The sequence below is a fragment of the Danio aesculapii genome, chromosome 7, assembly GCF_903798145.1.
Source record: "Danio aesculapii chromosome 7, fDanAes4.1, whole genome shotgun sequence".
NCBI classification, from domain to species: Eukaryota; Metazoa; Chordata; class Actinopteri; order Cypriniformes; family Danionidae; genus Danio; species Danio aesculapii.
In genome coordinates, this window is record NC_079441.1 from 50,390,245 (window position 1) to 50,534,423 (window position 144,179).

The following is a 144,179-nucleotide window of genomic DNA, read 5'->3' on the forward strand; positions in this document are numbered from 1 at the left end:
ATGGAAAGGATGTTATTATTTTGTGTATTAAAGGGCAGCTGTTTTACCCCTTTTTCAAGATTTAAGATGTCTTTTGTGTCTCCAGAATGTGTCTGTAAAGTTTCAGCTCAAAACATCAGATTGTTTATTAAACCTTTCGGAATATTGGAATGTTCTGCTCTGAACACTATGAAGCTGTTTTTGTTGCCTGTGCCTTTATGCTAGTTTTACAGAGTTTGCCTCATGCTGCGTTCACACCAGACACAGATGAAGCATCAAGCACGAGTGATTTACATGTTAAGTCAATGCAAAGATGCGAATAGACATCCTGCTGCACGATACGCTCAAATGAGGCAGCGCGAATGACGTGATTCATGCAAATGAAGAGGCGTGCTTAACGCATGAATTGCTTGAGTTGGAAAATCTGAACTTCAGTTCGCGCTGTGTTAACCAATCATGAGTTTTGTCTTTAAGGGGTGTGATTATGACATAGCGCCTGTTGTTGGTGTCTTCCATCATCTGGGTATAGTTTCTGTAGAAGTTGATGAACTCACAGAGCTGGGTGCCCCTCTGAATGGATCTAGTGGACTCGGGCACGCTCCAAACGAATCGACTCTGTTCATAAAGCACATAAACACAGCTATTCTCTCAATAAAATCCATGTTAGCCATTTAGCAAAGAAGCTAGAGTCACCGGGCGGACAGAAGCCCTGCCCATGATTTGAATCCGTGTCTTTTGTGAAGTGAATTTGACGTGCGATTGAAGCGAATAAACTCAAAATGTTCACATGTCTATTTACGTGCGAATAGCGTGATTTATTCGCACTTGCTGCATTTGGTGTAAACACAGCATCAGTCTCCGCCTCGGCTGTGTCAGATAAACACAGTGACAGACATGAAGGAAGCAGATCTCATGTAACGTTTGTGAGAAATACTACAGTAAGAACTTTCCCAATGATGTATTTGTTGTGGAGTTAATTCAAGCCTTTCTGCGATGATGAGTCAGGATACGTAAAATGATGTCAAATGTGACAGGATACACGTTAATATCCACTGCTGTATGGATATTGTAATGGATTATGTTAATGAACAGAATAAACCTGATTTAACGTCCACAAACCAAGATTGAAGCGTCTTCTTTTATAATTGCGCTGACATGCGGCTGTGGTTCATTACAAACATGCACTGTTTAAAAACGTTTTAACTTGTAAAACTCATTCTTGATCACATTTGATGATGATTGATGATCACAGAGAGCTGAACAGATCTTTTAATCCCATTTGCTTTGTGCACGTACAGTCTTGTTGTTATGATTATATGCATCACTATGGAGACATGTTAATATGCGGCTGTTAATCAAATCGGTGGGCAGGGAAACCACACTCCTAAGTCACGTCAGCCTCAAAATGGAAGGATTTGGATCCTATTATGGATCAGCAAAATTTAAAAAAGAGACTTGTTGTGTTTCTATCACTCCAGTATGACTGTGGACATACTATACCTACACACAGTTTCAAAAAGATGATTTTTATTATAGGTGATCTTCAAAGTTTAGTAACAGCTTCATGGTTGTGAACACATTTGTATTGTGTATTTAAAACCCCAGGACACCTCAATTCTCTCGTCCGGCCATTCTCTTTTTTACAAACTGAAATATAGTTACCCGAGATTTATGTGTACTGCATGGAAGAGCAGTTAACTGTTTATCTAAAAAATAAGTAAATGATGGGTGAACTATTCCTTTCATATTTTTTTCATGTTAGTTTCACTGTAAAAAAAACTGAATCAAAATGACAAAATAAACAAACAAGCAAAAAGCAAACAAGAGGCCTGTACAATAGAAAATAGAATTTAAATAAAATAGAATTGAAATTAAATAATTTAGCATACTGGTTAACACATAATACCATGCTATAAAGAATCAGAATAACCAAATGTTAAAAATAAAACACTTCACATACACAAGCAATAGAAGTGAGCAGTGCAATAAATAAATATATATATATATATATATATATATATATATATATATATATATATATATATATATATATATATATATATATATAGGTACAAGGCGTGTGATATTGTGTTAATACTGTGTTAATACAATAGTTTGAAACCACAGAGCATCTTAAAAATCCTTCTGTGTAAGGGAAGTACCTCATTCTGCTATGGATTAAATCTTCAAGTTGACAGGTTTAACAGCTGAGCAAAAGTCTAATTCAAAAGTGTCTCGTTAGAGCTTACAAATAAATAGTTTATGTATTGCATTATGTAGAATATTGTAATTTCAATACAAAAATGACAAAACAGAGGATCTTCCACACAGATATACATTTGTTCAGGATTGTGACACTGAATGGAGTAAAACTAAATCAATAAATCAATAAATCAACAGAGTTCTTTTGGCTTAATCAAGAAATTCACCAACATTTACTATACAGTTGAAGTCAGAATTATTAGGCCCCTGTTTATTTTGTTCTCCAATTTCTTTTAATGGAGGGATGATTTTTTTTCAACACATCTCTAAACATAATAGTTTTAATAACTCATTTTCTAATAACTGATTTATTTTATCTTTGTCATGATGACAGTAAATAATATTTGACTAGATATTTTTCAGGACACTTCTATACAGCTTAAAGTGACATTAAAAGGCTTAAGTAGGTTAATTAATTTAACTAGGCAGGTTAGGGTAATTAGGCGAGTTATTGTATAACGATGGTTTGTTCCGTAACCTATCAAAAAAATAATAATTTTAATAAAAATTTTTACCTTAAAATGCTTTTATTTTAGCCGAAATAAAACAAATAAGAATTTCTCCAGAAAAAAATCAATATTATCAGACATACTGTGAACATTTCCTTGTTCTGTTAAACATCATTTGGGAAATATTTGAAAAGAAAAAAATTCAAAGGGGGCCAATAATTCTGACTTCAACTGCATGCCAAAGCAAAATAACACTATATACTATAAACTAAATACTGAGTAACACACTGGAGTACTGTTTAAGAGAGATCAACTGAAAGATTGTGATTACATCCATCTCTAAATTCCTGTTCAAGTCAAGCTCATCTTCAAAACTCACATTAATAAAGCATTAGTTTGATTGTCTGCTGTGATGTTTCATCCCTTTTAATATTAAAGTCTATAGGACTGACTGATCAGACTCTGCCAGACTGCCACTGTGGAAATATGAAGTGACCTGTCATGCACCACTACAAACAGAGAGAAATAAAATAGTTCAGTTAAATACTGCTGTTAATTATATCAAACGGAAATTAAACAACAACAAAAAGTTCTACAACGCTGTAAAAAAAAATGGCCATGATTTCAAACGGTTAAAAAATGAAGCATGTAAACCTGGTTAACAGTAATTTGATTTATATCCAGCAGGTAAAATAATGATAGATTACATCATGATTTCGGTTAAAACCAAAACAATCCAAACATACAAAAAAACGCCTCTTGTATAAAGGATGGAGTCGCATGCATTGCTCTGTCTGATTTTGTTTTTTTCCCAAACTTGATCAGAGTTTCAATGTTTTGAAGGTCCTGTGGCTCTTGTCTTTTAACTCTGATCTTTAGTTCTTATTTTCTATTGAATTACATTAAGGTTCAGGGGGCTAAGCCATTCTAGCTTTATTTTCTTTTCTGAAAACAATTGAGGGGCGACATGGATGCTCGGTGGTTAGCACTGTGGCCTCGCAGAAAGAAATTCACTGGTTTGAGTCCCAGCTGGACCAGTTGGCATTACTGTGTGGAGTTTGCATGTTCTCCCCATGTTGGCGTGCGTGCTCTGGTTTCCCTCACTGTCCAAAGACATGCGCTATAGGTGAATTGAATAAACTAAATTGGATGTAGTGCATGAGTGTGTGTGAATGAGAGTGTATGGATGTTTCCTAATATTGGGTTGCAGCTGGAAGCGCATCCGCTGTGTAAAATATATGCTGGATAAGTTGGCGGTTCATTTCGCTGTGGCAATCCCTGATAAATAAAGGAACTAAGCCGAAAAGAAAATAAATGAATGAATGATTGAGTTTCTCGGCAGTGTTTTGGATCATTGTCTTGCTGAAATGTCCACAGTGCTTTCATCTCCATCATTCTGGTAATGTAGCTGTTGGACCGAAGCAGCGACTATTCGTTTAGGCAGGGCTGCTTTCTAGAAAGTGAGAGATTTCAGCTACTGTCTGGACTTTCCATGCCTTTACACCTCCCTTTCTTCATGTGTTCAGTCCTTTTCCCCTGTATCATTTCATTTTATTACACAATACTTAATTTCTAAACTAATTAGTTTTGTTTTCTTTGTATGTATGGATTACTTTGGTGGTGACTGACATGGTGGTGAACATTTCAAGTCCACATCAGCTTTAGAAATATATTTTCTAAAAAAGATTGTGACATGTTCCATACTTTTTTACCCATATGGTGATTAATGTGAATTGAATTTCTCAGAAATCTTTGCATGACACTTCATTTTTATGCTCTTTTGTTGATATGATGGCTCTTTTTACCTATCAGTTATGTGTGGTTTTATGTTACATCTAATTTTGATCATGTTACATTACTTTGTGTGCGTTACCAATATGGTGTTTATTACTCAGCAAATGCTTTCTCTGCTTGTGGGGAAATTTGTTTGTGATGAGCAATTGGTTCAACTTGTGACTTTCCCATCCCCACATGCTTATTGTTGTGTTTTTATTTGTGTAAGAAACATATGATGTGTAGATGTTCGTACTTGTATTTATATGATATATGAAACTTATATGATATTAGTACCTATAATTTACTCATTATTTGTGTTACAAATGTATGATGTGTAGATGTTAGTACCTAAAAACATTGATGCATAACACTATAATTGCATGAAATACTGTAGTTAATTGTGAAAAAGTTAACATTTCTGGCTTTTTAACTATAAAATTCTACTGTAAAATTTTGCTGGTGCATGGCTGACACTATCATTCTGTCTGACACTTCATTTTGTGTTGCATAGAATACAGTAATACAGGTTTGCAACAACAGTGATGAGAGTAGTTTATTTCGGGATGAACTGTACCTTTAATGCAGGCCTGTGTGATCATTTGGTCAGCAGCTCATACATCCATAGTTTGGCACATTGCTCTCAGGGGACACATATTGAGGGCTATTTTTAGTCGGGTCATAAAATTCACAACTGCACCAAGTCTTACTTTAAACACTAAAACCTGTTTACTAGTCTTGATCGAGCTTTTTTATTATAAATACTTATTATTCAGGTAAAATTAATAACAATAAAATCAATTTATCTAATTATTAATTAAAATACTATCTATCTATCTATCTATCTATCTATCTATCTATCTATCTATCTATCTATCTATCTATCTATCTATCTATCTATCTATCTATCTATCTATCTATCTATCTATCTATCTATCTATCTATCTATCTATCTATCTATCTATCTATCTATCTATCTATCAGCTGTGTTTGTGCTGTGAGAAGGAGGAGGAGGAGGAAATAAGGAGAGCCAGTGGAAAGGCAAAGGAGAGAGAGGTCATCATTTGGTGCAGGCAGTGGTGTAGATGAGGACACGAATGAACCGAGTCCTCCACACCGGCAAAAGTCTCCTCGCGGAAGAGCAGCGGACCGCCTCCCGTTACACAGTCCCTATCGCAGTTTCCGTGTGTCGGTGATGCTCATGGTTATTAATAGGCTCCCGCGGTCCTCCGTCGATTCCTGAGGACCATTCAGATCACCGGATCAGATGCGAGTGCGCAGTTTCTGAGGTGACATTACCAAGAACGCGTAAGATTTCCTTTCACAAAGACTCGTTCTGAACGCGCAACCGGAACCGGAGGCGATGTTAACGGAGCCGTGCACGTCTTGTTGAGGATCCATCTGCACTCGTCCTCAATGGTCACCTTCTGTCCGAGCCTGTCTTTCTGCTTGCTGCAGTCCGCATCAGAGGATGTACGCGGAGGGAAGCACGCCAGACACTGAGCCAGACGAGTGCCAGAAGAAGACATCATGCTTCTCCAACATCAAAATATTCCTCATTTCGGAATGTGCCTTAATGTTGGCGCAGGGCACTGTAGGAGCTTATCTGGTGAGTCGAGGCTTTAACACGGGCTGCTCATGCTATAGGTGCGCACTATCATCAGCGTGTGAATGACATTGAATGGTGTCCGGCTCTGCATCGCTTAAATCTTTTCTCTAGAGCAAAATAAATAAACAGCATCGTCATGAGATGGGCTTTCTGGCGACTGCTTCATTTTGATTTAGAGACGCTGTTATGAAAAATGATGATCAGTTCAGTAAGTGACCCATTGGTCAACAAGACCTATCACCTTATTCTGTCTTGACGTCGATGCACATCATATTGGAAACAGTGATGATCAGACAAGATTTTCATATTTATTATTTTTCTTTAAAATAGACTTACTGTCTATTACTAATACTGTAACGAGGCTATAGTTATTATACAGAGTATAATATATCTATATATAGATAAATGTAGTGTTTTGCACTATACGTTTATAAAGATAATTTTCTGTTTTCTCCCAGTAATCTAATAGTGACTACTTTTTTATTTATTTATAATAGTTATTAACTGCAGTATGAATTCTGTTTAGTAGATGCTGGTACATGCGTAGGCCTGTTAACTAGTGCTTGTTCATTAGATCAGTGTTTCTCAACCACGTTCCTGGAGGACCACCAGCTCTGCACATTTATCCATAACATTTAACCAAACACACCTGATTCAGATCATCAGCTCATTAGCAAAGACTGAAAGACCTGTAATCAGTGTGATAGTGCTGGTGACAGTGCTGGTGGTCCTACAGGACCGTGGTTGAGAAACACTGCATTTGATCATTTTTTGAGAATAGTCATATACTATATCTTGACTAAATAACTATTCAAACCATAATATGGGTGACATGTTGTATTACCCTTTTGCTTGTTTATTACATAACTAATATGTGATATTTTTTCTTAATTTTGTCTAGGGGTGATGGAAGAAATACACATTTACAGTAAAGTTTATTAATGTGCACTGTTTACATTGAATTACCTTATATCAATGGAAAATTAAACCCATAAAATTATAAATATATTTACCAGTAGCTGCAGTAATTGCAGTAGTAACCAATGGGGGCAGCACGGTGGCACAGTGGGTAGCACAATTGCCTCACAGCAAGAAAGTCGTTGGTTCGAGCCTCGGCTGGGTCAGTTGTCTGTGTGGAGTTTGCATGCTCTTCCTGTGTTCACATGGGTTTCCTCCGGGTGCTCTGGTTTCCCCCACAAGTCCAAAAACATGTGGTATAGGTGAATTGGGTAAGCTAAAGTGGCCGTAGTGTATGATTGTGTGTGTGAATGAGTGTGTATGGATGTTTCCCAGTGATGGGTTGCAGCAGGAAGGGCATCTGCTGCGTAAAACATATGCTGGATAAGTTGGCGGTTCATTCCACTTTGGCAACCCCAGATTAATAAAGGGACTAAGCCGAAAAGAAAATGAATGAATGAATGAATAACCAATGGATAGATCAGGGTGGACCTTAGTATCTTCAAAGTAAACAGTTGTTCACAATATATATAGCATAACAATAGACATGTACATTTAGACAGCTAAACACAGCATGCATTAGTTATTGTCTGAAAGAGAACAATGTCAAAATGTGATCTGATATAAATGCCACTGTACTTAAAAAGATATAATCATCATAACTCAGGCAACAGAACCATAACTGCACTCTAAAGAGTAACATTTACACAATTTTTCTTCTGCAAGTTTTTGATCGTTATTCTTTCATTTTCCTTCGGCTTAGTCCCTTTATTCATCAGGGGTCGCCACAGCAGAATGAACTGCCAACTTATCCAGCATATGATTTATACTGCAGATGCCCTTCCAGCTGCAACCCAGTACTGGGAAACATCTATACACACTCATTAAACATATACATAATTTAGTTCATCCAGTTTATTTATAGAGCTGTGGGGGAAATCAGAGCATCCGGAGGAAACTCACGCAAACACAGGGAGAACATGCAAACTCCTCACAGAAATGCCAACTTGACCGGCTGGGACTTGAACCAGCAACCTTGTTGCTGTGAAGCCACAGTGCTAACCACTGAGCCGCCGTGTCACAGTTTTTAAATGTCAAACATAATAAATTAAACATGAAATCACAGTAAGATGTGACACAGATGTGACTTAAAATCAAGGCATGAAAATAAGGTAAAATAAGCATAATCTAGAGGCCTTTACCTTTCATATAAGCCAAAATCTGTGTTTTTGAAACTAATGAAGACAGCAGAAGTCAATGATTGATTTGAATTATTTAGCCTGACATGTTTACTGCTCCAAAATATTTAAAATGTTTCTCAAAATAAAATATATTGTGTTCAAATGTGAAAGAAGTTTTTGTTTTTAACCCAGACATTTAAAAAGAATATATTTTAGAGCAGTAATCACAATACCGTGAGACCGTGATATTTTTATCCAAGGTTATCATACCGCCAGAATCAGGGCCGTGCACAGGGGGGTGGCCCAGTGGCTAGAGCCACTGCCCCTCTGCCCTTATTAATCCCTGCCTCCACTTCACGCCACCTCCTACAACCTCCACCCCCTCCACCCCGCTGTCGATCTTAACTTCTCTTTCCGAGACCGCCTCTTCCCCCCCACTTAGCGTGATTCTCGCGACCGTTCAACCCCCCCACACTTACCGTGATTTTCGCGACCACCACAACCCCACCCCCACTTAGCGTGATTTTCGCGATCGTCACTATAGTCCTTTGCCAACAGCAGCAGTTGAGCTTGCTCCGGCCCTGTGAGCACCTGCCCATTTAAGAGTCTCTGCGCAGCACTGGTCAGAATCTTATACCGACTCATGCCTACTTCTGATACAAAATGAATAACTAGAAGTCAAGTTATAATTTGTTGTTCCTAAACCTTGGATAGGCGACAAGACTTTTAAGTCACTTTTTCTAAGTCACATCTGCTTAAGTTATGTAAAATAAATGGTAACGCTTTATTTTATCACAATTCACTATATTAACAAACCATTAACTAAGACTGTTAGCTCAACAAACTACTAATTAGATGCTTAATAATAGTAAGGTAGTAGTTTAGTTTAGGTATTGGGTAGGATTAGAAATGTAAAATTAGACCATACTTTATAAGCAATAAAACAGTTGATATTATAATAATATGCAGGTAATAAGCCAGTAGTTAATAGTGTGAATTGTGACTTAAAATAAAGCGTTACCCAGATTCTATTAAAGCACATGTTACTCTACCCTGCTGTGTACATGTGATACTTGAAAACATTTATGTAGCACAGTAAATTTCATATTGCGCTCTATAAGACAATATATCAACACAAAGTAATGAGGAAAGACAGGAAGACAAAAATCTGCTCTGAGTATTTGGAGCACATGCAGCATACAATAATGTCCACAATTCATAGTTTTGCAGGAAGATTGGGGCATTTCGCATAGAAAGCCAACTTTCATGTGGCCTTTGGGATATGGTTTGTATTTTCAGCAACCAATGCTAAAACATGGTAGATCACTTATATTTAATTAAAGCAGGTGTTTTCCATCCAAATGTGCAAACTCAGCTTAACACAATGCGTAGATTTTGAGTTGATGCTCACTGAGTGGAATTACACACTGCTTAATCAAACCTGTAGGACATCCTATAGGAGTCTTATCATGACGGGATGATGGATGCAGTGTTTTAACATCATTTAAAAATGTCAGGAGTTTGATCCTGGATCTCAGGAATAGTGAGTCGATGAGTAAAGACCAATCGGGGACTGTTTAACAGTAGGACTGCGCTTGGACTGGATTTATTGCAGATTGACAGTTATTGCGTTCCCATTCCCCATCGAAAAGGAGCACACAAATGGACGATCAGTGCTCATCCACCAGCATCTTATTACTTTTTTCAAGTGTGTCAATATGAGTAGGCCAGTGTCACCGTGGACTAGATATTGTTGTTACTTCTTTTCTTTTTCCTGAGCTATTTAAAGCTAGGGAAATCTGTAAAACTAGTGATAATTAATAATAATTAGGATAAGTGCGAATGTCTAGAAAAAGGTGCCAGACGACAGATGCCTATAGTACAATTCTTTTCCAGTAACAATAGAGGATTGTGATGGTGTCTAGTAGGAAAAGAGGTACTAGTATCTAATAAGTGCTAATGTGTTTAAAGGGAAGGTTCACCCATAAATGAAAAATCAGTATCAGTATCAGCATTAACTCCCTCCAGCCCAACACAAAATAAGATCTTTTTAAAAATCTTGGTGATCAAACAGTTATGGAACAGTTACTATGGAATTCACTGATTATCATCAACTGTTTGATTACAAGCATTTTTCAAAATCTTATTTTGTGTTCAGCAGAAAAAAGAAAGCAATACAGGTTTATAATATGCAAGATGATTAAATAATACTCCCTTTTGGATTACTGAATACCTAAAAAAAACAGTTACATTAACATACACTGCCTGACAAAAGTCCTGTCACCTATCCAAGTTTTAGGAGCAGCAAATAATATCTTAACTTCTAGTTGATCATTTGGTATCAGAAGTGGCTTATATGAAAGGCAAAGGCCTCTATAATACGCTTATTTTACCAAAATAAAATATGATCATGCCTGGATTTTTAATTACTTAATTAGGACAGTAAGGTCTGACTTTGCTTAGACAAATGTCTTGTCACTTAACAGAAATAATGTACAGTATAGAATATAAAGTCATGGTGCAGTAGAAAAAGAACGAATATTGTGTATGACTCCTATGAGCTTGGAGGACTGCATCCATACATCTCTGCAATGACTTAAATCACTTATTAACAGTCATCTGGAATGGCCAAGAAAGCGTTCTTGCAGGAATCCCAGAGTTCATCAAGATTCTTTGGATTCATCCTGAATGCCTCCTCCTTCATCTTATACCAGACATGCTCAATAATGTTCATGTCTGGTGACTGGGCTGGCCAATCCTGGAGCACCTTGACCTTCTTTGTTTTCAGGAACTTTGATGTGGAGGCTGAAGTATGAGTATGGGGTTTGTAATGTAATGGAAAGCACAAATGTCTTGATAACTCAGGATGTTGATGTTACAGTACATCCACTCTGCAGATCTCTCGCACGCCCCCCTACTGAATGTAACCCCAAACCATGATTTATTCCTTCACCAAACTTGACAGATTTCTATAAGAATCTTGGGTCCATGTGGGTTCCAGTAGGTCTTCTGCAGTATTTGTGATGATTGGGATGCAGTTCAACAGACGATTCATCAGAAAAATCTACCTTCTGCCACTTTTCCAAATGATCAACTAGAAGTCAAGTTATTATTTGTTGTTCTTACAACTGGGATCGACAACAAGACTTTTGTCAGGTAGTTTAGATACCAGTAAGAAATAAATCATAAAATGATGCCCTTCACATTAGCTTTCTAAACAAGTAAAAGATTTACATTTTCATTACAGCGTAAATTCATCAGCTCTGTAGAGGTGAGAGGCACACGACTGATATGTTTCATTTGCATTTTCAGTTTAATGACTGAGTGTATGAAGTGCCTGATTCTGCATTTTCTTATATTGTCTCTGAGGTATTTAACATTTTATATGTGTGAGGAATTATAACTACACATAAAATCCAAATGTATTCATGTCAACAATTGTCAACCCTGTAAAAAGCATTTAGTAACTTGGTAACACCTTATTTTGATGGTGCATTTGAGTATTAGTAGACTGTCTGCTTAATATCTGTTGATGCTCCTTTAACAGACATTTAACTGACAATAAGAAACTTTGCAAGTACATGTCAACTTACACTGACCCTAACCCCAACCCTAACCCATATCTAACAGTCTACTTATAATCTATTGAGAACTAGTTGGCATGTAGATGCAATGTAACGACCAGTAACTTTACTTAAAAACGTGAGTAAACCTGTTGCCTTAAAATTTTTTGACTTTACATTTACTTTACACTTTGACATTTAACTTTACACATCATACTTTACATTTTGAATTTACTTAATTAATTAAAACTACTAACTACTTTTAATAAAATGGGTATAATTTCGCTCATAGTTCATTTACATAATAATTTGAAGTGAATTAATGACTTACTTTTATATGAAGGACTACATTTGGTACCTTCATTATTGTATAAATGAGTATAAATGGTTCTCTTCAGAATTTCATTAACCTACTCTAACAAAGGATGGGTTATTTAAACCCAAATTGGGTAAAATATGGACTAACCCAAACCTTGGGTAAAATTTGGTCCTGTTATTCATTCATTCATTTTCTTTTCTTTTCGTCTTAGTCCCTATATTAATCAGGGGTCACCACAGCGGAATGAATCGCCAACTTATCCAGCATATGTTTTACACAGCGCATGCCCTTCCAGCTGCAACCCATCACTGGGAAACATCCATACACACTCATTCAGGCACATACATTATGGACAATTTAGCTTACCTAATTCCCCTATAGCACATGTGTTTGAGCTGTGGGGGAAACTAGAGCACCCGGAGGAAACCCACGCGAACACAGAGAGAACATGCAAACTCCACACAAAAATGCCTTCTACCAACCCAGCCGAGACTCGAACCAGCGACCTTCTTGCTGTGAAGCGATCATGCTACCCACTGCGCCACCGTAACGCCCTTGGTCCTATTCATTTAATAAAAAAATTAACCCAGCATTTGAATTAGTCCGTATTACACCAGAATTTGGTTGAAATAACCCAGTATTTTTCAGAGTGTATTCTATTGCTTAAGGGGATAGTTCACCCAAAAATACTGCTATCAATTACTTCCCTGCTTACTATTGCTTACTAATTTAAAAAAGAAGATATTTTGAAGAATGCTGGTAGCTGACACACATTGGCTTTGACATCCTATGGAAGTGGATGGACGCCAAAACCAACCTTCTTCAAAAATCTTCTTTTGTGTTAAGCACAAAAAAAACAAAAAAAAAAACAAATAGATTTGGAACCACTTGAGGGAGAATAAATGAGGTAATTTTCATGTTTAGGTGAACTATCCAAACACAGGCTCATTGGGGAAGAACTATTACTTTATGAAAGCATAAAGCTGTGTCATGAAAGCATAATTACATTTGAGGTCAATTTGAGTTGTTTTTTGGGGGGGTGTCATACCAAAAGCACTTGCTGTCAGTGCTCATTATCTAGCATTATAACATTGTATTCATTCTTTATGTTTCAGGTCAGTGTCCTCACCACGTTAGAGCGGCGTTTCAACTTGCAGAGCGCTGACGTAGGCGTGATCGCCAGCAGCTTCGAGATTGGCAACCTCGCCCTCATCCTATTCGTCAGCTACTTCGGGGCGAGGGCCCATCGACCGCGTCTGATTGGATGTGGTGGTATTGTGATGGCACTGGGGGCGTTACTGTCAGCCCTTCCTGAGTTCCTGACCCACCAGTATGAGTATCAGACTGGAGAGTCACGGCCTGTGGGACAGGGACAAAACGTGTGCTCCAACAGCAGTCGGGTAGGCCTCTCTGATCCCGGCTACATCTGCGGGAACAGAACCAACACCAACATGATGTACCTGCTGCTCATCGGAGCGCAGATGCTTCTAGGTGTTGGAGCGACACCCCTGCAGCCACTGGGTGTATCCTATATTGATGACCATGTCAGGAGAGAAGACTCATCCCTTTATATTGGTAAGTGGGATTTACATAAAAGTTGTACTGTAGACCTTACAGCCCAGACTCATTCACAATTTATTTTCACTATTTGCTGTGTTGTCTTACTTTAATAATGCAAAATAATTAATAATAGGATCATGAGCAACAGGTTCTTGTTACCTGACGTTACTTGAGTTGATTTAGATTTTACTTCATTAAACTTATTATCAAAATCCTTTATTATAACAATAATAATAATAATTTATCATTAAGGTTGTTAACGTTTACTTTGATTTGGTTTATATATTTAATTAAGTATCAAAATATTTTGTGTGTGTGTTTACAGAATAAAGGCAAAATTACTAACGTAAAAAATATTGGTTACTGGTATTATTATTATTATTATTATTTATTGGATCGTTTTTATATATTAAATTAAGTAAAATCTAAATGTAATGAAGGAATACTGGTTAAAGATCGCTAATCTAAAAAATTACTGTTTGAAAAAATAAGATTAATTTGTAAAACTTTACACTAAGACTAAATTTATTAACATCAGCTACATTAGTTATTATTATAGTTATAACACTGAACAGTTTTTCTACAGCATTTTACTGCTGCTTATATTATTAATAAATACATGTTCATAATGTAATTTAAGTGTAAATTTATGTATTATTGTATACAGAAATTAACATTAATCAAAAAGGCTAATAGCTTACAATTAGGTCTTATTAGTTAACATTAGTCATAAAGCAATAAAAAATACGTAAGTTATTAGTAATCTTTAATAATAATGTCTGTACATTGCTAGTTTACTTCAAACCCTTAAATAATGTAAACATTTAATCCTTTAATTGATATTAAATAGTTAGGATTGCCTAAGATTAACACAATTATTTAAAAATGTAATCAAATAGAACCATTTTGTAAAGTTTTACCAAAAATTGTATCATTTTGTTGAAGGGATGTTCATAAGACTGTCATTAAACCTTTATAATCATGACATGACATGTCATTAATGTCAATGAGATTTTATGCAAGCTTATAATAACTGTCATTAAGGGTCATTGGCTCAGTTATGACATTTTAAATGCAAAGATGACATTGTTTGTCATAAACCTGTCATAAACATGATTATCATGAAGCCATTTTTAACATGTTATGAATTTTAGAACATCATCATAAATTTTTTTGCCTACAGTGGTCCAAGCTAAATTTGTAATTAAAATGTCATTTGACAGAGTAATGACACTTTTAATGAGACATTTTAATGACAAATACCAACATAGGCTCATTTTGAAAAGTAGCCTTATATATGTTTCTGGAGACCGCGAATTATGTAGCCAGAGGTACGTATGACTGCATTAATTTTTTTAAATGAACGCTATGGGGTGGGCAGTATGACTCCGTTCCTTTTTGCATTTACCAGCTGAAACTAGTTTGTCCTGTTAGCTCACCATGTACGTTGGCAGACTTGAGACACAGAGAGGAGTTGACCATGATGACGGTTCCAGAAAGTGGGTAAGACAAAAACAAAAGACAAAAAATAAAATAAACAAGTAAATAACAGAGTGAGAATTGGTCAGTTGGTCAGTCATTCAGTCAGTAAAACAGACAGTCAACAGTGGTGGGTTTACGCGAGAACAGCAGGCATAAATGGCACTCTCAAGAGAAATTTTAAATCTCAAAAAGAGTACACAGCGATCTCTCGTGGATTCGCGAATACAAAAACTGCAAAAAAAAAGTACACCCTGGGACGTATTTTGTGGTCTCCAAAAATGTATATAAAGGTACATTTTCAGAATGAGCCTGGGCTGACAAATACAATTTGTTCTATTAACAATGAGACACAATTATAATGTCTGACAGATTTATATCACAAAGTTGAAGACCTTTTTGTTTATCAAAACAAATAATGCCATCTTTGCATTTAAAATGACATAACTGAGCAAATGACACTTAATAACAGTTGTCATAAGCATGCATAAAATCTCATTGACATTCATAAAAAGAGTCAGGTCATAATTATAAAGGTTCTTATGAACACCCCTTCAAGTAAACTGTTACTCAAATTTTCTAGCCTAATCTCTTAAAACTCTTCATCAGGAGAGAACAAAGGTTTCTGGTTGAAATGTTTGGTAAAATGGTTCCCTTTTGCATTTCAACCAGAAGCCATGGCAATCCTTAAACATCCATCAAGGTCTCCTGCAAATAAAAGCAGTGAATAAATGTATAATAGGCTGGACCTAGAGATTCTCTGTCTGTTACCACAGTAGCCCAAGAAAGGCTATAGAAGCTGTTTTGCTTGTTTTTTACAGTGTGGGGCCAGTTACAGATAAAACACTGTATCTTAAATGCCCTCAAACAGCACTTCTCAAAGTCCTTGGAAAAGCATCTGTAAACATGCTGGTCAGGCACTAAAGAAACACTACAGATCATTGCTGTAGTTTTAGGGCATATCATGTAGCAGCACGTCAATATCCTACCATTGCGGCAATTACAGCACTTATCATTATTAATGATTTATAAGCCACAAAAGGTTGGATCCTCTGCGCATCAGCTTCTTCCCGAGGACTCCTGACAGAAAGCTTTTGAATGAAGGTAAACAAAAGCGTAGCTATTGTTTCTGGCTGGTGTATGAGGCAGAGTGGTTTAGGTTTAGAGCGAGCTCACTTGGGAAATTTCCAAGTATTGAGCTTAAACCCACTGGTTTAGTGCTGTACACCGCTGTCTTAATCTCCTGTTGCTGTGTTGTTAAGGGGTAAACAATGATGGCCTTCAGTGCCTGTTATTTCTGCTGTGAAGCTAATGTGTGCTGGCTGCTCAGTCATCCCTCAGGCAGATCACTCTTTCTCTCTCTCTCTGTTCTTCACACTCTCCTTCTCTCACGCTACCACAACAATTCTTCATGCATTCCAGACAAATAAGGAATAGATCAACCTGAGACCTAAATGTCTTAAGAAGGCTTGTGAAATCAGAATTGTTTAATGAAAGTGTTCCTCAGTTAAAGGTGCAATAGGTGATTGAAACCATTTCTGTTATGCTGGTGTATGGTCTCTTCACGTCTTTATAGCAATTGTTAAATTAAGAAGTCCATGTGGTTATGTTTTTGGGCAGAGTGGATTTGGATAGTAGTTTGCAGTGTGGGATGTATGTTTTCAGTGCTATCAGGCTAACGTTAGCGTTTTCCAAGATCTCCCATATTTCCTTGTATTATTGTTTTCTTGTTTTAAAACAAACTCGGTTATTTGTTTGCATTTTTAAATTTGTAACCTGTCTAAGAAAAGTCTTCAACATAGGCTCATTCTGAAAATGTAGCCCTTAATACATTTCTGGAAATTGCGAATTATGTAGCCAGAGGTACATATGGCTGTATTTCGTCTTTAAAACGAACGTTACGGGGTGGTATGACGCCGTTTCTTTTCCCACTTACCACCTGACCGCTTACCTGCATGTGGACGGCTTTCCTGCTGATACCAGTTTTTCCTGTAGCTCGACATGTACGCCAGCAGACTTAAGATGCAGAGAGGAATTGACCGCAATGACGAGGTTTAAGTCCAGTGATGAACGGTTTCTAGAAAACAGACAAAAACAGAAGGCAAAAAAATAAAATATACAAGTAAATAACAGGGTGAGAATGTGGTCAAATTTGAAAACGTGGTAAAATCAGGCGAGGGTTTTTCTTTTTCTAGATTGCATTTTAAAACACTGCAGTTGGGTTTAGGGAAGTGGGTGGACGGGTCAATAGGTGCTTTTCAAAATACTCTCTTGGTCTTATGGAAGGAGCAGGGTGGGGGGATCGGTCTGTTGGTCAGTCAGTCAGTGAGTTAGTCGACAGCGGCCTCTGGTGGATTTACGTGGGACGAGCAGGCGCGAATGGCACTCACAAGAGAAATTTGAGAGCTCAGAAAGCGTACACAGCGGCCTCTGGTGGATTCACGAAAACAAAATCTGCAAAAAATGTAGCTCATGTATTAGGCACTCTCCGGAAATGTATATAGGGGTATGCAATGAGAATGAGCCTGGTTTGAAAGTCTTTCTTGGCTTTTATATTGGTTAATAATTTATTAATAGAAATTGTTATTGGATATAGGTGATATAAAAGTATGAACGATTTATATTTTCCTCAAAAATCTCCAAACAATGCCTGATAATGACTATGTGAAAGAAGACCATAAAAAATTATTAATCAATAAATGTTTTTTCAAAAAATAATGCTTTTAGATGACAGTGGAAAACACACTCTGAAAAATGCTGGGTTATTGTAACTCAATGTTGCATCAAATATGGGCAAGCCAAAACTTTGGGTTATGACAACCCATCATTTTAAAGTAGAGAAGCACTTAAATTGGATTGGATTGATTGATCAGATTGACTGTTCTTGCATTTCCTATTCACCCTAGACCAGCACTCACCCACCAGAATCTTAATACTATTTACTTACTAGTATTTTGCAAGTCATTTGATTGGGTGGACCTGCAATCAATCTGGGTGAGCCCGTGCCACTCCGGCCCTTATGTATCTTCACCAATGGTTAGTATGTGTGCGTTTCATAGCATTTCTGCCATGTCTCCTTCTCTGCAGTGTGTCTGATGTCTTTGCATTGAGCTGACTTGTCTGTCTATGAGCATTAATGTCCATGCAAGCTTCTTTCTCTCTTCCTCTTGCATCTTTTAATCCTCAGTAACCTTTAAAACCAAACCCATCTCTCGATTAAGCGTAATGTAAACTAGCACAGACATAAACATCCTCTTTGGAGACAGTCTTTGCTGGTGGGCATAATGGAATCAGTTATTTAGCTGTTTGTTCACAGAAGCTTTGGTGAACACAAATGTATTTGGCATCTTTCACAAAGGCGAAAGCAGAAAGGCCTATCAGTTTAAAATGAATTATCTCGAGTCTGTATTCATACAGAATCCCAGGGTAAGATATCTGATCTCGGATTATATTCTCTTGTAAGTAGTAATATTAAGATTGACTTGCATGATCTATGATGCTTAATCAATTCGCCCAGGCTAATGGATAAAACTAAAGTTTCTTTCAAAGATCAGAGCAGATATAAGATTGAAGGTCATATTACAGAACCTTCTGACTCTTTTGGTGAGGTTACTTTCTTCCAATAGTAAAGGCTTGTTTGCTCTATGAATGATAATTCAATGACAATTATAAAATATTACTAATTGTTTTCTGACAATAGGGTCAACTCCTGCAAAAAATGCAGGGTTTCACACAATTCAATCATGTTGTCCCGACACAAATCGATTGAGTTAACGTAACAAATTTATGTGGATTGAACATAAAAAAATTAAGTTGTCCCAATGAAATCTCAAGAAAAGGGTTGTTTCAGCTCATTTTAAATAAGTAGTTTGAACAAGTAAAAATATATTGTTTTGATTGTATAACAATAATGTCACTGGAATCACTTTCACTTTCGATAAACAATAATAACCCTTAACAAGTAATCCACAGACTGTCATATCTTAGCTGTAACAGCTTATAATAAAATTCTATTTGTTCTATTCAAATAAATTTTGATAATATTAAGACATGTTTCTTGAGCACCATTATTGTTTTTTAGAAATAAAATGTTGCAGGGAAATCATAGAAATAAATGACATTTAAAAAATAATAAAATGTATAGTTATAATTGTAATAATACTTAACAGTATTACAGATTTTTGGGTGGCACAGTGGCACAGTGGGTAGCACTGTCAGCAAGGAGGTTGAGCCCCAGCTGGGTCAGTTGGCATTTATGTGTGGAGTTTGCATGTTCACCCCGTGTTCAATTAAGCAAGGTTTCGAGTAAGCTTTGTATCCACATTTTGATACCGTCAAACCTCCTCCCTATTTTACCTCAGTATACAGTACTATCGTGCATAATAGAAAAATGATGATTTAAGGCACAGACAGCATCACCAAACTGTTGGCTTGTGCCTAAATTATTCAGAAACCGAATACCGTTTATGTGACCTTAGATTCGAGGTATCTCTCGCAGTCACCTTTTTGTTGCGCAATTTACCCTTATTTACCCCCTCTCCCTTCTCATTCGGTCGAAACCCGAAATACTGTCAAACTGCAGAAGTTGTTCTTTTTTAAGACCAGATCACTTGTTCAACTCACCACCTTTCTCGCCATCTTTTCTCCACGCATACGCATTTTTATGCATTAAATCGATTATATTTAATATTTAATCCTTGTGGCGACACAGTGATGCAGTGGTTATAGCTGTCGCCTTACAGAAAAAAAGGTTGCTGGTTCGAGCCTCGGCTGGGTCAGTTGGCATTTCTGTGTGGAGTTTGCATGTTCTCCCCATGTTGGCATACTAAATTGGCCATAGTGTGTGTGTGAATCTGAGAGTGTAAGGGTGTTTCCCAGTGCTGGGTTGCAGCTGGAAGGGCATCCGCTGCCTAAAAAATATGCTGGATAATTTGGCGGTTCATTCTGCTGTTGCGACCCCTGATGGATAAAGGGATTAAGCCGAAAAGAAAATGATTGAATTAATAAAATTAATCCTTGTCTCCTACAGTATATAAGTGCATTGTTTTTTTATGATGGTATAACGGTATTGAAACTGATCCCGCTGCTATTTTTAGATCTCGCGGTTTACCATATTACCGTATTACCACCCAAGTCTAGTTTAGAGGCACAGTCTTGTACGCAAAACCCTTCCACTAAACAAAAAAAGACATGAGCACACAGTTATATTCAGGATAATTTGACCTAAAGCACTACCTAACGCAGTTTTATGGGACATCACTAGAAAAGTTTCAACCTGTTTTGTCAGTAAACTAATGTCTTTTTGCAAACATTTCTGACTGCAGTTATTGCAAATAAAATAATTCTGAGTTAGCTGTCATGTCTAATCAACGAGTAGTTTGTTAATTAGTAATAGTCCTCATTTTCATATTCTTCATTCTCCGTAACACCTTCTTAATTATCTATAAACTGCTCAATATGAATAAATAAACTGCTTAATATAAATAAATAAACAGAAACACAGACTTTATCAATAAAACAGGTTTAAAATCTAACAGCTACATGACATTTCTAAGCACGAGAAGCAGATAATCTTACAGTAGCTAGTGTTAATGCTAAATGTCAACATTCATACATTTATTTTCCTTCGGCTTAGTCTTTTTATTTATCAGAGGTTGTCACAGCAGAATGAACCACCAACTTATCCAGCATATGTTTTAAACAGCGGATACCCTTCTAGCTGCAACCTGGCACTGAGAAGATAAATGTCATCAGACCATAGAAAACTGTGTAAATGTACATTCTTACATAAGAAAAATACTATAAAATAATAAAAGAATCTCACTGAGCAATATAATTGGTATTGTATTTATATGGTGAGTGGCATGCAATGTGCAAAATAATATTTAGCAGTTGGACATTCTTGCAAAATCAACCCTTTCAGGTTGACACCGATCAGCACCATCATTTATAGTAGCATATGGCTGTATGTGTTCCCTTATGATGATTGTGCTGTACTATTTCTGTGTCTAAACAGATAATTACTCACTCAAAATGGACAGAGAACAGCTGATACCATTATGTATATCTTAGCTACTACACTTTTAGTGTTCACACAACATAATCAATAATCAATAAAGAAATGTGTGCTTGTCACATTTAATATAAAATATTATACTATCTGTGTGTGTGTCTATGTGTTGTGACATGCATTATCATTTTTTTTGTAACTTTGTCCCATGCTGCCTGTCTTGACCAGGACTTCTTGGTAGAAGAGTTATTGTATCTCAATGGGACATTCCTGGTTAAACAATTAAATAAATAAAGGTGACTGCAGTAAGGACAAAAATTTTAAATATACAAAATTACTAAAGGAATTGGCTCCTTTAATATAATATGAACTCTAATACTCATTATCTAAGCATCTACATCAATAGTGTAATGGTTTGTATTGCGAGTAATTCTGTAATGCAGTATTGTAAGGCATTACTGATACATTTTTAGTAATATTTGACTTGGTGCAAGCACTACAACATACTTTTAGCCCAAAATGTAATTGTTCAAAGGAAAAAGGACAGAGAAACCATGATGTACACTTAACTTTCTTTTGGAAAGAGGCTCGTTTTATAACTCCACTAAAGTAAACAAGTCAATAATAAAAGTCAATGAGACAAAAACAGCCACCAATAATAAATTACAACAAGAGCAACAGAAAATTAAAAGTTGCTAATTTGTAGGTCGATATGGCTAGGAACTATTACTCTCATTCCAGTGTAATAATCAAGAAACTTTGCTGCAGAACCATGGCTGCAGCAGGCGCAATGATATTACGTAGCACCCGAAAATAGTCCCCAGCTAGGTAAGCTAAGCTAAATGTGCTCATGCCAGACCCAAAGATCAACTGAATGGATTTAAAAAATGCTAATACTCAACTATTTAACTATTTAAGTCTATGGGGAGTTGTACAATTAGCATATTTACAAAAATGGTGGATTTTTACTGGTAGAGGATGCATATTCAAAACAAAGGTGTGGTTTGATGACACCTTGACTGAGTGTGGAATAATAAAAGTGCACAAATCAGCAAAAAAGATAACACAGTTTTATTGTTTTTGCTAATATTTCAATATAAACAATCTTATGTTTGTACGTTCTATTTCTGTAGTTATTTTGGCTAAAGTAAATCCAAAAGTAATACATGGTAATATACCAGATCACACTTCTGAGACAGTAATATAGTATGGGAAGGGATTTACTTTTGTGATGTAATGTGTATTTATATAGCGCATCGTGTATGGCCATACACCCAAAGCGCTTCACAATCATGAGAGGGGGTCTCTCCACACCACAACCAGTGTGCAGCATCCACTTGGGTGATGCAACGGCAGCCACAGGACAAAGGCACCAGTGCGCTCACCACACACCAGCTATTGGCCAATTCAGTGGGTGGGGATGATTGAGTGGCCATAATGGGTAAGGGCCAATGGAGGGAATTTGGCCAGGACACTAGAGTTACACACCTACTCTTTATGAGAAGTGCTATGGGAGCTGATTTAACGTCTCATCCGAAAGACGGCGCTCACTTCACTTTACTGGGGCGTTAGGACCCACACAGACCACAGATTGAGCGACCCCTGCTTGCCTCACTAACACCACTTCCAACAGCAAGCTAGTTTTCCCATGTGGTCTACCATCTAGATACTCTCCAGGCTCAGCCCTGCTTAGCTTGAGTGAGTAACTGGTCTCAGGCTGCAGGATGGTACGTCTGTGGCTTTTAAATAACAGTAACAAGTAATCTTCAATGTATTAATGTTTGGAAGTAAATTGCACAAGAATGCTTGTTAATTAGTGAATAAAATGAAACCACTCATAACTCTGCATGAATAAATATAAATGTCCTACCCATCTTTTATGATGTTTGTTATTTGTTTTCCATTACAGGTATCTTATTCTCTACACTGGTCTTTGGACCAGCTTGTGGTTTCATTCTTGGCTCTCTGTGCACCAAAGTTTATGTTGATGCAGTCTTTATTGACACAAGTGAGTACTGGCATCGAATGTGCACACACTGAAAACTGACTCGCTTTATTTGAAATTTCCCTCATTTGTAATTGGATAAAAGCATGTGTTTAATGAATGCGTGTACTGAAACCCTGCGTCTCATCAGACCTGTGTTCACTCCTAACAGCCACGCTGGACATCACTCCCGACGACCCACGCTGGATTGGCGCCTGGTGGGGCGGCTTTATCATCTGTGGCCTTTTTCTCTTCCTCTCCTCGTTTTTCATGTTTGGGTTCCCGCAGTCGCTGAATGAGCCTGGCGAGGGTCCAGGGGGAGAGAGCGAACAGGCCATGCTGCCCGCAGAGCTGGTGCAGGAGTATGAAGGAGTCAAAACCTCAGATGACCTGGAGATCAGCACTGGCCTCACCTGCTGCCAGCACCTGCAGGGTGAGAGAGAGGACATCAAAAACACACAGAGCTCATGAGTTACATTTATTATACTTGTCATTGTGATCGGTTTATTTCTTTTTGAAGTTTTGGCTGCACAATATATCATTTCAGCATCGACATCGTAATGTGATCATTCGCAATAGTCACATCGCAGGATATGCAATGTCCAGTTTGTATTTTAATTCATCATCTGCATGTGTTTTTGAGGCTTGTGACTGTATATTGATTTTAACTCTTATGTGCTGTTGGGAATGTTTTCATCCACTCTGGGGTGATTTTGAGTCTTAATTTGGCCGCAACTTTTTCTGTTTCAGCTAGCAGAATGATTTTTGAAGATAAATCTTATTTAGACACATATTTTGAGAAAATGCTTTGATATTATTTTCTAATTCAATACACTCTGGGCAAATTTACTTGCCTTTTGTGATGTTCGGGATGAAAACATCCACTGAATTAAACTGCTGTAAAAATGCATCGGATTCATATATAAAATATTAAAAATTTTTTGCTTAAATATTTACTTTTTTTTTGCATAAATCTGTTAATCAACCTCAGTCCAGATCAAAACTACTAAATTGTTTAGAAAATTACAGGATTTTAACTCTTTAATTGCTAAATTAGCAAATGAAGTCACTGATTTGGTGAAAAAAAACACACACACAAAATGACGAATCTTCAATAAAAAAAGTAATTGTGGACTGGATTTTTTTAAACATTTATGACAGTGTTGGACATGTGAAACAACATTGCCTTTGATGCATTGTTTAATTTTCATTTTTGTTCTCCCTAATTCTCTGTTGGTGGTTGTTTTTGCCCCATTGACTTCCATCATAACCACATTTTTTCATTTCAAAACCATGACACCATATAATCATGCTTTTTTGATTGTTAGTGGTTTTCCCGGTTGGGAAAATCTGTTATTTTTACTGTTAATCATTAGGCAGGCACCATTAACCCTTTAGATAGACCTGTCCAAAAAAAGCTTCTAGATTTATATGGAGTATATATGGAGTATAACAGCAAATTAAAGTGAGTGTATGTGTGTCTGTGAGTATGTGAGAGTGACCTTGATGTATCTTAGAAAATCAAAATATGCATCTCAGCTCTCAGAACTACATGGAGTAAATAAAAACAAAGACTGTGTATTTATGCACCATCAAATGTGGTTATGAAGGAAGTCAATGAGGCAAAAACACCCACCAACAGTAAATTAGGGAGAAAAAATGAAAATCTAACAATGGATCAAAGCCAATGTTGTTACTAATCATTCACAAGTCAAATACTGATAAGATGTAAAACAAAATCCAGTCCACAATTACTTTTTATATTGAAAATACGTCATTTTGTGTGTGTTTTTCACCACATCAGTGACATCATTTACGAATTTGACAATTAAAGAGTTAAAATACTGTAATCTTCTAAGCAATTTAGTTTTGATCAGGACTGAGGTCGTTTAACAGATTTATCCAAAAAATAAAAATAAAAAAATAATAATAATAATATATATATATGCGATGCATTTTTATAGCAGTTTAATTCAGTAGATGTTTTCATCCCGAACATAACAAAAGAGTAGTAAATGTGAACACTGCACAAGGGTTAAAAACATTCAGGCATAAGAAATTGTACCGTTTGTAACTTTAATAGCGATTTTTAATTTTAATTTCATGTGATTTAATTATTTTATTATTCAGTTACTATCTAAATTCTTTGTATTAATCAATTATTGTATCTTTTTCTTTGTGAAGTTTCATAAACTAATTTCGAGAGGAGCACGTGATATGATTGAGCACATCTGGCCACTCATCTGTAATCAGTAATAATCCAATCAGAGTGATCCTAGTCTACTATAAATGGATCATTTTCTCCCTACTGTTTCTATCTTCGTTTGGAAGAATCCCCCCTTCCACCCCATCTCCTCCTTTTCCTCCCTTTTCTAAAGGGGGAGCTCTCGAGACCTACCTGATCTCGGATCTCCTGATATGCTTATCGACCGGGGGGGAGCCCTGGGCTCAAATATCTCCGAGCTCAGGGTTCTCTCCCGGGACAGCATGCCAAACCTGCTTTATACGCCAAGCATATCTAAGTGGGAACTCTTGAAATTGTATTTATCTGTGCTTGTAGATTCAATCATTGAATGTTCATTTAATCAGTCTAAAATGATCAATTCATTCCAAATAGAGATATTCAAGTGATCTGGTGAAACTCTATCATATCACAATATATTGCAGAATAACAAAATATCACAATGTTAGATTTTTCCAGTATCGTGCAGTCCTAGTTTTGGCTTTTATTTCTGTGTGGAGAACAAGACTCATCTCTTATAGTGCTAATAGCAGGTGGAAATAACAATGAAATACAGCCAATCATCTATTAAATCTAAAATATTTTGTGTGTGTATGTATACAGATTTATAATATTATGTACAACGCAATATTTTGCAACGCATTAACACAATAATTCTGCTTATGATAAGACTTTATTGCACAGTATCCTTGTCAGATGTTCAGCACTTAGAATAGCAATAGCAATAAATTATGCATTAGTAAAGAATAATTGACATTGGGCTGTAAAATATTACAAAATAAGCCAAAACCAAGGTGGTGCTGCGGCTGTGATGCAAAGCGGAGCATCATCAAAAAGGTTGAAAACTCCTTAACAACGTGATTTTCTCCGGATCATCCATTTAATATGAGTGTTGTTTGGTCTCAGTTATCCCCAAGGTGACTAAGCATCTGCTGTCCAATCCGGTTTTCACCTGTGTCATCCTCGCGGCCTGTATGGAAATCGCTGTGGTGGCTGGATTTGCTGCCTTCCTAGGAAAATATCTCGAACAGCAGTTCAACCTTTCAACGTCCTCTGCCAATCAGCTTCTAGGTAGACCAAGCAATGTTCAAATTGCACTAAAACAGTCATAGAAGACGAGCAAGCAAGTACAAGTATCTAAAAGATGCATGTAAAACCAGTGTTTGTTTTTTAACAGGTATGACAGCAATCCCCTGTGCTTGTTTGGGTATTTTCCTGGGTGGTCTCCTGGTGAAGAAGTTGGATCTGTCTGCATTAGGGGCTATTCGTCTGGCCATGCTAGTCAATATCATCTCTACGGCCTGCTACGTCTCCTTCCTGTTCCTAGGCTGTGATACGGGCCCGGTCGCCGGGGTTACTGTTGCCTATGGCAACGAGTGAGTACAGTGCTTCAGCATAAATGCCTCATGCCAATTTATAGTGATCCACAATAAGTGCCAATAAATACAGTCACTTCAAGACTTTAAAGGCTTTTGTGTTCACAATACAAAAATAAAAATGCTGAGAGTTTGTAGCATTCATTTTTACAGAGAAGACCATGTTTAAAATTCAGCTCACTCTTATGTCTTATGTTGCATGGGTATATTTTTGGATATAGCTAAAATACATTGTATATGCAGATTTATAGATTTGGTAAGACTTTACAATAACAGTACATGAATGATGTATTAATATGTAAATTAAACATTACTTTATTATGGACTAATGATGAGTTAAGCCATGCACTAATCATGAACTAACTTAAACTACAACATTAGTCACATGAGTTCATGTGTGAATAACTGCTACCTAAATAACTTGTTAGGGCATGTTGTTAAATAATGCATTGGCTAAAGAACGATTAAGCTAAATGTAACAACATGAACTCATGAGCTGTTAATGTACAATTATGTCATGACCAAGCGGCAACCTCACACTCTCCCTCGGGAGGCCAATACGTAACTAAAACTGCAATTCATCAACTCGCCTTTGGGGGCTGGCTCCAGGAAATCCAGATGATTTCTGACTGCAATGGTAAATTGGCCCATTTTACAGCTGATAAAAACATGTTTACAGCCTGATACAAAAGATGGTTTTGGTGTATATTGCTAATATTACCCTTCATGACGACTGTGAGGGGGTGAATTTTTTTTAGAACTCATCTGTTTAGTTTATATTAAGTTATAATCCTCCCAAAGAAAAGCATGTCTAAGCAAAATGCTATCAGGCGTTTGTAGCTTCTCTGACGCTCCACCTCTTTGCCCTTATTTGGTCACCCTCGGTGGGTGCGGCGGCGCATAAACAAAATGGCATGGTTGGCCACGCCTACTTGTTGCTTCATTTGCGCTCTTCAGAAACCTATGGATGACGTCACTGATACTACGTCCACATCTTTTACAGTCTAAGGTCATGACTTTACTTGGAGGGGCACATCATCATGAACTCATCCTTATGAACTCATGAATATGTTTTAACTGTTGATGTTAATGTTGACAGAACACTTTTCTATTAGTATCGAGTGTAAACACACTAGACAGACGTGCATAAGAAGTTTATGAGTAGTTAAGAATGAGTTAATGATGATGTGAACTCATGTTAAAGTTAGCTCATGATTAGCGCATGCATTAACTCATCATTAGTTCATAATAAAGTAATGTTTAGTTTATATATCGATGTATCATCATTCATGTACTGTTATTGTCAAGTGTTCCCAATTTTTGTTTTATGGCAAAAATCCTTAGGATATTAAGTACAGATCCATGGTGTTGCATTTTGTAAAGATCCTCGTTTAAATAGTTCAAAACTTGCTATATATCAAAACTCGCTATAACCTTTAATTAGGCAACTTTAAGTGATTTTTTCAATATTTAATTTTCAAATAGTTGTATGTTGTTCTAAATGTTGTTCTGTACTAACAAATTATACATCAGCTGGATGCTTATTACCCACATTTAAGATGATGTATAAATCTTCAGATGGTGTGTTTCACTGACCCTTATGAGTGGTTCAAGGTCACAATGGTCCTTCTCTCATCTTATATTCATTGTCATGATTTAGGAGTCTGGGGTCTTGGGAGCGGACAGAGGCTGCCTGTCTGTCAGGCTGTAACTGTTACAAATCTTCTCTAAGCCCCGTCTGCGGCTCCAACGGTATCACCTACCTCTCAGCCTGCCTCGCCGGCTGCACGAGAACCGTAAGTCTCCTCCACACCCATTCATACGAACACAAGTCTTGTCGGAAAGGTCACATTTATGAGGTGAACATGTATAGAATCACAATGTTGTAAGACGTGAAAGGTGTCAAACTCTGAACTTTCTTTTAGTTCACCTTGAAATCAAACAATTATTATATTAATTTCTAATGGATGATTGTTTATTATAAACAACTGTGAGGCTTAAGTGTAATTACATTAAGGGAAAGGCACAGCTAAAGTAGTTCCAGACTGGTGTTGACTGCATTTACATATCACTTTGTCTAAGCATTTCAAAAATCCTCACAGTCTTCCACTTACAAATGTACATAATTACACAAAAATGTACAATGCTCATTTCAACATAGTATGATTTGGGACATAATTACTTTTTTTCTAATTCTATTTAGGATGTGTAGTATGCTAATTGGGAAGCAGTATTGGAAACACAAGTGTCCAGAAATGTGTTGTCAAACTTCATCAATAGCAGTAAAAAAAAGATACCAGGCATCACTAAACTTAAAGGGATAGTTCACCCCCAAAAATTCAATTTACTCACTATTTACTCACCCTTAAGTGGTGTTTATGCTTAGTTAGTTCACTCTAATACTCAACTATCACTCTTATATATCAATGAATCTCAGACACACAGGTTTTCACTGTGCTTCCTTTACTTCACATGCATGCGCATAACAATGACGTCATACACTACAAACCATACATGGTCTGTCACATCCTCCCATCCTGCTGTCTATATACATAACATATTGTAACAAGTGGTTCCGAACCTTTATGAGTTCCCATATTATGTTGAGCACAAAAGAAAATATTTTAAAGAAAGCTTAAAACCTGTAGCCATTTATTTCTATAGTAGGAACATAAAAAAATACCATGGAAGTCAGTGGTTACAGGTTTCCATCTTTCCTCAAAATACCTTCTTTTGTACAGAAGAAAGTAAGTCAAACATGTCTGGAACAAGTGAAGGCACAATAAATTATGACAAAACTTTGGGTTGAACCATTCCTTTGAGTAGTAAAATTACTCTTCTTGAAGATAATAAAGTTTTTCTTTGTGGCTTTGGTGCATTTCTCACAACACTATTCACATTTGCACAACAGTTAATGAATTTCTCTAAACAATTAGTGCAAACTGCAAAACCTAGTTGATAACCTGCAAAAGCGTGTCACTTGCTCAAAATGGAGAGCTCATTCCTCAAAAGCAAGTCTTCATGTCAATGAAAGTGTCAGTGTCATCAAGATGAAAAGTCTGACACCATTGTTTATGAACATGATAGTCAAATGGCTTTTTCATGTTTTCATTATGGCAGTTTACTCTGTAAAAGTTTTCCAATGCAAAAAAGTCAGATTTTGGTGACACTTCCTGAAAATGCTCAAGACAGCACTAGATACTATTTGCACAGCCATTTGAAAACTACAGTAAACTCAGACATCACTGCATTTAGTGAAGTATCTGAGTACAAGACACTGAACATGTATGTTTCACATTTTTACTGCATTTGCTCTTTGCAATTCTAATTTATTCACAGCATTGTGCAGAAGAATAAACACACCCTTATTTACAACAAACAAAAACCTCCTTTGGGTAGAGCACAACTATAAACAATATTGCAGTACATGTTGAAACTGAACCTACAACATACACAGGTCTGTAAATCATTCATGAAATTGTTCATTTTAGAAGACATTTTCAGGAAAAAAAAAAGATTTAAAATTTTTAATAAAATTAGCTTGACAGATTTTGACAACTAGTTCAACATTTTTGTATGTGAAGACTCAAGTAATGAAATGAGGACTATTAGTTTTATATGGAATTACTTCAGCATTCACAAGTTTAGTTCATTTTGAATGACTTGACATAAGCAAATGGTAATGTTATAAAACAGCAGAGAGTTGTATGAAAGCAATTGATGCATGTCCGAAAGCATTTGCAATTTGTTGGAAGGAATGAGAAACTGCTACTATGATGTGCACAAATGACTAATTGTTTAGAGAAATGCATTAACTGTTGTGAAAATGTAAATAGTGTTGTGAGAAATGCACCAAAGCCACTGAGAAAAAACTGTAAATGCACACATTTGCTATTAGTAAAGATGCTGCTGCTAAACACTGTTGAGAGACATGCAGACTCAGCTAAATCACAACGTCCATATTTCTCTCTCTCTTTCACATGGATGATGTTTTACTGTTGTGAGGGCGGGGCAAACCTGTCAATCACATGAGATCGACCAATAGTAAATCACAACAGACCCAGCGCTTCATTATGTCCTTAACTGACACAGTCCCACCCTATTTTTGTCTGGTGTAGATATATATCACTACATGGGCACCTATAGATGCAGCACCTATAAAAAATACTTCAACTAACGCTATCATAGTGAGCATTGATGTACAAAATACAGTTGTATTGTACAATTACGATACACACATACAAACAGAGTGATGTACTCTGAAATACATACGTGTAAAATAATCAAACTTATACTAATCGATCTTCAGTTGTCAAAAAATATTTGTAACAAATTGAGAAAATGTCTTGTTTACAATATTTTCAACTAAAGTGTTGGAGAGGTTTATTTTAACTAGGAGTGAGCGAGCTATCTTGAGGCCACAAGAAACCAAGTTTGCTCCCTAGTTGTCTTGTGGATGAAATATAGAGCAAAAGAGACAGACAGATTTATTTAGAGTTGTATTTTGAAACTTTAATGTATATGAAAACATAAACAGATGGGTTTATTGACATCTTTTGCCGAAGAAAAATCACATTAAGAGCTGAGTGATATGACATGATGCATAAATGTGCATTGGACATTTATACTCAGCAAATTTCACATTATACACATTAAACTAACAGACCTTATGCCTATTTGGAGGGTGCTGAATACATTTATAGTCTGTATCCCATATTTTATTTTCTGACACACTTTGAACAGATGAGATGCATGACTGCCTTTTTCTCAGAATGCTCAGTTAGCCTTCCAAGACCCACATACATAGTATGATTAGTCATGGGTGTTGCTAGACATAAAGCTCCACTGGGACACGAACAAACTTCCTCCTAAATACCTATACTGAATAGTATCAATTAAAATTATAATATAAATAAATAAAAGTATTATTATTATTTAAGTATTATTATTATTATAGAATTATTATTCTAAATAAATAACAGAAATCAATCCAATGTAAAGACACAACTGGAGTTCATTCATTTACTCATTTTCATCCGCTTATCTGGGGCCGGGTCGCATGGGCAGCAGTCTAAGGAGAGAAAGCCAGACTTCCTTCTTCCCAGACACTTCCTCCAGCTCCTCTGGGGGAATCCCGAGGTATTCCCAGGCCAGCCGAGAGACATAGTCCCTCCAGCGTATTCTGGGTCTTCCCCGAGGCCTCCTCCCGATGATACAAGCCTAGAACACCTTCCTAGGTATGCTTCCAGGAGGCATTCGAAACAGATGCCCGAGCCAACTCAGCTGACTTCTCTCAATGTGGGGGAGCAGCGGCTCTACTCCAAGCTCCTCCCGGGTGACAGAGCTTCTCCGTCATCTATAAGGGAGCACCCTGCCACCCTGCGAATGAAACTCATTTTGGCCGCTTGTATCCGAGATCTTGTCCTTTCAGTCATGACCCAAAGCTCATGACCATAGGCTGTTATGCCGGTTTCACTATGTATGAGCGGTGCATATTTTTTCGGCATGCATGTTAAACTACCAGGATTCACACTGTAAACAGGAGCAATGTGTGAGGCGCACGGGAATGGTTTTCTGTGCCTATTTGTACGTTTGTTTTCAATTAAACTACATTGCTTTCACAAGCGTTGATTCGGTTGTACATAGAGAATAACGTCTTTATTCTGGGATTACCACTCTTAATACACTTACATGTAAAGTAAACTGTATCTAAACGCATTTACTGCCACAAGTGCCGCAGTAAAGGGGGTCTAGTGATGCCCCTGGTGAGTCTTCTCCTTCTAGTCCACTCCAATCTGCAAAAAACAAAGACATCACCAACAGAACCCTACCTGCTGGATGAGCTCCAGCAATGCTCAAGCTGTTCTTCAGCAATTTTCAGATACATTTTCAACAATGCTCTTGTGAGTCTCTTTCTTCTGTCTGTTGTGGTTCCATTACCTACAATTTAAATTATTGCAACAGAGAAAACATCTATCTAACAATCTATGCCCACCTCCACCCCCTTCCTCTTGGAAGGACATCCATCTATGCACCCATGAAGGATATTCCTGATCATCAGTTTCCATTGCTGAGGTGTGTGATTCCTAATTTTCTCCACATGCTGCACTCCAGTTTGTAAAAGACAAAGACAGGACTAACAGAGCTCTATATGCCTGCTGCGCTCCAGCAATGCACAAGCTGCTTCCCTTCAGTGGGACCTATGACATGTGTCTACCGATACTTTGGGAGTTCGCTAAATCACCAATCACTCTGAAGACTAAGAAAACAGGCCAATGAATACCTATGAGTTGGCAGAACTCAACTTTGCAGGTGCTAGTGATTAATCATTAGTAGAGTATATAACCAGCGCACATGCAGCTAGCGGTTAGATTTTTCACTTCAGAGCCTAATGGGAGTACGGAGAGAAACTTCAGCTAAGCTGTCTTCCAGAAAGAAAGCAGTGCACTCTCACTTGATGACACTGAGGACCAGATGTCCATAGCTGCATCAAAGGGTGGGCTTACATGTTCTGAAGGTAGTCCAGACCCACTCCCGCCCTGTGGGGGTTGTGAGTGAGGTCTCAGACCTGGAATCAGACATGTTGGCCACACTTTCCTGGGCTGCTTTGGTGGTGGGACTGGAGATGGCTTGTCCCCCAGTTCCACCACCAGACCGACTAGACAAGTTTTATGTGGGGGAAAAGAAGAGTGTCAAACCCTCCAATCCCCCATCGTCTTCTTCCCGGAGCCATGGAGGGCACCTTCTGCCAGGTCCTCATGCACTCCCACCTTACCCACCCTACAAAGCGATTCCCCAGGTGGAGTGTGCTACTTTGGTCAATCTTTGCCCACAAGGCGCCGCCACCTGGAGGGGCCAGCCTAGACTCAAGGCATGTAGATTATCTGAGTCTCTCATGGCCAAAGACTACACTGCTGCGGGCCAGGCTACCTCTTCAGCGGAACCAAGATCTGCTGCAATCCGTAGCTCGCTTTACTGGCTAAGCGGCAACGCCGAGGCCTCCGCAAGCTGGAGGCGCCCCCCGCCTCATAGCGCTGTTAATTTTGGGAAGAGGACCACAAAGCTTCCCTGAGATGGACCATCCGGCGAGAAGGGGAGCTGCTCTTTTCCTGATGGAGGGCCGGGGGCCAACATCAACAACAAAAAACATCTCACTGCTGGCCTCCGGGGCGGCAGTAACCACATTTTCAATAAAAGAGCAGTTTTCTCTCTCTGGATGTGCAGGCCTTGAGCTCTGCCAGCCTGGCTAGTGCTGCAATTGAGCCCGTACAGCCCGTACTTCATTGTACCCAAAAAGAACGGTGGGTTAAGACTAATCCTAGATCTGCGTATGTTGAAATGCTATCTGCGCAAACTGCTGTTGAAGATGCCTATGCAGAAATGCATACTCCAATGCATCTGTCCTTGGGATTGTTTTGCAGCTATAGACCTGACAAACGCATACATCAATATTTTATTGAGTCAGTGGATAAAATAGCTCAAAGTTTACAGCTCAACAACCTTATTTACAAATAAACAATGCTAGTGTTACAGCTTTGGTGTTAAATCCAATAAATAGATGTCGAAAAAGTAATTATGTCTCTTAAATCTCCGAAGCTAAAGATTTTTAGGGTATAGACACACTTTTATTGAAACAAATTTGTTCCTCGATTATTAAGGGGCATTGTTTCTTGACTTAAAGAAAGCATTTGGCACCATAAATCACGAGATTCTGTTGTGTAAATTATCAAATTTAAATTTTTCCACAAAGTTTTTAAATCGAATTTAAGTTGGTAATAGTAATAGCGTGGCTAAATCAGTATAGTCTAAAATTAAATATTTCGAAAACAGCTTGTATGTACTTCTCTAAAGGACATGGTGTTGATACAAAACAGGATGTTGTTATCTGAGGAGAAAAAGTTCAGGTTTTAAATACCTATGGGTTTATCTGGACTACTGTCTTGGGTTAAAAACACACATAAAAAAGTATGTAACAAGGTAAAATTGAATATTGTTCATTTAATGTTTATTAGAATTCTTTATCAAATAAGGCTCCAAAAATGTATTTAAATTCTATGATCCTCTCATATCAATTAGTGTCTGATAAGTCTAACACAAAATGTACATTCAAGAGTTCCCACTTAGATATGCTTGGCGTATAAAGCAGGTTTGGCATGCTGTCCCGGGAGAGAACCCTGAGCTCTGAGATATTTGAGCCCAGGGCTCCCGCCCGGTCGATAAGCATATCAGGAGATCCGAGATCAGGTAGGTCTCGAGAGCTCCCCCTTTAGAAAAGGGAGGAAAAGGAGGAGATGGGGTGGAAGGGGGGATTCTTCCAAACGAAGATAGAAACAGTAGGGAGAAAATGATCCATTTATAGTAGACTAGGATCACTCTGATTGGATTATTACTGATTACAGATGAGTGGCCAGATGTGCTCAATCATATCACGTGCTCCTCTCGAAATTAGTTTATGAAACTTCACGTTTTAAAACCTCTGGAATTATTATATAAACAAGCACTTAAAATTGTAGATAAAAAAACATCATTTTCATCATTGTACTATTTAAAAAACCCATAGACTGTTTAATTGAGGAAACATCTCTAAGTTTAAAAGGTTTTGTAGCTTACAGGATTATGCATGGTTTAGCTCATCCCCCTCTATCTGACTTTTAAAAATTTAAATCTGTAGAAAATAGAGTAACTAGGCGTGTAGCTAGAGCTGACCGCATTGTTCCACTTAGAAAAACATCTTTTGTTCAAGCTTGTTTTTCTTTTAAAACATCAAAATATTGGAATTTAATACCACAATCTATTAGAGAATGTGTATCTTTTTATGTCATTTAAGTATAATTTTAAGAAATGGCTTCTTAATAATCAACATCGTGAACACTGGGCTTTTGGTATTGTTGTTGTGGTGGTTGTTTTTTATTGTTGTTGTTCATTTGAGTATTGTTTTTACTTTGAATTTGTATTTTTATTGGTATGGCCTTTAACATCTGGCAAAGGGACCACCAATGAAAACTAGTCTTTGGGCTAATTTGAGAACATTTACAGACTTGAGGAAGGTTGATTAATAAATACTGTCCCTTATTTTGAAATAAATAACATAATAAAATAATTGATTATGCACAGGGACATGGTGCTCTGGCACCTCGACCAGTTGGGGCTTCAGGTCAACCAAGAGAAGAGCAAGCTCTCCTATGCAGAGCCCCAGCAAGCCCTCCAAGCCCCCCATCCCCTTCTTCCCGTAGGTGCACAGTGAGCTCACGCCACCATGGAGGGCACCTTTTTCTGTCCGATCCTCATGTGCTCCCACCTTTACCCCCCTTGATGGCGGAGCAGCCAGGGGGTATGAAGCGATTGCCCATGTAGAGTGTGCTCTAATCTTTTCAATCTCAGGAACAAAGTTGTCCCACTGACATTTTTTCAGAGGCTCCTGGGGCATATGGCATCCACAGCTGCTTTTACCATGCTCGGATTGCTTCATATGAGACCACTTCAGGGCTGGCTTTACGATTGGGTTCCCTCAGTTCTTGGACAGACCTTACCTTTCTATGGGCCGGGGTGCCCTTAGAACAAGTGTCCAGGCATGTTGTCATCTTGACCGATGCTACCAGCATGGGCTAGGGGGCTGTGTGCAACAAGCATGCAGCTGCGGGTTCATGGACAGGACCCCGACAGCATTGGTATATCAATTGCCTGGCGCTGTTGGCAGTGGTTCTCACTCTCCACCGATTTTTACCAGTACAAGAGCAGAAATGTGCTGGTCAGGACGGACAGCATGACGATAGTGGTGTATATCAACCATATGGCTGGTAAACGCTCAGCTGCATGTCTCAGCTCGCTCACTGTCTGCTCCTTTGGATTGATACATGGTTGAAATCACTACCTGCCATTCACATCCCGGGTTAGCTCAACTGTGGCGTCACTTAGGCCCTCTACAAGGCATGCCTACGCCCTGAAGTGGAGTCTATGCATTAAGTGATGTACTTCTCGCCAAGAAGATCCCTGGATTTGCCAGATTAATGTTGTGTTATCTTTCCTTCAGGATAAGCTGATGCGTAGGCTGCCACCCTCCACACTGAAGGTCTATGTTGCAGCCCTCTCCACTCACATGATGTGGTGGATGGCAGCACGCTCTGGAAGCATAACCTAATCATCTAGTTCCTCAGAGGTGCGAGGCAATTAAATCCATCCCGCCCCCCTCTCGTGCCCTCTTGGGATCTCTCTGTGGTCCTAGCGGGTCTGCAGATATATCTCTTTGAGCCGCCTCAACTCAGACAGCTCTGCTGGTTGCGTTGACATCGATCAAGGGGGTAGGGGATCTGGAGGCATTTTCGATTAGCAAATCATGCCTGGAATTCGGGCCGTCCTACTCTCATGTTATTCTGTGCAGCTCTTTATCTGTTATGTGGTTGGCAGAAGGAAAGTGCCGTATTAAAACAGAGATTGGCCCATTGGATAATTGATGCCATCGCCCTCACCTATCAGTGCCAAAGCGAGCCATGTCCCCATGGAGTGAGAGCGCAACAAGAAGTGTTGCCCCCTCTTGGGCGTTAACACGTGGTGCCTATCTTACAGATTTTTGTAGAGCTGCAGGCTGGGCGACACCTAACACATTCATGAGATATTATAATCTTTGGGTGAAGCCCGTTTCCTCCCAATTGCTGGGTAACCCCAGCCAATTGGGAGGAAACGGAGCTTGGTGTCAAATAAGCTTGCTGCACCATGCTCCATTACACAGAGCTCCTTGCACTTAATGTGCTTAGCAATTTCCCCATCCGGCGAACCATAGAGAATTTCTCCAAGGCCCCAAGTACGTAACTCAGCCGGGTTCCTGGCCCAGTACGATGTCTGGTATGCCTGCTTAGTCTACCCATGTGCTGGGGATCAGTGCCAGCTATGCGTGATCCCTATTGGCAATCCCATACGTGTCATTCAGCCATAGAGTGTTCCCCCTTCTCAGACCATCTTTGAAATTCTTCTCGGGCAGTATGCTCGAGCATTCTGTCTGAATGGGGAAACATCAAATTCTTCAAAACTGTTGGCCAAGTTTACGATTACATTAAATATTTAAAAATCACCAATAAAATTACAACAACTGTCTTATAAATTTCATTTCTAAACATTTGAATCAAACAAAATCTGCATATTTTCAGGTTTCCCGAGCTAATGCGCATACGCACTCAAAAGAAACGGGATAATGACCCCAACCGCATTTAAGGCTGTTCTACACATTATCATCCTCTGAAAAATGCTTCGCCTAATCGCGCTGCTCTTCTGAATCCACAACTTGGTCTGGATAGTAAATCTCCTCTAGAAATGACGGCGACTCTTTGTGGGCTCCTTGTGTAGTTGCTGTCATGTGAGGTGCGTTTGACAGGACTGGTTGTACCTCGCGTTCGTTTCATACATTTTACAAAACCAGAAAACTTTTGTTATCAAGCGCACTTGCTTCATTTAAATGCACAGATGTAAAGCATTATGTGGATATATTTCTTATGTCTGTGAAGCAAGTATTCGCTGAGATTCCACTGTGTTTGTTGTCCACCAAACTATCGTAAAAAGCACACGTCTGATCCGAGCTTCCCCTAGAGAAACGTAAGTCTATAGCAATCAATTATTGGCTCTTGTGCTAGTAGGTGGGGCTTCATTTGCCATATTGACCGTTACACTTTTCCCCATTCAAAACTATACGAGTGACACGTCTTGTGTATTCTATAGTCTTTGTCATAGCCTCATATGTAGCACTCGCCCTCGATTGGTAGACACATGACATAGTTCCCACTGAAGGGAAACGTACCAGTTACAAAGGTAACCCACATTCCCCGAAGATGGGAACGGATTTGTGTGGTCTCCAGCTGATAGCTGAGTGTTTGGCTCTTCAACGGCAAAAGTCTAGTTGCTCACTCTGCGTGTGCTGGTTATATAGTCTACTAATGATTAATCACCAGGACCTGCGGGCCTTAGCTCTGCTACACTCATAGGCATTCATTGGCCCATTTTCGAACTCCTAAAGTGTCGATAGACACAAGTCTTCTTTCCCATCTTTGGGGAACATGGGTTATGTGTTCTTCAGATAAATCTCCACCGATGCTCTAGTGAGCTTCCTTCTTTTGCATGTTGTGTGTCCATAACCTGAAAAAGAAACACCTGCCACAGCAAAGACATCTAGCTATCTGAGCCAACCTTCCTCTTGGAAGGAGATCTATTTATCCATTCATCCATTCATCCAGGAAATACCTAACCTGAGCATAAGTTTACAATCACTGCTGAGGTGTGATTCCAATTTCTCCACATGCCCCAGCTTAATCTGCAGAAGACAAAAATAAGACTAACAAAGCTCTACTTGCTGGCTAATCTCTATCAATAAACAAAGTTTTTTCCATTGCTCTTTAGATAAATCTCCACTGATGCTCTTGTGCATCTCCTTCTTCTGCCTGTTGTGAGTCAATTACTTGAAAAAGAAATACCTGCCACAAACCAGACCTCTAGCTAACAATCTAATCCACATGCAGCACTCCAGTCTGTAAAAGACAAAGACAGGACCACCAGAGCTCTACATTCTTGCTGAGCTCCAGCGATGCACAAGCTGTTCTCCAGTGTTCTTCAGATAAATCTCCACCAATGCTCTTGTGAGTTTCCTTCTTTTGCATGTTGTGTGTCCATTATCTGAAAAAGAAACACCTGCCACAGACAAAACATCTAACTATCTAAGCCCACCACCACCTCTTGGAAGGACATCTGTCGTCGGTAGGTGATTCCTGACCATCAGTTTCTTATCATTCCTGAGGTGTGATTCCCTAGTTTCTCCACTCAACTCTGTAAATGACAAAGACAACATCAATAGAATTCTACCAGCTTGTTCAATACTATCTATTTATCTGTCTTTCTGTCTGTCTGAAAAAAATACCCAACCACCATTTAGTATGTAAAAATTAAAATATATAATTTTAAATGTATCGTACTTGTCATTACTGCAATGTCTTACCCTGTTTCTCCACATGCTCCATGCCAATCTGCCAAAGAGAAAGATATCAAGTCTTTGATTAATCTCAATACATTTCTCTGGAAACTAACTCCATTATTTAGTCTGTTCAAGCAGTTCTACCTGTTTGCTGAGCTCCAGGTCTTCAAGTATATCTCCACCATTCCTCTTGGGAGTCTCCTTCTTCTGCTCCACTCCAACCTGCAAAAGACAAAGACGGCACTAACAGAGCCCTCCCTGCTCTGTTTCAGATAAATGTCCATCAATGATTCTGTGAGCCTCCCTCTTCTGCCTGCTCTCTCTCTCATTACCTGAAAAAGAAAAACCTGACACAGACAAGGCCTATCTAACTATCTATATCAATCACCACCCGCTTTATCTTGGAAGGAGTTTTTAAAATAAATTCCTGACCATCAATTTCCAGTCATTGCTGAGGTGTGTGATTCCCTTTTACTCCATGTGGTCCATTCCAATCTGCAAAATACAATAGAAAGATATCAAGTAATTCATTCATTTTAATACCATTCTTTGGAGGTTTCATCTACCATTGTCTACAGTCTGGTTCAGTTCTAACACAAACAAATAATATTTCACAGGTACAAATAAATACTCCACAAGATGACAATCTATAAACTTAGAATAGATAAATGTGTTACAATAATTAGTAAAACTGAAATAACATAACAATAAAAAGCTACAAATGTTGAACAGGCCGACAGCGTAAATTACAAATAAATAATACAACAGCCAGACAATCTATCTGACAATAGACTTACATATAGTAATATGTAATATGTGTTAAAGCTGACAGCATACAAATACAGTATAACAGAACGATTTATCTGATGATACAGAAAATAACAATTTGCAAATGTTAAACAAGATATCAATATACAAATGAAGCATCCAAACAAACAAAAACATTCAATCTATTGGTCTACCAACCTGACAACATAACAAATGGCATTCTATGACTATAAATAAGCTATTTAAGAAGATAACAATACACAAACTAGAATAAAAATATATATTCAAAATCCAAACACTGACAAGTCTACAATATAGAAATTTCCAAATCCAACCAACATTCAGTAACGTTACAATCTACAGTCTAACCGAAAATATACGTGGAAACAATAATATAACATTAAACGACATGACCGAGGGAGATACTAAAATCTTTAGTGTCTTTCAGCAAAAGCACGTCGAAACAACCATATAAAATAACCTAAAATTATACTTTTGGACAGATCTCGACGCTAATGTCAGCGATGGTCAGACACTTTATGCAGTTTCTCTCCGTCATCGGACGCTATTAGAACACATTCTTTTCAGGTAACCACAGCAACGCTACCGCGCCGGCGCCATATTCTTAAAGGCCCAGTGCGCAATTTCCGTGAAGCACTGTAGAATATAACAACAATAATTCTGTAAAGGATTTGGGTGCCTGAAACGCTATCTACTGAGTTTATAAATAATAGCAACTTTGATTCTCAAGCTGACTAACTTTTGTGTGTTTATAAATCATTTTGCTTGCATACATCTTATTTTTCAGGCAAATAGTAAATTAGTGTAATCTCTAAAAAATAAAATATAGTTGAGTTTAAACATCGTTGAATAACACTGAAAGGTTTTATCATATTGTTATATTTTAAATTATAGGCTATTGCTGTTGGTTTATCAAATTTGTTGTATGTAAAACATGTATTTTGACAGTATTCAGCAGTGTGTAAACTGCACTCGTTTTATTATTAGATAAGATCGCAAAGATTTATTCTTCATTTCATGCAGCTGTACCGTTTCATTTTTTCTTGAAATGAATATTGTTTTGTGCCGAATCACTGTTGTTCATTTGTCATTTTCTTTTTCTGGTAAGAATATAACAGTCTTTAAGTGTCATTTATAAGGGATTTACAATAAATAATCCTCACTTCATAAGTAATGCATAAATAACCCTCACCCAAAACAGTAGGAATAAATCAAACACAGTAACTTCCCTCATGAAAAATAAAATGTATTGGAATGGTGTATTAATCGTTTGCTTACACGATGTAATTTTTACATCGTAGCTAATTTATTACGATGTACTTGTCTGAGGTGTGTTTCCCTGTTTTTCCACATGCTCCATGCCAATCTGCCAAAGAGAAAGTTATCTTGTCTTTAATTAATCTCAATACGTTTCTTTGGGAACTCCATTGTGCAATCTGTTCCACCATAAAGAATAACATCTTTATTCTGGGATGACCACTATTAACTAATACTCTTACGTATAAAGAAATAACTGTAACTAAACTATTTACTGGAGCAATGCCCATTTTTACTGGGGCACATTCCCCAGTAAGTGGGTTCTAGCAACACCCCTGTGTTTAGTGCATGCTTAAAAATAAGAAAAACTCATAACTGGTGTAATTTCATTAGGAAGCATCAAAAGTCCAATCAATTGCAGTCTGAGGCTTCCATTAATGATCCAGTGTGGATCATCAGAGTCAGTGTTTTGTACCAACTGTCCTGTTTTTCACTGGACTTTACACTGGCACAATAACATTGGTGAATTCTTGCTCTGTCCTAAATGACAAACACAACTGCCATTTTGTCACTTCCCAATTTGTGAATATAAACATCCCTTGAGAATATGATTACACCAACAGACGCGATCCCTGATTCAAGCAGATCGATTCACTCCGACATACATCTGCTTAAACACTTCATAAAGTCATAAGCAGTAAGAGTTCCTTTGGGAATGCTCACTTGAGTTCTCTTCAGTCCCCTTTGTCTCAAATGTTTATTTTATCCCTCTGGAAATCCCCTGAGCAGCACTTAAGATCCATCATGAAATATGCACTGAACTCTGCGCTGTCCTCCCTTTCTCAGAATCTGACAGGCTGTAAGTGCATTGCTCACGGCGAAGGGCCTGGTACGGCCACACCAGGAAAGTGTCCCAGTCCAGGCTGTCAGCAGGCCTTCCTCACGTTCCTTGCAGTGGTGTGCGCTTGCAGCATGATCGGAGCCATGGCCCAGACCCCATCCGTCATCATACTCATCAGGTAATGCTGTGAGAAACAGTACATGTAGGTATATATCACTGGTTTCTTATATTGAACCAGCCCTGATCTGTGTGTTGTTGGTGTGTGCAGAACTGTGAGCCCAGAGCTGAAATCATACGCCCTTGGAGTTCTCTTCCTGTTGCTCCGGCTGCTAGGTGAGATATTTGCAGAACAAGTGACATCTTTAGGTGTTATTTTACACATTTGCCAATTAATCTGAGCATGCATCCTTAAAATATAGCTTTGACGATTAGCACACAGAGATACACATATACATAGACAGTGTTCAGCATAACTGAGTACAGCCCATTTTGAAAATGAATATTTATCTCCATTTCTCAGTGAATATAGGCAATGTGTTTTGGTGCATTTAAACAAAACAGATTTATTAAACAGATATATTTATTAACATAATATTTTAGTCACCAACCATATTAAGAAATGGAGAGATTATACAATTAAATTCAAGCAAAATATTGCAGAATAAATTACAAACTACAAAATATCAACTAAATTTTTCATTCTTTTGTTTCTCTTAATTTTTCCACTTTTTTAAATTTGTATTTAATATTTTTCTATAACGTATGAATTTGGGTGTACTAATTTTTGGAGCGTTATCGTAAGTTATTTTATTTAGGTAAGCTCCAGATTTGGCTTCAGTACTGAGTAATCTAATGTATATGCACAATTATAATGTTGTACAGCTTCCTAATAAAAATATGAATTTAAAAGAGAGATTTGTAAGGGGTGTACGTACATATGCTGAACACTGTATATGCTCACATATCTGCTTGCCTCTCAAAATGATCATTTTCCCACATAATTAAAAACAGGCCAGTTTTTAGTCATCTCAATACTGTAAAACACATTAAACAGAAATTAGGCTTCCTGTTGTACTTTCCCTGATGATGGAAGAGCATGGACTCAGAATTAAACACGGATGCAGACATTATGCCACTTCATTATGTACAGTTGAAGACAAATTATTATGTTTAAAATGTATCTTTTTTATAATATTTTGTTTAACAGAACAAGGCAATTTTTGGCAGTATTTCCTATTAGATTTTCATCTGATCTTAAATATACAGTTGAAGTCTGAATTATTATGCCCACTGTTTATTTTTTCTCCAATTTCTGTTTAACAGAGATTTGTTCAACACATTTCTAATCATAATAGTTTTAATAACTCATTTCTAATAACTGATTTATTTTATCTTTGCCATGATGACAGTAAATAATATTTGACTAGATATTTTTCAAGACACTTCTATACAGCTTAAAGGTACATTTAAAGGCTTAACAAGGTTAATTAGGTTAACTAGGCAGGTTAGGGTAATTAGGCAAGTCATTGTATAGCAGAAAGATGATTAACCTCTACCGATTTGCAATCAGATTGTCAGATGATTTTCTGACACATCAGAAATTTTTGTCAGCCCTCATAAGGAAATCACACAGTTGAATCAGAGCTAAGAACCGACTGAGTGGAACTCTGTTTGAACCCTCACTATACCTGTACAAAAACAGAATAAACGGGGGTGCAATATTAAAGGATATATTCTAGAAAGCACAGAAACAATTGAAAGCAAATGATGGTGTGATAATTATGATCATTTTATAGTTCATTGTGGCTTTTAGGTTCTTCCTTATCATAATATGAAAGTGTTTTATTTTGATGGGTTTGTAAAGTCTGTGACTGTAAGAGACTTTAAATCATTTGGGCAAAAGAAATGATAAAGTTTACTGAATTAATAAGGGTAAATTGTGTTTAATTATTTTATACAATGTTTTTTTACGTTTGATTATTGAGTTTCTATACTTCTAATACTGGTAAACTCCAACTGAAAATCATAAAAAAATTTTCATTCTTGTTCTGTTGTTTTCATCTGTGCTTTAACCTATTTAATTTGATATGATTTTGTATATTTAATGCAGATGCACTCCCCTACAAATGATTCCGATCAATATAAATTAAGAAATCTTTCTAAATAGGGTCACCTTGTGAAATCATATTCATATCGCAATATATATCCAGAACAACGAAATAAACATCGCATTAAATACCCGTTTTTTCCAATATCCTGCAGCCCTAACATGTAGTGTGAAGGCAGGTCAAGCGAAGTATAGCAGTCAAGTCACTGCTGACCAATCATAAATGAATCATGAGCTTTGTCTTTACATCGCTTGTGATAGTCCTTTACAGTTCAAGTTCATATATGGAAATCAAATTTCAGGCACAAATAACAGCAAACAACCAATCAGCATCAAGGATTGGGACAAACAATATAATTATTAAGATTAAAAGTTCCATTCTTACAGTTTTCAACTTGAGTTAAATTTTTCTGATTCGCCTCTGTTTTCCATGCTCCAGGTTTCATTCCTCCACCTCTGATCTTTGGCATTGGGATTGATTCCACCTGCCTGCTCTGGAGCTCTATGTGCGGCATTAAAGGAGCCTGTATGCTTTACGACAACATCACTTACCGCTACCTTTACGTCAGCATCGCCATCGTCCTCAAATCCAGCGCCTTCATCCTCTACGCCGTCACCTGGCAGTGTCTGCGTCACAACTACTGCAAGTACATTAAGAATAGTGAGGACTACCTGACACCGAGCCAGCTGTTCGCCTCCAACCTCACGCTGGACAACCTGGGCAAAGACATTGCGCAAAACCCTTCCAACCGCACCAAGTTCATTTACAACCTCGACGACCATGCCTGGAGCGAGAACATGGAGTCAGCCATATAATCCCACCCCAAAGAGGGCCATCCGGCCGATATGCACACGCTAGCTTAGTCTCATAACGCTTTTATTCGAAAAACAAAGGCCATTTCTGCACATTCCCACTGACAGGGAGAAATGGGAACTCTTTTGGCGTATCCAGGGTGTTTTAACTAAACCGAGCCAAATGAATTTGACTGTTACTGTAGTCAGGACTTGCATATGCTGGATAAATGATTCATGATGGAACGCATCCATCATATTAGGGTGTGTTTTGGGGGCTGTTTACACGACAACGTTTTCAGCCCAAAATGCGAAATTTTGTATGCGTTTTGCCTAATCATTTTAAGAGCGTTTTTTTGGAATGAAAGCGCATAAATCTGAAAACGGAGGTTTTTGAAAACGGCACCATTGTCGTGTCCGTGTAAACACCCGAAAACCAGCCGATTCGAATGTTATTACTTGATTGAATGGGTGTTATCAGTGGTTATCAGCTGATAGATATGGGCCAGGAGGGGCTTTCTGCCTACTGGTTGGCTCAGAAGGTTGTTATCATCCATCCACATGGTTAATCAGCTATAGATCACATACAGCTGCGGCCGGAGGTTATCGAGAATTATTTATATTATTTATTAAATTTCCCATTTATTGTATTTTATTAACGTCTACCCCTACCCCAATCCTAAACCCAAACATCACAGTAATGTATAAACAGATATGGATCTAGAGTCATCTCTATAAGTATAGCTGAGTAACCATGAGAATTTTTTATAATATTTACTAAATTCCCCATTAATTGTATATTATTAAAGTCTAACCCTATCCCAACCCTAAATCCAACTGTCACAGTAATGTGTAAACAGATATGGATCTGGAGTCTTCTATTAGTATAGCTGATTAACCATGTGGATGGATGATAACAGCCTTCTGAACCTATTAGTAGGCACAGAAGTCCCCTACTGGCCCATATCTATCAACTGATAAGCACTGATAACGCTCATTCAATCGAGTGACAACATTCAAAGCGGGTGCGAAAACGATGCATCAAAGTCTTTCAGAATTATGATGCCATGCTCATGCATGGTACATGTTTAGGGAGGTTTAGATTAAAGGCTAATGCGAACAAACCCACAACAGTAGCTGAGTATGTGGTAGTGTGGTTGTTGTTTGCTTAGGCTAAGTTTGGACTTACTTTACATTACAAGCAAGCATCATACACACAGAGCAAATTCTACATACACACCAGTGCCAAGGGTTGTTGCTAGAAAGGATACAGCTCCGGACAGGGAATTAATTATGATAGAATTTAATTAGTGATATTATTTAAGATATACATATAGCCAAAGACAATAGAATACACAAGACATGTCACTCACATAGTTTTCAATGGCGAAATGTGTATTAGTCAAATGGCAAATGAAATCATGCCTTCTAGTACAGGAGCCAATCAGCAATCGCTATGGACTGGCTATTCTCTGGGAGAGGGGCTCAAACCAGACGCGAGTTTCTGCAGATTTTGTGTGATTCGAATGTTTAGAAATGAAACTAAAAAGAAAGATGTTGTTTAATTTTATTGGTGATTCCTAATATAAGTATCAATGGTAAACTTGTCAAGCTATTTGGAGAATTTCCCCATTCAAACAGAATGCCTGAGCATACTGTGTGAGGCATTTCAAAGATGGCCGCCGGGTGAAAATACTTAATTTAAAGGGACTTTGATGTAGACTAGTTGTCAGTGCGGTAACACATATAGTGCAACTGGAGAGCGGGCGTCCTGAGTTCAAATCCCAACTAGCAGACCTTTCCCGATCCACCTCCCACTTCACTTCCTTTCAATATACAGTCCTATAATAATAAAAGCAAAATGTCAAAAATGACCAGATCCACACTTACCCTAAGTCTACCCTCACAGTAACTTAAAAATAGTAATAGTTGTTGTTAACTGTAACAAACATTATGCTATACTGCTATACTGATGTGCGCATGCCCAAGTATCCGCAGCTGTATCCCTTCTAGACTTTACCAACGACTTGTCGTCACTTGCTTACAGGTACTGTTTACTATTAAGGACACAGCACCAAAAAATTGGCATACGTAATACTGCATTTTTGACTGTTTTCGCAGTTGTGTTAATGCGTAACCTTAAAAAAAAAAAAACGCAAGAAAAAAACCTTTCCATTTTTGGCTACATCGCTGTCGTGTAAACTTAGCCTTAGGTTGCAGTTCCAAAAGTGAACAATTATTCTTCCATTGATCGAAACTAGCCCCAGCTTACATATACGAGCACCTTTTTTAGGTTTTATTTTGGATGGTCTTTTTAGTATTTTTTTAAAAGATGTAAAAAAAAACTGAACAAATATTAGCATATAAGTTCTTTGAATATTAGCTAATACGTTTACTTGAATATTGTTGAGGCTATGGAAACTTCTGTCTATTTTTTTGGAGGGTTTTAGAAGGCTTGATGTTATTACTCGATCTCGCCTGTGTACAGTCATTAGATTATAAAAAAAGACAGACACAAGTGCAGAGTTCACACACGTCATGTCTCCTATTAATCAGCCTAAATACATAATAGTGAACATTTTAGGCCCGTGTCCGTGAAAACGTATAGCTTGAATAGACGAAAAGGTTCATTAACTTTGTGATGCCTCAGTGTGTGCAGTGGTCCAGAGCGCCATCTAAAGCCACATGTAACATTAACCAGTAGCTGTTTTCCAGCAGAGGACACTGAAGGATGGAAGGATGGATTTATTTCATTGCATGCAGGTATTGCATGTTGATGCATCAGAGCAGGCGCATGGGATTTGAATCGTTTTGGAGAAGGTAGACATTTCTCTTCTATTACTCCAGCATCTCCTTAAATGGTGTGTCATACCGCGTGCAGAGTTACTAATGTATTACGACGCCTTACATTCTTTGTTTCTTTGACTCCATCATTAAGGAAATTATAGCTCGGAAGACCAAATGCTAGGATTAACGAAGTTTTACAACGCTTAGTGGTAAAACGTTCGTTTCTTTAGCAAACGTTGCAATATATATATATATATACATAGATAAAACATATGGAAATTATTTATGAACTATTCAAATATCAATCTGAGTTGCATTAATTATATGAACGGATGTTCAAAAACCACTTTAGAGTTAATTCATACATTTTTGTATGACATTGGACCTAAGAATTTGTTTCATATACTTAGAACTTATTTTCTATGCTTTTTTTTACAAAAAGAAAATAAATAAAATGTAAAAAAGAAGGGGGAAGGTGGTGAAACCATGTCAATGTAACAAAGCTAACAAATGCTTTTTGTAGAGAAATGATTTGTTTCTGCTGCTTTTCAAAGACAGTTTACTGGACGCAAGTAGACTGAGCAAAACCCAAACCCATTATCACCCTTCATGTAAATGGCTTCCCAAGCACATTATTTTAATGCACTGCAATATACGCTGAAACGCTTGATAGCTTGAATGTTGAGGCCGGTGTCAGTACAAATGGGATGATATAAGAATGATGTCATTGTTTATATAATCATTGCTCTCTATAGATAATTCATTGGCGTAAAAGTGCCAAAGTGATGCCATTTAAGTGTTCTGAGTTCTCTGCGAGACGCAGTTTTTCATAATGCTGGAATTGTAAACGACCGCAAGATGCTTTATTGTATTGTACGTAGACATATGTGATATCTTAAGCAACCATAACACCTTGTACATAATGACATTTAAAGTCTATTCTCTCCAGAATGTAGAACATAGCGATGCTTTAGGCTTTACAGGTGATGTCTTAACTTCGGAAAGAATATATATATATATATATATATATATATATATATATATATATATATATATATATATATATATATATATATATATATATATAGTTACATGCAGATGGAGATTATGTTATGCCTACAGAGGAATGTTGTGGTATATTTTTCTACCCATGTCTGTATTATGAAGCTTATATGTAATGACCATAAAAGGTGTACGAGTTAAAAAAAAAAAAAAAAGACAAATTACATGAACAACTATCTGCACTAAAAAACATTGTCCTTGCATCTTTATTATGAAAAACGTCTAGTTTTGTTGACCAAGAAAAGTTGCTTCACACAAAGCATTCCTCACAAAACACGATTCTACATGAAAATGAAACAGTTATTAACAGGCCTTTGTGCTTCAGTTCAAACTTAACTCAAATTTGAAAGGTTGCCTGCATTTAGGAAAAGTGCTGGTGTAAGGGGTCAAGTGTTGATCAAAAAATTAACAAACATAAAAATAAATATTAAAAGATATGAATTCATTCATTCATTCATTTTTAACCGCTTTTCCAGGGCCGGGTCGCAGGGGCAGCAGTCTTAGGAGAGAACCCCAGACACTTCCTCCAGCTCCTCCGGGGAGCTGACTTCTCTCAATGTGGAGGAGCAGCAGCTCTACTCCGAGCTCCTCCCGGGTGACAGAGCTCCGCACCCTATCCATAAGGGTGCACCTGTCACCCTGCATTGTATCCGAGATCTTGTCCTTTCGCTCTTAACCCAAAGTTCATGACCATAGATGAGAGTAGGAATGTAGATTGACCGGTAAATCAAGAGCTTCGCCTTTCGGCTCAGCTCCTTTACCACAACGGACCGGTACATCGACCGCATTACTGCTGCCGCTGCACCGATCCACCTGTCAATCTCACGCTTCATCCTTCCCTGACTCATAAACAAAACCATAAGATACTTGAACTCCTCCACCTGGGGTGAGGACTTTTCTCCAACCTGGAGATGGCAAACCACCTTTTTCCTGTGAAGCACCATGGCCTTGGCATTGGAGGTGCTGATTGTCATCCCAGCCGCATCACACTTGGCAGCAAACAACCCCAAGTGCATGCTGAAGGTCCATGTTCGATGAAGCCAACAGAACAACATTGTCTGTGAATAACAGAGATGAGATCCTGTGGTCTCTGAACTGGGCCCCCTCCAGCCCAAGGCTGCACTTCGAAATTATGAACAGAATTGGTGACAAAGGGCAGCCCTGCCGGAGTCCAACATGCACTGGAAACAAGTCTGACTTATTGCCGGCAATGCAAACCAGACTCCTACTCTGTTCATTCTGTTCCACAGAATGCCATCAGGAACACAGCCAAATCCTTCTCCAAATCCACAAAACACATGTGGACTGGTTGGACATGCTCCCAGGAACCCCAGAGCACCCTGGTGAGGGTATAGAGCTGGTCCAGTGTACCACGGCCTGGATGAAAACCGCATTGTTCCTCCTGAATCCTAGGTTCAACCATCAGTCAGATCCTTCTCTCCTGGACCCCGTCATAGACTTTCCCAGGGAGGCTGAAGAGTGTGATCCCCCTGCAGTTGGAGCACATCCTCCGGTCCCCCTTCTTAAAAATGGGAACCACCACCTCAGTTGCCCAGTCCAGAGGTACTGTCCCTGACCTCCATGCGATATTGTAGAGACGTGTCAGCCAAGACAGCCCCACAATATCCAGAGACCTAAGATTTTATATGAGTATATAAAAGAAAACTAAACATAACATTTTAAAATACATATGAAAATAAATTTAAAAAAAATCTGTCTTCAGTATTTTTTTAATGCTGGGCATCACTTTCGATACTTCTTAGGCACCGACTGCATTGCTTTAATATTACTGAATCAGTATGCGATTCGTATCAAATTTTGATACCTAACGTAGAGCATGAATTCAGCTGTGACTGGAAACCTGCTATACAAATATCCATAAATCACCAATGATCTTAAACATGAAATTTTCTTTTAATTGATTTTCAATTAACATATTTTAATGCAGTGCTACTGGAATAAATATCACAGTGATATGAAAAGCTGTGTCTCTGAATCACTGATCCAAGGGCAAAGGGCATTTGTTCACATTATCAGCTGCACAAAGTGCTAGCTTATTATTAAGCAAATGGTACATTCCAGATTCAAACTCAAGGGGCTGTTAAAAAAAGACACGGGGACATTCAAGTCTCTTACACATTTCAATTATTCATGATAACTTCATTACGTGTTCTTACAAATACTTCATGTGCTTAGTCATGGAAATGATTTGATTTATACCGTCTAGACACATTAAAGGGATAGTTCACCCAAAACCAAAGTGTTTCTTTGCTCACCTTCCATGTCATAAACCTGTTCGAGTTTCATTCTACTTTTGAACACACACACACACACACACACACACACACACACACACATACTGGTTTTTGTGGTATATAGGGACTTTGATCGCCAAACCAGTTTTTTGCTGGTCTATGGGGACACCCCTTTCCCGTTGACTTACAGAGATGATAAAACCATCAAAAAATTTGGTTTGCTCTGCAGAACACAGATATCACTTTGGATTTCCTATACACACATCAGAACGTAAAATACTACAACATGATATTTTGCTGGTACATAAGGACAGCCACGCCCCCTCCTAAAATGTTCCCGCCTATAACATAATTGTGGTTTACATGATCCGACAGGTTTATGAGAACAATATTTTTACAATACACAAACGTGTCAGTTACCTGGATTACAGGGACTGATGTGCTTTACAGGTACATGAGTGTACACACATACAAATCTGTCAGTACGCTGCATTACGAAGCCTGAGGTGGTTAAAGAGTACTGACTTGTTACACAATACACAACGGCACATTGTCCTGCATTACATGGACAAATGTGATTTACTTGAACATTATGATACACAACACACAAACCTGTACATATCCTGTCTTACCAGGACTGAGGTGGTTAAAGAGTACCAGAGCTTAAACACAATACACAGCACAAAATACAACATTACAGGGACCAATGCCTTTTAGAAGTACTTTAATTACAATTGCAAATTACAAAATAAAAACTAACTATAAAGTGGAGTTAGTCTACTAACCAGTCCACTTATGAGTGAACAATTGTAATCTTACAATGAAACAAAACATGCCATACAAAAACTGCAGAGGAAATCCACTTACTTAAATGGTTAGTTAAGCCAAAAATTAAAACGCTGTCATTAATTTCTCACACTTATATCGTTCCAAACCTGTGAGACCTTCATTCATCTTCAAACACAAGTGAGGATATTCTGGGTTTAATCTAAGATCTTTCTGATCCACCTATAGGGTCATTGGATATGTAATGTTCAATGTTCAGAAATGAAACAAAAACAAAAATCATATGAAGATTACTTTTGTGCACAAATAAAACAAAGACAAATTTGTTCAATGATTTCTTCTCTCCACACAGCAATTCTGATGAGTGCGACTGAGCTCAGACAATAATAACACGTGGAGATGCATGTTATTTCTTTCTATGCCATTCCGTTCATCACCAGCAACATTCCCATTGCTGTGCTCCCCATAAAGGAGGATGAGAAGAAATAATTGATTAAAGTTATATTTGTTTTCGGTTTGTTAAATTATTTTTAAGACTTTAATTTTAAGTATTATTACAGCTTCTTATGATTACAATCGAATCACTGATATGACATAGACAAATTTGACTGTGTTTAGTTCCGTTCTGAACATTGAAAATTACACATCCAATGACCCTATAGGTGGATCAGAAAAATCTCAGATTAAATCCAGAATATCTTCCTTTGTGTCTGAAAACGAACAAAGGTCTTACAGGTTTAGATAGACATGAGTGTGAGAAATTAATGACAGAATTTTTGTTTTTGGATGAACTAAAACGTTAGGTCAAAAAATCAACTGCAATGAATAAAAATAAAGAAAAATAGCATGCCACACATTGAAAATGTCTCATTTTACAGGCAGTAGGCATGAGATTAACTCAGAACTAAGGCTGGGCCATATATCCTTTAGGTCAAAAAATCAACTGCAATGAATCAAGAAAAAAGAAAAATAGCATGCCATACATTGAAAATGTCTCACTTTACAAGCAGTAAGCACGAGATTAACTCTGAACTAGTGTTGGGTATTATATTGCATACCATTATTGGGTGCATTTCCACATTAAAGCCGTTTGTGTGATCTCTAATAAATGTCCATCAGTGTTCAGATGGAGCAGCGTTTAACACACAGAGCAGGAGTTCTCTGAGAAGATACACAATTCACCTGCAATAATCCATGTGATATCATACATGTTATTGCAAGTGTATTGTTTATCTCATCAATGAACTCCTGCTCTGTGTATTAAATGCTGCTCCATCTGAAACAAGTGATGGACATTTATTAGAGATCACACAAACGGCTTTAATGTGGAAATGCACCCAATAATCGCATGTGATATATCACCCGGCCCTGCTCTAAACATTAATTAACCAATGCAGAGATCTAGAGAATTTATCTTAAGAACAGACCCCCAGATCATAATAAAATGGCATCAAAAGAACATCACTTAGTTTGAGCCTTTCTTTTGAGGCTAATTCCTCTATTTCTCACAAAGTCTCGTATGTTTTGTGCACTGCGTCTTGCCAATGCATCTTCTGCTGTCTTGCATTGCTGGCATTCTGTCATTGTGGCAAGTTTTCCCTTTATGATATGGGCCTTAAAATGCTTCATTACCGCAGCAATTTCTGCTTTAGACCAGAACACTTTCTGGCCTTTCCGCTGGTTTTCATTTTCTGCCTCAATCTCATTTTCTGTACAGAGGAATACATACTTTAGTAAAAGAGCTTATGTACTTACATGGCTGTGGTATTGTTACTTAAAACTCTGGTACCTTCGGCAACTTCAGTGGTGCTCTCAAAGGCCATCTCCCTAACACCTGCAAGACATTGGTTCTATAAATCATCAGGAAACTCAGAAGCAAAGCAAATAAAGGTAAACATTTAAAACTATACATACAAATATATTTTAAAGGAGTTACGTCTGAAATCACACTGGTACTGCATTTATATTTGAATATACATCATAAACCATATGCTATGAATGTGGGTAGTTTAAATGAAATTGGGCAGTCCTGTATCCGCCATGTTATTACGGTCAACAAGATGTCTACTGACATCAGTTGTGCCGGATTTCTTCTATTTATAAGTTCTCTTGCACGCCACAGTGGCGTAGTGAGTAGCACGTTCGCCTCATAGCAAGAAGGTTGCTGGTTCGAGCCTCGGCTGGGTCAGTTGGTGTTTCTGTGTGGAGTGTGCATGTTCTCCCCGTGTTGGTGTGGGTTTCCTCCGGGTGCTCCGGTTTCCCCCACAAGTCCAAAGATATGTGGTACAGGTGAATTAGGTAAGCTAAATTGTCCGTAGTGTATGTGTGTGAATGAGAATGTATGGATGTTTCCCGGAGATGGGTTGCTGCTGGAATGGCATCCGCTGCGTAAACAAATGCTGGATAAATTGGCGCTGTGGCGACACCAGATTAATAAAGTGACTTAGCCGAAAAGAAAATGATTGAATGAATGAATGCCCCATGGGTAGTAATGTGTCCATCCTGTGTAGGTATGAGTACTTCTGAGGATTTCTCACCTACTGTTTTTCGAATGCTATAAATTTGGACTTACTACTCGGCTTGCCTACTCTTTTTCACATACAATACATTATAAGCAAAGTATGAAGTGTTGGATGAAGCTTTGGAGTTGATGGACTTGATAAGCATCATCCTATTTGTATTCCCACAATTACAATACAAGTGCATAACTCTAATTTTAGTACTATTCTTTTAGAAATACAGGACAACATTTCTGTCTGTGATTATATTTTTTAAAAAGTTTCTAGTTGACACATACCAGCATTACTGGAGTCTCCTGCAGCTCCAGCAGGAGCCTCTTCATCATCTGATTCACTTTCCTCAGGACCACTGACATCAGAACCCGTGATATTGATCTCATCTTCAAGTAATAAGGAAATTTAGAACAGGAAAAATATTTACATCTGCATTATGTAGTTGAATAACAAGCAATCATTTTAGGAAACATGGTAAATAATACATATACAAGTGTACACTAGACATAATTCAGACATGAGTTTCATTAAACCTTCCTGCGAGTGTAAAAGCCTCACTGTTCTGCCTACACTAGGATGGACATACCTTCAATCTCAATGTCATCAAGCGATTTGCCTTGAAGAGTAGGCAGGCAGCCCTTCTCCATGGCTAGCAGCAGCTTTGATATTTTTGCCAGCTGAGTGGTGGCTTCTGGCAGCCTGTAATAGTCACGGTGGACACGAATATCATGCCCTAAGAAATCAGCGACCTGATCCAGCTCATTGTTTTTAAGGTTGAGGATTTGGGAAAGAGTTGCCACGTGTTTGCGCAGATGAGTAGATCGGAGAAATTCTGGATTCTGAGCTCCGCATTCACTTGCGTAGACCCTCAGTGAGTCCTGGCCTCTGTAGTGACTTTGGCAGCAGGGTCGGGCAAACAGGAATGCATTGGTGTCCAGCACCCCACATTCACTCCTTCTGCTGACCAACAGCAACAGGGCATTAACCATATCAGGCGAGAGAAGAACAGCCACCTTCCTTCCCCTTTTCCCCCTGATCTCAACTCGACTGAAGTGGCTGCAGAGCTTCTTCTCAAACTTGCTCAGGCCCATAGCAACATCATCATGCAGAGACGTGCCATCCCTTTCATTGAAGCATTTCAGCAGCATTTTAGAGACTTCACCTGCACGTCTACGGTTGAAAACAATAATTCTGGCAAGTGTTGCTTTGGCCAGTTCTGCATAGCTTTGAGAAGATGCTGTCTCTTGTAGTTTCTGAAAAGCTACATACGCACTCTTCTCCAGGAACTGATGAAGGCACTGCACATCCTGAGTGAATGGCAGTGTTGATGGCTTGTTGAATTTGGCCTCATTCAGTGTCACCAAAGCCGTGTGCGAGATCATCTCAGACCACTTTGAGGAGTAGAGCTTTTTGAAGGTCTCTGTCGATGCGATCATTTCCTTGTCTTCCGACATCAGTGCTCGGCAGTGTATGATTTCACAGATTTTATTCAAAGAGTGCCCCAGTTTTAGAGCAAGGCTTGGGCTTTGGTAGCAGTGACTGTCTTCATCATAGCCAGACACCACCTGAACTGCTCGAATGAGTTTATGAAAATTGGCAGGTTTCACAGCTTCTTCAAGACTGTACACAGAAAAATCTTTTCGCAAAGTCAACAACAATCTTCCAACTTCACGGAGTTTTTGCCGAATATACTCAAATTTGGTAGGGTCATGTCCATGTTTGTTAAAGAAAGACTGAGCAAGCTGAAGAATACTCAGGTCATTTTTGACAACAGCAGAAATGTCATCCTGCTTCATTGCACCTAAGAGTTTCCAAACTCCGGGTGATATCCGTTGACTGAAAGAAGACTCTGCCATAGATGCCAGACCCAGGACTCTGCTCCTCCCTTGGTTTTCATCGTCAGTCGTTGGTTTTGAGGGACATCTTTTCAAATGACGCCAAAGATCTCTTCGTACAAACATGCCTTTGCAATACATGCAATGCACAAAATGCTTTGAATCACACTGTGTCTTTGGTGCCCGCTTTATTTTGAGAGCCCCCTCTCCACACTGCAAAACATCAGTGTTATGCTGATAGTTGCCTTTGTTCCTGAGCTTTTGGAGCATTGCTCTGCGTTCTTTTGAGCGCGCTGGGAATGACAAAGCCTGCACAACTTCCATGTCATCTGTATGAGTTTTCAAATGGCGCGCTAACTTTGACTGAGGCTTCCCACAGATGTAACAGTAGTTCTTATTGTTAGCAGAACAGGAGATTTTTGCTGACTGCACACACTGATCTTCACTAGTCAAGCTTTCCCTCTCTTCCTCTCTCAACTCTTTTGCATTTTCAATCTTCTCACTACTGTCCTTTTTACTACGCGGTTGGGGTGATATAAGCACATCTATTGACCTGTGTACCTCAGAGTCCTGCTTTCCAGGAAGATGATGTTCACCAGAACTGGCAGAATCACTGTCTGTCTCAAAATCAGTCAACTGCTTCTCATCACAAAGTAAATCAGACTCTTTAAACACAGATGCTGCTTCCCTGGCCTTTAAAAACCCTTTTCCTTCAGATACATTTAGGGCAGGTTCATCTGATCTCAGAGGTTCACTAAACTTAGAGGATGCCACTTCCTGTAAATCTGAGGGGAGTTTTGCTTGATGGCAACCTGCCGGTCTCGTGGTCAACTCATTTGAACTGTCTGACTGATTGTCTGACTCAGACTGGGGAATGTACTCCTCATCTGACAGCTCATCTTCCTCTGAACTTACTTCCTGTTGTCAAGATATCTGTGATTAATTTACAGCACTGGTAATTATCAAAAATAAGAAAATAAAGTATAGAACTGAATATTCTCTTACACAAGGTGACTCTTTCCATTTATGATGCCTTGAATAGCAGAACTTGTGCCAATAACTGGAGCATACTGTAAAACAAAAGTCAGGACATATTCAACTAACAAATTCTACACCTAAACATAGAATAATGTAAACAAAAAAACAAAAATAACATATTACACAATATTACACAACTATTATTTTCAATGGTTGTACATATCTGGCCATAAATAATGTTCTGACATCTACTGATGAACAAATTAAACAGATATTCAATGACTGAAATCATAACATAAATAAGTGATACTCATTCATTTGTATCATGAATGATACTAAAACTAAAGGTTTATATATGGCATGTTGCATAAAGAATATGATGTTATACTAACGTTTACATCGCAGGCCAATCCACTTCAGTGCCCCAACAGGTCCCACGCATTCAACACATTTGTCCATGCTTGAAAAGGTTGAAGAAACCACAACATGTTTGCAGACCTGCGTAGAAAAAAAACTGTAAATCTAAAGTTACAGCAATAAATATCTGTAATAAAAACATACATGTAAAACTACATTATGAGCTGCATCAATTGGGAACACTGCAAATAGTTTTAGTAAATACATATGGATACCTCCAGAGCTCTTTCAGTAGCACCAAAGTTTTCCTCGTCAGTTAAGACATGCTCTTCGAAAAGCAACATCTGAAAACAATGAAAAAAGCAAAGCTCATGTAGAAATGATTTTTAACATCATTTTTAGAATTTACTGAATCTACAATGCTCATGTTATTACCTTCTTATCACAGTCCGGGTCATTCAATGATGACTGGTCCTTCACCGGAGTCACCTGAAAGTAAGGAATTAGAAATTAAAACAATGAAAATTCCACTACAGACAAAGGATTAACAGATTGTCTAAATAAATAATTAATTACCTTTTCCACTCCTTCAGAAGCTTCACAAACACTGGAGTCCATTACAATTGACGTATTCCCGACATCCATCAGCTGAAAACATGAAATCAAATAAAGAAGATCACAATATAATACTCTAATAATGATAGTAGTTGTAAAAAAAATAGTGATGTTATGAATGATGACAAGGCTGATAATGCCAAATTCAGATATGATAATATTTTTAGCACCATTCAGTACCACTCACAGTACAATTCATAAAAAAACAATTTATGTCTTACAGCGACAGGATAAGTTAAATAGAAATCACCAAATAAATGAGTGACATAAAATTTTCACAATACCTTCTCTTCTTCTGTGACTTCTGACTGGGACACAGTGTTAATTTCAAGAGTGGATGGTTCAACCTCACTAAGTGTCTATAAAACATAAAACACATTTGTAGCATTGATAAAGACAATATGTCTATAAAATATTGTTTCAAAACATTTAAAATAATTGACTAATTTTGTTATATTGATGTAATATACAGTATAATAATCAAGATTAAGATTCAGTAATTAATTTCAAATCAATAATTAAATATTAACCAAGATAATGTCTATGACCATTTATTGACTACATTACATGCATTTTATAATGTCTGGTTGTGTGTAGATTTACATCGGTCATATCATATTCTCGACCTGATAGAAAAACCTCAGCATGTTGTTAGTCTGGTATATGAGAAACCTGCTTTTTTCAGAGAAATTGTACTTAGTTCAAGTACTTCTTTGCAGGTGGGAAACACTGTCTGTGTCAGTTGTCCAGCATGTCTCTAACACACACTAATGCAGCAAAATGATTTAAGCATTTGTTTTCATCAGACATGCTAATCTGTTCATTAAGGATTAACATAAATATTACATGAATATTTTAAATACCTTTACAGCTGCGGTGTCCTTTTCAAGTTTCTTAAGGCACTGGTCATTCTGAGTGTTCTGAAAAGAGAAAAAGATAAGAATCAATCTAATCCTGGAAAACATCATTTAAATTAGATAAAGCAAAGTAAAAATGATTATTATAAAATTAAACAAGTTTTACTTTACTTGAGAAGTATTAGTGTCAATAAAAAATTACATTTAGAGCATTGAAAACATTAGTGTTAAGTGTGGCCACAGTAAGCTGTGAGTTATGAATATTACACTTAATAATCCACATGTATGCAGCCCAAAGTCCTGGGAATAACTAGAACCTCACTGACAAGACCTGTCAAACTAACACATTGAGATTCTTTCATCACGACATTTTAAAACAGTCCTCATAACAGGTGTGAATATACACACAGCCTGTCCTCATAAACCAGGGTCCCTAAAACAATGGTGTAAATATACACACAATCTGGCATCAGGAAGATATTCTCATGATGATCCTCATAAAACTAGGTCCTCATAATGCAGGTGTAAAAATACACACAGCCTGTCCTTGTAAAACAGGTGTAAAAACACACACACAATCTAGCATCAGGAACATGTTCTTATGATGATCCTCATGAAACTAGGTCCTTGTAATGGAGGTGTAAAAATACACACAACCTGTCCTCATTGAACAGGTGTAAAACACACACACAATCTAGCATCAGGAACATGTTCTCATGATGATCCTCATGAAACTAGGTCCTCATAATGCAGGTGTAAAAATACACACAGCCTGTCCTTATAAAACAGGTGTAAAAACACACATACAATCTAGCATCAGGAACATGTTCTCATGATGATCCTCATAAAACTAGGTCCTCATAATGCAGGTGTAAAAATACACACAGCCTGTCCTTATAAAACAGGTGTAAAAACACACACAATCTAGCATCAGGAACATGTTCTCATGATGATCCTCATAAAACTAGGTCCTCATAATGCAGGTGTAAAAATACACACAGCCTGTCCTTATAAAACAGGTGTAAAAACACACACAATCTAGCATCAGGAACATGTTCTCATGATGATCCTCATAAAACTGGGTTCTCATAATGTAGGTGTAAAAATACACACAGCCTGTCCTTATTAAACAAGTGTAAAAACACACACACAATCTAGCATGAGGAACATGTTCTTATGATGATCCTCATGAACCAAGGTCCTTATAACACAGGTGTGAATATACATACAATCTATAATACTGGAATGAACGCACATGTAAAGCAAAAAGGTCACTAACCGCATCTTGTATAACAAATGACCTTTAATAATTTTAATCTAAAATCTAATAGTAAGAATGAACTCTGCATTGGTTTTCATACCGTGTTTCGCCATGGACACTCAGCATCTCCGTAATCATAGGTGATCTCTTCACCAGGACTGATTCTCCTTAATGCAAATAAGCATAAGTGAGGTATTCCATCCACACAGATCGTCTTCATCTTGCTATTTGGGTTAATATGGTCATCGTTTACAAATCGCCCAAGAGAGCCGTCATCCCGGCCCGCATCAACACTAAACAAATGACAGACAAAATTAGCACTGAAAACATAAGGCCAACAGAGATCACAATGTGATTAACAATCATTTAACAGTCCTCACCAAGGACTTAGAATATATAACCAATAATTCTAGCAAAGTATGCACTCTCAGCTATGGAGTAAATAATCAATGACATGGCCACTGCCACATTCTGAATCATCTGACTTCAACAAATATTAACATCAAACAATTGTACATACCAGAGGCGTTTTCCATTGTAGCGAAACTCGAACATGAAAACCTTAAGTGCATCATGGTAAATTCTTTGCCTCTGCTCAAATTGTTCTTTGCTTATAAGTTCACCTCTGTATTCCAGCAGGAAATTCCCTTTTTCAAACTCAGTACAGCTGAACACACCTCTGCCTACATAACAAAAGAGTTAAAAATCACCACTGAGAACAACATATAATGATCCTGGGATACATTTATTAACAAAAGTAACTTTAAAGGGAAGGTTCACCCTCCAAAATAATAAAAAACAACTGTCATTTACTCACCATCAGATGTTAGTTGCATACGGAGAACTGGAAGGGACGTGGGGGTAGGATAAAAAATTGAGTTGGAGAAAAAAAAATAATGAGCGGGAGAAAAAAAATGGGTGGGAGGAAATTATATTTTAAGTTTTTGCGTTCCCTCACAAAGATGTTTTGTGTTCCCTCGCAAAACTTTTTTTCCGCAAACACTTTCTGGTCACTTCATACATGTCAACCCTCCCATTTTTGCCAGAATTATCCCGTATTTTACTATTCTATCCTGCTATTATCCTATGATTAAGTATTTTCCCATATTTCTCATGTATTTTTAAATCTTGAAAGCATGCTGAAATTAAAATCAAATGTCTGCATTCACTTTTCCATTAAAGCTGTGCAGCCACCATCACCCTTCATATGCAACCTCTGAATCAGCGAATGCATAAGCCAATGACTGGTATAAGCGCTGATTGACGCGCTCTGTATGATAAACTGATCCCAGATCAGCTTCTGTACACGCAATTTAAAGAGGAGCGAAAGTGCAGGACACGGATGCATGTTTAAACAGACAAATACTCTTAATAATATGTAAACATGTTCGTCCTGCGTGTTTTATTTTAAACACAACAAATTTTCTCATAAAGGAGCACAAACAGTTACTTAAGTAATGGAATGCTTTCATTATAGAGCTGCGCATTCAGTGACACCTCTGTTATCAAACTAAATAAAAGAGATTCATCTGCTGCTCTTCACTTGTTTCATAACTGAGGTGTCACTTTAAATGGTGTGTACAGAGGCTGATCTGGGATCAGTTTATCATACAGAGCGCGTATACATCTGATTCAGAGGTTGCAAATGAAGGGTGATGACCGACGCACAGCTTTAATGGATGAATTGCAGCCATTTTTTATTAATTTCAGTGAGATTCAAGATTAAAAACTACATGAGAAATATGGGAAAATATTTAATGATAGGATGATAGCGGGATAGAATGGCAAAATACAGGAGAATCCCAGCAAAAAACAGGGTTGACATGTATGAAGTGAACAGGAAGTGTTTGTGGAAAAACAGCTTTGCGAAGGAACGCAATACATCTTTGTGAGGGAACGCAAAAACTTTAAAATATATATTTTCCTCCCACCCATTTTTTTTTCTCCCACCCATTTTTTTTTCCAACCACCACGTCCCTTCCGGGTCTCTGTAGTTACACAGTGACTTCAAAAGAAATGTATAGAGGACATTAAGACACGTACACAAAATCAAACCAGTTAACTCACCTTTAATATCATTGATAAATTTGCACTCAAGCCCATTTCTGTCCTTCCCCAGAAGTGAAAACTGGATGGCCTCCTCCAGTGGCTTGGCCTTTCTCCTTCGCAGCTTCCTTTCAGCCATTATTTGATGTGACTGCTTTAAAAATAAAAATTAGGATTATTATAATAACTTTTGGATTGCGTTTGGTAAGCATATTTTTAATAGTTATCATATTTTTTTCTAGTATTAATGTAAGACAATTATTTAACTGGGACAGTATATGTTGTAAAAGTTGAATATGACACATATGGCATCTGCTGAAACAATTTTCATCTTTTAAAAGCGACTACGACACAATCTGTATTATAAAAAACACTGCAGACATAATAGTCACTTTCTTATTATATGCATTATATGTTTATGTATTTAGATCACATGTCTTTGTTTAATAATCTCATTAAACTATCTCAATCTAGTACTATTTATTAGCACTGACATATCAATATACTGTACTGGGTGAAGCACCTCCTCTTCACATACTGTAGTCATGACAACCCATTATTATGATCCTTAGACTTAAATTATATTGCAAATGAAAAAAAGTTAAAAAAAAAAACACTAATCCACGATGCTTGTCCGACGTTTCTGTTGTCATACTATAAATATAAGCGCGCTAACGTTGTTAGCATCATGAGCTAGCTGCTTTCCGACAGTAAAATGACCCTAAAGCGCCTACAAGGCACAAACAAACAAGCTAAACTATTTAAAAGCAGAATAACTTACCTTTCTTATAATAGCTGCCTCGATCGGGTCGAGCGAGATACGTCTTCTTTTCAGGTGCAGATTCAGCAATTAACTCCCATTACAGCTGTCACTCCATCTGCGGTTCCCAGAAACGGTCACGCTGTCTGCGCTTCAAATTGCAGCGCGCGCCTACTCGGTGTTGCGCGGTAGATTAAAGACGCGTGTATTTAATGCGCTGCAGTTTTATAATGTTGTTTCACTTTTATTCGCGTATGAATTTAAATGAGAGATAATCATAAATGGTCACTTTTCTTCCTGTTTGGATATATAATAAACATGACTTTGCATGTAGGTCTTCGCAGTCTCTCATTACACATCTGATTAGGCCACGTGCAAATGGGTCATAAAAATATTACTAAATAAAAGTAATAATTATTATTTAAATAACATGCATTTTATAACATATATTTTATAAGCCTAGACGTAAACCATTAGGTTATATTTACACTAAAAACATTTTTTCTCTATAATAAACTGACAGTTAAGTTACTTTAATACATAATTACATAGTATTTACAGAATATATTTAATTAAAGGATCACTGTGTATTCATATATTTACATACAGCTGATAAAAGTATCGAAAATAATGTTTAAATAAGTAATAAACCCAATTAGAATCAAATAAACTTACTTGCAGTTGCTCAGTAGCACCGAACTTAAGCCCCGCCCATTGTCGCCATTTTGTTATGGTTTCCCGCTCACAAATGCCGAACTAGCCAATCAGAGGCCTCCATTTTCACACAAGTGTAAAAAATGCAAATTTTTGATGACGCAGGTGTAGTACAAGGTCCGGGCTACAGGGGCGCAGTCATGAGCTCAGAGGATACACTGTGTATTGTATAATTTCAGGGTTTTGTGGTAAATAAGGACTTGGCGCCAAACTTTGAGAAAGTGCTTCTGGGACTTAGATAAATGCATCCACAGTGCGGGAATTATAAGGACACGTCCCTTGTCCTAATAAACCCAAATGTCCCTGTATTGCTGGTGCGTATTCAGGTCAAAAGTCCTTTTAAACCACAAAAACCAACACACACACACACACACACACACACACACACACACACACACACACACACACACAGCAATGTAACCAATCAATTCAATAGTGTTTGTTTTTCTTACTATGAAAGTCAATAGTTACAGGTTTTCAGATTTCCTCAGAATAGCTTGTACTGTGTTTAACAGAAAAGGTGGTCATTTTTTTCAAGATGTGACAAGTCTCAGTGTTAGCTGAAAAGACTATAAACATTATTTATTATACCTTTCTGAAAAAGGCCCAATGTTGGAGAAAGGAAAACGAACACATTTTTTCCATCTTCCTTTAAATGCTAATGAGCTGTTCATGTCCCTTTTTCCAAATGCAGGCAGAGCCTTTACAGCTGCTTCTTTGGACACTTCAACCAAAACCTATTGAGATGATTAACATAAAAAACATAACAGCTAATGCTAACACATTACGCAGAGAAGAAGACCAAAGGCAATTCGTGATTGGCTAAGATGTTCTTCAGACGTGACCAAGTTATCATTATGGGTTTTTCAATGGCAAGTATTACAGACCCTTTACCTCATCCCATAGTAAGAAACTTTACTTAAAAAATTTAAGTCCCCATGAACCAGAAGCTGCAATTGTTTTGTTGTTTTCATATTGGGATGCAGTTCCTAGAGAAGCGGAATATTATAAATGACACAACAGTGGGCGTGGCTTGTTTTTTCTACTGCGAGCTGAATGGATGCAGTAACGCATTTCATTCAGAAAGATGGGGAAAAGTGTTTGGGGAGGGTTATTACAACCTAACAAACTCCTGCTCACCACTACTGTTTATTGTCTAAACTGAGTTGAACCAGCGTGGTTAAATATGTTAGCCACCCCCATTACCTCAAAATCACATCATCTAAGAACAAAACTGAATAAAAACAGGAAGTGCATGTTCAGATTTCAAATAAAGATCAGAAGGGCAAACTATTTTTCTTTTCTTAATGGCGTACACAGATGTATTATTCACCACAAAACTAGCAATGCGAGTTAACAAAATCATATGATTAGTTTTGATTTCTTGAGGACTTAAAAAAATAAAAAAATAAAAAAACAGCAAATTAAAACCTGAATATATTAAAAGTTATGCAAATATTGAAATGTCTTTTTTTATTGAAAGCTATAATTATATTACTTATGTGAAATAATTGACAAAGTATTAATAATATTAATAATAATCCATATAATGTATAGCTGATTGTTCCAGTTTGGGTTCACAATCTCAAACCTAGAATAAAACTGCTCTGTAGCAGGTTAGCAGTGTAGTGAAAGTTACCATGGTGACAAATCCCAATCAAAACAAACACATCTCAGTTTGAGGCCTTTTGAGTTTGCTTACCTAAGTAAAAACCCAAGCCAGCTTTGTGCAACAGGCCTCTGAATTATCCTCTTGAGCAGGAGTTTGGGATATTTTGATGTATGTTCCCAAGGTCATTCAGAACTAGTGATGGGCAAAGCAAGGCTTTATGAAACACTGAAACAGTCCAAGCTAATGTGTCGAAGCTTTGACCACTAGGATTTCGAAGAGATGGGTTTAAAAATGTTTCATTGTTATATATTGTTCTGGAACAGCTTCAGCAAAGAAACGGTTCAGCAAATTGAGGTATTGAACCCCACGTTGTAGAGTTGAGGTTTAAAGTGATTTAATGAAGCGGTGAGAGTTCCTGACTAGCATGCAGAGATAATGGCTTCAAATCCAGGTAGAAGTTACTTTTTAAATGCTCTGTTCTTGTAACAGGTTTTGTTTTAACATTAGTCTGACATCCGACTGAACACTTTGTGAAGAAATATATGTCTTGTTTAGTAAAAAAAAAATAATAATAACAACATTATTAAAATACATCAAGTCATAATTTACAAGGATTGGTACAGGTCAGGATTCAGACTCCTGTATGGTCCACTAGGCTACATCAGATAGATATTTTTTCTGACCTTGTCAGTCAAAAGCAGATTCACCAGGTCTCGAAAAGCTTCTGAAATACTTTGAAACAATTTGAAGAATTCACACTTAGCTGATGATTGATAATAAAATGTGCTTGGTATGATGTCCTGGGAGAGAGCCCTGAGCTTATGAAATCCTCAAGCCCTGGGCTCCCTCCAATTTGCAGGGCGAGAGGGGAGTTTGAGCTCAGGTAGATCTCGATGAACTCCACCCAGCTTATTTCTGGACTGTGGGAGTAAACTGGAGAACCTGGGGAAAACACACGCGACCACGGGGTGAATGAGTAAACTCTGCACAGAAATGTCAACTGGTTAGAAGGGAATTTAAGCGGAGACAGTCTTGCTGTGAGGCAACAGTGCTAACCACTGGGCCGCCGTGTCGGCCATCTGGAAAAGAGGGGGGGGGGGGGGGGGGGGGAATTGCTCAAGACGAAGATATTGAGATAAGATAACTCTGATTATTTATAGTGAGTTAGGAATCATCTGATTGGAGAATCAATCATGAGAACAATCATAAGCATGTGATCCTCTCAAAGTTCTTAAGTACTTAGTCACGTGATCTTTGGTGCAGTTTTGAAACACTTGCGCTTTGGGTTCTCGACACTGTGTCGAAATGTTCACATCAGCCATCCCTAGTCAAAACTGTAATGGAGTTGTTTAAGGAAGTTGCACTTAAGGATACAGAAAATTATTCTTTTGGATGGACTTGTTTTTCATGCTCAAACATCAACGATGCTCACTATATGAATATGAAAGTGTAAAAGGATCATAAAACTCTTTATACACGTGTATACTGTCGCTTTTAAACCAGGCAGCTTTGTGTTGTCAAAATATCCAAACTCCATGTGACTAACATCCAAACAAGCTAAATCTATGTTGGGGATTCTTGTACTCACATAAAAGTCCTTATTACCTTTGCAGTGCATTTCCCACAAGAGATTTACTTTAGAAGTAAATTAGGAATGAATAGATGGTCATATAGGCCCACACAGAGTCTGCGTGCACTGAATTCTGCAGATTTTTAGCCCTTCATTGAGTCTATTTATTTACTTGTGTAAATGTGCGTACATTTATATTTATTGAGTTTTTAAATTAATTTTCACTAATATTATTGACCAATATAAAAATATTCATATGGTTTATTTACAATACAGTTTGTTAAGTTAAACTCTGTCTTTTAGTAGATATATTATATGAGAGACTTGCTTTTTTTACCAAATAAAGTGGATCTAATTGGATTTGTATTGTAAACATTAAATAAAAGTTAAAAAGGGTATTACTTTTTATTTCATATGTTGAGGTTTTAGTTCCCAAAATCATCCTCTCATCCTATCCTCCGCATAAATCCACAGATTTTTAACAAAATCCTGCGCAGAAATAGCAAAAAATGTCCAGAGATTCTGTCTGGCCCTACTCATTAGTAATAAACAACAGTGTGCATATATTTATCACAAAACCTACTAAATCAGTTTTAGGAATCTCTTTCATATGAAAGTTTGTCTTTATTGCTGACAGTAGCGTTTAGAAAAATGTGCACAAAGAAGAAGAAAAAAAAGTAGTCCAAGTTTATCCACTAGCAAAAGAACCACCAAAAGCTGACATATAAATACTTCACTCCAAAGTGTGCTTGTCTTGTGTGAGAGCACACGTGTAAGTGCTAGGTGATTTGTCCATTCAAGTTCAGTAATGGAGCTCAGCCCACGGTGGACTCTTACTGACTGAGCTTTGTGTTTGGAGATTGATGTGTGTGTGTGTGTGTGTGTGTGTGTGTGTGTGTTTCAGTAGTCCAGAGGGGCCATAAGTAGCTGTAGCTCTCTGAAAGTGCTGCCATGGCGACCAACCTGCTCCGCCCGGTTCTTTACAACATTACTGAGGTTCTTCAATTGCTTGTAGCACGCTTTACACTTCTGATGCCTGAAAACAGCACAAAAAAAAAATAAGTTTTTAAATTTGTTACTTGGAAGTTTTTGGCTAATTTAAAATAACATTTAAAAAGGAATCAATTTTGTTATACAGATAGTAAATGTGTGCTTATTGATTTGAAACAACAAACATAGTAGTATTAGTAACCAACTAAGAATAGTAATTAATAATAGTAACGTTAATGGTCTCCGTTTCTCACACATGCTGCAATCGCCTAACTCGCATGCATTCGGCCTACCTCTCGCCCATTCGGCTACCTCACAAAACAGTGTTGCCAGATTGTGCAGTTTTGAATTTGATTGTGCGCAAACCGCGTAGGCCCACCCACAAGAGGAGGTGAAGGAAAGTTGTATCAAAATCAGACTCCCTGGAAAAATCTGACTCCCCGTCGCATGCATCACGCACGCGCATCACACATACCCTGCAGTAAAACCCACAGCGGTTTATCATGACACTTTTATTGTGTCATTTTTCCGCAATTGACAGAAAAGAACAAACATAGAAGCCTTGTCTGATTGAAAAGCAGCACCTAATTATGTTCAAAAGAATTTAAAAATGCCAAATTAGATGAATTCATGCCCCATTTCAAAAGTAAATCACTCTAATAGGTAGTGTAATCTACACAACATTAAGTGCCGTACGTGGGTGAGATGTGATCTGGTTATGTTGTGGTTTTGTGACTGCTGGTGTTGGTTGCTGTATGGGTTAAAACTTATAACAGTTAAAGCAACTAGGTTTATTTCGAAAAAAAAAAAAAAAACATATACATATATATATATATATATATATATATATATATATATATATATATATACACATATATACATATACACATATATATACATATATATACATATACATATATATACATATACACATATACATATATATACATATACACATATACATATATATACATATACATACATACATATATATACATATACATACATACATACATACATATACATACATACATACATACATACATACACACATATATATATATATATATATATATATATATATATATATATATATATATATATATATATATATATATATATATATATATATATATATATATATATATATATATATATATATATATATATATATATATATATATATATACACATACACACACACACACACACAAGCGGCCTACCTCGCATGCATTCAGTCTCTCTCGCGCGCACACTTGGCCTACCTCACGCGTATTCGGTCTCTCATGGAGCGCACACTCGGCCTACCTCCAAAATACAGTTAATATATTTAAAGTTAGTTAATATATTTTACAGTAACGCAGTACTAGTAATGCGTTATTCCCCAACACTTAAATTGAACTGTACCACTTTTTAGGACCCTTTCATTATGGCCCGTTTCCACTGACTGGAACAGTACGGTACGGGTTGGTACGTGACACCTTTATCAGGCTTGCGTTTCCACTACCAAGTGTACCCTTTTGGTGAGCGTGGTGTACGACAGAAAGTTTCAGACGACGTCATTTTCGCTCGAATAAATGTCTACAGTAAAGCTGTACAGGTTGTTCACATGTCCTACGAGAAGCACTTCTCACAAAACAGATGCTTTATACACATAAATACTTGTGTATAAATGTTCAGTACTAACGTTTCTATAAACATGATTTGATTAGAACTGTAGAGCAATGACGGTGCGAAACAGCCTACTGTAACGTCTGCAATTATATAAATAAATAAATAAATAAATAAATGCAACATATATGGACACATACAGACTCTTACAGTCTCCGATGTGTTATCAATTACAGAAAACTACACACAACATACATTTAGTCCTTATTTGGCTTCAAACACAACACACAACATATAGCCCACAGTCAGTGCAAACCTCTCATCTGTATCTTTTATCTTCATCAGCACATGTGACTTCTTGTTAGAAAGAAATTCCATTATTCTGTTCTGTTCTGACTATATAGTTCATAATAGTCTAAAAGGCGATGATAAACATGGCAATTTGTTCATGATTCAAGTTGCTGAAACACTTTGCTCCTGCGTTTTGTCTGGCTTCTCCTTTGATTTTTCGCGCTTCCCTCTCACGTTTGTCCTTTCCTTTTCTGAAAGGACCAGATGTCGAAGATACTTCAATAAATCACACCTATGTTATTATTAGCTCAAGAAGTTCGTTATATCAAATATAGACGCGATCGTGAGCTCCCTGGAGAAAGTGAAAACAGTTCATACTTTTAGACGGCCTCGTAAAACAACAACAGGGCAAGGGTAGATTTTGTTCTTCTTGGCTTTGTGGCTGTACATCAAGACGACAACAACAAGGTTTGTATGAGCTCTGGTCGACCATGGCTCGTTATTATATGCATATAGTATTACGATGTAATGTCTTGGCAGTGTATTTAAAACATGGCAGTTCCTTTGTTTTCACTCGTGTTTGGTACCCTTTCGAAAGGGTGCTGAAAAAGTGGTACGGTACGACTCGGTATGCCTTTTGACAGTGGAAACAGCCATGAAAGTATACCAAACCGAACAACTCACTGGAAAGGCTACAGAAAGGTGGAGCTTAACTTGCTGCAAAATCCTGATTGGTTAACAGAGAATCGTCCACAGCATATGACAGAAAGTTTGTCTTTGTTGTTGACAGTAGCATTTAGAAAATAGTTTGTTAAAGAGGAAAAAAAAATCTGAAGATAGGAACGACAGCACAGGAAGCGCCATTTTTAAATACACAACACTGTATAAAACAATGATGGCCACAGCGATAAATCATGCTAATACAAAGCCTGTCACCATCTTGTGACAAACAGCCACATGCCAAGATGCAAGAACAAAATCTTCTGCAAGGGCTCTATTGATGTTTACGAGGTGCATCAGATGTTCTAAAATGTGTGGAAAGCACGAGGGGTGCCACATCCACTCGCTATCTGCGCACGCTTGCCACACATCTACATTTGTGAACTCGAGTTCATCACATCTTTTGAAATGATGTGAACGGTCCATGTGGTTTCTTCTTTGAACAAAAAAAAAACGCATTTCTGGCATACAGTATTCAACATTTGAAGATCATCAGGTAGTCATGTTGATTACGGTGCAGTAAGATACTGTTGGCAGTGGAAACAGCCTGATCAGGGTGACCCTTACCAAAACCGTACCACTCAGTAGAAATGAGGCATAAAATGTAAAAAAAAAAAAATCACAGCATGAGTGTTTTCTTGTGAACTAACCTCTCCTCTCGAGTAATGTCCACTCCGACAGATGGAGGAGCGTTCAGCGTGTCTGAGATTAATGGCCAAAAACGCTTCAGAATTAGCTTCAAAGACATGCAACCAGTCTGCACATAACTGTAGAAGGAAAAGAGAGGACGATTTACTTCATAGCTGTGACACTCCATTGATGTACGTCTGTCTCAAAACCTTATAAACTGCCTTGTTTACTGTGCTGCCGTTCAAGCAGACAAAATGGATCCTGCACTGATTGGAAATGCTCCTCATAAGCAGGAAATTCATTAACAGGCACTCAAGTGCTCCTCATGAACTGCACAAGAGACCATAACACTCACTTAATTCTGATTCTGTTACTGCAAAGCATAAAGATAATTTCAGCCAAAATCAAATTAACCTACCATACATATGGTTTAAAAACCACAACCAAATTTACATAATCTTGAAATAGTTATTACTAATTAATTAATAAAATGGTTTAATCATTTCAATTGTCACATAAAATGTAACAGTAAATATACTTTCATAATATTAATTTCATTATTAATATACTTACATTAACAACTGTATAAGAACTGTAATAAAATTATTTCTATCAAAAGTTAAAAGTAATAATCAATATACTTTAAAGGTCCCGTGAAGTTCTTTGAAATATGCAATTTTATTTAATGTTTGACGTAATCAAGCGAAGCGAGCGTGGGACATAGTGTAGCCCCTCCCCTTTTAAAAAAAACAGCCAATAGTGTTTTGTTTCCTCACAGCTCTGCCAATGAGAGTGGTTGAGCTCAAGCACATCAAATGAAAAGTAAACGAAAACCGTCTTGAAGGGGAGGGGCATGTCAGATACTAGAGAGCATTTGATTGGTTTTGATGTGATCAAGAACTGAAGTATGTGGTGATGTGAATAAAACCGTTAATTCATTTAGGTGGAAGTGACAAACTGCAAGCTTTACATGTTTATATAAGTTTTATATCTTCTAAATGAGAATTTTGTTCTTGCTTTGAAGCCCACTAGCTTATAGATATCCTATAAATGAATAATACTGATACTAACAAAAAAAAAAAACGCTATTTTAAATTTTTGGAACCTTTAAATGATTTATTACTACTATTATTATTATTATCATCATTATTACTGTATATTTATACAAAACATTAATACACATAACTATGGTTTAAATAAAAAGTTTGATTTGTTGCAATTGTTGTTAAAAACCAAAACTAGCCTCACTTTACTAAATAAAATAAATAAATAAAAATAAATTAATAGGTAAAGAAACAAACAAACAAATGAATGAATGAATGAATGAATGAATGAATGAATAAATAAATATGCCATAAATGAAATGACAAACAGTTTTGTAGTTTTTTCTATAATTTGTATACAACATCCTGAATGACTTGCCTTTCATATCTGCTCTGAAGCAATTCCTCAATCTGTGGCAGTATGGATGTGCAGAGGTCCAGTTTCCACAGTGACCTGAAACACAATTTCCCAACTTTCAATCAGTTCTACATAAATAATGCTAACTGGAACATAACTGCTAATATTTTGCGGATGCTTACGGCTTGAGGTTGATTATGTTAAGAACGTCCACCACAATAGAAAGATCATTCATAGACACAGCTGAATCAAGGGACGTCTGGCAACACAAAGAAGAAAGCAAACGGTGCTTTTAGTGTGCTGCTGCTGCTTTCAATAATAGCCCATTACGGCCCTCACTAGATTACATTAGAAATACATTTTGGATGCGCAGCAGTAAAAAGTTTCCATCAGCCAGGAAGAGATCTCTCATTACAATCTGTCTGTCCCTCAGTTTATCAAAGCTCATCAGCTTGAGTGCTGTTTCTCTTACCTTTACATCACCACTGGCCCAGACGGAGCGGACACTGTCCAGGTTTTTAGATCGACTGCTCAGCATTACGCACATGGTGTCGTGCCCTTTCCTGATCTGTGCTAAGGCCTCTTCATCTCCCATTGCGCTGGCTTTAGCATTTCGTGCATGCTATTAAAAACAAACAGAAACACTCAGTACTTTGCAAATTGATACAAAAGCGGTCACTGAGGGCAGAACAGTAGCTTCTGATATAAATTTCAGAATAATAAATAATATATATGTACTTTTAAGGTACTAACACTTCCCAGTTTTAATTTGTTGAACAGAGACTGTGCTTATACTATTAAATTGCAGTAAATAAATGAGTATCCATGACTGTCTTTGCCTTATTAAATGTATCTTTTTAGGGGTTTTATTTTACTTGTGCAAATAATAGCAGCCTGAACACATTATAACATTACCTGCCATGTTTCTTTGACAGAAATTATTATAAATAAATAAATAAATAAATAAATAAATAAATAAATATATATATATATATATATATATATATATATATATATATATATATATATATATATATACTATATATATATATATATATATATATATATATATATACACAAACAAAAAACATGAACAATTATTTTAGGCTGTAATTTCTGTGATGCACTCCACATTTTATGTGTGAAAGAGGAAAAAAAAAATCTGTTTTCTTTAACACCAGAAAAATTAAATCTAAGCTACAGTATCATAGGGCTTTTCAGTGTTTTTAAAAGCAGAAAATAAGCAGTGTCTCTTCTAAATAAACTCTTTTTATCCTGTATATAATATTTTAAATACTGCATTTCTTGAATCTTCTGTAAACAAATATTTTTATGTAAATAATAAATTCATCGCATGGTTGGAAAAAAGTGATTGAAAGAAATGGACCTGGAAAAAAATAAATCAAAATCGACAACAGAACCTATAATCGATTATTTTTTGATTCATCGCCCAGCCCTACAGTATCATATGCTCTCTTATTCTCATCTGTACCAAAAAAAAAAAAAATCTAATTTGAGCAATATTTTGAGTGGTTTAAAACAAAGGTTTATAAGCTCAGACAATTACGCACATTAATTTGCTAATATCACTGAACAATTCATGGGTCACGATCAAAAACAATATGCTGAAAACTTGAATGGAGTCCTAATTTGAGACTGATGTCATGGGATTTCACAATTCAAAAATAGTTCAAAGGTGCAATAGGAGATGTTGGAAAATGCTAACTTTAGCCTGATAGCATTGAAAGCCTACTTCCCACTCTGCATATCGTACAGTAAGTCACTCCTCCTGAACAATCACTACAATACATCACATAACATTGACCAGAGAAAACTTTATATTACAGTTGGTAATTACAATACCAAACCTAAAAATGAAGATAGGTTGTTGATTTTTCTCTGCCTGTCTGAACGGCGTCTAAGAACACGTAGATCACAATCCATTAATAAATGGTGCACAGAGGTGTGCAGTTACATATTTTGACAGGCAGGTAAGACAGACTATCCTTAAGTTTGGACAAAATGTTCTTGGTCCTTCACCTTTCACAGAATATTAAAATGCATATAAATACATTGGACCACTTCATGATTGCTAATGATTGCTATGAAAATCACCTATTCCATCTTTAAAAGCAAATCATTTGAAAGGACTTTAAGTTCACTTTGAAACACAGACGCAATTAATCAAGGTGAACTCAAAAGGGAGTCAAAAGCTAGTTACTACGCAAAACTGACTACGTTAACATGGACATGAGTAATCTCATTATTTGCTACAATCTGACAATAATATGATTGTTTACGAGTTGCTTTTTGAATGTTACTTACATGATCCCATTTTACATTAAAGTAATTTCAAGTGTTTCAGTTTAAATTTTTCTGACTTTGACTGCAGTTCAGCAGTTTCAGGAATTTTTCATTCAGTCTCAAATTCAGGAACATTTCATTTAAGGCCCCGTGTCAAACTGAGGTATTGGAGGAGAGTATAAAAGGACTGATGTTTTTATGGAATTTGATACCGCACGTCGAATGGAAAAAAACAAAATCCGCATTTCACAGTGTGAGTCTTTGGTTCTTTACTGCCTCGGTAGGTGCAGAGAATAGTGTCAAATAGCCGTATGTGCATTGAAAATCCTGTCGCAAAATAGCGAAAAGTCCTACATAATGGTAATATTTTGATTGAGGTGTTTACATGGCTGTACTGCACTTCAATAATGAGACTAAAATTGGTACTCCACATTTCTTAACTCCATTTCTGTTTTGTTAATGACTGATTAAAGTAAAAAATAATAATAAAAATCATGGTTTACAAGCCAGACTCTTAATCAGAGTATTGTCTTGATCGTATTAAAATTGGATTATTAGTGTCCATGTAAACGTACTCACTATTATCCAATCATAGCAGTGGTCGTTTACTTCCAAGTCGTAAGAGCAGAGAAAAAAAAAAAGCTTAATTCTTGTAGATTTTGAGGTTTTTGAAAGTAATAACCACGCCAACTTCCCAAGTGGACCTCAAACAACATATAAAAATAACAAAACCAGCAAGTTTAATAATAAAATTATTGAGTAACAGATCTGTCTTTAAAGTTTTCAGTTAAAATGCTAAAAATGAAAATCCCTATGGAGAAAATTCCAGAACCTGACTGTTGCAGTCTAAAACCTGGCGCACTTCCATTGTTCTACAGTATTTTGCAAGATATTAATTTGTAGTGATAAAGCATTTTGCCATTTTTAAATCAACTCGTAGATCCATTTAGGGTTATGGACATTGCCATAGAAGCAAAAAACGTTTAAAAGGATCTGAACAGCTCCAAGAATCTCCATCCAATAATTATAGCAATTCAGACAAGATATGAGTGGAGCATAATATAGAAGTGAATCAGCTCATGGAAACAATAGCGCTAGACAGTAATGTTAAACATCCATTGAACTTACAGAAAGGAAGTCTCCTGCATTGAGGCCAATTGGCTCATTGCGTGTTGAGAGAATGATTCCTGTGGAGGGTTTGGGTTTGGTGGTATTAACCACAGGTCGAGATGGAGAGCTCACTGATGTGGTCACCACTGCTACTGGACGGGGAGCAGCGGCGATCACAGTTGGTTCCACTCTTTGTACTGGAGTAGAGGATGTAATGGGACCTTTCAACTGTCCTGCCTGAAAAAACACAGAAAACCAACAAAAAAAATGTTTATCAAGTAAAAATACAGAAATAAACAAGTACATTTTTAAAAAATTCAGCTAACACACACACACAAAAAAAAAAAGTACATTCTTTGGTAGGCTAGTTTAAAAAGTCTCTTCACATCATGACACCACTCATTAAGTTAACTGGTCTAAATGTATTTAGATCTGTGAAATTAAAAATATTTAATCTGAACATTACATTAGGCTGCCCTGCATGGTAACATTATGCAGATATACTTATTATTACTGTTGTTTATGCACTTTGTGCTGTAATGCTTTTTTCACTGATAAACGAGATGACCAGAGAATCTGGTCTGGTTGTGTGTGCGCACGTTGATATCTTTTGGTGTGACTTTTGATGGGGCTGGATTTCGGTCTTCAAATCCATCCCAGCAAATATCAAAATTTTTCCTTTTTCTCGTTATCCTTCTCATTACTTTATGGATATTATTATTTGAATCAGAATCTTTGAAATGATTTTGATTAATAAATAAAAGTAAAAATTGCCTAATAAAGGAATGGTCAGTGTCTGGTCCCTATCTTTGTCTATTTAACTTCATTTTCAGGAGACGCAAAACCAGGTCATAGATCATGGAGACCTCTTGTGTGGAACTGCGGAGCTTGATGACTGGAGACAACTCTTCCTATTATTACTTCTGTGTGGTAATACTGTCTAAAGTGATTTTTCTATTTTTATGGTTAATTCTTTTTAAAGTGATTCCTTTTTATGCTAGATAGACTGTGTAGTGAGAATATAGCATCCTGAATGTTGTTTATACCAGTATTGAACCAGTTTGATAAAACAGCTGAGAATTCAAAGAAACAACCTTGAGCTTTTATAACAGATTGTTCCCTTGCAGGTGTACATTCGTCCTAGGGGTCAGCTCTACAGGTCTCGGATCAGCTCTGAATAGTCTGTGATCAACGTGACCTAGGACCTCTGTCTCCATCCCTATCTACACGCAGATACGACCCAGCATTGACATACCCATTTAGAATAGTCTATCTTTGCTTTAACCAATCGGAACCTTTTACCTGAGTTTCTGGTTTTGTATAACGTTAAATTGCTGTATTGTTGTTACTATAATTCAGAAGATCGGCCTGCGAGCTCTGCATTAGTGTAAATTCTGTAAATTTTATTAATTTTTATTGCATCTCCGATTCCAAATCCCTTCTTCATCGACACACCAGACTTTTACTTACTGCTAACTGTTAATCTTCAGCCCCAACACTTTGACAGCAATTATGAATAGATGGCATGATTCTTGGCTTTTAAAGCTTACTTGCCATTGCTAGCCTCTCCAAAATTACCTACCCTACCTTTAATATAAAGTTTGGGCCTAAATCAAGGCTTAGAGCAAGAAGTATCAAAGACTACAGTTTCAGATTGGGAGACTTTTTTTTCTTTCACTTGTCACAAAGCAGTTGCATATAAACATTTTATATTTGTACACATTATTTGCACTTTAGGTTAGATGCTAACTGAATTACATTGGCTGTGCCTCTATAGTTTAGAATTAAGTTTAAAGTCATTATAAAGTTTTTCCTAAATAAAAAAAGAAGCATACCCTGTCTATTACTGGAGTCACAATCTTAACCACTGGACCGGGTTTCTCTAGTACACTCTCTGAGAAAGAATGCTCTAGGGGTGCTGGAAAGGGTTCTGTTGTTTTAGGTGGCGTTCGTGCTGCAGAACAGAAAAAGATCCAGAGAAGACAAAGTCAGAAAGAAATGCATGTGAAGAAGCACAAGGTAACAATATCGTTAATATATTTTGTTCAACTACAACTCACAGATGACACTGCGGGGCTGAAAGATCTCTTTATAATCTTCAGGGTTGGTGATTTCTGCGCTGCTCTCTTTATCCTCTTTCTCATCCTCACTGCTGGGACTTCTCCGCTCTCCTTCTGGACTGCGCCGATCAGCTTCTGAACTCTGCTTCATCCTACACACACACAGAAGATCAGAATCCTTAAATTCTAGAGCAAAATAGTCTAAAATAGATACATTTATAATATGATGCAAGAAAAAATACTGTTTAACAGTCTTCAGTCAATGTTTTTGAATGGCTGCATTTATTTGAAAATAAATTAGCATTTATTTCATCAAGCAGTTGTGCTGCCTAATACTTGAGAAAACCATCTCAAGTTTTTTCTAGGAAACAAAAAAGTACAATTTTTGTAACCCTTTTTTTTTTTTAAAGGAATGCATTTCATACATTGTCTGAGTGTACACAAAATGTATATCTTTATGCAAGTGTATGTCATACATTCAAGAAAAGACAGAGCCATGAACATGAGCAAATTATAAGCAAAATTTATTGATAAAAAAAAAAATTACAATTACAAAATAAATTACAATGTATAATAAAGACATTATCTAAATGTAATCCATTACTTATTTTAAAAATGTAAAGGTTTAACCAGTAAGCAGTTGATGAAAGTGGATCAAATCCTGCAATATTAGCATTGTCATTAACAAAAAATAAATAAAAATTGCACATTGCCTGGGTTTGGTCAATTAATTTTTTTGAGCCACACGTCCGAACTACAATACTCTGCTATTTATCTTGAAACAAAAGGAGCTATTAATCAAAAAATAAGCATGCCCTAGCCCCCGGCTTTATTACATCAGCTGAATAAAATTGACTCACTTCATATAGAATTTAATATTTTAATGAGATAATTTATCAAAACAAATGAAACATTCTGACCCTCAAGTGGTTCCAGACAGTTAAGAGTTTTATTCTGTTGTACACAAAAGATGACATTTTAAAGAAAACTGAAATCCTGTAACTACTGATTTCCATAATAGGAAAAACAATTGATATGGAAATCAATGGTTACAAGATTCTTCATTATATCTTCTTTGGTGTTCGGAAAAAAAAAGAAACAAAGAGGTTTGGAACAAGTAAAGTTTGAGTAAACAACCCTTATCCAAAGCAATAGGTGGGCATAGATAAATTTTTTTAATCTAGATTAAAATGGCTTATTTGAATTCTGCCGAAGGCATTCAGAATATATGTGCTACCCAAATAATAAGTCTTTGGGAACGGATTTCAAGCCAGGTGGCGCATTAGACCAGGGGCTCATCTTCTGTTTCCAAAACGCATCACAAACTGCTTGAGAAACTGTTCGACTATGACAATTGGTGATGAAAATAAATTGTTCAATAAGATGTACTTGTGTTTACTAACTGTTTATTCGGTTAAACATGAATTTTGAACCTACATAAAAAGTTAGAAACAGCAATTTCATACTTGCTTTTGATGTACGTACATACAGAAAATGCTGCTTTGCAAAGGCAAGCTCACAGAGCCCTGACGGTGTGTCAAGCATTGCGTTTACATGGGCAACAATACTTTAATACAATTTTAATATGATTAAAACAATACTCTGATTAAGAGTCTACCATGTAAACAGCGATTTTTGATTACCTTAATGCGACTAAAGTCATAACTGAACTAAACAGAAATGGAATTAAGACGTGGAGTATGTAGATATTAGTGGCATTACTGACAAACTATTACCGTCATGTAGGACTTTGCCATATTTTCCGACAAGATCCACACAGGCGGCTGTCAGTAAAGGACCGCACACACACTCGCACACAATCACATTGCGAAATGCGGAAGTTTTTTTTTTTTTTTCTATTTTGCGTGATTTATAAAATTCCATAACACTCTCACCAGTCCTTACTCATTATTTGCGTATAATTCTCCAGTTTGTCACGGGGTTTATGAATGAAATGTTCATGAGTTAACGTGAAACTGCTGAACAGCAGTTAAAGTCAGACATCCTGCTGATTTGATTCAGAAGGGCACTTTTTTGTCAGACAGCTCACTGGCCAGGAAAGTAATCATTACTTGCGTAGAATAGGCCCAGCTCCCAGCCCAACTTTGAGAATAGCGAAATAAAAATGGTGAAATCTTCTTGAAAAAAAAAAAAAAAAAATATATATATATATATATATATATATATATATATATATATATATATATATATATATATATATATATATATATATATATATATATATATATATATTTTTTTTTTTTTTTTTTTTTTTTTTTTTTTTTCCCCAAGAAGATGAATTTTCTGAAAAACCACTGAACCTTAAAGGTGCCATGAAGTGCATTTCTTATTCTATGTTTGACGCATTTTTAACTGAAACAGGTAATAGCTGTTTGGGACAGGTAATAGCTCCTCCAGTCAATAGTTCATCTCTGTTTATCAATAGTTTCATGTTTGACATGTATGAGAGTGGTTGAGATCAAATCACATCAAATGAAAAGAATGTTGAAGGGGGCGGGACACGTCAGATGCTTTAGAGCATTTAATTGGTCAGAAGATTTGATGAAAAACTGAAGCATAAGATGACATCAAAAAGAAATGTGTTGATCCATTTAGGTAGAAGTGACGAACAGCAAGCTTTTGATTTTTAGGTCTTGTAAATGTAAATTGTCACTGTTGTAGAGCCCATAAGCTAATCGATATCCTTAAGACTAATATAAAAGCTCTGTCATAGTTGTGTTTGCATCACTGTCAGATGGTAATCACACATGGACAAGTTTAACATATGCTCAGTACCACCGACAGGACTCGATCCGTTCAAACATTCAGTTTGCACATGTGCTGTTCTACATGAAGCGTTCTGATTAGGGCTGCAACTAATGATTATTTTAATAATCGATTAATCTGTTGATTATTTCTTCGATTAATCGTTTTGTTTTTAATGAGTTCATTTCCAACCCTTTATTTAAAAAAAGCTCATCCCTGAGCTGTAATAATAATGATAAAATAAAATTAGTTTTGTCTTGTTTTCAAATCCAAATATCTAAAAAAATAAAATAAAAATCTTAAATCAAGATACATACTAGACACATGAAATAGCATAAGAAAATGTCTTGTTTCCTGAAAAACACCCTCAAAATTAAGCAATTGTTTGCTTAAACAACCAAAATTATTTGCCAATGGGGTAAGAAAAATAATCTTAATGAGATAGAATCACAAGCATCACTTCTTTTTCTTATGCCGTATTTCTTGTCTAGTCTTGATTTAAGATTTTTTACTGGAAAAAAGACAAAATTAGTAAGTAAAAAAAGCTTTTTTGCAGTGCAGCTATACATGACAACAGATGGAAAAATGAATGATCCAGAAAAGGTGAGTGAATAAAAATGTGTCGTTAGTCTTGCAATGCAACTGTACCACCGCTGCTTTACTACTGTTGTTAACCTTTTTGCTGGTGGGTTTAAAATATTCTGGAACCAGGGGTCAGCGACCATTATTTTAGATAGCTCACCCTTAATGTTTCTGTGTCGACGTGTCATGTGACACACCGCAGCCACAATATCGCTGTATGACAAATGTATCCCTTTTATTTAGTTTTTTTCCGTTTTAATTCAACATTTTCACACACTTGCTCATCATGTCATCAACTACCTCATGTTACAATTCACATAAATGAGTAAGTGATCGTGATTTATAACGTGAGATGGGTGTCGCCATGTTTACTTGCGACCATGCGTTTGCCTTATTCATAAAAGTAGAACACGCAGGATTCGGCACATAAATTCATCAGTTACTCCCAAAATACATTCAAGTAAGAGGCTGGTGAACTTAAAGAAGAATAGATTCCACTTTTCCCTTCCTCCTCATCCCGGTCTGAGATACTGAACTCTGCATCAGTGTGCGAGAGAGACCATGTTCACTCCGCTCCGTGCTGAACTAAAGTGTTTTTTTAATAAATCAAGAGGTTCTCTTCCAGAAGTGACAGGTCTACATGAGCAAATGCAGTGTACATTAAGATTGTCAAAATAGTTTTTTCAGTATTATTATTCAGTAATAGATCATAACCAATTATTACATAGTGACAAAATCACAAATGTGCTAGGTCACGGCAGCCTACTATGGCAAGGGAGGCAATCGCGGAGGCATACTATGGTGAGAGATGCGAAGTGCAAGTAATTAAAACGTTTCGACTACGTAAAGCAGAAAACTGTGTACAGGATAGTCTTTCACTGACATTGAAGGTACAGTAGAACCCGATACTCTATTTCATTGATAAATGGATGCTGTAAAGCTAGATCTCTGTCTCTCTCTCAATGTGGACCCTTTGACCAGCTGGCGTGCCTGTAAGGTAATGTTTCCGCTCCTCTCTCAGCTGTTGCAGCAATACTTGTGGATCCAAGCACAAGCATGTCTGCAGAGCAAGTTCTCTTTTACATTTTCTAATGAAATTATTATAGTAAAAACAAACAATCCTGTTTATAACACAATGGAGATCAATGCTCAATACACTAGTCGAGCTGCTCTTGTCTTTGCCTTGATTAGCTCGCCAATGTCTTGTGCATTGTCTATCTGTTAAAGGGGAAATGAAGCACTTAGTCAAGTTTACCTTATTTTGTACATTGGATTCCACTTTAATAAAAATATATTAAACAAACTTGATGTAACCATTTAGCAGAAAACAGCATAAACAGAAACAATGGAAGTAAAGGAGACTGTAAAGCCTACTTTAACTGTAGGTCCACTGTTGAACTCCCTCTGTTTGTTCCACTCTCTCGCGCTGCCTGATAAGGGCATTTACATTCAGACTAATGCAACGATTAAAATCATTCATGACTTCACACTTTACCAAGTCACGTCTGTGTGGGTTATGGCAAGACATATTCCCTTGTCAAGTCAATCAACTCGATTTCTCAACATGTATGAAGGATAAAAACCTGCCATAAACACCGCGCTGATCTTAGTTTGGTTTGAACAAGAGCAGAGGTGAGGGAGGGACTGTAGCAGTGAAAAGTGAAAGTACCCACCTCCATTACATCAGCACCGGACCTAGTTGAAACCACAGGCAGTATAATACAGAGAGTAAATCACGACTGACGTAATGGGGGTGGGTACACAGCGCATCAAACGAACAGTATTAACAAAAGAAAAACACACAACTTAAGACACCTAAATGCTTGTATTTGTTGTATTTGCAGCAGCTCTGTGATGCCCGTCCACAACTTCATGCATTGGGTTAAATTAGGCTGTCCAGGGTCTGTGTTCAGTCAGTTACAATCATGGTGGAAACCCAGACAGGCTGTCAGGCAGCATAATACAGAGAGTGAATCAAAGCGCATCAAATGATCAGTAATTAAAAAGGGAATAAGAAAAATAGAATAAATATACACTTTTATATTAGACACGCATCTGATGCTTGTATTTGCAGCAGCTCCACTTCCACAACTTCACGCATTGGGTTAAAGTAGGCTTTACAGTCTCCTTTACTTCCATCATTTCTGTTCAGCGCAGGGAACTCGACCAACCCCATGACGCCAGACACAGCGGCATTCTAAGATGGCGGCGCCCTAGGTCTAAAATCTATAGACCAATTACCAACCTACATCACACGGGCCCCGGTTGCAAAACAAAAGCACAGGCTGCAATAGTAAAGATGTTGTGTTGTGCGGTAGGATGCCAAATTCGAATAAGGTAAACTTGACTGAGTGCTTCATTTCCCCTTTAAGGTGACAGTATTTACATTTTAAAAGTCTGACTCATTAAAAACATTTAATTTTAGCTTACTTTCTTGTAGCTCATCAATTTAACAAACAAAAGGTTAGGTTTAATTGGAAATGACGATCTCTGTGAAAAGGTATTTGCTCCAATCAACTCCCTATCATTCTCCCTCTCTTTTCAGATAGGATGGTGGGCCAAACCAAATGTTATCATGGGCCAACTTTGGCCCGCAGGCCCTACTTTGGGCACCTCTGCTCTAGTGGTAATGGGCATGCCATTTACACTGTAAAGCCGAAGTATACTTTTCAGTCTGCACACTGCCAGCAGCTAGCTCTCTGCAACTGCCACATGGCCACCCACTAAAGCTAAGCAGGGCTGCGCCCGGTCAATACCTGAATGGGAGACCACATGAAAAAGCTTAGTTGCTGCCAGAAGCGATGCAAGTGAGACCAGCAGGGGGCGCTCAACCTGATGTCAGCATAAGTCCTAATGCCCCAGTATATTGGGGGGACACTACTGACCTTAGCCTTTGCGTACGATTGGGCACAGCCATATAAATCTCTTTAGCTCGAGACTAACAGTCTCATTCATTTTTAGACAGCTTGATATGCTCTTGATGTTGCAAACTGATATTTTCTTATTAAATTATTCTGCTTCGTCTATTTACTCATGGACATACTGGTTTGTAAAGCAAGTACTTTGATCGTTTTCTGCCAATTGTTTCACCTTATTTCTCCCATAGGCAACTGAATCGGAATTTCTAAAACAAATGCAACAATGAGTGCGCTTCCGCATTTTAGAATAAGGTCAATACTGCTCATCGCCTTTCAGAAGAGACATTAAAATCAAGGTCCGGACTCTCTGTGGTCATTAAAAATCCCAGGATGTCCTTCGAAAAAGAGTAGGGGTTTAAGTCTGGCAACCTGGCCCACTGGCCTGTCCATCATGGCCTCCTAACACCTCATATCATAATTGGCTTCATCAGTCTGTCTCAGCTGGTGTGTGGTCAGGCGCAATATGGCTACTGTTGTGCCATCCAGGTGGATGCTGCACACTGGTGGTGGATGAGGAAATCCCCCCAAACATACGTAAAGTGATTTGAGTGTGCAGAAAAGCGTTATATAAAAAAGGAATTATTATTATTGTTATTATTATTATTGATGCATTCATAAATCATGTTGTTTTCTTTAAGTTGGTCAAATTAAAAATAGATTTCTTTTATCTGACTGCTTGTTTTTAGACAAAATTGTAATCTTGTGTTGTTAAGCAAAATAAAAAATTGTGGATGGAAAGCATCGTCAATTTACTCAAATTGAATTAAATATCGAATTGAACCAAACTGATAACCCCACCAGAACCATGTGACCACCCTAATGTACATGCATGATAGAAAGTAAAAAGAATCTCACTCCTGTCCAGTGCAGGATGTAGTGGGTCGCTCATAATTCCGTCGAAGTGTTGTTCCCAGTGCAGATGAGGGAGCTGGAATTGGCTTGTCCTGAACCAACCCTTGGATCACAGATCCAGACTTCTTCACTCGATTGAGATCCACAACATACCAGCTCACATTAGTGTGACTGTAGGATACAGCAATCTGTTCAAGAGACAGAAGACAGACACAAAATGAATAAAATGCCTTTAAAACGTTCTCAACAGTGTTCATCAGAGAGCATTTCTGGTCAGATGGCCCCTGTGCACGTCTTCAGAAATCAGAGTGAAAATGGTCACTACAGGACCTTTTCCACAAAACAGGTTCATTTAATCATCCCAGAAACGGATTATAGCTAGTTCAACAAACAGCACAGCACCCACACATGTCTGCCTGTAGGAAAAAAAAAAGATAAAGCACAAACCATTTGGTTGTTGCTGATGGCCAGGTCAGAGACTTTGCCCCAGCCTACATGCACTACATCAAAGCAGCGGTCAGGCTCCCAGCCGTACACCCGTAGCGTGTTCTCTGAGCCACTGTACAAGCAGCTACCATCAGGATTAAATAAAACACTTCTGCAACAAAAAGGCAGAGAATTCAGCTAGGGGTCAAAGAAAGAATAACAAACACCCAGATTATAAAACTGATAATCACCTCACAACTCCAGTTTCACCCTCCGATGAGCCAATCATGTTAAATTTCTCCAGGTCCCACAGCTTAACAGTCCTGTTAAAACATAGAAAATGCATTAAGAAGGTGCCAGAGGTAATAAACCTTTTCAAAAGCATTTAATTCAAGTTACAAATAAACCGATATCCACAAACTAGTCACTCTCTCTCTCACACACACACACACACACACACACACACACACACACACACACACACACACACACACACACACACACACACACACACACCATACCGATCTGCACTCCCAGAGGCAAGCAGGTATTCATTGGGGTGGAACTGCACAACATTTACTGCTGATGTGTGTGATGTAAATTCAGTGATCATCTTGCCTGCTATAAGATCCCATAGCTATATGAGGGGCAGAATGAAAGTATGCATTACAAACTAAATCTAATTAGAAAGACAATATTTGAAAGCGAGATGACCAGTAAAGCTCTTACTTTTACAGTGCTGTCATCACTGGCTGAAGCTAGCCATTTCCCATCAGGACTGAATGCTAGACAGCGCACAGCCTGAGTGTGACCCTTCAATAAAACACACATTATACGTATAAAGCACATAAACAAATCCAATAATTTTACATTCATTGAAAGCTTGCGTAACCATTAAATGAAGCACTTACCAAACTAAAGTGCTTTAAAAGACATTAAACTAAAAACATCTTGATAAGTGCCATTAAACAGAAAAATGAACATCTAGAGATTATAAATTGTATAAACAGCTGAATCTTGCACACAAAAACATCCCATTTCACAAAACAGACGAGCAAGATAGATTGAGCTGCTCAATAATCCACAGATTAATCATAAGCTCAGACACAACTAAGGGTTAAGGGTGATTAGCCTGGCTTCTGACTGTACAGACACACACAAAATCAGCTTAGTGCTTACCTTATATCTGAACACACATCCTTTCCTTCTCACATCCCACAACTAGACAAGGAATACAGATAATAAAAAATAAGACACGCAATCTAAAATAAAATAAGCACAGAATATTTACCATCACTAAACCACAATCAAGCATCAAACATATAATTTAGTATATTTTACTTGCAAACAAGTAATAAGCTCATACATAGTTCTTCGTTAATCTTGGTCTTTTTTCCATTCGCACTGGGACCCATCAAACCAGAATGTAATATAATAAATTATACACAATGAATGAACAAAGAATTTATTTGCCTTTATTTTATTTACTTAACAGTGGTGTTAATCTCTGATTAGAATATCAATGAACATTTATGACAGGCCTTGGTAGTCCTACACACAAGCCTCTTTCACACAGTGATTGCAGAAAACAAACAGGTAATATGTTTTGTGGGAATTGTACTGGGATTTTTGTTTTTAATTCCTTCACACTGCCAGCGATTTTCAAGAATGCTCATGCATTTACACCCATTAAGACATAACTATTTCTGATGAGACACACAAAGTTTTTTTACTTATAAGCACTGGAAATTTTCAACAATCAAAGTGCAGTGGTAAAGGGGCTGCTGGAAGTAACATTCACCAACAGTTTTCCCAGACGAAATATATAATTCATCAACCCATGTAAAACTAACTAAAAAACAAAAACCTGAAACCACAGTTATGCTACAGTATGTGTAGCTGGTTACAAAAACTTCCAAGTCAAAACATTTAACACACCTTAATATTGCTGTCCACAGAACCAGATGCCAGGTATTCTCCCATGGGGTGAAAGTCTAGACTGCTGATGCTGGCCTTGTGCCCCATCAACGTGCGTAGAACTTAAAAAAATAAAAATGTTAAAATATTAAAATTCAGTGGAATCACAGACATTTTGTCAAATTCAAAAGCATTTCTGGTCAGATGGCCCCTGTGCATGTCTTCAGAGATCAGAGTGAAAGTGATCACAACGGAATCTCTCCCACCAAACAGGTTCATTTAATCATCCCAGAAAGCATGATGAATACATTTACTCTTTAACATGTATATCTGTACTAGGCATGGGTCAGTATAAGATTCTGACGGTATGATAACCTTGGATAAAAATATCATGGTCTCACGGTTTGGCGGTATTATGATTACTGCTCTAAAATATGCTATTTTTAAATGTCTGGGTAAAAAAAAAAAAAAACTTTTTTTGCCTTTGAACACAATTTATTTTAATTTTGAGAAACATTTGAAATATTTTGGAGCAGTAAACATGTCAAGCTAAATAATTCAAATGAATCATTGACTTCTGCTGTCTTCATTAGTTTCAAAAACACAGATTTCTTTACTATTTAAAAATGGAATCTTTTGATATACAAGTAAATAAAAAAAAATCTTACACATATCTTAGGAGTGGTATTACAGAGGTATTGTTTATTTTTTTAAAACCTTGACTTTTCCAAATCGCGGTATACCTTGAGAACGGTTATCATCCCATGCCTAATCTCTACATCAAATGTTTGCCTGGTTCCCCATCAGAGTGCAGAGCATCAACTCAAATGTAGATAATGCACATTTCTAACCATTACTTGTCAGTAAAGATTGATTGGATGAAATTTATAAAGCTTATCAAAATATTTGTAGGGCTTATTTCATCCCATTACCCACAGAAATAAAAAAAACAGAATGTTAAATACTGGACGACTGAAATATTTTTACATTGCAAAATTACACATCTGCGGTTTGCATAGTGATAAAGAGATAAAAACTAACATATTAGTACTAACACTGCCCTGTTAAATTTGGGTTGTTTTCAGAACACTTTTTATGGGTTTAAACCATTCATTACCATGACAGTAGTGTTTTGGTGCCACGAAAACTAGTGTCAAAATAGAATACCAAGCTATATTGATCTGTAATTGTTTCAGTATTTTGAGTCACTTTACCAATGTGCAAGTTTACATAGTGAGTACAGACAAAAAAATAGGAAAAAGTTAGTTTTTAGTACATTGTTATTGTGTACAAATTACATTTATTATATGTTCATTTAACATAAAGTGCAATTAGGCATGTCACAAACCACTCACTTTTAGCAGCCTCCAAATCCCAAAGCCGAAGAGAACCAGACAGAGAGCCAGCCACCACACGCTCTTCAGAACTGTTGAACTGGATGCATCCCACAGCGCTGGTGTGGCCCGTCAGACTCTAAAGAACAGACAATGAACATTAAACCAAACAAATGTGACACACTTCTCGAAATACAAAAAAGCAAGAGGATGCTACCATGATGCAGTTTGGTTTGCTGACAGCCCAGATATTGACTCTGCAGTCCTCGCCGCCAGTGGCCAGTAGACGACCAGAGGATTTCCCCAACACCAGTGAAGACACATTGCTGGAATGAGCCACAATCTCCTCTGAAAAACACATACGACAAAACAGAAGCCGGTCACAATTTTCGAATACCTAAACCTTAAGTAGACCTTGACTGCTTAAATTCTAGAGTGTCATGACCAGGAAATATGTACTCACGCAGTTTCCATGATGTTATAGTGGTGTTGGTGAGAGCCATTGTGATGATTGTGTGGACTGAGTCAAATCACTCTGCTCATCCCACCAACACAGAAATGTTAGGGATGCAACAATATTACTTTGTTTTCTGTGTCCATCTGTTCAAATGAAAGAGCTCATTTAAATTCAACATCACAACCTAAAAAGAACACGAAACTAAGGTGTCACAAAGCAAAGTGTCTTTTTAATAATTTCTAAATGCCAGCTTTTTTATATGGTAAATACACCCACTGGCCACTTTATTTGATAATGCACATTTCTAATCAGTTAATCACATGGCATTTAGGCATGTAGACATGGTCAAGATGATCTGCTGCAGTTCAAACCGAGCATCAGAATGGGGAAGAAAGGTGATTTCAGTGACTTTGAACGTGGAATGGTTGTTGGTGCCAGACGGGCTGGTCTGAGTATTTCAGAAACTGCTGATCTACTGGGATTTTCCACGCACAACCATCTCTAGGGTTTACAGAGAATGGTCAGAAAGAGAGAAAATATCCAGTGAGATGCAGTTGTGTGGGTGCAAATGCCTTGTTGATGCCAGAGTTCAGAGGAGAATGGCCGGACTGGTTCCAGCTGATAGAACGGCAATTTTAACTCAAATAACCACTTATTATAACCGATGACTGCAGAAGAGCATCTCTGAATGCACAACACATCCAACCTTGAAGCAGATGGGCTACAGCAGCAGAAGACCACACAGGGTCGCACTCCTGTCAGCTAAGAACAGAAAACTGAGACTACAATTCACACAGGCTCACCAAAACTGGACAATAGAAGATTGGAAAATTGTTGCCTGGTCTGATGAGTCTCGATTTTTGCTGCGACATGAAAGCATGGATCCATCCTGCCTTGTATCAACGGTTCAGGCTGGTGTTGGTGGTGTAATGGTGTGGGGGATATTTTCTTGGCACACTTTTGGCCCATTAGGACCAACTGAGCATCATGTCAGCACCACAGCTTCCCTGAGTATTTTTGCTGACCATGTCCAACCATTTATGACCACAGTGTACCAATCTTCTGATGGCAACTTCGAGCAGGATAACGCACAATGTCATAAAGTGCGAATCATCTCACACTGGTTTCTTGAACATTAAAGTTCACTGCACTCAAATGGCCTCCACAGTCACCAGAACTCAATCCAATAGGGCACCTCTGGAATATGATGAAACGGGTGATTTGCATCGTGGATGTGCAGCCAACAAATCTGCAGCAACTGTGTGATGCTATTATGTCAATATGGAGCAACATCTCTGAGAAATATCTTCAGTACCTTGTTGAATCAATGCCATGAAGGATTAAGGCAGTTCTGAAGGCAAAAGGGGGTCCAACCCAGTACTAGTACCTAATAAAGTGGCCAGTGAGTTTATTTTCAATATTAATTTTTGATATATGAAATTCTCAAAAAAATAAATAAATAAAATAAAATTTGCATCTTTGCTCAGGCTGTTGATAAGCAATTTATGGTGATTAATTGGTTAGTTTCATTGCCTTTTAAGTGAAATAACAATGAGAAAGCACTTATTTTAGAAGAAAAGTTCAGAAAGCTTTTGGACCTTAATTCGTAAATCTTTGCATATGTGGCCAAATTCATGACAGAGTGAAAATGTAGTAATTTCGTTATTTTACAAAAAATTTAGTTAAACTGCCAAAAGCCTACAAAACATGTTTTGGGATTTTCATCCTATTCTTTTCCTGAAATATAAGTCATTGTAATAGAAAGATTGAATGAACTATTTCCGCAAAATTACACCCCAATGTTTATCTTGAACATAGAGGGCAAAAATACATTCTCAAAACACTTACATTTAACAAAACACTTCCATTTCATCTGAACATCAACATTTGTTAGACAGGAGGTTTCGAGGTTAATTTGTTTCATGGTTGACTCGTGATACTGCATTAACTTTTTTAGTTTGAAGTGAAAGGAAATAAACTCTGATGGTCCAGTTTAGTGGTGTTTGCTCCATCTAACCGTACTATTGTGAATGTCTATTAAACCCGACAACAACAGTTTGGAGTGTTTCTCTTCGATTTTATTATATTGCCGATATCAGTAACGTGTTTACGTTACGGACAAAGGGCAGACGGGTTAAATTTGAAATCTTTGAAACCCATATTAACGTTAGTCTAACAAAATACATACAAAAAGGTTTTAAAAAGTTACGACTTCAACAAAATTGCCGATTAACAACGAATCGAGGCATTTCCAGTTCACACCGCCACGACTCGAGACCCTCTGTTACCACGGCTAGCAGGTTGTGGCTAATTTGCAATCGACCAGTCCATTCTCTCTCCATTTTAAACTACTTTATCAGCATATAAACAATCCAAACTAAAATATATAATAACATGTCAATAAAACTTCTGTGGCTGAGTCACTTTGCGCTAGTTAGCTAGCTTCGCAAGATGGCTAAGGAACTCATCCGAGCTGTAAACGAATCACCTGCATTTACCTCATTGCTTTGTTTTTGTTGCTCCTGTTAAAGGCCATGGAAAGTGGGTGTGTAAATTTACTAGATGAGAGTTGCGGATAAAAATCGACCAACAAAACAACTTTAACGCTACTCACTTAAATTTTGCTGTTGTCATGTTGTATCTGATTGGTTGCTAACTAGCGGTAGCTTAGCAACAGTTCTTACCTTCGCTGTGTTGATGACGTTCTGTCTAGGTTAAATAAAGACTGTCATCATCGTGGCTGCAGTGTGCCGCTGGAGACAGACCAGATCAGCACTAATGAGAAAAAGATTAGTTTAAGACGAAAAGATCAAAATGCACAGTGCGCATGCGCATTAGATGTCCGTCTCTATGCAACTACAGAAACCTTCAACTCGTCTGATTTATCCCAGGTCATCAGTAAAACTCCTAGACCCAACCTGAAGACCAGACAAAAGCAGCATCAGCGCAACAAATGAGAAACAACAGCCCTGATTTAAGAGTCGAAACAGGTGTGTTTGACATCCAAAAAGTACTGTTAGGGGGGCATTTAGGAACAGGGTTGGGAATAGGAGCACAAACTAGCTCATTTCCTAACGTTTGACAGTAGTGAATGTGATTTGTGAAGTCAGCATTAAATAAAAACAAACTTGCATCTACTCATACTTTTATAATAGTTTATTTATAATCATTGGGTATCCATAAATTTTACCTGAAACAACTTGTTTTACCCAGTTTGTCAAAATGTGGTGTATATTCTTTTGCTCATCTTTACTCCATTGAAATTTTAAACGGATGGCAGTCAATACTGAGGTCATGTGTATTACAGGTGTACGTATGCAGGTACACACATACACATATATAAATTCTTTGCATTTCCTCAAGGCAGCACCAGCTGCACATGTAGCTTCAACATGAATCACATTTGATGTAGAATCAGCACATTATTCCCCTTCATACTAAAACAATCAAAGAAATATTGTCTGAAAGGCCCATGAATGAATCCTAAAAATAAAGTGAAATTTCATGCATTGTGCAATGTGAAAGCTCATGCAGCCTGAGGGCAATGGGCCATGTAGCTGCACCTGTTGAGTGGCAACAGAAGCTAATTACATGAAGCTCACTATAGTAAGCGAAGGCAATTTATGCAAGTTTAACTCATTTAAAGAAAACAAAGTGTGTAGAGCTCCACTCAGAAGGCAGATATGCTGTATGACAGAGACAAACCTGAGCTAGAGATTTTAAGACAGACATATAGCGGGAGAAGGGAACCAAAGGGTTTAAAAGGACGGAATAGTTGATGACAAGTGAGAAAGTCAGACACTTTACAATGCCCATCTATTGTCTGGATCACATCAAATATCTCAGAATAATTTAGATTGTTCTTTGTAATTGTACAATAAATGTAAAAAAAAAATAAAATTAAACGGACAAGTCTAGAATCTCTTCATCTGTCGTCTTTCCTGCCGCCTCTGTTTTTTGTCATTCTTCTCGTTCTCTTCAGGGGCTGCCTGCGAGTCAGCAGAAAACCAGGGTCCCAGGAAGTTCACCCACAACAGATGTAAAGCCCTTGCAGGTGCCTGGCGTGAAAAGAGAGCAAACAATAATATGGTTACAGAAAAACTGAAATGTGACGCCTCAAAGATTTTACAATCTGAGAAAATATTCAGTCTCACCAGAAGCCACAGGTACCAGAAGTAGGATGACAGAGTGCTAAGCACCTGGACAATTGCAGTAAGAAGAATGACATCTTTCAGGTGCCTGCGTGTCAATAATAAAAATAAAAAGTCACTTCTGATTAAGAGAAATATTTATATAATAAACCATTGCATTCAATTGTCCAACACAAAGCCACAAACAAAAAACTAAATATCAGCATTTACTGGAAAAAAATAAATAAATCAACTCAATTGTTCATTCATAATCATTGGGCATAGATATTTACATTAGATGTCACCTACGCTGCTGTTGTCTATTGGAAAAAATGCATCAATAGAGCTGCCATTTTAGTACAGGGTAGTGCTACTCTGAAATTAATGCAGGACAAAGGTGCAGCGGAGGACTGGCCATCCAGAGCCAGAGATTGATACATATATCTATGATCGGGATTTTTCCTGGTGGTCAGTATACAAATATTTATTTAAATGATGAAAATTATAATTTCACATCAGTTTTCTACATCGATTTATAAGTGACAGCACAGGCATTGCCAACAAAGAGCATGTATTTATGTGCATGGAAATGTATTATCCTCCCTCCCTGTTAAATTTGATCTAACCCATGTCCTGAAACACACCTCCTCTCCTGCTTTCACTTCTAATTCTAACGGAGGGAGCGATTCGTTTGTGAATGAATCTCCGTTATAAACGACTCGTTCTCTTAGCTGACAATAATACCAGTTTCTGGCACCTCAGCATCTTGTTGTCAAATTTTATTTACACTGTTTGCTTATTTTATTCAACAAAACTACAATAAGCCGGGTATTTAGTGCGAGTTGGTGCTACTTTGCCTTATGGTGAATGCTGTAAGAGACTGTATTATCATCAATAACGTGTCTTGTTTAGCACAAAGTTCATACAAAAACCTAAAGAACGAAATATTACCTATAAGATGTTCTGTCTTTGTTTTCTTTGTTTGTTCATTACTACACCCGTACACAGTGCTAAAGTCCAGCATCTTCAGTCTGGCTTTAGTCTAGACTAGTGTGGTTGAAAGACATTTTCCTGGGAGCCCTGTACAAATGTGATTGCGCTATTGATGCATGCTCAGGGTCCGTATGCGAAATTTAATGTATATATCTATGATCATTGGGTATCCATAAATGTAATAACCAAAAAATGTCAAGTTGCTTTGTGTATTTTCTTTTTGGTTGGGAGAGATTTTGAACACCAATACACGTATATGAACTGTAAGAAACTTTAGTCTGCCTACACCCAGATTACTCCAAATGAAATGTCCCAAAACAGTTAACGAGTTAAAAGTTTTTTTGTCTCTTTACCATGTGGAGTAATGAGCTATAGTAAAATGGGAATGGGTAAGAGACATCTCAGAAAATGGTGTGTCTGAAACTGAACATTAATATACAGAGAGCACAGCTTTGACAACAAGAGCACCTTAATTAATAATAAGGTTAGTAAACTAAAATAGGGCGGCACGGTGGCCACACAGCAAGAAGATTGCTAGTTTGAGTCCTGGCAGGGCCTGTTAGCATTTCTGTGTGGAGTTTGCATGTTCTCCCCATGTTGGCGCGTGTGTTTGTGAATATGGGTGTTTCCCAGTATTGTGTTGTAGCTGGAAGGGCATCCGCTGTGTAAAACAAATGCTGGAATCAGTGGAAGATTTAGGCAAAGCAATATGGGCGATCACTCAGGGCAGCATCTTGCTGTGGGCGGCACAGGGAAACACGCACCAGTAATAGCTTTGAGGTATGATTTACTTGATTTTCTTTTTCTCAATTTATTTGCCCAGTAGAGCTTTGTGTCTAGCAACACCACTGGGTTTTTGATGCCTTTGCAGCAAAAAAATGCAAGAAAAGTCCAGATGTATCAAAATATAAGTAGATTTTCAGTTTGTATGCATGATGTCTGAATTGTTTGTTGGGGGGTATACAGGGTAGTTCTCCCAGGGTGCCATTTAAACTAGAACCACCCCCGGCTGAAATAGTTGGCAGTTCATTCCACTGTGGTCCGATAAATTTATAAATTATTTGAGACTGCTATGCTAAATAAACTTTTTCAATGAGATCTTCGGTTTCCTAATAATTTTTTCTTACAGAACATAAATATAAAGACAACATTTAACTCACTCTGCCATGCCCTGTTCCATATTAAGGTCAATCCCTCCATCCAGCAAGCTACCATCTTCAGCAAATGCAGGTTTGGCCATTGCTGACATAGATCTGTAGCTGCCAACGTAGACCGCCACTGCAAACAGTAGCGAGAACTGGTACAGAAGAGACAAAGCAGAATTCAGCACCAGACTGCAATAAGAATTTTCAAAAGGATTTACCAAAATGCTGGAACCCAACAAGAATCCATATCTTTGCTGACATAAAAAAACTCACATTCAGTGATACAAAAACCATTGTAGCTTTTTAAAAGGATGGTTCTCCCTCCAAAAAATCTGTCATTTACTCGTTTCAAACATTTTTGAGTTGCTTTCTTCTATTAAACACAAAAGATGATATTTTTAAGAATGCTGGAAACCTGTAACCATTGACTTCCATAGTAGCTGTTTTTCCTACTATGGAAGTCAATGATTACAGGTTTTCAGCTTCTTTTGTGTTCAACAGAAGAATAAAACTCAAGAGATTTTGAACCACTTGAGGGTGAGTAAATAGCAGAGGTGGGATTAAGTCAGACATGTGCAAGTCACAAGTGCAAGAAACCTTCAAGTGTCAAGTCAATTTTTATGAGACTCAAGCAAGTAAAATCTTAGCTTTGGTGAAGCAAGTCACTGTCAAGGTATTTATTTTTTTTGATTTAACTGAACTTTTAGATTAAAATACAGTAGTTGTGGACTATTTTTAAGTTTTAATGGCAACAAAATAATTGTCATTGTTGCAACTTGCAACAAAAATATATCTTTCCTTTAAAAGGTGTCCACATACAGCCAAGTTAACACACTGAAAAGTTGAATAATAATAATAAAAGTAGAGTTATGAAGATTACAATGTAAACATAAATTTAGACCAACGTAAAAGTATGAAAAGTAATCAGGTACCTCTGCAACTGATTTCAGAAAATTAAAAAGCTGTTAAAGATATTTAGTCTACTGTTATTACTGTAATGTGTGCAATACACACAAAGTGTAAAGCTGTTAATTTGGCTGTTCACATAATGCCCTAATATTATTTGTCAAGCAAGTCTCCAGTCAAAATTTTGGAACTCTTCAAAATTCTCGCTCAAGTTAAATCATGTGACTCGTCACCCTCTGGTAAACAGTGAGAAAATTCTCGTTATTGGGTGAACTACCCCTTAAAAATTGAATAAATAGTTAAGCATGCAAAAGTAGGATTTGTTAATACAAAACACTAATTAAAATGTGCACAGAGCACACAAAACAAAAATATATACACTAGATACAAAAGGAATGCTTTTATTCACTTACCCATGTCCAAAATGAAGAGGAGTTGTAAAAAAGCAAGAGATTGACTGCTACATAAATAGCCTGCAAAGAATAAAAGCAATTAAATCCATTGAAGTTTAAAATGACACATTAAAAAAATCAGCGTATATTTACGTGTATTACTTCCTAATACGTTTGCCTTACATTTGCTCCCAGGATGATCCTGCTGTAGAATTTGAGAGTATCCTGGTTTTCCTCGTGGATTTGTTTTTTGCCTTTGGTTCCAACTTTTCCTTTTGGCTAACGGAAAAATAGCACATATTTACATCACTGATACAAAGAAAACCATACTCTTTTTAGTTACAATATGCAATTATCACATGAATTAACTCTAAAGACGCCGTTATTAATCATAATCTATAAACTTGACACATACCGCCATCTCCTCTGAGTTCTCCTTCTTGTGCAACTGTTCTTCACCGGATAACAGCTTTCCTTTTAGTTTTGTAAAAGTCTAACAGCATCTAATTTTTAAAGGATAATACCTAAAACTAAATAACTACCAAAGCAAAATAACACATCAGCATTCGAGAGCACGTTTCCGGCGCTTGCGAAATGCGTAACAGATGCAATAAACTGGACTTGGCGCCATCTTGTGTTAATTTCATGTCCGTACAGGACTATCGTTAGTGTCAAGACCGTGAATATAAATATCTATGTGTCAAGACAAATATCAAGCCATTAAGTTATTTGAAAATAACTTGCTTGTACCCTTGTACTTATTCAACTGATTGGTTAAAATACTGAGAGCAACCTTTAAAAAAAACAATTAATTAATTATTTTTTAATCAGGAGTTGCCACAGCAGAATGAACCGCCAACTTATCCAGCATATGTTTTACGCAGCGGATGCCCTTCCAGCTGCAACCCATCACTGGAAAACACCCATACACTCTCATTCAGAAACACACAATGGACATTAGCTTACCCAATCCATAGCACTTGTCTTTGGACTTGTGGGGGAAACCACAGCAACTAGCCTTAACCCTAACCCACACCAACACGGAGGAAAAAATGCAAACTCCACATAGAAATGCCAACTTATACCAGCAACTTGCTGAGAGACAACAGCACTACCCACTACGCCACTGTGTTGCCCAGTAGCCTCTGTTGATCCATTGTACATATTATAACAGAAGCTTATATTCATTAAGACAGGCAGAAATGAATGACCTGACTGAGCAAATTTAAAAAACAGAATGAGCCAACATCTTAATGAAATACTAAAATTAACAGGACTGTTCAACAGAATACTGAAATATTAGAAAGAATAAAGAAATATTAGGCTACTTTCTTGTGGGTACCAGCACAAATGGGCATCCATGGGAATGAGAAAGCAGACAGACTGGCAAAAGTTACCATCAAAAAAGAGCAGGTGGTTATTAAAATCAAATGGTCAAAGATAGACTTTATACTGGAAAAAGATGATGGACAATTACTGGATTAGACTAATATATGTGAAACTTAACTTACTGTTAGGGTCATTATCACTATAAAGTTCCAAAATAAGTTTGAGATTTTTGATTTAACCACATAGTTGTTGTATTAATTAAACCGTAGCCTGTAAGAAATTAATGTTGGTCAAGCTCATGCACCTTTTTACAAATAATCTGCAAGCAGAAAAACAGTAAACAAACCTCTAAGAGTGTCAACCCTGTCATGGATAAATTCAAAGTATAATTTTATGCAGTGTGATTATAAAATGTATATTTTCAAAAAGGTAATGTGTACCTTTACCAACCCAACTTAATAGATTATGGAAAAAGTCTGTTTATAATAATGAAATAATGGACAAAACATTTATTTCCCAATAAAATATGCAATTGTTGCACGTTCTTTTCAAAATAAAACCCGAGATCTGAAATATTTTGTCAAACTTTCAAACAATATCAACTGGCCCTTTTTGGTTAATTAAGAAATCACACAAGATGTTTTGCTGAGTTAATAAATAATTTTATTTTCATAAAAGTTGAACATGACGGTGGAAAACAAATTGACAGGGTGGACATTGGCATGGCAGGATGGACAAAGGCTTTATTTAGTGAACTAAATATGGAAGAACATTTGAAAAACAACAGGTACAACAAGAAAAGATTAATATAAAAGGGTTGTAAAAGTTTTCAAGAATTCAACTTCTGTTTTCACCAACTGCTGCAAACCACTGAGCCACCATGCCACCTCTTCTGTTATCAATTAGGTATTATCAGTATGCAGATTAATGGGAAAATAAACAATTGTTTTCCTTCAAATTAAACTAAATTTGCTAATGAATCTAATAAAATCCTTACATTATAATAGGAAACAGAAGTGTTTACTGTGTGCACATCAGATGTTTTAACCTCCTCTGAAGAAAGGCAAAATTGGCATGGGGATGCCAATGAGTACCTCAGAGGGTTTTTTAAAGGGGCACTTACCACATCATGACAGGGTGGACAGCAAACTCAAGGACACATGCAAAATTATTAATAATATTATGAAAACAAAATAAAAGTTATTAAAATGACTTTATCAAATAACTTGTTAAATTTTAGTTTAATTTTATCTAATTTCCCTACTTTTTAGACTCACTGAAGCTGGCAGAGCAGTGTTTGGGACATGGCAAAATCACACCCATTCAATTAAAAGAAAATGGCAAAAATTTTCATCAGAACATCAGAATTTCACTATTCCGCATTATGTTAGGACTGATTCAATCTTGTGGGACATAAAGGCACTTTATAGTGATGATAACTTAAAAGCTCAGCTATGGGAAATATGCATATGAGAGTATAATATCAAAAGTAATGGAATGTATATGTGGAGGCAGGGGTGTAGCTGGGGGGAAAGGGAGACAGAGTGCATAGGCCATGGCAATTTAGGGACCCTGCGACGGGAGACCCACGGGCTTTATTTAAGTAAATAATTAAAAAAAAAATTGTGATCACTTTAAAAAATTGTGCATAGGTTCCAACATAGCTGACGGTGCCCCTGAGTGGAGGTAAAGGAACATATGTTGTGTTTAGTTAGGACTAGACTGGAAGAACGAAGCTTAAATGAATACAGCAGATGGCAGTAATACATTTTTAATGCCAGCTGCTGTTAAGCTCCAAGAAGAAGAAGAAGAGGGAGGAGGAAGAGGGAAGAAAGAAGAAAGCAAAGAAAGAAAGATATCAAAACAAAGATGTCGAGGAGGTGTGTGTTAGGTTGTGGCTCTCCCGAAACTCTTTTCATATTCCCCAAAACACCTTGGTTACGGTCTCGATGGCTCGCCTTTTTGCATTTCGAAGAAGGGGCGATATCAGAGAGTTCTCGGCTGTGCTCGAAACACTTCACACAAGAGTCCTTCAAAAACTGGACACGGCACAAAATGGGCTATGTGAAGTTTCTATCGTTGACAGAAAACGCTGTCCCGACAGTGTACACAGTTGGTGCCTCGCAAACATTGAAGGTAAGTGAAACTAGCGGGCAACTTCATCTAGCGCTGACCCACATATGCATGACATGGCACCAACCAGCAGCACCGTTTCCGAAAGTAAAAAAAAATACACACATACACACACATACACACACGTGTGTGTGTGTGTGTATATATATATATATATATATATATATATATATATATATATATATATATATATATATATATATATATATATATATATATATATATATTGTATGTATATAAAACTTACTTAAATATGCAATATATCGTTAGCATGTGCTTAGTGTTTCAGTCAGGTCAGAAGTCAGTAACACAACTTAAAATGTTTTCGGAAATGTTATCAGATTAATAAAAACTAATTTGAATAAAATGGAGCATATCGATATGAGCTTATATTAGAAATGTGACTATATTCTTATTATATTATAGAAAACTATTACTGTTAAATTATTTACTAGTCATTTATTTGTTTAAAATCTTAAATATTAAACATTTAGTATTATATCTACCAGATAATTCAGCATTAATAGTGTTTGTTTTGAGGGGGAAAAACTGAATGAATAAATAAAGATCAAAGAGTTTGTGTAAATAATTCTTACTCCAAGCTGAAATCTAAAGTTGCCATGCGTACTTAACACTCTTTTGTAGTTTTACTCCTATTTTATATATTCTACATGGTGTTATTCTTGTTCTAAAGCCCCTAACAAGAGATGTGGCCTGTCAGTGTGATCCTCCAACTATGAAGAGTGTGTCAGTCCGCACAGAAAAACAAAAGCAGAAAATACGGAGTAAAGGTAAAGGCTGCTGCTAGCCATGTAAATCTTCATATTTGGGTAAAACTGTTTTTTTTTCTTTGTGTTCCATGAGTTTGATTGTTATTTGTGTTTGTTGAAAATTTCAGGGGTTCAAGTGAAGCCTTGCTGGTTGCAGCCGGTTGGCACCTCTTGTTCTGATGCCAATTCTGCACCTTCATGTTTCACATCAATACCAATTAAAAGACCAAGGATGGAAGTTTCCACAATTAGTGAAAACTCTGTGTCCACCTCAAAACACCTGTCAGACTTTTGTGAGCCTGATGTCAAGGAAGAGGACATCAAAAAGTAAGTCTAAACATGATCTACATTTTTTGACTAGCTGAAGCAAAGAGTTAGAAAAATTATAGTGGGTACGGAAACTATTCAGATCCCCTTAAATTTTTCACTCTTTGTTATATTGCAGGAATTTGCTAAAATCATTTAAGTCACTTAAATCATTTTTTTTCTTCAATGTACAAACAGCTCCGCATTATGACAGAAAAACAGAACTCTTTACGTTTTTGCAGATTTATTAAAAAAAAAATAATAATAATGAAATATCACATGGTCCTAAGTATTCTGACCCTTTGCTCAGTATTTAGTAGAAGCCCCCTTTTGATCTAAAAGATGCAACAAGTGTTTTACACCTGGATTTGGAGATCCTCAGCCATTCCTCCTTGCAGATTCTCTCCAGTTCTGTCAGGTTGGATGGTAAACGTTGGTGGAAAGACATTTTTAGGTCTCTCCAGGGTTGCTCAATTGGTTTTAGATCAGGGCTCTAGGTGGGTCATTCAAAAACATTCACGGAGTTGTTGTGAAGCCACTACTTCGTTATTGTAGCTGTGTGCTTAGGGTCATTAGCCGCATTTCCACTATCGGGCCAGTGCGAGCCAGGGCTTTAATCGGGCCAGGCCGGGCCAATAGCCAGGGAGGTTGAGAAATGAGGCCGAAATCATGTCGCGTTTCCACTGTCGGGCTAGTTGCTCGCAGCGCGTCATGCAAACACCGCCCCCAGAACGTCCCCCGAATCAAATGTCACACAACCCGACACACAACCCGCCCACTTCAGCGGGAACAAAAAACTCAAATTATAACCACAAACACAACCTGGCATCACTACAAGAGCTGGAAGATGGAGAACACCGAAGCGATTGCTTTTTTACTGTTTGTGGTCTGTTGGTGTAAGGCCAGACAGCGATCCCTGGATAAGGACATTCGAGTTCGGCGGCATTTACTTCGAACACAGATTTTGGCTGCAAGGCGCAAAAGAGCAGCCGAGCGACGAGAACGACGTATACAACGACAACTGCAACTGCTTAGTGAGTTGATCAAGCGCGATAGCAAAACAAATGTAAGGGAAGAAAGCATCTTGTCTCCTCTTTACCTGACAGGAAAACTCCGCCTTTGTACGCAACCCCGCCCCGAAGCCCCAGTTGGCCCTCCTTGGCCCAAGGTATTCGGCGGACCGAAAAAGGCCGGACACTGGCCCCAAGGAAGCCCCGCTTTGGCCCGATTACGCCCCGGAAGTGATAGTGGAAACGCGACTGGCCTTGGCTCGCCCTGGCTCGCTCGCTTTAGGCGCGATAGTGGAAACGCGGCTATTGTCTTGTTGGAAAGTAAACCCTTGGCCCAGTCTGAGGTCTCGAGCACTATGGAGAAGGTTTTCGTCCAGGATATCCCTGTCGCCCTGTCCCTGCAGCTGAAAAACACCCCCACAGCATGATGCTGCCATCACCATGCTTCACTGTTGGGGCTGTATTGGACAGGTGATGAGCAGTGCCTGGTTTTATCCACACATACCACTTAGAATTAAGGCAAAAAATTGTATCTTGGTGTCATCAAACAAACTAATTTCTCACCATCTTGGAGTCCTTCAGGTGTTTTTTTTAGCAAACTTCATGTGGGCTTTCATGTGTCAGGCCATTCTGCCATAAAGCCCTAACTGGTGGAGGGCTGCAGTGATGGTTGACTTTCTACAACTTTCTCCCATCTCCTGGCTGTATCTCTGGAGCTCAGCCACAGTGATCTTTGGCTTCTTCTTTACCTCTCTCACCAAGGCTCTTCTCCCCTGATAGCTCAGTTTTGGTCGGACAGCCAGCTCTAGTAAGCGTTCTGGTCATCTCAAACGTTTTCCATTTAAGTAATCAAACAAATACTTCCATCACTGTAATCAAATACAGCTGAACTCAAATAAAGGTGTAGAGCCATCTCAAGGATGATCAGAGGAAACAGACAGCACCTCAGTCAAATATATGAGTGTCATAGCAAAGGGTCTGAATTCCTAGGACCATGTGATATCTCAGGTTTTCTTTTTTTAATAAATCTGCAAAAATGTCAACAATTCTGTGTTATTTTTTGTCAATATGGGATGCTGTGTGTACATTAATGAGGAAAAAAATTACTTAAATAATTTTAGCAAATGGCTGCAATATAATAAATAGTGAAAAATTTAAGGAGGTCTGAATACTTTATATGATGGTTTAAAGTAAACCACAGTTTATTAAAGGCGAACCAGTTGTGACTGAATGCAATTTAATTAACTAAAATGTTCATATGCGATCTGTGATTAAGCCGTCTAAATAAAGCTTAGCTTTTTTTGTAATAAAAACAAATCTGTGTTAAGTATTTCACAAAAAAAGTTACTTGTCAAGTTAACGGGTATTCAGTAATTAAATTTTAACAGCACTACTTCATTTATTTATGATGTAGATAATGATAAATCTAGCACTGACAAGATGATAGAAATGTAATTATGCTTATTTCATTATTATCATATCGGATGGATTTTGTTCTTATACATTTCATTGTTTAATATCGTATAGGTCTGTTTAAACTTTAAGCCATAGTTAATAAGCTATAACACTGTTTAGCTTGGATTTCTCCAAAGAGTACATGCAAACACATTTTAAAAATTATAAAAAGCTTAATAATTTTGCATGTAAACCATATTTGTTTGTTTCATAACCTATAACTTTCAGCATAAAAGTTTGATTGTTTTTTTTTTGCCTTGTTAAATATTGCATAGGTCTGTTCAAACTGCCTACGTAAATGAGTGGAAGAGCGAGCCTGACACCTGAAATACACCAGCTAGAAATATGATTTTTCAACACAGAGGAGTTTAGTGGAACATCAAACCGACAGTTCCGAAAGGTTAGTTTTTTTCTTTAAAATAACTGCAAATGCTTTTTTTTTGTATATTTATGCATTAAGTGTTAGGTCAAGTGGCATAAAGTTGTTTAAAGTGAAGAAGCTCAATACGTTTTAGATCCTGTTTGGGCTTGTATTTACTGTCTTCCACTTGTAATCTGAAATCGCATCTTAATACCAAGTGTAAATGGAGTTTTTGAGTGTAAAATGATGGCATTACTTTTCATTTGTACTTTCTCATTGAAATAACTTCTCTGATTTCCCTAAAGGACATTGTGCCAAGTATAAATGATGAACCTGGATTGCAGTAAGGTGTTGCCCATGTTGTTAGTCCAGGTAAAAATGCTATTTACTATCACACTGCTTGCTTGTTTTGTTTGTTTGTTTTCTGTTTCGTTATCTATAACGATCAGGATAAACGTTAAATAAAACAGAACAATGTTGCTGAGAACAATTGCCTGTCATAGACTGAAAAATTGAGATGTTTTCTCTTGTAAAATAGTTTAGTATTTAGTAAAAGTTTAATATTTTAATGATACTTTCTGTAATTGTCTCACCTAGAAGATTGATGCACTTGGGAAAGAGCATAGTTGCAGAGAGGTCTGGCCTGGAGTAAAAAGAACCATCAATCAACACAGGTCTGCATCCTCCAAGATGGGTGAAGCAGCAGCCATGGAGATACAGAAGTCAATCTTTAAAGTTCACCGTCATAAGAGCTACTCTTTGCTGGTCTGCGACCACCCATCTCATGGGATGTGTTTTGTTTGTAGAATTTTTGTATTATTTTGTTGATGTCAGATACTGCCGATTAGTCTAGTTCAGGGGTTCTCAATCTCAGTCCTGGAGGTCCAGTGTCCTGCAGATTTTAGCTCCAACTCCAATGAGACACACCTGGGCTAGCTAATCAAGCTCTTCCTAGGCTTTCTAGAAACATCCTTGCAGGTGTGTTGAGGCAGGTTGGAGCTAAAATCTGCAGGACAACAGACCTCCAGGACCGAGTTTAAGAATCCCTGGGTCCTGTTTCAGTAAGGAGGTTTAACCAACTTGGAGTTTAAACTTGAACTCTGAGTTGACTTACAGAGAGATTAAAAACTATGTTAGGTCAATCAACTTTGAATAGATAAACTCAGAGGCTGTTTCTCAATTCCAAGATTGCAGAGAATGGACTTGCGTTCTTGTGAAGACCAGTCTCGCCAGGTCACCTTGTAAGAACAAACTCGGGAGACTGCGAGAACAGAGAACGCGTGAAATGAGAAGTTCCGTTCTCCCTGATGATTACGTGACTTTCACGTGTTTTTAATGGAAATTTATTTAAACCTTACAGCATTCGTACAACGATTTAATGTTTTTCCCCTTTTCATATTATATACTATTCATAAAGACTTTACAAATATACACTGCACAATACAAATAAAACAGATTTGAATAGGAATTTCAACAAAGAAACACCCTTAATGTGTTTATTCCTTTATTAAGATTTTATTGCTAATGTTCATATTCACCCTTTCATTTAGGGAAACTCTTGAGATAAATAAGTTATATTTCTGAACTTTAATAATCAACCTATATAAAATGATGTGCTTCCCACCTCCAGTCGCAATTACTTCTGGGAATTCTAGAGCGAGTTTGGTGCTCAAGTCTGCATCCATGCGTCCTCGATATCAAGAACACATCCGGGAAGTTTCACGCATCCTCCGTTCTTGCAGTCTTGAGTATTGGAACTGAACTTTGGCAGTTGTTGATGCCTGTGTTAAGCGCGCACACCGCAACTATAAAAAGGCATTATCAGTGGAGCGCAGATATTACGAGTCACCATGGCAACATCTAAAAAAAAAGATCAGCATTTCTTTCTCCAGCTGAACTTGATGTGCTTATGCAAAGTTATAGCAAATATGAGGATATATTTAAAACAAGCAACACCACTGCATCAGTGAAACAGAGACAGCATGGGAAAACAGCTGCTCAAGTTAATGCGTAAGTTTACATTTAAAATATTTAAGGATAATAAAAAAGTAATGTAATGTGTGACGTTTATTGACTTTTCACTTGAAAAGTAGGGAACTGGCCGTAATTTTAAAGTTATTTCAGATGTAATTGCATTTAATTACATAAAATAGGCTATTGCATAGTTTCTACAACAAATCTGACGTAACAAGGATGCAGATAACCTTAATGTTTAGTGGAAATGTTTAATTTAAGGTTTCCACTTTTACACACTTTGATCAGTTGAAGATAACATATCTAAAGTAGAGTTTTTAATAGATTTTAAAAAAATCTGAAAAATCTACTTTTCAAGCTGTTTGGACAGACATATGTGTAGGTATAGTGTATAGACCGTCATATTGGGATGATATAAACACACCCAATTCTTTTTTTTTTTTTTTCAATTTAACAACATAAAAACGGTAGACCAATTGTATCAGTTTTTAGCTCAACTTCCCCCGCCCACCAATATTGATTGACAGCTGATTTACACATAAAAATAGGTGGGTGGAAATACCGTTTAGGCGAGAAATACCGCTTCGTCTTTGTAAAAGGGGAGGAGACCAACAGAAACTCAGAGTTTAGAAAATAAAACCTGCACCTGACCAGGTTAGGTTCACAGAGTAATTTACCATGGTAACTGACTCTGAGTAAAAGTTACCTCTCTTTTAAAAACAGGCTTGACTTACCCTGCTTTCTCGAGTTTGACAAATCTGCCATTTTGAAACGGAAAACCCAGAGTTTTTCTTACTTCAGGGTTAACATACTCTGAGTTTTCACTTAACCTTAAAACAGGGCACTGGTCTAGTTAAATAGACTATACAAAAATACAAAAATAACCAGGGTTGAGCTGATGAAGGTAAGATTCTATTCATATTTACAAGCCTTTTATTCAGTTCCAATCTCAAATCAGTTTGATATAGAAAATGGGTTTGATTTTTGTCAAGCTTTTAAATTTGTGAGCAGACTGTCAACTTGAATAGGCTTATATCATCAACCCTGAACGGATTTCACTATCCTTTCATTCAGTTCTTAAAGATGTAAAGTGTAAAAGTATTAAACCGAGATGAGAGAACATTGTAAATAAAGGCCTTTTAAATAACAATAACTGATTCACTGCTTTAATAACTGGGCAATCATTGCTGAACTGTTTATGGGCCAGATTTGGTTAATAGCCCCATTAGCCTTTGTGATTTTTGCCACATTTTCGAAAGTGGCCCACATTTGGCTAGCACCATTTTGACCACTATTTACCAAATTGGCCACTTTAGGGTGACATTCGTATTGCACGTTGCCTTTAACACTATATATTTGCTTAAAGAGGGCCTCATGATTTGTGAGCTACTTTAGGTTGGTGAGAAATTAAAATTTACAATGTTTATTTTGCTAGCACATATTATTATCCTTTAGGTCAACAATTAATCAATGCAAGTCAATTCACTGAAAAAAATCTTCAAAATCTGATCTTTTGCTCCTCTTTATGGAGTGATAGTTATTCTCTGTTGAGGTCAGCTTGAAGGCTTCAGCCACAATATTCTTAACCAGGCCCCTATTACTATTAGTTTGCTATGAGGGAATAATGGGCAAAAAGTAACATACTGGGTCTCAGCAACGTCTAGTTCATGCAGAGACTGATTGAAGTAACAAAGGATGTAAAGAGAGAACCAGCATATTACAGACAAAAGTATGTTATATACTTTTTTAATTATGTAATGTATAACCAACAAAAATATAATCCTATCACAACCTGTAAATCTAGCTGTAGACATATTTAAACACATGCAACAAATCAACTGTTACATTTGCTGAAATAGGAAGAACATGCACAACATGTATTTTGGATCTAGGTGCAGCTTTATGTAGAAAGAACTACAGAGGAATGTTCTGCCAAACAAAACACAGTTTAGCAACAAAACGCATTAATAAAAGATCTGATGTCACCATGAGAACCTGAAGAACAACTTCACTGATTCTCAAACAGATTTGTATTGTTACAGTCTTGGTTGTTACATGCACATGTAAAAAGTATCAAATATATATTTTAACAAGTTTAAATTTATGCTAGAATTCTAAAGGTATACCTACACGAAACTTCCATTACTTTGACTATAGCAGCACAATAATATTTAAGCATTTTTTTGTTTATTTTTTTTAGTGAGTGTATAGTAAGCGGCTAACTGTTACAACAGCTACAGACCCGGCAACTAGCATTTAACTGGGAGCTTTTCAAATGTGATAGAAATACAGTTTCATTTTTGATGTAGTTGTTTCATAAATTAGCAAACACAATTAAACAATGACTTTAACCATGTAATACAAAGGTATTTTTAATCGCACACATTTTTATAGTAAATAAAGCTAAATGCTTTGTACGTTAAAACTAAATATAGTATTTTAAATGGAAGTGTCTTTGTGATAGTTTGCAATGTGACAAAAAATGTTCATTTAGTATATTCACGAGACTCTTTAGGCGTTCGCAGCTCTACAATCATAGGGTAAGGTTTCAATGTCTGAGTTCCTCCATAAATATATGTGAAGTCCGGCTCTCCTGCATCCATCGGCCAGACCAGACGAAATCTCCGCAGCACTGTGACCAGGATGAGGAAGAGCTCCATGCGGGCTAGATTTTCTCCTAAACACACACGAGGACCTAGAAAACAGAAAAGTATATGTACATCATACAAGAAACGCAAGACAAGCATATATATTTTTTTCCACTTATTTATATGTTGTGTTTTAGTCTTTCGATTGAATATAGTATGTTAGATAAACTGATTAAATAAGTTATTTATAAAGTTATCAAAATACTCATATTGTCTAATGATAAGATATATGTAGCACACACCTGCAGAGAAAGGCATGAATGCATCATTCTTCACAAATTCTCGTTTTTCATTCAAGAAGTTCTGAGGGTTAAACTCATGTGGAAACTTCCACTGACTTTCCTCTCTGAGAGAAGATGACAGATACGGGATGATAATTGTCCCCTGTAAAAGCACATGTTTATAATAAGATTAGCAAATCTTTATGATGAATATGCTTTTTAGTAGTTGTAGCTATAATTCCACTGGAAAAAAAATACTATTGTGCTTTTGAGCCATACCTAAAGTGTATAAAACCTTCCATCAAAGATGTCCCAAAACACCCATTCTTGTCTTAGGACAATTTTGAAAAGCTTTTTGATACACTTCAAATGTTGACTATATTGTATATATAGTAGTATTTACAGCACTTTGTTTATGAATGCTACAGTGTACTGCAGTATTGACTATAGTGAACTGTAATAAATATTGTAGTATATTTTAGTTTTTACTACAGTAGACTATATGGTGTACTGTATTTAGTGTAATATACGATGTAAATATTAATTGTTATACTATAGGCTAGTATCTATAGAATTACCACCAGTGTAAAGTAACAAACTACAAAAACCCAAATTTACTACTTAGTAACAATTAGTGTACGTTTCCTACGTAATTTTAAATTACTAAGTAGTTCTAAAAACGTGTACTAATACTGTACTTTACTTTTACTATATTGTACATTGGCAACGCAGTGGCGCAGTAGGTAGTGCTGTCGCCTCACAGCAAGAAGGTCGCTGGTTTGAGCCTCGGCTGGGTCAGTTGGTGTTTCTGTGTGCATGTTTGCATGTTCTCCCTGCGTTTGTGTGGGTTTCCACCGGGTGCTCCGGTTTCCCCCACAGTCCAAAGACATGTGGTGTAGGTTAATTGGGTAGGCTAAATTGTCCGTAGCGTATGTGTGTGAATAAGTGTGTATGTGTTTCCCAGTGATGGGATGCGGCTGGAAGGGCATCCGCTGCGTAAAACAAATGCTGGATGAGTTGGCCATTCATTCTGCTGTGGCGACACCGGATTAATAAAGGGACTAAGCCGAAAAGAAAATGAATGAATATTGTACTTTTTTTTTCATTTACTTTTACTCCATTATTTTCCTTCAATCTGCAGTTAATATTTTGTTTATTTTCTCTAGTGATTGAATAAGTAGAATTATCAGTCCTGTGATTCTCGTTCAGTCATATCACGCATAGAAAAATCACATAAGACAGATCCACCTCAACACTCAAAAGCAGGGATTCTGTATGAAGAGCCAAAAGCCGAATATTATTGAGAGCCGTGGGCCAAAACTTAAAAAATAAATTTAAAACATTAATTTAAATCATATTAACTAATGTCGTATAATTTTAAATAGTAACTTAATCAAATTAAAAAAAACATTTATAACGGTGAAGTTCAATGCTGAATACATTATAGTCAAGCAGAATCTGCTGTTGCCTTCATTTGCTCACTGATGTCTCTGCATTGTTCTCTATTCATTGTGTGACAGTCTGCACATTTAAAAATATATATTTATTTACAACATTTCATATTTCAGTTAGTTTTTTTTTTGTAGCTCAGCAATAAAACAAACACAAAAAGGTTACATTAAATTAGAAATTTCAGTCTCTAAACCATCGTCCCTATCTTAATTCTCTTTACTATGGGCCAACTTTGCCCCATAGGCCCAAGTTTGGGCATCTCTGCTTAAAATATATATTAAAATATATATTAAAAGTGTCCAAGAAAGCTCAAAATTGATACACACAATGACCAAGATACTGTTTAGTCTGCATATCACTGATGAGAAGATGAAGGATATTTACTGGATGATGACTAAAATCACCAAATGGCCTTAAACAACAACTAAATGCATTACAGAAGGTTATGTTTTCAAATACATGCACACACTGTATCTATTCATCAGTGCTGCATTAGTTTGGTTTGTGGCTTCAACTGCTGGACACTTAGACTTGTACGCAATAAGCACTGACAACAAGATGTTTGCCCATTGGGTTTCACAGATTTCACTCTGCATGTAAACATATCACCCTGTTTTCTGTCTGCTTATTATAAGTGCAGAAAATAATGTAATGTGTTCTCACATTAGATTAATCTCACATTTTAAATATACAGTCTATAAATGTGTAAGATGTTCTTAGTTACCCTTTTTAATGAAACTATAAAAGCCATATTAACATACAATCAAAGAAATGTGAGTAGTTGAGTATAGTCAGTACATTAAATGTTACCTTTGGGATGCTGTATCCTCGCAGTTGAGTGTCGGTTCTGGCGGTGTGAAACATACTAAGAGGAACAATATCAGCAATACGCTGTCCCTCATGAATCACTGCTTGAACAAAATGCATGGCGTTTCTGTCCTCATATGTGACATGATCACGAGCACCAAGGACTTCATCAATCTCCCGCTGACATTGCTCTGAAGATGCACATGTAGTCATTAAAAGACACAAGTAGAGATTGAAAGACTATGAATGCTTAGAACAGTTTATAAAAGCATGAACAATTGATAAGAGTTTAATAAATATCATTTGGGAACAGGTTAACTTCTTAAACTCAACAGCTGTTTGGGGTTTTTCCACCTGGGTTTTTCTACCCAAATTAAAAAGCGTCCCATACCCACATACAGAGGTGTAACTGCAAAATGTTTGTCATTTGCACCTTCTGATATTACATAAAGCAGTGTTAAAAGTGCTAAAAATTCCCTGCAAAAATAGGCGTTTTCTTTTTTGGTAAGACTTTACAATAACAGTACATGAAATATGTATTAATATGTAAACTAAACATTACTTTATTATGAATTAATTATAAATTAAGGCATGTGCTAATCATGAACCAACTTTAACGGCTACCTTAATTACATGTTAGTACATATTATTAATTAATGTGTTAATTAACGTTTAAGTTTAAGCTTAAGCTAAGTGGATCCAACATGAACTCATGAGCTGTTAATGTATAATTATGTCATAACTTTACTTGGAGGGGCATATCATCATTAACTCATCCTTAACTACTCATGAACTCCTGTGTTTAGACCATTGATGTTGACAGAACACTTTTCTGTTGTTACTCAGTGTAAACGCACTAGACGGACGTGCATCAGGAGTTCATGAGTAGTTAAGGATGATGTGCCCCTCCAAGTAAAGTCATGGTATAATTATATATGAACAGCTCATGAGTTCATGATGGATAAATTAAGCATAAACTAATGCTGTAATTATTACATTAATTTACAAACAATCATGTACTAACAAGTAATTAAGGCATCCATTATTCACAGATGAACTCGTGACTTTGCATGTGATGTTGTAGTTAGCTCATGATTAGCACATGCATTAGCTCATCATTAGTTCATAATAAAGTAACATTTAGTTTACATATTAACACATTATTATTCATGTACTGTTATTGTAAAGTGTTACCTTTTTTTCATAAATTCAAATTTGGAAGTCTATGCACTAAGCCCCTGTGTACTCCAATTGTGTTTAATTCCAGCATATGTCAGCAGACAGAGGAAAAAAGTAATTTGACTCTCTTAGGTTCTTTGCAAGATGTTCATGTTCTCTCGTGTTCTATGAAATTCTATTCCATCCGAAGGAAGGTGTAATACTGATTTTTAAAAACAATCTCTGACTGCCATTCCTTTATACAGAGGTATAAATTCAAAATCTCAGTGTCATTTAACAGAAAACCCTTTGAAGTTACATACTGCTGAAGTGATAAATAATATTGTACATGTTTGAGCCACCTGAAAACTCATCTTTTTTTGGTTTCGTTCTAAAGCCTCTATTTGAAAGTGTAAAACCTAGGCTCTGTGTGCTGTAGAAAACTGCAGATTTGTTTTGTTTAATACTAGAAGATGACAGTAGACCAAAATAGTTGAAAAATAAGAGTTATATTCCAATTTAAATATAGAAATCTGTTTTGAGAGGGGGATGTGTAAATTAAGTGTAAATAATTGACTTATTATGAGGATCATATCAGCATAAAACAGAGATTCTAAGCTTTCAAATATTGGCATCTGATAAATACTATTGCATATGTTTCTGCCCTAAAATGAGCCAACTTAATACTAGGTGCTTTTTATTTTTGTTCTAAAACCGCTTTTTAAAAAGTACGTAACTCAGGCCATGTGTGCTCCAGAAAACTGCAGTTTTGTTTAATACTAGATACACATTTTTAGATACAATTTTTTGACATAAATGTCTAAGTGGTGAAGAAAATGCATAGATGTGGAAATTTGAGATTCTAAGCTTTTAAATGGTATCATATTTAGGAGTATTGGCACACCACAGGCCTTTACATGTCACTCTGGACCCGGTACAGGTTTCATAGAGTTTGTATTATCAATTTTATACGAAAACTTAAAGTATACTAAAAATATATGTTTTTAGCCACAGCAATTCACCAAAATGCATATATTTATAAACTGCATCAAAATTAATCATAGAGATCATATGTTTTGATATTCCCTACCTTGTATATGAGTGTGAGTCATCAAATAGAGAGTTAAGGTTCGGAGTGTGTTAGAAGTTGTTTCAGTTCCAGCAATAAACAGGTCGAACAGCAAAGTGACCATCTGTGACTCATCAAATGTGGTGCGTTGATCTGCTTTCTATAAAAGCAGAAGGATTTACTCCCGAACCATTGTAATTCAAATGTTATTGAACTCACATGCAGCTTTAATATGTGATAACACACACTTGAGAAACTTGAGTGTCTTACCTTGTTCATCTCCTCCAAGTAATAATCAATCAAGTCTCTGGGCTCTCCAGCAACACGTGACTTCTTGTGCTCCTCCACAACTTTAAGAACATGATTTGTGATTTGCTCAAAATACTGAAAAGCTTTATGGAATGGCAGTGGGAAAATCCTTAACACTGGTGCTATTTCATAGAGCTGCAATTCAAGATAAAATAATTTTGTGTTAATAAAATAATTGGCAGTACAACTTCTAATGTCTTACATTCTGCATATTATTTACTATTTATTGTTAGAGGAGTGATTATTTACACTTAGTGTAAAAAAGAAAATAAGTATAAATAAGATTATAAATAGAATCTTGTTTATTTGTAAAAGTAATATGCCTACTCAAGACAAAGTATTTAGAGTAAATGGTGAAAACAGCCTTTGGCAAAAAGTATAAAGAGACACTGGATTTTTTCTTTGTATTTACCATTGCCCATGGACCAATGGCAATTTTAGTAAGATTTTCCATAGTTTTGATCAAAGTTTGGAAATATTCATCCTGATAATCGAATCGTGACCTAAAAATGACTGAGGCAATGATGTTTGAGGCTGCTTGGTGATACAGATGTTGAGGATCAATTGACTTTCCTGAAATAAAAAAAATACAAGAGATTGTAATTTTAACATCCTCTGATCCATTTTCAAATATATAATACTTGTATTAATGTTTCATTAACATAAATATTAAAGGTGTCTCATATACCAGCAGATTCCTCCAGTAGTAAACAGATATGTTTGACCTCCTCCAGAATCCTCTGCTCCATACTTTTCTTTCCAAGGCCGAAGTTCCTTAGTGTGGTCAGAGCAAAGCGACGATGTTCACGCCAACTTTCTCCATAATCTGCCATGATCACCCCTAAACTCACAAAAATATCAGTTGAAAGCCATCAAATCCCAGCAGTGAAAGTTTGTTAATATGTATTTGTTAAAATACCCCACTCAGTGTGAGTATACAGTATGTTAGCTGCTGTTTTCATTCTGAATTACCTTTGCTTCTTGTTACATGACTGATCATCATATGGTTTGATCTGCCAGCAAACTCAGCCCCTTGTGTGATCAGTGCCTCCTTGATCATTTTCTGTCCCGTTAACACCACTGCCGGCTGTGAACCAATGTATATCCCGTAGATTGGTCCATAGTGCTGAGCAAACTGCAGAAAAACAAGTTTGGATGCATTTCTTATTTTAAATTCTCTAGTTTTCATTGTGTTAGAGGTGCTCTGATGCACTTACCTTGTCAAAGTCCTTTAATGGGCTTATGCGGCTCAATTGTAGCAAATTACCAAAAATTGGAACAGGTGCGGGTCCAGGAGGAAAGTTTTTAGGATGCCGAATTCTCAGCTGTAAGTACAGAAGAAAGGCTCCAAGACACAACAAAACCAGTGCAGTCAACATGCTTACTGATCTACTAGATGGTCAGACTGTACCCTGCTTTTTAATACAAACAGAGAACTGATACGCATGCACACAAAACTCCTCTTTTAAACTTTGCCGACCTTTATAAACTTTGTTGAACTAGAGATATAGACTGTACAGAAAAAAGGTAAGCTAAGTTTAAACGTATGGGTGGAGAGATAATGATACTTTCACTATCAATGTCAGCATGAACTCCTGATAAAGATATTCTGAAGGTTTATTTTGACCTGTAGTTTTGGTTTTTTGTTCATGCCGATTACTGCCAATTTGTGCTGCATTAACATTTTTTAGGCAGCATGAATATTTTAGTGACCAAACAACAACAATGACCTGATAGACAATTTTTAAGAGCGAGAACATTTCACAAATAAATATAAATCTAAAATGTGATTGGTGCAGTCAATGTGGGCCCACATTTATTGTCTAAAAATAATCAGCTGTTTTTAGACTTTGCTCTTGGTCTCTGGTTTATCACTTTGTCACTTTGTCCTTCACTGTGGAGACTTTTTATTTTATTAAAAACTTTTTTAATTGACAGTGGCTTGAAAATCTACAGATTTAATAACATCTAATTCTGACAATATATGTACTTTTTTGTAATTCTCAGTAGAAGAAAAAAAACTACACAATAAATCGGCTTACCTGAACAACCTTTAGACATTGTAGATGACCTCTTAAATTGGGACAGTTATGCAATGGATAGTGACAAACAAGTATTAAGAAATTGGAGACAGTGTCCAGCCTGTCTCCAACACTTAAATTTGTATTTGTGTAAATTATTTGATTTTAAACAATTATGTTCCCTTTCAATTTTGGTTCATTTAACATTGTCAATAACTTTCTTTGAAAATACTGAGGCACTGTTGAATAAGGGCAGCACAAAACACAGTCCAGTGGCTTTTGAGTACCCAAAAAATAACTCATTTTACCTATGTTTTGATGCCTAAATTCAGTTCCTCTAAATCGTTTTTTTCTTGGGGTCAATTCTTCTTCTTCTATTGACCCCAGTGAAGCAAGCCAGAGGAGACAGTGGCAAACAACTAAAACCAAAACATTTTTTTTACTGGAATGCTGTGTCTACTTACAGTGATTGGCATAAAGAGTACAAAAAGCTTGCAGCTTGAGAGTCGAGAGAGAGTGACAATGAAAGATTGTGGCTATTCAGCTTCTATGTGGAGACTTTTTACTTCTGAGTTGAACTGAGAAAGTTTGCGAAATAAGTTACAGAAGTTTGCTTTGCATTTTTGTGAGAATAAAAGACACGTCTCTCTCTATATAAAGCTGACAATGATTCCTTCTTACCCAAAGAACCTCTTGATCATGTTACAGTGGTGCCTCAACCCGGTAAGAATGAGTTTACCACCATCATGCAATCCCCACCATCCTCGCCATTTGCAGAGGTGATTCATTCATTGGCAGCCTTCCATCAGGAGCATCACCAAGCACTTCTTGTGATGCAGGATGAACAGGAGTGCTGGTTCTGCACCCTCGTGCAGGCACAACAGAAAGAACACGAAATGTTCTGAAGCTGGATGTTTAGGGTGGACCAGGAGGTTTGTGTGTGGATTACATCACCCCAGAGCACGGCTGCTCCTGCACACCCTCCCTTGAATAAAATGGGTCCTAAGGGTGACCCCGAAGTATTCATTGACCTTTTAAAAAAATCTGCAGAAGCGTGCAACATCAATTGCTGGTGCACCTGATACCCCTGCTCTTGGGGGAGGTGTAGGTGGTGGGCGAGCAGCTCCCTGTACAGAATCTTCTGGTCTTTGTGGACCTGAAGAGGATCATACTCCAGCAGATTAGTCTAAACCAACAACAACATTGGTTTAACTCTATGGACCTGGTCGAGGGTGGCCAACCCTTTGTGCTGGCACAACAGCTCTGAAACACTTGCTGCAAATGACCAGCAACCCTCAATCTGGCCAACCAGATGGCAGAGGAAGAGATGGTGGTGTGTCTGGGTGTCAATGAATCCCAACCAGCGGTGTCACTCTCTCTTTCTCTCCCTTTTAATCCTTCTTCTCATTCGCTCCCGGTTTCCTTCTCAAGTACCGCCACGTGGGTGAGACCACCCCTTGTTGGATGTGGCTGTCGCCGCTATGGGGCCAGTTTTTCCTCCCTCCTCCCACCGATTAGTCTCTCCCCCTCACTTTCTTCATGTCACTCACTTGACCCACTTCCAACAACGAGGGTTGTGGGTTATGACCCTTATGACCATTATGCAGAAAAAACAGCCTTCACCACGCCGTTCGGATTACACCGATTTGTTACAATACCTTTCGGGTTGTTCGGGGCCCAAGCTACATTTCAGCGTCTTATGTATAAGATCCTCTGGCCACATGCTGCATATGCCACCGCATAGCTTGAGGATATCGTCATCTATAGTAATGATTGGCAGTGGCATGTGCAGCATCTGAGGGCGGTCCTGTGGCCAATCAGAATGGAAAAAACAAAACTCATGCTGACATCATGAGGCAAAAACTACGATTGTAGTGTATACACTGTACCTAGAGTTTTAAAATCTTCACACTGGCTGGAGTTTTCAGAAAGTTTTAGCTTCAGTCACCTGACACTGAGTTTTCGTGTGGACAAACCATGTAGAAAGAAGTGGGGTTTTGAAAATACCTGTTCATGTCAACAGGGCATTATTGTAAAGCACTCAGAAGAAAAACGCATCTAAACTTTAAAGATAACGGATAAGGAAATGAGGCAACTACTTACAGAAAACAATATCTAACAAAACTGGGACTGATATGGAACTACAACCCCAAATCAAAAAAAGTTTGAACATTATAGAAAACACAAAAATTAAAAAGAAAGTAGGTGATTTCTAAATTTACCCTGACTTGTATTTTATTGCAGACAATACAACAAACATTATAGATAGATAGATAGATAGATAGATAGATAGATAGATAGATAGATAGATAGATAGATAGATAGATAGATAGATAGATAGATAGATAGATAGATAGATAGATAGATAGATAGATAGATAGATAGATAGATAGATAGAATTCAAAATAATAATGATGCATAAAATTACTTACAGACCAGTAAACATGGACAATGATATAGGCCATGTTTACAAAATGGACCTTCAGGAACATCTTTATCCCGAACACCTGATGACACTGGCCTCCCCACCTATGTTTGCAATCTTTGCTTATCTTTTCACCTACTAAATCTGTTTCCTGACTTCAGTTCAACACAGTTTAAAAAGGTCAGCAAAGTTTAAAGAAGTTTCGTCTGTATGTGTATCAGTTTTCTGTCTGCAGTAAATAGCAGGTTACACGTGGACTGTCTAGTAGATTAATAACCATGTTGACTGCACTGGTTTTGTTGTGTCTCTGAACTTTTCTTCTGTCTGGCTGTGATCACTGCTGCTCTGGTGCTCAATTGTCTCTTCACAACCACCATGCCTGCTGCTGTTAAACATCCATTTTGCGTGGTTAGGCCATTTTTATTTATTTCAGTTCAGTCCTTTAATATTTTTTGGTTGGTTCCCTTGAATTCCCTTAAAAAGTTTAGGCTCAATGCCAATTCTGCCCCTTAGCTCCTCCCTTTATCCCTCGTTTTGCGTGTCCACGTGAAGGGGTAGGGCTGTCCCAATTACTTTTAGCTTGAAGGCGTAGGGCTAAGGGGAAGACTAGATACCCCTTGAAACAGAGATTTTTCAGGACCACACTCGAAACCAGGAGTAAGAAAATTTTCCAGAATACACCATCTACAACAGCAGCAGCTGCACACTGAAGTAGATGCACAAATGAGTATCTTTTGTCATTATTACAAATTTTTACAACAAACAAGCATATGTTTTAATACATTCATAACCGCGATTGTGTTTTACCGTCACGCTTAAAAAAAAAAAAAAAAGCTAAAATAAAAACCGCTAAATTTAAATCTATAACCCCTAATAATAACTCCTGTATAGCAGTCACACAACATCCTGCCATTCGATGACACTCGAATACTCTGTCAGAAAAGTCTAGTGCTGGAAATGACCTTTTTACAGTGTCTGATATAATGCTAATGTTGTTTTCGTGTGTTTACATAGTTGAATATGGCCACGGTGTAAATGCACAGTACAGTTACGAGCTTATTGCCATATTATACCCTTATGATAACATAATATATGCCTTCAGTGATTTCCTAAAGATACATACCAAAAAATAACACAACTGGAATAACTACAGCAGTCGCGATCGTCTGATATGAAGCATGAGATCATAATGACATGATGACATGTGCAGGTGCTGTAGTCCTGTCCCATTTCTTAGATGTCAATTTTGAAGCCCTTCCCCTTTACACTCTGTTTCTAGGGCCAAGGGGAAGAGGAGTAGGGGTTCAAAAATAGAATTGGGATTGGACCTTGATGTTGCCTCAGTCCCCTTTATGTTTCACCTCTTCCAAGTGATTAAGCATGTTCTTCAATGTAACTCTTAACTGCATGGTTTATAAAACAATAATGTTGATATTTTTGAAAAGTGAACTTTGAATATGAAATGTTAAATCGCATGTGCATGTTGCCCACAGTGCCCTGTGTTTTGGTTGTGAATTTTGTTAGAACTACAAACATAGGTCCAAAGTGTTAAACTACAAATTTGTTGGATGCGTCATGTGGAGATCTCGTTGGCAGAGATGTTTGAATGATTGTTCAATAGTTGCTAACCTAATGGAGAACATTTATTTAATGTTTTCAACATTATTTTTCACAAAAAAGCACATTCTCTTAGCACCTAGTATAAGTAAGCAAATTGAGTTCAACCTTACTGATGAATAGTAGCTACTGTAGAAATTATAGTTTGGCTCAACAGAGGCTAACTGAACGTGTTCCAGCTGATGGCAAAAAAAACAACCTCAGAACACATTCCTGGAATGTTGAGGTAATAGCTATGGAAGAAATGTATGATTTCATTTTTGTGAGTTCACTGTGAAGCCTGTAGTAATAAACATTTAAAGTGGATCAAAATGTTTTGTCAAAGTTGTTCTAAAGCTTTTGAACAACACCCATTCTTGTCTTAGTCTTGTCTGTATTCGACTGTAGTCAGCAAATTTGATGAACATTTCGCGCCCTGGAGGAATGTTGTTCATGAGAGAGCCTTTTTTCATCAACATACACAAAAATCGAGGAAGACTGTTGAGGCTTTTGTGAGGTGTCTATATGAACTGGCTAAATACTGCGAGGTTAGCATGAGCAAAGAGGAACAAATACGAGACAGAGTTGTCATAGGGATTGCAGTTCGTGAGGTTTCTCAGAAGTTCCAATTAGAACCCCAACTAACATTGGGTAAAGTGGTCCAGATCGCCCGGCAGTCGGAGCTCATTAAGATGCAAAATGCGAGTGGTGGAGCAGCTGCTGATGTGAGCGCTGTACAGCACAGACATTACAACAATTCAAAATGCTTTTGGGGGCACCAAAATAGGTGGAGATAGAAAACAGATTGTGGACTGCACACGTTGTAAACACACACACACACACATACACACACACACACACACACACACGCACACACGCGCACACACACACACACACACACACACGCACACACACACACACACACACACACACACACACAATGAGAATAATTACCCAGCACGGAACAAGAACTGTAGGAGATGCAATAAGCTGGGACATTTTGCAATTACATGTACGACAAAAAATGTCAAAGTGCTTGTAGTGTGTTACAGTGAAACTAGTGATTCATTTTTCCTGGGCTCTGTAATAAATAAGTCTGCTGCAGAAGACAGGTGGATTACTCCGCCTAATCAGGCAAGGTCAGTCAGAATTCCCTTTTCTCTTTTGCTGAAAGTTGAAAAAGAGCTTGAACGTATGCAGTCCTTTGGGATAATTTCTGTCACAGAACTGGGTGAATGGTGTTAACCAATGATGCCCGTAGTGAAAAAGAATGGTTCAGTCAGGATTTGTGTAGACCTGAAACGACTGAATCAGGCCGTAAAGTGTGAGCTTAACATTCTTGCAACATTGGAGGGTATTACCACCAAATTCTCAGGTGCATGTGTCTTGGCAAATTTACAAATTCCTTTGGACCCAAACTGTGTGAATTTGACTACATTCATAACTCCAGTAGGGCAGTTTTGTTTTAATAGATTACCATTTGGGGTCACTTCGGCCCCTGAGATTTTTCAAAAAGAAATGAGTAAACTTTTAATTGGACTCAAAGGCACTGTAGTTGTCATGGATGACATACTTGTCATCCAAAATAGACCCAAATAAGCACGATAAGAATCTAAGGGCTGTTCTAAAAACTATTAGAGAATCCGGTCTGAAATTGAACTGTGATAAATGTCAATTCAACAAACCTGAGCTACGGTATTTTGGGCACACCATCAGTCAGAATGGCATCAAGCCTGTTGCAACCATGGTAATGATTACTGAGATGCCTAGTCCCACTAATGTGACTGAGCTAAGACAAATTTTAGGAATGATCAATTATTTAGGCAAATTACATCCAACATAAAAGTTTGTACTTACGTGTGTACTGTGAATATTTATGTATATAACTATAATTTACAAATATTGTACATGAAATTTACAAAACACATTTACAATACTATCTTAGATGTAAATACAATTCTATAACAATTTACAATTTATTTACAATGTTATAACAATGTATTTATAATGTTATAACAATGTAATTATAATGTAATTACATCCTAAATAAAAGTTTGTAATTAGCTACGTACCGTATATAGTTACGTATAAATACACAAATACTGTACATAAAATTATACCAATAAATTTTTAGATTTATAAATAATATTTTGGATGTAATCACAACGTAATTGCAGTATAATGACATTGTAAATACATTGTAACGACACAGTAATAACATCCAAAAAAAAGTTTGTAATCACATGTGTACTGTATATATTTACGTATATAACTTTAATTTACAAATATTGGACATTAAATATGGAAAACACATTTACAATACTATCTTGGACGTAATTACAATGTTATAATAACAATGTATTTACAATGTTATAACAATGTAATTATAATGTTATAATGTATAAATACACAAATACTGTACATAAAAAATATACAAAGAAATTTTTAGGTTTATAATTAATATCTTGGAAGTAATCACAATGTAATTGCAATAGAATGACATAGTAGTTACAAAGTAACGACGCAGTAATTACATCCAAGATAAAAGTTTGTAATTACACGTCTACTGTGTATATTTAAGTATACAACTAAAAATAAACAATTAATATGCATGCGATATACAAAGAAAAATTGACATATATAAATATTTCATTGGATGTAACTACAATGTAATAACATAGTAAATACATTGAAACGACACAGTAATTGCGCACAAGATTCTCAATTTATAAATATTATCTTGGAGGTAATTACAATGTAATGACAATGTAATAATATAGTATTTGCATCCAAGATAAAAGTTTGCAATTACATGTGTACTGTGTATATTTATGCGTATAACTATAATTTAGAAATATTGTACATGTAATATAGAAAACACATTTACAATACTATCTTAGATGTAATTACAGTGTTATAACAATGTTTTAACAATGGATTTACAAAGGATTTACAATGTTATAACTATATAGTTATAATGTAATGACATAGTAATTACATTCAAAATAAAAGTTTGTAATTACATACTTACTGCATATATTTCCGTATACAACCATAAATAACCTAATACTGTACATGCACTATACAAAGAAACTTTTTTATTTATGAATATTATCTTTGATGTATCTACAATGTAATAATATAGTAATGGCACACAAGATAAAAGTTTGTAGTTACATTATTACATCTATTTCCCAGTGATGGGTTGCAGCTGGAAGGGCATCCGCTGCCTAAAATATATGTTGGATATGGTGGAGGTTTATTCCACTGTGGCGACCCCAGATTAATAAGGGACTAAGCCAAAAATAAAAAGAATGAATGAATATTAAATCTCAGATGCAATTACAATGTTATAACAATGTAATTACAATGTCATTACATCCAAATAAAAGTTTTTAAGTACAAATGTACTGCGCATATTTACAAATAATTACACAAATACTGTACATAAAATGTATAAAGAAACACGTTTATGAATACTATCTTGGATGTACTAACATTGCGATAGCAAAGTAATTACAATGTAATGACATAGTAGTTACATTTGTACTTACACGTGTACTGTGTATTTTAAAGCAGACATCTATGAATAACCAAATACTGTACATGCAATATACAAATAAACATTTACGTTAAAAATATTAAAAATAATGACATAGTAATTACATCCAAGATAAAAGATTGTAATTACATATTATGTATGAACTGTTTATATTTATGTATGTAACTATAATTTACAAATATTGTACATGAAATATACAACACATTTACGCTACTATCTTAGATGTAATAACAATTCTAAAAGAATGTATTAACAATGTATTTACAAGGTAATTACAATGTAATCACAATGTTATAACAAAGTAATTACAATGTTATAACAAAGTAATTACAACATTAAAACAATGTAATTACATCCAAAATAAAAGTTTGTAATTACATATGTACTGCATATATTTACAAATAAATACACAAATACTGTATATAAAATAAATATATAAAGAAATTGTAAAGATTTGTAAATAATGTCTTGGATGTAATCACAACATGATTGAAATGTAATGACATAGTAGCTACAATGTAACGACACAGTAATTACATCCAAGAAAAAAGTTTGTAATTACATGTGCACTGTGTATATTTACGTATACAACTATAAATAACTAAATACTGTGCATGTAATATAAAAAGAAATATTTATGTTATTAAATATTATTTTGGATGTAATTACAATGTAATAATTTAGTCATAAAGTAATGACAGTAATTACATCCAAAAGAAAAGTTTGTAATTACATATGTACTGCAAATGTTTACGTATAAATACACAAATACTGTATATAAAACATATAAACGTTTGTTTATAAATATTATCTTGTAATCACAAAGTAATAGCAAAGTAATAGCAACGTAATTACAATGTAATGACATAGTAATTAAGTTTGTAATTACGTGTGTACTGTGTACATGTATATTTACATATACAACCATAAATAACCAAATACTGTGCATGCAATATACAAAGAAACGTTTACATTAATAAGTATTATCTTGAATGTAACTACAAGGTAATGACAGCGTAACAACATAGTAATTACAAAGAAAGACACAGTAAATGTGCACAAGATTCTCAATTTATAAATATTATCTTGGATGTATTTACAATGTAATGACTAAGTAATGACATAATAATTTCAATGTAATGACATAGCAATAGGGTATATGCCGAGCTAGTGTGTTTCCCATACTGATAAACTTCCGGTGACCTGTTATTGTGAGTTTTTTTCTATTTTATACGATTCCTTTTACAGCATCGATTTTGTAATGTAATTTAAATACAATCAGCTAAGCAGACTTTGGCATTCATTTAGTTGCTCAAACGTAAAACGAGACAAAAAAGCTGTTTACTCGCACGCACCCGTCAGAATCGGCAGGCTAGCGCAGAAGGTCCATTGAATATACTAGGGTAAAATAAATGCTCATTATAAAGACATGGCGGGGAAAATGTAATTTAATGCAGTGCTTCTTGTACAATCTAAGACCCACTTCATTTCTGATATCACTCAGCCAGTAGAGATCGATGATTTTTAAAGAAAACAGACCATAAACGCGCCGATTTTGCATTGACATACAATTTACCGGAAACGATTAACCCAGGTTATAGCCAATGTTATAATAATGTATTTACAATGTTATATAAATAAAATTGCATCCAAAATAAAAGTTTGTAATAACGTGTACTAAATATATTTACATATAAATACACAAATACTGTACATTAAAAATATTTATGTTTATAAATAATATCTTGGATGTTATCTCAAAGTAATTGCAATAGAATGACATAGTAGTTACAATGTAATGACACAGTAAATACATCCAAGATAAAATTTTATAATTATACTGTGTATAATTACTTTATACAACTATAAATTACCAAATACTGTACATGCAATATACAAAGTGACATTTACATTTATAAATATTTTCTTGGATGTAACTACAATGAAATGACAATCTAATAACATAGTAAATACAATGAAATGACACAGTAATTGCGCACAAGATTCTCAATTTATAAATAATATCTTGGATGTAATTACAATGTAATGACAATGTAATTACATAGTAATTAAAATGTAATGACATAGCAATTACATCCAAGATAATAGTTTGTAATTACATGTGTACTGTGTACATTTATGTGTATAAGTGTAATTTAGAAATATTGTACATGAAATATAGAAAACACATTTACAATACTAGCATAGATGTAATTAGTGTTATAACAATGTAGTTCCAATGTTCTAACAACGTAGTTACAATGTTTTAACAATGTAGTTTCTATGTTACTACAATGTAATTACAATGTTTTAATAATGCAATCACAAAGTTATAACAATGCAATTACAAAGCTTATAACAATGTAATTACAAGGTTTTGATAATACAATTACAAAGTTATAACAATGCATACACAATGCTTATAACAATGTAGTTACAATGTTATAACAATGTAATTACAATGTTAAAACAATGTAGTTACAACATTATAACAGTGTAATTGTAATGTTATACCAATGTAATTACAATGTTATAAAAATGTAATTATGTTATAACAATGTAATTACAATGTTATACCAATGTAATTGCATCCAAAATAAAAAATTGTAATTACATATGTACTGCATATATTTATGCAAAAATACACTGCACAAAAAATATACAAAGAAGTTTTAAGTTTATAAATAATAGCTTGGATGTAATCACAACATAAATGCAATATACAAATTACGTGTGTACTGTGTATCTTCATGTATAACTATAATTTGCAAATATGGTACATGAAATATACAAAACACATTTACGATACTATCTTAGATGTAAATGCAATTCTATAACAATGTATTTACAATGTTATAACTATGTATTTTTAATGTTATAACAATGTAATCACAATGTTGTAACAATGTAGTTACAATGGTATAACAGTGTAATTAAAATGTTAAACCAATGTAATTACAATGCTAAAACAATGTAATTACATCCAAAACAAAAGTTTGTAATTACATATGTACTGCATATATTTACGTATACACAAATACCGTACATAAAATTATACAAAGAAAGTTTTAGGTTTATGAATAATATTTTGGATGTTATCACAACGTAATTGCAATATAATGACATAGTAGTTACAATGTAACAACATAGAAATTACATCCAAGATAAAAGTTTGTAACTACATGTGTACTGTGTACATTTATGTGTATAAGTGTAATTTAAATAAAATTGTACATGAAATATAGAAAACACATTTACAATACTAGCATAGATGTAATTAGTGTTATAACAATGTAGTTACAATGTTCTAACAACGTAGTTACAATGTTATAACAGTTTAGTTTTTGTTACCACAATGTAATTACAATGTTTTAATAATGCAATTACAAAGTTATAACAATGCAATTACAATGCTTATAACAGTGTAATTACATTGTTATAACAATGTAATTATAATGTTATAACAATGTAATTACAATGTTATTCCAATGTAATTGCATGCAAAATAAAAATGTATAATTACATATGTACTGCATATATTTATGCAAAAATACATTGCACAAAAAATATACAAAGAAGTTTTAGATTTATAAATAATAGCTTGGATGTAATCACAACATAATTGCAATATAATGACATAGTAATTACAATGCAATGACACAGTAATTACATACAAGATAAAAGTTTATAATTGCTTGTGTACAGTGTATATTTACATATATAACTATATAATTTACAAATATTGTACATGAAATGTAGAAAAAACATTTACAAAACTATCTTAGATGTATTTACAATGTTGTAACTATGTAATCATAATGTACTGACGTAGTAATTTCATCCAAAATAAAAGTTTGTAATTACATATATACTGCATATATTTCAGTATACAACCATAAATAACCAAATACTGTACATGCACTATACATGAAACTTTTACATTTATAAATATAATCTTGGATGTAACTACAATGTAATGACACAGTAATTGCGTACAAGATAAAAGTTTGTAATTACATATTACATCTATTTCCCAGTGATGGGTTGCAGCTGGAAGGGCATCCGTTGCGTAAAACATATGTTGGATATGTTGGCGGTTCATTCCGCTGTAGTGACCCCAGATTAATAAGGGACTTAGCCGAAAATAAATAGAATGAATGAATATTACATCTCAGATGCAATTACAATGTTATAACAATGTAATTACAATGTCAATACATCAAAATAAAAGTTTGTAATTACGTATGGACTGCATACATTTACATGTAAATACACAAATACTGTACATAAAATCTATAGAGAAACATTTAAGTTCATAAATATTTTCTTGGGTGTAATTAAAATGTAATGACTTAGTAATGACATAGTAGTTACAATGTAATGACATAGCAATTACATCCAAGATAAAATTTTGTACTTACAAATTACGTGTGTACTGTGTATCTTCATGTATAACTATAATTTGCAAATATGGTACAAGAAATATACAAAACACATTTACGATACTATCTTAGATGTAAATACAATTCTATAACAAAGTATTTACAATGTTATAACTATGTAATTATAGTGTTATAACAATGTAATCACAATGTTGTAACAATGTAGTTACAATGATATAACAGTGTAATTAAAATGTTAAACCAATGTAATTACAATGCTAAAACAATGTAATTACATCCAAAACAAAAGTTTGTAATTACATATGTACTGCATATATTTACGTATACACAAATACCGTACATAAAATTATACAAAGAAAGTTTTAGGTTTATGAATAATATTTTGGATGTTATCACAACGTAATTGCAATATAATGACATAGTAGTTACAATGTAACGACATAGTAATTACATCCAATATAATAGTTTGTTATTACATGTTTACTGTGTACATTTATGTGTATAAGTGTAATTTAAAAAAATTGTACATGAAATATAGAAAACACATTTACAATACTAGCATAGATGTAATTAGTGTTATAACAATGTAGTTTGTATGTTACTACAATGTAATTACAATGTTTTAATAATGCAATTGCAAAGTTATAACAATGCATTTACAATGCTTATATCAATGTAATTACAATGTTATAACAATGTAATTGTAATGTTATAGCAATGTAATTATAATGTTGTAACAATGTAATTACAATGTTATAACAATGTAATTATAACGTAATTGCAATATAATGACATAGCAGTTACAATGTAACGACATAGTAATTACATCCAAGATAAAAGTTTGTAATTACACGTCTACTGTGTATATTTAAGTATACAATTATAAATAACCAAATACTGTACATACAATATACAAAGAAACATTTATATTTATAAATATTATCTTGGATGTAACTACAATGTAATGACCATATAATAACATAATAAATACAATGAAATGACACAGTAATTGCACACAAGATTCTAAATTTATAAATAATATCTTGGAGGTCATTACAATGTAATGACAATGTAATGACATAGTAACCGCATCCAAGATAAAAGTTTGTAATTACATGTGTACTGTGTATATTTACGTGTAAAACTATAATTTATAAATATTATACAAGAAATATAGAAAACACATTTACAATACTATCCTAAATGTAATTACAATTTTAAAACAATGTAGTTACAATGGTATAACAAGGTAAATACAATGTTATAACAATGTAATTGTATTTAAAATAAACGTTTGAAATTAAATATGTACTGCATATATTTAAGCAAAAATTCATTGCACATAAAAAATATACAAAGAAGTTTTAGGTTTATAAATAATATCTTGGATGTAATTATAACATAATTGCAATATAATGACATAGTAGTTACAATGCAATGACACCGTAATTACATACAGGATAAAAGTTTGTAATTACATATGTACTGTGTATATTTACGAATATAACTATAATTTACAAATATTGTACATGAAATATAGAAAACACATTTACAAAACTATCTTAGATGTCATTACAGTGTTATGACAATGTATTTACAATGTTATAACAATAATAATAATTACATATTACATCTATTTCCCAGTGATGCGTTGCAGCTGGAAGGGCATCCGCTGCGTAAAACATATGTTGGATATGTTGGCGGTTCATTCCGCTGTAGTGACACCAGATTAAAAAGGGACTTAGCCGAAAAGAAATAGAATGAATTAATATTACATCTCAGATGCAATTACAATGTTATAACAATGTAATTACAATGTCAATACATCAAAATAAAAGTTTGTAATTACATATGTACTGCATATATTTACATATAAATACACAAACACTGTACATAAAATCTATAGAGAAACATTTAAGTTTATAAATATTATCTTGGGTGTAATTACAATGTAATGACATAGTAATTACATCCAAAACAAAAGTTTGTAATTACATATGCACTGCATATATTTCCGTGTAAATACACAAATACTGTACATAAAATTTTACAAAGAAATTCTTAGGTTTATAAATAATATCTTGGATGTTATTACAACGTAATTGCAACATAATGACATAGTAGTTACAATGTAATGACACATTTATACATATTATCTTGGTTAAGTCAAGATGACCTAATTTTTATTTTTCCTCTTTAGCTTTTGTTATTGTGTAGCTTTTTTAGCAGATTTGTTTGAATAGTTTAAAGCACTTTGAATCAATTTATAGTGTGTTTAAAAAAATAATAATAATAATAAAAAATACACACACACACACACATTTATATATATAAATCACCACCGCATGTCTGGACTGTGGTGGAAACCGGAGCACCGGGAGGAAACCCATGCGAACAAAGGGAGAACATGCAAACTCCACACAGAAATGTCAACTGAGCCAGCCGAGGCTCGAACCAGCGACCTTCTTGCTGTGAGGCGACAGCACTACCTACTGCGCCACTGCATCACCTATATATATAAATATATATAATTGAAGTCAGAATTACTTGCCCCCCTGAATTATTAGTCCCGCTATTTATTTTTTCCCCCAATTTCTGTTTAACGAACAAAATATATTTTTAAACATATTTCTAAACAATAGTTTTAATAACTCATTTCTAATAACTGATTTCTTTTATCTTTGTCATGATGACAGTAAATAATATTTGACTAGATATTTTTCAACACACTTCTATACAGCTTAAAGTGACAAAGGGACAAAGGAACAAAAATCAAAGGGAAATTGTCCGTTGTGTATGAGTGTGTATGGATGTTTCCTAGAGATGTTTTGCAGCTGGAAGGGCATCCACTGCGTAGAACATGTGTTGGATAAGTTGTATATATATATATATATATATATATATATATATATATATATATATATATATATATATATATAGCAGGTGTCACATTCTTGGCTCGTTCCTGCTGCTCCAATCACCAGTCTCCCTCACCATCTCGTTCCTGTAGCTCCAATCACCGCTCTCCCTCTCCAGCCACCTCTCATCATACCTGTGCACATTCACTTGAGTTCTAATGAGACACACCTGCACCAGCAATCACCGGTCCCAATAAAGACTCACCATTTCCAGTCGTTCATCGGCTGGAATCAAAGTCAGATGGTTCACCTCACCTTCTCCCCTGCTTGTCTTCTTCCGTGGATGTTTCCCCTCTCCTGTGGACATTTCTCCTAACTTGTGGATGCACATGCTGTGATTAAGATAAGTGACTTATACACTGATGGTTGAATGAAGATCCTTGTTTACATTGTGAACTACATACAAATCTGTTCTCCATCCAAGAATATCACTTTCCTGCTTCGCCTGTTTAACAATCCTCTGTTTCAAATAAATTGATGAAAAGAGATAACCGTTCTTGTCGTCTTTGTGTGACTGTGATAGCAGATAGCCCACTACAGCAGGTATACATAAATAAGTATGCAAAGACTAGATTTATTGACTCCTCATTTATAATGCATAAACCATATTGACACTTATTCAGTCACTTAAACTTTTATTCAGTATCATTTGTTTATGTGGTGGTATTTATTGTTCTTCTCATTTGTAAGCTACTTTGGGTAAAAATGATTGCTAAATTATTAAAGGTTAATGTACCATTTCTGCATCTAGACTCCTCTCCAATCAGTTTAGTCAAAGATTCGGCATTAACAAGAACTACAATCCTAGTAACTGGCTTTATAACTGTTTTATAATCTGTTTTTATATGCAGATTTTCAAATATCATAGAAATCATTTAACTTGCTGTAGTTGTTCAACAAATAAGCCTTAACAATAAAACGTTGAGTTTAACATCAAGACAAATGTATGTTTAATAATTGTCAGTACAAGTTGTTATACACTTGAATGTATGTTATTTTGTATGTTTTATTTTTACATATTTTTATAGTATTGTGCATAAGCAAAACGTTTTGTCCGTTATAAACTAACTATAGTATTTTAAATAAAGTGCCTTTGGGAGTCATAGGGTGAGGTTTCAATGACTGAGTCCCTCTATGTATATATGTGAAGTCTGGCTGTCCTGCATTATGCAGCACAGTGACCAGGATGAAGAAAAGCTCCATGCAGGCTAGATTTTCTCCTAAACACACAGTATTGTATATGGACATCATACAGACAAAAAAATAAAAAATTCAAACATATACATTTACCACATTGTACTGATTGTATATGTTATGTTTTAGTCTCACACTTGGACTGAATATAATGTCGTATAAACTGATTAAATTAGTGCTGTTTATAAAGTTATGAAAATAATTAATTTTGTACAATAAGATATATGTTATTTTGTAGAATATGATATATGTAGCACACACCTGCAGAGAAAGGCATGAATGCATCATTCTTCACAAATTCTCCTTTTCATTCAAGAAGTTCTGAGGGTTGAACTCATGTGGAAACTTCCACCAACTTTCCTCTCAGATACAGGATGATAAGTGTCCCCTGTAAAAGCACAGATTTATAATACGATTAGCTTGTCTAGAACTCTTTATGGTGAAGATGCTGTTTGGTAGTTGTTATAATCCCACAGGGTAAAAAATATGGTGACGCTTTACCATATGGGCACATTATTATGTTAATTCATTCTGAACTATTGCACAGATAATCATGAGTTAATGTTTAATTCATGTGAAGCTAAACTATTTATTAATGATTACTGCATGAGCAACAAATGAGCATTCCATATGATTCATACTTTAAATGATCTAAGAATTGGTATAATGTTAAATGAGTTGTAATGCATTAATTCCCAATAACATTTTATTTTAACTGAGGATGTCAGTGTTAATTACCACAACGTCCAGTGGTCTACTTTAACCAATTATTAGCTAATTGTTTGCTAAAGTATCATTGTTGTGACTTGTTGCTCATGCAGTAATCATTATTAGCTAGGCATTAACTCAAGATTATCTGTGCATTAGCTAAGCATTAATTATGGAATATTAGTTCGCCCATATTTTAAAAGTGTCACCAAAAAAAGTCTTCACTCCTTATTACCTGTCCACTAGCTTTTGTATATTTAAGCTCTTCTATCTCTGTTCCTGATTGTTGTTAGTGTTAGTGGGTCTAGTGTTTCTGTTTTGTTTAATCAAGGTCTGTTTGAAAGTAGATATGGATCCTTTTTTTGTTTTTATTACAGTAGACTGGTTCATTGTAGTACTCTTTAATTGTAGAAAACAACAGTATGGGTTATTTGTGTATATTACTATAGTTGTTATGTTGCTATACAAACTATAAAATTACCACAACAAATGAATTCTGGTATTTTACTATAGTATGGGTAAAACACTATAGTATTTCTCTATAGTATTCTGTGGAATAACAGTTAAAATAATTAATTATTAATAATTAATTTGATAATCTTTATAAGATTAATTAAAATATACTTACACAACATTTGAAAAATGTTCATAGTTCATTCATTCATTTAATTTTAGGCTTAGTTCCTTTATTAATCAGGGATCACCACAGCGGTATGAACCGCCAACTTCTCCAGCATATGTTTTACGCAGCGGATGCCCTTCCAGCTGCAGCCCAGTACTAGAATACATCCATACACACTCATTCACACACACACACACACACACACACACACACAAACACACACACACGCACACACACACACACACACACACACACACACACACACACACACACACACACACACTACAGACAATTTAGCTTACCCAATTAACCTATAGCGCATGTGATTGGACTTGTGGGGGAAACCGGAGCACTCGGAGGAAACCCACGTGGACACGGGAAGAACATGCAAACTCCACACAGAAATGTCAACTTATCCAGCAGAGGCACAAACCAGCGACCTTCTTGCTGTGAGGCGACAGCTCCACTCACTGCACCACCGTGCCACTTATGCTCATACTTCTTAATGACACTATTAAAAGCCATATTAGCTTTGATTCAAAGTAGATTTCAAAGATTTGTAGCTGTGCAGAAATGTCACCTTTGGGATGCTGTAGCCCCGGAGTTGAGTGTCAGTTCTGGCTGTGTGAAACAAACTAAAAGGAGTCATTTCAGCAATACGCTGACCCTCATGAATCACTACGGCGTTTCTGTCCTCAAACGTGACATGATCAAGAGCACCAAGGACTTCATCAATCTTCTGATGACATTGCTCTAAGGATATATATATATCACTAGAAAAAACTTTGATTAATTCATTTTGATATTCAATTTATCTTGCTTACTTTGTATATGAGTGTGAGTCATCAAATAGAGTTATGGTTCGGAGTGTGTTAGAGGTTGTTTCAGTTCCAGCAACAAACAGGTCAAACAGCAAAGTGACCATCTGTGACTCATCAAACGAGGTGCGTTGATCTGCTCTCTAATAATCTAATTAAACTGTGTATATTTTATGGAATTACATCATAGCTGCACCCACAAACACTTATGAGTGTCTTACCTTCTCCATCTCCTCCAAGTAATAATCAATCAAATCTCTAGGCTCCCCAGCAACCTGTGACTTCTTGTGCTCCTCCATGACTTTAAGAACATGATTTGTGATTTGCTCAAAATACTAAAAAGCTTTCCGGAATGGCAGTGGGAAAATCCTTAACGCCGATGCTATTTCATAGAGCTGAAATTCAAGATATATATATAGTAAAAAACTGTCTTTGACAGAAAAGTATAAATAGACACTGGTTTTATTTTTATTTTTTTCGATGGTCTGTGTCAAAGTCTGGAAATATTCATCCTGATAATCAAATCGTGACCCCAAAATGACTGAGGCAATGATGTTTGAGGCAGCTTGGTGATACAGATGTTGAGGGTCAAGAGATGTTTTTATTTTTGAGACTTAATGCTCTCTAGCAAATTTGAGATCCTTAAAAAGTCTTCAAATATTGGACAATGAATATGACCCTGCATGATAAATGTTACATTAACACATTCAACAAAAAAATTCTCCTATTTTTCATGAGCTGAACTCAAAGATTGAAAAGGTTTTATATATCCACAAAAACTATTTCTCCAAAATACTTTTCACACATTTTCCTAAATCTGTGTTATGAAGCACTTCTTTGCTGAGATAATCCACCCATCTCACAGGTTTGGCTGATAAGACAGCATGATTATTGCACATGTGTGCCTTAGGCTGGCCACAATAAAAAGCTACTCTAAAATGTGCATTTTATTACACAGCACATTGTTACAAGTTTTGAGGGAGCATGAAATCGACATGCTGTGACTGCAGGACTATCCACCAGAGTTGTTGTTTTTCAGAGAATTTGTCAGTACATCTCTCACAATTGCAGACCATGTGTAAACACACCAACCCAGGACCTCCGCATCCAGAATCTTCATGTCCAAAATAATCTGAGACCAGTCACCTGGACAGCTGCTGCAACTGTTGGATTGCATAACCAAAGAAAGTCTGCACAAACTGTCAGAAACTGTCTCAGGGAAGCTTATGCTCCTCGTCCACATCGGGTCTCGACCTGACTGCAGTTCATCATCGTAACTGACTTGAGTGACAAATGCTTACATTCAATTTAATTCAATTCATCTGGCACTTCTAAGAGGTGTTTCCTTCACGAATTAATCACTGTTTTCAGTGTACTTGGCAGATGGTAATCAGTGTGAATGGTATTGTGTGGGTGAGGGGTTTGCTGATGTCAATGTTTTGAATAAAGCAGCCCATGGTGGCGGATGATGTTATGTATGGGCAGACATATGTTATGGCCAACGAAAAGTTCAGCTCAGTAACATGGTTACTGATCTACTAGATGACTAGACTGTACCTTGCTATTTATTACAAACAGAGAACTGATACGCACACACACAGAACTCCTTTAATTTTCTTTGCTGACCTTTATACACTTTGTTGAACTAGAAATGTAGACTGTAAAGGTGAAAAGGTAAACTAAGTTTTAAAATATGAGTGAAGAGATAATTATACTTTTACTATAGGTCAATGTCAGCATGAACTCCTGATAAAGTTTTTCCTGAAGTTTTATTTTGACCTGTAATCTTGTTATTTTGATTATTGCCAGTTTGTGCTGCATTAACATTTTTTGGCAGCATGAATATTTCAGTGACCAAACAACAAAACATCCTGACAGACAATTTTAAGAGCGAGAACATTTCACAAATAAATCTAAATCTAAAATGGGATTGATGCAGTCAATGTGGACCCACATTTATTGTCTAAAAAATAATCAGGTGTTTTTGCACTTTGCTCTTGGTCTCTGGTTTATCACTTTGTCTTTCACCATGGGGACTTTTTATTTTATTATGAACCATTTTATTCAATGGACAGTGGCTTGACAATCTATAAATTATAAAATAACATATTAAAAAAGTCTTAGCCTGGCAATTTACAGTTGAAGTCAGAATTATTAGCCCCTCTTTGAAATTTTTTCTTTTTGAAATATTTCCCAAATTATGTTTTCACAGTTTGTCTGATAACATTTTTTCTTCTGGAGAAAGTCTTATTTGTTTTATTTTGGCTAGAATAAAAGCAGTTTTTAATTTTTATGAACCATTTTAAGGTCAAAATTATTAGCCCCTTTAAGCAATTTTTTTTTGACTGTCTATCAGCTTACCTGAACAACCTTTAGACATTGCAAATTATCTCTTAAATTGGGACAGTTATGCAATGCATAGTGACAAACAAGTGTTTAGAAATTGGAGGCAGTGCCCAACAAGCCTCCACTGGGTTTTGTCTAACAAAGCCGGCTGTATAACAGGGGGGCCAAGCTGCGGGAAAGAAATACTCATATTACTCCCTACCTCTAGTTCTAAATTATTCGCCAAGTGGCAATGGCCTTCACACTGCAAATTAGAGATTTTAATTAATGAAGTGGTCCATACAGACAGGGGCAGGGCATCCCAAATTTATCATATAAGTGTCTGGCTGCAGTAATCTCATTCAGCACCATACTGAGGCTGAGCCTGGCATAGTTCTATGCAGTAGATTACAGAAGCACAAAAAAGGTAATTCAGGCAAAACTAGAGGCAATGTTAGAAATGGGAGTAAAAGAGGAATACCACAGCGACCGGACAAGCCCGATAGTTTTAGCTTCTAAAACAGATGTCTTTGTACGGTTCTGTTTGGATTGACGCAGGACGAATGCTGTGTCAAAAACTGAGATAAAAGGGATCTCCCTTATCACCGTTATCATGACGTTCAGACTGCACCAATTTGTTAAACTTCCTTTTGGGTTGTTCGAAGCCCCGGCTATGTTTCAGCATCTTATGGACAAGATCCTCTGGCCACATACTGCATATGTCGCTGCGTATTTTGAGGATATCATCATCTATTGTAATGACTGGCAGTGGCATGTGCAGCTTCTGAGGGCGGTCCTGTGGCCAATCAGAAAGGAGAAAACAAAATGCATGCTGACGTCATGAGGTAAAAACTCCAGATGTAGTGTCCACATGACCACACTGTACCAGAAGTTACTATCCTGGCTGGAGTTTTCGGAAAGTTTTGGTTTCAGTTACCTGACATTTTGTTTTTGTGTGGACAAACAACGAAAGCGCGTAGAAAAAAGTGCGGTTTTGAAAATACCCATGTTCGTGTGGACAAGGACTTAATGTAAGCACTCCAAAGAAAAACACATCTTAAAAGAAACCGGACAAACTTATACTTAAAATATACCGAATAAAGAACTGAGGGAAGTACTTACACAAGACAATATCTAACTAAACTGAGACTGAAATGGAACTACTACTAGCCCTGCTAATTATTAGCCCTAAATTGCTCCCGCTAGAACCAAAATTGGAATATGCATTTATTGTGGAAAAATAAATCAAAATCACAAGAGACACCTTAAATACTGTTTGTTGTATTGTCTGCAATGAAATACAAGTCAAAGTAAACTTACTAATCACTACTTTCTTTTTTTATTTGCCTTTTTGATACTGTCTCAACTGTTGCAACATAGGCTAATTCTGAAAAAGAAGCCCTATATACATTTCTGGAGATTGCGAATTATGTCACCAGAAGTACAAATGGCTGCATTTCGTCTTTAAAATGAATGCTACGAGGCAGTATGATGCCGTCCTTTTTTCGCGCTAACAGCTAACTACTTACCTATGTATGGACAGCTTTCCTTCTGTTGTCCAGTGGCTCGCAGTGTACGTCGGAGGACTTGAGAGACAGAAAATAGTTTACTGCAACAACGGGGCATCAGCTTCCCATTCACATTTGAATGGGTGAGGTCAAGCATTGCCGAACTGAGTTGTGGATACATCGGCACAGCTTCAGTGACATTGCTTGCTGTAGTAATTGTGAATTTCTCAACTTTTGGTCGGTGAGTCAGTCAGTCAACAGTGGCCTCTGGTGGGTTTATGTAAGAAGAGCAGGAGCAAAAAAGAGGAGAAGAAGTGAAGGGAACTCATTCATTCATTCATAGTCCCTTTATTAATCTGGGGTCGCCGCAGTGGAATAAACTGCCAACTTATCCAGCATATGTTTTACACAGCGGATGCTCTTTCAGCTGCAACCCATCAATGGGAAACATCCATACACACTCATTCACACACATACACTACACTACTACAAAGTAAAACAGAACAGGACAGGCATATGACATGGCTGAAATGTAAATTCATTTCAGTTACTAGAATATTTAGACTAGATAGATAGATAGATAGATAGATAGATAGATAGATAGATAGATAGATAGATAGATAGATAGATAGATAGATAGATAGATAGATAGATAGATAGATAGATAGATAGATAGATAGATAGATAGATAGATAGATAGATAATCAAAATAATAAAAATTAGGCATCAGGAACATCTTTATCCAGAACACCTGAGGACACTGGTCTCCCCACCCATGTTTGTAATCTTTGCTTATCTTTTCAACTACTTAATCTGTTTCCTGACTTCAGTTCAACACAGTTTAAAAAGGTCAGCAAAGTTTAAAGAAGTTTTGTCTGTATGTGTATCAGTGTTCTGTCTGCAATAAAAAGCAGGTTACATGTGGACTGTCTAGTAGATTAATAACTATGTTGTGTAAGGATGAGAATTACAGTGGTTCGAACTGTAGTTTTGCCGAATCACTAAAAATGATCAGTGTGATAGCGAAAAACTGTACATTTCTAATCAAACCATCCTTCTGCAATCTTATACCAAAAACGGAATTAATTAATTATTTCTGAAATAAGTATTAATAGCTAAAATTTTGAGAGAGTGTTGCTATTATGTGATTATGTTGTACTGATAAAGTACACACAAAAGTAATTCAAAGTAAGAGAGAGAGAGAAATATTTTTATTGATTTGTATGAATAATATGATATATTGAATAATATCATTATTTATATATTTATTAAATTATTATGTATAAATATCTTATATATAATAAATTATATATATTTTTTGTTGTTGTTGTTGTTGTTTTTACTAATACTACTACTATTTACTGTACTTTTTTAAATGTAAACTTTATAAATGCTGTGGCAATACATTTGTAACATTTGTCATGTCAATAAAGGAATTATTGAATTGAACTGAATTGAGAGAGAGAGAGAGAGAGAGAGAGAGAGAGAGAGAGAGAGAGAGAGAGAGAGAGAGAGAGAACAAAGAACAGAGAGTAGGCGCCAAAGAGAGCCAGATAGGACTAGCAGGAAAAGATCCAGAGCAGGAAAAGAGCAGAGCAGGAAAAGAGATATTAAGTGTTTTAATATCGACATCAGCACAATTCTTTGTCATAAATACAGTTTTCAAAATGTCATGGGGGAACAATTAGTTTTCCATCTACTGTAAAGATTTTGCTGCATTCCGTTAAGTCCTCATGGCACCACAGCTCTTTCCTCCAGCAAAAATGTAACTCTTAACTCATTAATGCATGGTTTATAAAACAATCATGTTGATATTTTTTAAAATGGAACTTTGAATATGAAATGTTACATTGCATGTGCATGAACTACCTAATCTCCTTAAAACTTGAATTATTAAATTAAGTTCTAGTCAAGTTTGATTCAGTGACCAAATTAGGCTTCGACAAAAAGTAAAGATGGTCCACACTCAATCATTTATTATACATAACTACCATACAGGGGCGTCACGGTGGCGCAGTGGCTAGTACAATCGCCTCACAGCAAGAAGGTCGCTGGTTCAAGCCTTGGCTGGGTCAGTTGGCATTTTTGTGTGGAGTTTGCTTGTTCTCTCCGTGTTGGCGTGGGTTTCCTCTGGGTGCTCCGGTTTTCCCCACAAGTCCAAAGACATGCTGTATAGGTGAATTGGGTAAGCTAAATTGACCTTAGTGTATGTGTGTGAATGAATGTGTATGGATGTTTCCCAGTGATGGGTTGCAGCTGGAAGGGCATCCGCTGCATAAAACATATGCTGGATAAGTTGGCGGTTTATTCCGCCGTGGCAACCCCAGATTAATAAAGGAACTAAGCCAAAAAGAAAATGAATGAATGCACAGAAATACACAATGACAGCACTCATCCATTACTTTCATTTTAATCAGTGACTGATAATGAAAGAAACAAACTGCGCTGTTTAATTTGACCTTTTTGTATTTCAAGAGTTCATATTTAGCTGATGATTGATAATAAAGCGTGTTGGCATGTTGTCCCGGGAGAGAGCCCTGAGCTCAGAAGATCCTCGAGCCCAGGGCTCCCTCCAATTTGAAGGGTAAGAGGGGAGTTTGAGCTCAGGTAGGTGTCTCAAATCTTGGGTTAACACTCCTGCAGGAATCAGAGCTGAAGCACTCAACACTGGAAAGAAGTAAAGGAGATGCAAAGTCACTTCTGTAATAAAATGTAATGTAATGTGTATTTATATAGCGCATTTATTGTGTATGGCCATACACCCAAAGCACTTTACCATCATCTCTCCACACCACCACCAGTGTGCAGCATCCACTTGGATAATGCGACGGACATGTTTCCTGGAGGTGTGTTACTGGGGGCGTGTTTTTGTTTATCTTTCTTTTTTTAGCCTTGTAATGGTTGTGAATGGGAGGGTTATGGATCTGGAGTGTGATGGGAGTTGGATTTCCTGGTGGTTTCTCTTGTGGGTGATGTGATTGAAGGGTGAGAATCCAATGTGGTGTTGGAATACAGTTTGAGAAGTTCTGGTTTACTGAGGGTGTGTTTACTCAAGGTCTGAGTTTCCGGAGTTCTGTGACTGTGATCTTTTTGGTTGGGTGAACGAAGGAGGTGGCTGATGCATATGCTGAGGTAGATAAAGTGTTTTGTTGTTTTGAGGTGGAGGGAGAAGGGGATCTGGGTTGGTGGAGTCAGGCAGAAGTAGAGTGGGTGATTCGACGGGCTCTCGCTGAGGCCTCAGGCTTGGGCAGGAAGCCTCATGGAGCTAGATGGTGGTGAGCTGCCATGGGTGTCTCAGGAAGAGCTGGGATCCGTTCTTTGTACCTCGCTTAAATGATCTAAGATGATTTGGCAGATCCTGAATCTTTTAATCTTGATAACTGATCTCTGGCTAATTTGATTCTTCAAACAAGTTCGTGAATCAGATTAAAATGTCTGGATGAACTGATCTGAGATCTCTGCGTGTGTTATGAAGGACAAATCTATCAATCCTTGAAATCATGATCAGCAATGCAACGATTGGCTGACGGCATAGCAGTGTCAATATACTTTCTTTTACTTAATCTCTGACTCTGAATCTCGGCTCTTCTTCATCTGACAGATTGGTAATTTTTGGGTTAAAACTGTTGGTTCATTCCTAGTAACTAGCATTAAAATTGGTTATATTAAGTGTAGATTTTCAAAAATGATAGAAATAATTACATTTTGCTGTAATTGTTCAACAAATAACCATAACAATAAAACAATGAGTTTAACAACATAAGACAAATGTATTTTTATTGTCAGTACAAGTTGTCATACACAGTTTATGTGTTACTGTCTTACACATTTTAGTGTATTGTGCGTTATAAGCAAAATGTTTTGTGCGTTATAAACTAAATATAGTACTTTAAATGTGTCTTTCCGAGTGTGACACAAATATCTTCAGTTAGCATATCCATGGGTCTTTCCAGGCGTTCGCAGCTCTACAATCATAGGGTAAGGTTTCAATGACTGAGTCCCTCCATATATATATGTGAAGTCCGGCTCTCCTGCATCCTTCGGCCAGACCAGACGAAATCTCCGCAGCACAGTGACCAGGATGAGGAAGAGCTCCATGCGGGCTAGATTTTCTCCTAAACACACACGAGGACCTAGAAAACAGAAAAGTATATGTACATTATACAAACATAAAAAACTCAATACAAACTAAATTAGTGCTATTTATAAAGTTATGAAAATACTAGTTATTTTGTAGAATAAGATATATGTAGCACACACCTGCAGAGAAAGGCATGAATGCATCATTCTTGACAAATTCTCCTTTTTCATTCAAGAAGTTCTGAGGGTTGAACTCATGTGGAAACTTCCACTGACTTTCCTCTCTGAGAGAAGATGACAGATACGGGATGATAAGTGTCCCCTGTAAAAGCACGTTTATAATAAGATTAGCTTATGGAACTCTTTATGGCAAAATGCTGTTTAGTAGTTGTTATAATCCCACAGAGAACAAATAGGGTAACACTTTACAATAGGGGCACAGATAATCATGAGTTAATGTTTAACTCATAAAGAGCTACACCATTTATTAATGATTACTGCATGAGCAACAAATCTTCTAAACATTCAACAGTATAAGATTCATACTTGTGCAATGTATAAATTGGTATTAGTTAAATTAGCTGTAACACATTAATTTCCTAAAAATATATATCTTTTAACTAATATATCTTTTAACTAATGATGTAAATTCATGTTAATTACCACAATAGTCATAGTTATGTACTTCAGCTTCGAGTGATCTGCTTTAAACAATTATTAGCTAATTATTTGCTAAGGTATCCTTATGACTTGTTGCTCATGCACACTATAAAAAAGTGAGTAAACCCGTTGCCTTAAAAGTAACAAGTTGATTTTATTTAAAAATCTGCAAGCCCATTGACTTAACTTTTATAATTATACACATAGTTTGTTTACTTAGTAAATATAAAGCAACGAGTTTACTCTCTTTTGTAAAGTCAATTAATTGATTTTTACAATGCAGTAATCGTTAGCTATGGATTAACTCAGGATTATCTGTGCATTAGTTATATTAGTTCCCTCATACAGTAAAAGTGTTACTACAGTAATTTATGGAAAATACTATAATGTTTTTGAACCATACTTTAGTAAGGTGTTTTATAATGTATACAGTTGAAGTCAGAATTATTAGCCCCTCCTTGATTTTTTTTTTTTTTACTATTTTAAATATTTCCCAAATTATGTTTAACAGAGCAAGGAATTTTTCACAGTATGTCTGATAATATTTTTTCTTCTAGAGAAAGTCTTATTTGTTTTATTTTGGCTAGAATAAAAGTAGTTTTTAATTTTTTAAAAACATTTTAAGGTCAAATCTACTGGCCCTTTTAAGCTATTTTTTTCGATAGAACAAACCATCATCATACAAAAACTTAATTACCCTAACCTATCTAGTTCACCTAATTAACCTAGTTAAGCCTTTAAATGTCACTTTAAGCTGTATAGAAGTGTCTTGAAAAATATCTTGTAAAATATTAGCATTAGCTATAGTTGTCATAATTCACATCCTGTATTGTAGTATAATGTACCCTATTATTGTAGAAAACAATAGTATGGGTAATTTGTGTATATTACTATAGTTGTTGTGTTACTATAGCAA

General features: G+C 36.4%; 7 protein-coding genes and 1 pseudogene across 11 annotated transcripts in view; 2 read left to right on the forward strand and 6 right to left on the reverse strand.

Annotated features, from left to right (window-relative positions):
• Positions 1-5,506: 5,506 nt before the first annotated feature.
• slco3a1b (solute carrier organic anion transporter family member 3A1b) lies at positions 5,507-49,264 on the forward strand. Its single transcript, XM_056462098.1, has 10 exons — positions 5,507-6,072; positions 13,208-13,667; positions 23,051-23,149; positions 23,298-23,558; positions 26,274-26,438; positions 26,545-26,743; positions 28,404-28,539; positions 42,585-42,757; positions 42,848-42,912; positions 45,126-49,264. Exons 1-10 carry the CDS (start codon positions 5,935-5,937, stop codon positions 45,500-45,502), a joined length of 2,073 nt encoding a protein of 690 aa, XP_056318073.1. The 5' UTR covers positions 5,507-5,934; the 3' UTR covers positions 45,503-49,264.
• Positions 49,265-60,754: 11,490 nt separating this feature from the next.
• Positions 60,755-62,990, reverse strand: LOC130231437 (histone-lysine N-methyltransferase set-1-like). The gene is made up of 3 exons (XM_056460775.1): positions 62,852-62,990; positions 61,305-61,467; positions 60,755-61,077 (listed from the first exon to the last, which is right to left on the reverse strand). The coding sequence occupies exons 1-3, from the start codon at positions 62,967-62,969 to the stop codon at positions 60,879-60,881; spliced, it is 480 nt and encodes a 159-aa protein (XP_056316750.1). The 5' UTR covers positions 62,970-62,990; the 3' UTR covers positions 60,755-60,878.
• Positions 62,991-68,090: 5,100 nt separating this feature from the next.
• On the reverse strand, positions 68,091-92,667 carry katnb1 (katanin p80 (WD repeat containing) subunit B 1). Of its 4 annotated transcripts, XM_056462102.1 has the most exons (20): positions 92,540-92,667; positions 89,862-89,998; positions 89,616-89,746; positions 89,420-89,537; positions 88,086-88,186; positions 87,327-87,368; positions 86,877-86,960; positions 86,669-86,784; positions 86,399-86,470; positions 86,169-86,319; positions 85,725-85,909; positions 78,604-78,755; positions 78,379-78,497; positions 76,562-76,780; positions 73,602-73,751; positions 73,312-73,388; positions 73,151-73,225; positions 71,749-71,865; positions 69,742-69,784; positions 68,432-68,522 (listed from the first exon to the last, which is right to left on the reverse strand). In XM_056462102.1, the coding sequence occupies exons 2-19, from the start codon at positions 89,899-89,901 to the stop codon at positions 69,781-69,783; spliced, it is 1,953 nt and encodes a 650-aa protein (XP_056318077.1). In that variant the 5' UTR covers positions 89,902-89,998; positions 92,540-92,667; the 3' UTR covers positions 68,432-68,522; positions 69,742-69,780. The 4 variants fall into 4 exon arrangements, with proteins under 4 accessions (XP_056318074.1, XP_056318075.1, XP_056318076.1 ...); XM_056462099.1 differs by lacking the exon at positions 69,742-69,784 and having other exon boundaries at positions 68,091-68,522; XM_056462100.1 differs by lacking the exon at positions 69,742-69,784 and having other exon boundaries at positions 68,091-68,522; positions 92,470-92,546.
• A 329-nt stretch (positions 92,668-92,996) lies between these two features.
• tmem208 (transmembrane protein 208) lies at positions 92,997-98,024 on the reverse strand. The gene is made up of 6 exons (XM_056462927.1): positions 97,837-98,024; positions 97,605-97,700; positions 97,443-97,502; positions 96,139-96,275; positions 94,010-94,094; positions 92,997-93,913 (listed from the first exon to the last, which is right to left on the reverse strand). Exons 1-6 carry the CDS (start codon positions 97,840-97,842, stop codon positions 93,770-93,772), a joined length of 528 nt encoding a protein of 175 aa, XP_056318902.1. The 5' UTR covers positions 97,843-98,024; the 3' UTR covers positions 92,997-93,769.
• A 2,537-nt stretch (positions 98,025-100,561) lies between these two features.
• On the forward strand, positions 100,562-107,898 carry LOC130232288 (uncharacterized). 2 transcript variants are annotated; one of them, XM_056462103.1, is made up of 6 exons: positions 100,562-100,886; positions 101,578-101,674; positions 101,782-101,980; positions 104,700-104,824; positions 105,091-105,157; positions 105,383-107,898. In XM_056462103.1, exons 1-4 carry the CDS (start codon positions 100,620-100,622, stop codon positions 104,749-104,751), a joined length of 615 nt encoding a protein of 204 aa, XP_056318078.1. In that variant the 5' UTR covers positions 100,562-100,619; the 3' UTR covers positions 104,752-104,824; positions 105,091-105,157; positions 105,383-107,898. The 2 variants fall into 2 exon arrangements, with proteins under 2 accessions (XP_056318078.1, XP_056318079.1); XM_056462104.1 differs by having other exon boundaries at positions 105,386-107,898.
• A 591-nt stretch (positions 107,899-108,489) lies between these two features.
• Positions 108,490-115,810, reverse strand: LOC130232945 (cytochrome P450 2F2-like). The gene is made up of 9 exons (XM_056462928.1): positions 115,641-115,810; positions 115,396-115,558; positions 115,112-115,264; positions 114,836-114,996; positions 114,385-114,558; positions 114,136-114,274; positions 111,891-112,078; positions 109,650-109,791; positions 108,490-109,454 (listed from the first exon to the last, which is right to left on the reverse strand). Exons 1-9 carry the CDS (start codon positions 115,800-115,802, stop codon positions 109,246-109,248), a joined length of 1,491 nt encoding a protein of 496 aa, XP_056318903.1. The 5' UTR covers positions 115,803-115,810; the 3' UTR covers positions 108,490-109,245.
• A 17,066-nt stretch (positions 115,811-132,876) lies between these two features.
• LOC130231451 (cytochrome P450 2B12-like) lies at positions 132,877-138,680 on the reverse strand (annotated as a pseudogene).
• A 3,593-nt stretch (positions 138,681-142,273) lies between these two features.
• The window catches only part of LOC130232289 (cytochrome P450 2F2-like), a 9,684-nt gene continuing 7,778 nt past the window's right edge, over positions 142,274-144,179 (reverse strand). Inside the window, exons 8-9 of the mRNA XM_056462105.1 lie at positions 142,784-142,925; positions 142,274-142,656 (exon numbers count right to left, since the gene is read on the reverse strand). Coding sequence (XP_056318080.1) covers positions 142,448-142,656; positions 142,784-142,925 — 351 coding nt within the window. The 3' untranslated portion in view covers positions 142,274-142,447. The remainder of the gene's footprint in view (positions 142,657-142,783; positions 142,926-144,179) is intronic.

Coding starts and splice junctions, on each gene's coding strand:
- slco3a1b (XM_056462098.1), top strand. CDS start 5,935: ATGTACGCGGAGGGAAGCACGCCAGACACTGAGCCAGACGAGTGCCAG. Junction 23,559..26,273: donor CTGCTGCCAGCACCTGCAGG/GTGAGAGAGAGG, acceptor GTTTGGTCTCAG/TTATCCCCAAGGTGACTAAG. Junction 26,439..26,544: donor CTCTGCCAATCAGCTTCTAG/GTAGACCAAGCA, acceptor GTTTTTTAACAG/GTATGACAGCAATCCCCTGT.
- LOC130231437 (XM_056460775.1), bottom strand. CDS start 62,969: ATGGCTGAAAGGAAGCTGCGAAGGAGAAAGGCCAAGCCACTGGAGGAG. Junction 61,468..62,851: donor ATTTATCAATGATATTAAAG/GTGAGTTAACTG, acceptor TTTGTTATGTAG/GCAGAGGTGTGTTCAGCTGT. Junction 61,078..61,304: donor TACAATGGAAAACGCCTCTG/GTATGTACAATT, acceptor TCATTTGTTTAG/TGTTGATGCGGGCCGGGATG.
- katnb1 (XM_056462099.1), bottom strand. CDS start 89,901: ATGGCTCTCACCAACACCACTATAACATCATGGAAACTGC. Junction 86,785..86,876: donor GTGATGACAGCACTGTAAAA/GTAAGAGCTTTA, acceptor CCCCTCATATAG/CTATGGGATCTTATAGCAGG. Junction 73,226..73,311: donor AACATAATCAACCTCAAGCC/GTAAGCATCCGC, acceptor ATTGTGTTTCAG/GTCACTGTGGAAACTGGACC.
- tmem208 (XM_056462927.1), bottom strand. Junction 97,503..97,604: donor GGATCATCCTGGGAGCAAAT/GTAAGGCAAACG, acceptor TATTCTTTGCAG/GCTATTTATGTAGCAGTCAA. Junction 94,095..96,138: donor ATGGAACAGGGCATGGCAGA/GTGAGTTAAATG, acceptor ATTGACACGCAG/GCACCTGAAAGATGTCATTC.
- LOC130232288 (XM_056462103.1), top strand. CDS start 100,620: ATGTCGAGGAGGTGTGTGTTAGGTTGTGGCTCTCCCGAAACTCTTTTC. Junction 100,887..101,577: donor GTGCCTCGCAAACATTGAAG/GTAAGTGAAACT, acceptor CTTGTTCTAAAG/CCCCTAACAAGAGATGTGGC. Junction 101,675..101,781: donor GCAGAAAATACGGAGTAAAG/GTAAAGGCTGCT, acceptor TGAAAATTTCAG/GGGTTCAAGTGAAGCCTTGC.
- LOC130232945 (XM_056462928.1), bottom strand. CDS start 115,802: ATGTTGACTGCACTGGTTTTGTTGTGTCTTGGAGCCTTTCTTCTGTAC. Junction 114,997..115,111: donor ACTACTGGAGGAATCTGCTG/GTATATGAGACA, acceptor TTTTTATTTCAG/GAAAGTCAATTGATCCTCAA. Junction 109,792..111,890: donor GAGGATACAGCATCCCAAAG/GTAACATTTAAT, acceptor GTGCTTTTACAG/GGGACAATTATCATCCCGTA.